The 144,179-nt window shown below is 41.1% G+C and overlaps 8 protein-coding genes across 9 annotated transcripts in view; 2 read left to right on the top strand and 6 right to left on the bottom strand.

Annotated features, from left to right (window-relative positions):
- Nucleotides 1-55,440: 55,440 nt before the first annotated feature.
- LOC117477439 (cytochrome P450 20A1) lies at nucleotides 55,441-61,229 on the bottom strand. The gene is made up of 13 exons (XM_034124103.1): nucleotides 61,023-61,229; nucleotides 60,437-60,486; nucleotides 60,159-60,325; nucleotides 59,637-59,782; nucleotides 59,381-59,548; nucleotides 59,089-59,167; nucleotides 58,274-58,386; nucleotides 58,115-58,169; nucleotides 56,462-56,582; nucleotides 56,193-56,304; nucleotides 56,014-56,078; nucleotides 55,715-55,804; nucleotides 55,441-55,602 (listed from the first exon to the last, which is right to left on the bottom strand). Exons 1-13 carry the CDS (start codon nucleotides 61,092-61,094, stop codon nucleotides 55,446-55,448), a joined length of 1,395 nt encoding a protein of 464 aa, XP_033979994.1. The 5' UTR covers nucleotides 61,095-61,229; the 3' UTR covers nucleotides 55,441-55,445.
- A 549-nt stretch (nucleotides 61,230-61,778) lies between these two features.
- Nucleotides 61,779-68,834, bottom strand: LOC117477402 (transmembrane protein 237B-like). The gene is made up of 14 exons (XM_034124057.1): nucleotides 68,649-68,834; nucleotides 68,310-68,345; nucleotides 66,020-66,051; nucleotides 65,895-65,908; nucleotides 65,705-65,776; nucleotides 64,427-64,543; nucleotides 64,209-64,302; nucleotides 63,699-63,856; nucleotides 63,488-63,617; nucleotides 62,666-62,857; nucleotides 62,439-62,512; nucleotides 62,276-62,363; nucleotides 62,069-62,190; nucleotides 61,779-61,985 (listed from the first exon to the last, which is right to left on the bottom strand). The coding sequence occupies exons 1-14, from the start codon at nucleotides 68,667-68,669 to the stop codon at nucleotides 61,921-61,923; spliced, it is 1,215 nt and encodes a 404-aa protein (XP_033979948.1). The 5' UTR covers nucleotides 68,670-68,834; the 3' UTR covers nucleotides 61,779-61,920.
- Nucleotides 68,835-68,913: 79 nt separating this feature from the next.
- Nucleotides 68,914-82,448, bottom strand: LOC117477442 (MAGUK p55 subfamily member 4-like). Of its 2 annotated transcripts, XM_034124106.1 has the most exons (22): nucleotides 82,413-82,448; nucleotides 81,743-82,049; nucleotides 80,581-80,703; nucleotides 80,093-80,211; nucleotides 79,443-79,520; nucleotides 79,273-79,356; nucleotides 78,923-79,054; nucleotides 75,395-75,476; nucleotides 74,941-75,026; nucleotides 74,607-74,681; nucleotides 74,343-74,539; nucleotides 72,841-72,899; nucleotides 72,731-72,748; nucleotides 72,613-72,654; nucleotides 72,503-72,523; nucleotides 72,036-72,077; nucleotides 71,765-71,938; nucleotides 71,038-71,118; nucleotides 70,791-70,884; nucleotides 70,482-70,590; nucleotides 70,272-70,406; nucleotides 68,914-69,576 (listed from the first exon to the last, which is right to left on the bottom strand). In XM_034124106.1, exons 3-22 carry the CDS (start codon nucleotides 80,636-80,638, stop codon nucleotides 69,388-69,390), a joined length of 1,875 nt encoding a protein of 624 aa, XP_033979997.1. In that variant the 5' UTR covers nucleotides 80,639-80,703; nucleotides 81,743-82,049; nucleotides 82,413-82,448; the 3' UTR covers nucleotides 68,914-69,387. The 2 variants fall into 2 exon arrangements, with proteins under 2 accessions (XP_033979997.1, XP_033979998.1); XM_034124107.1 differs by lacking the exon at nucleotides 72,503-72,523 and having other exon boundaries at nucleotides 82,413-82,447.
- Nucleotides 82,449-82,926: 478 nt separating this feature from the next.
- LOC117477411 (alsin-like) lies at nucleotides 82,927-103,090 on the bottom strand. Its single transcript, XM_034124069.1, is given in 36 exon segments — nucleotides 82,927-85,322; nucleotides 85,535-85,631; nucleotides 85,892-86,041; nucleotides 86,121-86,182; nucleotides 86,930-86,987; nucleotides 87,065-87,186; nucleotides 87,188-87,242; nucleotides 87,331-87,447; nucleotides 87,972-88,129; nucleotides 88,756-88,873; nucleotides 88,969-89,133; nucleotides 90,001-90,134; nucleotides 90,363-90,440; nucleotides 90,560-90,671; nucleotides 90,802-90,966; nucleotides 91,050-91,148; nucleotides 91,240-91,305; nucleotides 91,936-92,138; nucleotides 92,273-92,339; nucleotides 92,868-92,938; nucleotides 94,525-94,548; nucleotides 94,669-94,797; nucleotides 94,887-95,018; nucleotides 95,534-95,696; nucleotides 95,807-95,872; nucleotides 96,214-96,403; nucleotides 96,491-96,662; nucleotides 96,749-96,982; nucleotides 97,069-97,146; nucleotides 97,675-97,771; nucleotides 98,039-98,213; nucleotides 100,033-100,399; nucleotides 100,508-101,400; nucleotides 101,733-101,878; nucleotides 102,568-102,615; nucleotides 102,964-103,090. Coding segments are annotated over 35 exon segments (5,016 nt in total). The 5' UTR covers nucleotides 102,582-102,615; nucleotides 102,964-103,090; the 3' UTR covers nucleotides 82,927-85,283.
- Nucleotides 103,091-103,803: 713 nt separating this feature from the next.
- On the top strand, nucleotides 103,804-111,798 carry LOC117477413 (neuronal acetylcholine receptor subunit alpha-2-like). Its single transcript, XM_034124071.1, has 8 exons — nucleotides 103,804-103,870; nucleotides 106,426-106,577; nucleotides 106,675-106,719; nucleotides 107,075-107,184; nucleotides 108,060-108,279; nucleotides 109,213-109,706; nucleotides 110,712-111,075; nucleotides 111,376-111,798. Exons 1-8 carry the CDS (start codon nucleotides 103,804-103,806, stop codon nucleotides 111,499-111,501), a joined length of 1,578 nt encoding a protein of 525 aa, XP_033979962.1. The 3' UTR covers nucleotides 111,502-111,798.
- Nucleotides 111,799-113,046: 1,248 nt separating this feature from the next.
- Nucleotides 113,047-116,995, top strand: LOC117477426. Its single transcript, XM_034124082.1, has 2 exons — nucleotides 113,047-116,668; nucleotides 116,894-116,995. The coding sequence occupies exon 1, from the start codon at nucleotides 113,047-113,049 to the stop codon at nucleotides 116,383-116,385; it is 3,339 nt and encodes a 1,112-aa protein (XP_033979973.1). The 3' UTR covers nucleotides 116,386-116,668; nucleotides 116,894-116,995.
- A 321-nt stretch (nucleotides 116,996-117,316) lies between these two features.
- Nucleotides 117,317-121,427, bottom strand: zgc:113142 (uncharacterized protein LOC503524 homolog). Its single transcript, XM_034124070.1, has 4 exons — nucleotides 121,046-121,427; nucleotides 118,991-119,143; nucleotides 118,746-118,879; nucleotides 117,317-118,192 (listed from the first exon to the last, which is right to left on the bottom strand). Exons 1-4 carry the CDS (start codon nucleotides 121,398-121,400, stop codon nucleotides 117,827-117,829), a joined length of 1,008 nt encoding a protein of 335 aa, XP_033979961.1. The 5' UTR covers nucleotides 121,401-121,427; the 3' UTR covers nucleotides 117,317-117,826.
- Nucleotides 121,428-128,303: 6,876 nt separating this feature from the next.
- Nucleotides 128,304-144,179, bottom strand: part of LOC117477417 (inositol polyphosphate-4-phosphatase type I A-like) — a gene marked incomplete in the record, with an annotated part of 33,056 nt that continues 17,180 nt past the window's right edge. The window contains 13 exon segments of the mRNA XM_034124074.1: nucleotides 128,304-129,586; nucleotides 136,608-136,762; nucleotides 136,901-137,013; nucleotides 137,496-137,593; nucleotides 137,703-137,902; nucleotides 138,256-138,323; nucleotides 138,412-138,535; nucleotides 140,137-140,309; nucleotides 141,115-141,147; nucleotides 141,711-141,863; nucleotides 142,345-142,486; nucleotides 142,983-143,198; nucleotides 143,310-143,496. Of these exon segments, the coding sequence (XP_033979965.1) occupies nucleotides 129,454-129,586; nucleotides 136,608-136,762; nucleotides 136,901-137,013; nucleotides 137,496-137,593; nucleotides 137,703-137,902; nucleotides 138,256-138,323; nucleotides 138,412-138,535; nucleotides 140,137-140,309; nucleotides 141,115-141,147; nucleotides 141,711-141,863; nucleotides 142,345-142,486; nucleotides 142,983-143,198; nucleotides 143,310-143,496 (1,795 nt within the window).

The raw sequence follows: 144,179 nt of genomic DNA, 5'->3' as shown, positions 1-144,179 counted from the left end.
GAAGCAGCTTTTTCTGACATGAATGAAATCTAAATACAGAACAAGACCGACTGATGAACATTTAAATGACTCTATTAGTGAACCTAAGTGGGTCCAGCATACACCTCTATGGTGGACTGCATGCAGTGCCATTCATCTCACTAAAAAAAGAGTGAAATGCTTGTAAGGTGGTGATTAAGGACACTTATGTGAATGTTCAGTGATGTACTTATTATGTGGGCCATAATAATATGTGAGAAATCTTCGTTTTCTTGGACCTTATTTTTGATAAGCTTTAGGTATTGCAATTTCACACGTGTACAAAAGTATAGCTTAATTCAACTGATGAGGGCTATGTGAATAAATGTAAGCGATGTGATGCAAGTAGCTCTTGGCCACTTTCATTTTTTGAAAGTAGCTCTCAGATGAAGAAAGGTTGGAGACCCCTGCTTTAGATAAACCTTGTGATAATAGATATAGACAAACCTCCAAGTTGAACATTCATAACATGGTCTCAGTAGAAGTAACAAACTTATTAACCAGTTATGACAACATATGCAAACATACAGTATTGGTTGTTGAATGAAAAGTAAAGCAAGAAAAACGTGAACCTCCCCAGGAGAATAGGAGAGCAGTTGCTTGAACTAGCGGGCCGTAAGCCAACTGACTGTGTTATAATGTGGGCTAGTGTGAGCAGCGCGAGCTGGCTTAAATTACACAATAATAAGAAAAACCACAAATGTTCGTAGCAAGCCCTAGCCCACAGCCCCATATACTACAAGTGAATAAGTCAACGCCGCTATCCGGCGCCGCCTGTTATAGCTGCATTAGTCAGTCAGTCAGCTTACCTAGCATCTTAGCCGCTCTGTTTAGCCACGTTCCTCAAAACAAAGTCCTTCGCCACCCCCGGGTCTGTGAAACTGTGTCGCTTTCCATCGGCCGTTGTGATCCGCAGAACTGAGGGATACCACAGTCCGTACTTGACACCATCACAGCCTCTTAGCATGCCTTTCACATCCCTGAAGGTGGCTCTCTGCTTCGCGACTGCTTGGGTGTAGTCGGGGAATACTCTGATCCTGTCTCCGTGTGACGTTGTCGGATCTGTGGCCGTGGCTGCCTTGCGGAGGATCGCTTCCTTCTCCCGGTAATAGTGAAATCTCACCACAAAGGCGCGGGGTGGCTGGTCCTCCTGGGGCCGTTCCCGTAGGGTGCGATGGCATATGTCTAGTAGTGGCTCTTTTTCTAAGCCCAGCGTTTCCTGGAGTAGTTTAGCTACAAAGTCAGTTGGGTTCTTCCCTGCCTCCCGTTTTTCTTGTATCCCGGTGATGCGGAGGTTGCACCTCCTAGATCGCGCCTCCAGGTCCTCACTCCTGTCAGCGAAGATTTTCATATCCTTTTTTATCTGCTGCACGTCTCGTTCGAGAGTGGTAATGAGGTCTGAGTGATCATTAGCGGCAGTATCCAGGCTCTCGACCCGGTCCTCCAAAGACTTGGTGCGGCTGCTGACGCGATCAACGGCGGATCTCAGCTCGTCCCTCAGTTGGCTTATTTCACGTCGTAATTCTTTGGACTGCATCTCGGCGTTGTCATCGATTTTCTTCAGCAGGTCCTCTCTGAGAGATTGAATGGCCTGTAGAATGGCGGTCTCATCGCCTCGTGCTGCGCTAGCGACTAGGGGCCCTGCCCCAGCACCTTTAGCCGGGCTAGCACTATTAGCTTTCGGATCTGGCGCAGCAGACGCCTTTTTGCGAGAGGAAGACGACATATTTCGAATTAAACTGTTGGGCGGAGGCAAGGAAGAACAGCTTAGATGAAAATTACTTGAATATAATGTAGAGGGTAGTTGTCTAATATAAATATTCTGATTCTGGCGAGGAGCTCGAGAAATGCGACCTCACATGGCTCCGCTCAGACCGGAAGTCCCAACAATGAAACACCTTTGACTGTCAAAGTGAGGGCTATCATGATGCAGAATGATTTTCACCTTTAGTGTCAACATGTAGCTTCTGTTGAGTGACACAATTATATTGAATTCCAATGTACTGATAGCATTTTAATTAATATTTAAGCTATTATAGTCATGTTTTTTATTAGTCTATTTACCCACTGTTACACTGGGATGTCTGAACTCGTGAATGAGACTCACAGTACATTTACTGAATTTGCATCAGTTTCCTTCTTTTTAAATAAAGAGGGGTTTGTGTTCTAAGTGTTAATTATTGAAGCCATATAAGTCATGCTTATAAGGCTATTCTGCTTAAATAGTAATTGTAATTTCCATTTAAGCAATACAATGTTATTATAGAGCTTTCCAGTAAATACAAGGAGATTGTCGTTATTAGACTTTTAATTTTCAAAAGAAGAACTGTATTCAGTGTACACAAAAAGGTATCGCCATTTAAGAACGGCATTATTATATAACAGAGGTCCCAAAAAGGACTTAAAAAACAACTTGTGGCTGATTTAAATGAGGGTGTAAGGTCACTGGAAGAATGTAACCTTCAAAACTTTTATGTTAGACATGAAGGGAGATTACTTAAGTAATGATATGCGATTCAAAGGTAATGACACAATAAAATGGTAGATACAGACGAGGACACCAGATGTGATATTTGGGACATTGAAAGAAATAAGGAAATTGAAAGTGTGAAAAGGGACAAGATTAAATTGTGTTAAGAAAAAAACAAGATAATATGAGAAACTAGAAGAGATGATAAGGTAGTTGAGATGAAAGGAAGATTACAAAAAAGAGATGAGATTTAGGCTGGTGCCCCACAAGGCCGAAAACGGGTTGTATCCGCATATTTCTCTTGCGTATAGCCCTTTTTGCCACACGAGGCCGTAACTAAACGATAGAAACGGACCCCGCAAACGATAACGGGTCCCAAGGTGGATAGATCTGGGAACGGAGCGCTCTGGGGGGAACGGAGCGCTCTGGGGGGTCCAACGGCTCCGTGTGATCGCCCCTATACGATCATTTTCTGATAATGATGACGCAATAGCCCCGCCTCTCCCCACCTCTGCTGCTCACCCCCGCGTCAAAGTAAACTGCACACTGAATTCAGATTATTTATCTTTATCTCGATATGGACATAAACGCGAGTGAAGTCTAATCTGACAGGACGGAGACACGCAGCTCCTCCCGCTGTGATGCAGCGGGAGCAAAACACACACTTCAAGTCAGATCATCACCCTTAGCTATTTTAATTACCTCTCAAACTACCTAAACTAGTTATAAATATGTTTATTTTTACTGTCGGGTCACTCATTACTGGATCAGCTGCTGCATGAGACAGACACTGACACTGTCAGAAGAGAGGAAAAAGAGAGGCCAGGCTCCGTGTATTTTATTATTATATATATCATTATATCGTCGTTTGTTATTTATTGAGCTTTAAAACAAATGACTAAGAAGACCTTTGACCGGCACTTTTATAATTTTGTCCGGAAGATTTCAACTTTAACACACGTTGACCGGCGAAAAACTCTGCCCGGTTCCCTCGCCCCCACCGCGGAGAATAAACAGAAGGGTAACCATGACAACCATGCTTCTTCGCTGCTTTTGTGGAGGAAGTTACAGCGCCACGTACAGGCTCGGCATATGTACTGCAGCTTTTCCAGCAGTTGGAGCTAAACGAAGCTGTCTCGTGTGAACAGACACTATCCGGTGTCTATTGCGTGTGGACGGAAGGTTTTTTGCGAAAGTTTCAGAGGAGAATATCTCAAAACCTCACAAATAAACGCACCAAAACTAACTGCATAAGCCTGGTGCTAAACTAGGTATACATTTTCTAATGCGTTTAAAATAACCCTTTTACATTGGATTGAAACAAAGAAAAATTGCTTTCAATATTACACCAGTAACTGAAAATGCAAGAGAGCAAATAAGAGGATGCAAAATGTAATGTTATATATTCAAAAGAGTTAACATTATACACAAGCAGATCTAAAAGATGTCAGTGTAGAACCATGAAACATTACATCAACCATGGAAGAGCATTCAGTAACAAAGTATGGTCTAAAAACTTGACCTTTTTGCCTTCTCTGGGTCTGTGGTTGAACGGCTAGTGGAGGTGTCATGGGGCCCTGTTGCGATGCTTCATCTGTATTGCTCCCATCTCTCATTGTTGTTTTATTCTCCTCCATCTGAGTGGATGTGACTTGACACTCTGAAAACCAGATATACAAAATAATCAATTATGTGTTGCAAGTGATGCAAAAGAAAATTAGATATATCCCGAGCTAAAACTCGAAGATTTGATCCGGCTTTTTTCAATGGGTGTATAATGGCTAAAAACAAATCTGATCCATTCTTTACTGTGTTCTTTTGTCTACCCAAACACACTTGTATTTCTACGCTGCTTTTATTTACAGCTGAACTCTACAGTGTGAACTGGTTTGTAATATCAAAGTAATCTTTCATTCATGTCATATCAGTCATTTAAGTCTTACAATTTAGTATTTATGATAAAATACTTAATGTATTTTTCTGAAGTAGCTCATGATACAAATCTAATTGAAATTATGGTAATTACGACAATCTGACTTGCCATAAGCTGATACAAAATGGTACAGTACAAAAGATCAGGATCATATCCCACAAACTTGAATGGGATATCATTTTAAATGTCTTGATTTAAAACATATGAAAAACGTTTAAATTATTTATTAGGATTAAAACATGAATTAAAAATAAATAGGAAATTATCTTTCTTTTAAATGTGTACTTTAACATCCAGTTACCATGGACCCCAAAACAACAGCACCCCTGACATTTGTGTTTGAGACTACTCTGCTTAAGGCCCCCTGACTGGACCACATTTAAGTCTGGGAGCATGAATTGACCTCTCACCAACAGTTGGTATGACTGGTACAAAGCAAACTGAGCTAACGTTAGAGCACACATGTCAAACATGATGTTTCCTTCAGTTTATGGTCAGAAAAATAGAAAGAAGTATAGTTTAATGTGGTTCTCGTAACACAGTTACGTGGACCCCACAACAAAACCCCCCTGACATGTGTGTGTGTGAGTATTCTGCTAAAGGCCCCCTGACTGGACCCCATTTAATCAGAAAATCCTGACTGTGTTCGGCAGCACAAATTCAGAGATACACTGATCTACAGAAAAGCCAATTGAAACATCAAATGCCAATACCAAATATCAATAAAACAGGCAATTGTTAAATACTGAATTATTAGGGAAATTAAGACAAGGGGAAAATCCATTGAAGATGTACCTGTGTGTTGGAGATTGAAGATCTCTGAGGAGCTGGCTCACTCGTACTGGGGATCTCAGCCTCAGAAGACTCGGTGGCAGTAGCTTGCTCTCCAACCTGAAGAATAATTCAACAGTATTAATATATTGTTTCAATGCAACAACACTAAACATAAACAGAAAACCTACTCAAAATGTGTAAGGAGGTGTAGTTTAAAGTTTCGGTGAGTCATACTTATTCTTATTTTAATATGTTAAGTTGGCTCTGATATCTGCTATAAATGTGTTGCCTCATGTAACTCAAACAGTTAAAAAGAGGTGTAGGTGAAGTCTGGGAGCATGAATTGACCTCTCACCAACAGTTGGTATGACTGGTACAAAGCAAACTGAGCTAACGTTAGAGCACACATGTCAAACATGATGTTTCCTTCAGTTTATGGTCAGAAAAATAGAAAGAAGTGTAGTTTAATGTGGTTCTAGTAACACAGTTACGTGGACCCCACAACAACAGTACCCCTGACATGTGTGTGTGAGAGTATTCTGCGAAAGGCCCCTGACTGGACCCCATTTAATCAGAAAAACCTGACTGTGATACACTGATCTACAGAAAAGCCAATTGAACCGTCAAATGCCAATACCAAATATCAATAAAGCAGGAAATGGATATATACTGAATTATTAGGGAAATTAAGTCAAGGGACAAATCCATTGAAGGAGTACCTGTGTGTTGGAGATTGAAGATCTCTGAGGAGCTGGCTCACTCGTACTGGGGATCTCAGCCTCAGAAGACTCGGTGGCAGTAGCTTGCTCTCCAACCTGAAGAATAATTCAACAGTATTAATATATTGTTTCAATGCAACAACAATAAACAGAAACAGAAAACCTACTCAAAATGAGTAAGGAGGTATTGGATAATGTTTATATGACTCACAATCATTCTTTATTTTGATATGTGTAAGTTGGCTCTGATATCTGCTATAAATGTGTAGCCTCATGTAACTCAAACAGTTAAAAAGCGGTGTAGGTGAAGTCTGGGAGCATGAATTGACCTCTCACCAACAGTTGGTATGACTGGTACAAAGCAAACTGAGCTAACATTAGAGCACACATGTCAAACATGATGTTTCCTTCAGTTTATGGTCAGAAAAATAGAAAGAAGTGTAGTTTAATGTGGTTCTAGTAACACAGTTACGTGGACCCCACAACAACAGCACCCCTGACATGTGTGTGAGAGTGTTCTGCTAAAGGGTGAGACTACTCCTCTGAAGGCCCCCTGACTGGACCCCATTTAATCAGAAAAACCTGACTGTGTTCGGCAGCACAAATTCAGAGATACACTGATCTACAGAAAAGCCAATTGAACCATCAAATGCCAATACCAAATATCAATAAAACAGGCAATTGTTAAATACTGAATTATTAGGGAAATTAAGACAAGGGGAAAATCCATTGAAGGAGTACCTGTCTGTTGGAGATTGAAGATCTTTGAGGAGCTGGCTCACTCGAACTGGGGATCTCAGCCTCAGAAGACTCGGTGGCAGTAGCTTGCTCTCCAACGTGAAGAATAATTCAACAGTATTAATATATTGTTTCAATGCAACAACACTAAACATAAACAGAAAACCTACTCAAAATGAGTAAGGAGGTATTGGATAATGTTTATATGACTCACAATCATTCTTTATTTTGATATGTGTAAGTTGGCTCTGATATCTGCTATAAATGTGTTGCCTCATGTAACTCAAACAGTTAAAAAGAGGTGTAGGTGAAGTCTGGGAGCATGAATTGACCTCTCACCAACAGTTGGTATGACTGGCACAAAGCAAACTGAGCTAACGTTAGAGCACACATGTCAAACATGATGTTTCCTTCAGTTTATGGTCAGAAAAACAGAAAGAAGTGTAGTTTAATGTGGTTCTAGTAACACAGTAACGTGGACCCCACAACAACAGCACCCCTGACATGTGTGTGTGTGAGAGTATTCTGCAAAAGGGTGAGACTACTCCTCTGAAGGCCCCCTGACTGGACCCCATTTAATCAGAAAAACCTGACTGTGTTCGGCAGCACACATTCAGAGATACACTAATCTACAGATACACTGACTGTCCATTCAAATGCTAATAGCAAATATCAATAAAACAGGAAATTGTTAAATACTGAATTATTAGGGAACAAGGGACAAATCCATTGAAGACGTACCTGTGTGTTGGAGATTGAAGATCTCTGAGGAGCTGGCTCACTCGTACTGGGGATCTCAGCCTCAGAAGACTCGGTGGCAGTAGCTTGCTCTCCAACCTGAAGAATAATTCAACATTATTAATGAGAAGTACTATTATATAATAGTTATTAGCTCTGGTTTGTTTTATACATTATCCTGACACACTAGACCAGGCAAACAATTCAGCTTTCCCATCAGGCCCTTCAATGCAAAATATATCAATAGTATGAGGATGCAATTAATGCAACATTACTTTAATCAATGAACTCTAAGTCAGTGTGAGAAAAAGTTTTTAGAGAGTACTTGTCCATGGACAAGTGAGTTTGGCAATTTACTTGTCCGAATACATTTTTCACTTGTCCAGAATGGACAAAAATTGGGGCCACTGGAATCTTCTTCTTCGCCATCGTATTTTACATTTTCCCACGGTTTTTACGACACAGCTAACGTAAGTGAGCGGTAAGATTTTACTGCATCACACATAGGGTTGGGTATAGTTTGGATTTTAACGATTCCGGTTCTGCTTTTCGATTCCGGTTATTTTCGGTTCTCGATTCCGGTTCTTTGAGAGGGTAAAAATAAGTCCCATGACAAACTGGGAGAAAAACATATTTATGAAAACATTAAGTCAAATCTGTATTCCTATTTAGAAATCACTTCATACTGTTTAATTTCTTACGGTTATTGAATAAAATTATATAAAAATAATGTCTGCATTGTTTAGTTAGTTCTAAGTGGTGCAGTTTGAGAATGTACAATTGGCCCAGTCTCCTTTGATGTTACACTGCAACCTGCCTGTGAGACAGAGTCCAACCACACATGTCCAACACATAGGCCTAATAATAATAATAATTAGGGCTGTCAAGTTAACGCGTTAATAACGCGTTAACGCAAAAAAAAAATTAACGCCACTAATTATTTTAACGCGATTAACGCATGTGTATTTTTTGTCCTCGGCCGCCATAGTTTCAGAGCGCATCGAGTGTAAAATACCATCTACAAGCTGACGCTGACAGCCCCGCTCCTGACGCCCGCTTGTGGCAGACCACACTTCCACGCTCACTGGCAGGCCCGGACTGGCCATCGGGAGGACCGGGAGGGAGCGTATGTGACTCGCGCGAGCGAGGCACACCTTACGTGTTGTTAGCATCTGGTGCTAGCTAGCTGCGCTAACGGATATAAGGAGCTGTTTCAATGACATTTCGCCGACAACTGCGCCGAGCACTTGACTTTATGCAGGTAGCCAGACAGTGGGACATTGTACGAAAAGTCAGCACACTCAGCACGGATAGTACGCGCAACATGATTGCAGCGTCCAGGCAGCACCCGTTCGAGCATATATGCCTTGAGCTGCACATAGAGCGCGCGCGCGCGCGCACACAGCGCACGCACGCGCACACAGCGCGCGCGCGCACGCACGCGCACACAGCGCGCACGCGCACGCACGCGCACACAGCGCGCGCGCGCACGCACACATAGCGCGCGCGCGCGCACGCACGCGCACACAGCGCGCGCGCGCACGCACACATAGCGCGCGCGCGCGCACGCACACATAGCGCGCGCGCGCGCACACATAGCGCACACACACACACACACACACACACACACACACACACACACACACAACACACACAACACACACACACACACACACACACACACACACACACACACACACACACACACACACACACACACACACACACACACACACACACACACACACACACACACACACACACACACACACACACACCACACACACACACACACTGTATTATTGTATGAGAGAGGTTCCAGGTTGAATTGAGGCGAATATTTGTAATGTTCAGAGGTTGTTGTGTTTAATATTCATGAGAATATTTGTCATTGTTCAAATGATAATAAACAAACATATAAAGCATATTTGTCCACTCATATGTTGATAAGAGTATTAAAAACTTGAAAAATATCCCTCTAAGGTACATTTAGAACAGATAAAAAATGTGCGATTAATTTGCGATTAATCGCGATTAACTATGGACAATCATGCGATTAATCGCGATTAAATATTTTAATCGACTGACAGCCCTAATAATAATACATTATATGTATAGCCTATAGGCCTAGCGCTTTTCTACAACTCAAAGACGCTTGCACGCTTACACATGTCCTGCAATACACATGCTGCAGCTGCCCAGCTGCTCACTGTTTGTAAAAGTAAATAAATAGTATTTTCATTTCAATAATGTACTTTCTATACCCTGCTTCATAAACAATACTGACATCCCTGTGCTCCTCCGAGTCTGGGGGTCGGGGGATGTGAGGACAGCGCGAGGACACAGACAGGGAGGCTGATTTACTTCATAAAAGGAAATGGCGTCAATATTAACAACGTAGGAGCTAACGCTTAACGCTTAATAACCTTCATTACGTGTTAGAGAAAGAACATAAGAAAGTTTGACAAAGATGAGGCTGTTAAACGGGCAGCGGGTCCGCTGTGTGTAGAAAGAGAGAGAGAGAGAGAGAGACGCTGAACTGCACCGTGCAGCGATCAGATGATCCGGAGCATAGAGAGAGAGAGCTGCGGTCCGCGGGTCTCCGCCTCCTGTCCTCACAACTCTTATTAATCACGGTACCGGACAATTGTTATTTGTTCCTACTCGGAACCGAGTTTTGCTTCCCAACCCTGCCACTGTGCTACACTTCCCTCCCCGCCCCGCCCCCATCTAACAGTACAGAAAGCGGCGAGATGCATTTCCTTGGGAATCGACAAGCAGAACCGAAACTAACATTTCTAAACGAACAATGGCGGACACGGACAATTTGCGAACGAGTTCTGCCTTTTGAAAACTGAATTTATCTATAATTTGTCAATAAATGAGGGCTAAAAACGTCACTTGTCCGCCGGACAAGTCAATTGAAAGATCTACTTGTATTGTAAATAACACGTCCCGGACGGTGGGACGTGTGCTTTTTCGCACACTGTAAGTACTAGTAAGGGTGTAGGATCTGATACAACTTTGAACATAAAAACACAAATTGTACTGATGACAAAAATACATACCTTTAAAAGAGTTGACTTCACTTCCAATTTTGCAGTCTTGTCAACTGCCTCGCTCGCATGTTGTCTCAGTCCCGCCCTTTTTTTATCCTATAATCAAAAACCATGAAGCGTTAATGTGACCAGACACCACCATAATTATTGCAATTCATTGAAATCCTTTATGTATTAGACAACTACATCTAGGACACTGTGGGCAGGGTGATGCTGCTGGGTTCCCTTTAGTACACTTGAGCCTTAATAGGTTCTAGCTCAGTTTTAAGCCTTAGTAAAATGAAATAGAAACCCATCCATGTCACTGAAACTAAACTGGGAAAAGAGGACAGCATGGCTGAACACTGCCCCGGAAAAAACTAAACAGTAACATATTGTAAATACATTTAGCAAAACGCTCTACCTTACTTAAGGTTCCAGTGTGATAACAAATGTTAACACTACTTGGATGTCAATAAGATAGATGGATAGAAAGATTGATCCAAACAGGGAAATCACAGTGTTGCAGTAGAAGTAGTTTTTTTAAATATAAGTTAAAACATTTAAAGGAAAAAACATTATTCTTTTATTGATTAACTCACTATTGACTAGTAGTTGAAAATCCCTGTGTCATTAAATGCTCTCTGGTCTAAAAATAACTTTCACTTCTAACTTCATGCACAATCTTTCCTACATGCTATTTTTGGATTCATGATACATTTGAAACAAAGTTTAGAGAAAAAAAAGAAAATCTTCCAGAGTCACATTTGTCACACAGCTGATAGACTGAAGCAGGTGTTTCAACGCTAGGTGCTGCTGCTGATGTTAGCAAATTAGCTACGTTAGCTAGCTAGCATAGACTAATAGCTAGTGGAGCACACTATAACAGTTTTTTACTGAGTTACTTCATGTTTATTGCAAACACAGTTTCATAGTCTGAATGTAAGCTACCTGGTTAATGTTCAGTAAAATATGTGCATTTAAAAGTAAAAATGTATAGTCATAACTTACCTTTTCATTAGCAACACTCTCACTGCCAGTGAAGTGCAAAATCAGATCCACATGGTTCTCTCCATTCTCTCCTCATATGGAGCGCTTGTTTTAAACAGTCAGCACATCCTGTAAGGGTGGTCATGCTATCACAATGAGAATTCCTCCCTCCGCCCATCAGGAATGTCCCAATATCTAAATCAAGGTGACCCAATCTGACCATATCATTAAGACAAGGCTATTTATTAAGAACATTTAGATTTGTATTATTTTTAGGGCTTAAAAAATTAACGCCACTAATTATTTTAACGCGATTAACGCATGTGTATTTTTTGTCCTCGGCCGCCGTAGTTTCAGAGTGCATCGAGTTTAAAATACCATCTACAAGCTGATGCTGACAGCCTCGCTCCTGCTGCCCGCTTGTGGCAGACCACACTTCCACGCTCACCGGCAGGCCCGGACTGGCCATCGGGAGGACCGGGAGGGTGTGTGTATGTGTGGCGCGAGCGAAGCACACCTTACGTGTTGTTGTTAGCATCTGGTGCTAGCTAGCTGAGCTAACGGATATAAGGAGCTGTTTCAATGAAAACAGAGGAGCGACATTTCGCCGACAACTGCGCCGAGCACTTGACTTTATGCAGGTAGCCAGACAGCACACTCAGCACGGATAGTGCGCGCAACACAGCTCATACACACAGGCATATATGCCTTGAGCTGCACATAGCTCCAACACACACACACACACACACACACACACACACACACACACACACACACACACACACACACACACACACACACACACACACAGTATTGTATTATTGTATGAGAGAGGTTCTAGGTTGAATTGAGGCGAATATTTGTAATGTTCAGAGGTTGTTGTGTTTAATATTCATGAGAATATTTGTCATTGTTCAAATGATAATAAACAAACATATAAAGCATAGTTGTCCACTCATATGTTGATAAGAGTATTAAAAACTATCCCTCTAAGGTACATTTAGAACAGATAAAAAATGTGCGATTAATTTGCGATTAATCGCGATTAACTATGGACAATCATGCGATTAATCGCGATTAAATATTTTAATCGACTGACAGCCCTAATTATTTTATATATATATATACAGGGATGCAAACTCATCAGGTATGAAACATGTGAAAAGTACAATATCTGAGTACTTCTATGTTTACTCAAGCACAAGATCTGAGTACTCTTATGGCGCGTTTCCACTACAGCGCGCAGCCCGGTTTAAGAGGGCTGTGACGTCAGCGGCCCGTTTGTGGTTGCGTTTCCACTTGGCCTAGTACCGGCCGGCTGGTCCTAATTCTCAGTTTTTCTGGCCTCATAAAATCGTGGGGCCAGGGCCGAGAGAACCGGGCTGAGTTTGTGACGTCAACGCTCTCGGCTGCTGATTGGTCGGAGAGAATCGTCACAATCTGCGCGCGAGATAATCCATTTTTACAAACAGCATTTTTGTTAACAGAGGAGCTACAACAATGGCAAAGAAAAGCACACCATGGTCGGTCGAGGAAGTGACGACGTCCATTATATTGCAGATGATAAGGTCCAGCGGGTGCTCGACGGGACAACTCGCAATATCAAAGTCTTTCAGGAGGTCTCTACACAGACACTGGACTCTCCAACGGCGTTACTGGAGTCTGCATGGTACGTTTTTGCTAACGCTGTTATTTGCTTGAAAGCTTTGTGTCCCTGCTTTGTGTCCCTATCTGTTTTAAAGCTCACTTCTAACAAATAAGTCTATTTTATCCTTACATTTATGTTCGACAACCCCGATGGCTAGCTAGGCAGATAGCATTAGCGAGAGCTATTGTTTGCTAACACCATATGTGCCATTGTTTACGTTCAGTTTGTCTTTTCTATAGTTGTTGTTGCTATTTATAGTATTGTGCTGCAGTAGTTTGTGGAATTTACAAGTCATGTTTCTGTTCTAGATGATTACATTGGGACTAGCGAGGAGGAACAGTTCCGAACAACGTCCTCTGCATCAACAGCACAAACCGAGGAGGAGAGGATCTGGCCCTGCAGGAACGGCAACTGGACCAGCAGAATCAATGCCATGTCTTATCTTATTGCTTGTTGATAAATAATTGCACCCACCAGCGATCGCACAGAAAGATGGCATCATCTAGGCCAGCGGTTTTCAAAGTGTGAGGCGCGCCTCCCCTGGGGGGCGCCAGAGAGCTTCAGGGGAGGCGCAGCGTGAGAAAAAATAATAACGAGAAAAAGACGAGTAAAGTGACATTTGCACACTTTTGCCTGTCTGTGGAGACCGAGTTCCCCCACCTCGCCAAAAAGGCTGTTAAAGTGCTCACTCCCTTCACCTCCACCTACCTGTGTGAGTGCGGGTTTTCCGCATTGACTCTGATCAAAGGAAGTGCCGGTCAAGGCTGCAGCCAGAGGATGATCTGCGTTTATTCCTGTGTGCATCAAAGACGCAGACTCATTGTTCCCACTAAAGTAGGGGTGAGTGTAATAAGGAGATAAAGTTGACGTTCAGTGTGTTGCCGGGAGCATATAAGGATGTATCCACGATGTTGAAAATGTTAAAAATGTTTAAAAGATATGTGTTGAGAACACGGCGTGCGAAAATATACGGGTCGTGCTGCAGCTAGATGTGCCTGTCCTCTGTAAGAAGGTGTCGGCGACTGACATGCAAGGAAGAACGGCTGTCCACAGGCTGTTCCAACTTTAACAACTTTATTAACTTCCAGGGTAGTGAATTGAACATGCTATTGTAATTGGGTGTGTGGTATATTTTCATGCACGGACACGCATGTTCCACAACACACAAACTGAACAACACTCAATTGTACGATCGCTACCAGTGTCCTTGCGATCTTGTTATAACAAGTCAACAAGTGCACGTTATTACTGATGCAATATGGTTGAGACCATTCGGGCTTATTCTAGAGGGGTGCAAGGAATAGTCCAAGTAGTGGAGGAGTTTTATACAATATGTTTAAAACAAAGATAAAAAGGTTTTAAAAAGTGATTGTTTAATGTTTTAAGGAGGTGACGCTACTCAGCCAATCAAATCGGTGCAGTCAGTGAGTCAGCACAATAGATTCAAACACTCACTTGTACCCCTTTCACACCAACGGTGTTTCAGGGCCGGTTCGGTGCTGGTGCTTGAAAAGCACCGGGTTTTCCTGTTCACACCGCAGCGGAGCAGCGTCATAGCTCCGGAATCCGGTTCGTTTCGAGCACCAAAAAGTTGTCCGTCTAGAAGCAAGAACCGCATACGTCACGCTTACGTCGGAGGGGGGCGAGATTAACCTGAGCTAACACTTAAGGCGAGTACGGCAAAATACAAGTTGTAACAAGCAGTAGTGCTGAGCAAAGTGACTAGAACGCAACCACACACTTGTTAAAAAAAACACACTTTATAAAGTCAGGCAACACTAACCAGGCTTCGTGTGATTCTGTTTACTTTGACCATCCGTTCGCTGTTATTGATCATTGTGGAGAGCAGGCAGACGTTTTGTTTGTTATTATAGCAGCTATCGGATGGAATCAATACATGGGCTGCACAGGTTGTCATGTCCGACTATCACAAGTAGAATCATAATGAAAAATACGTCGGTAAAAAGTGCCTGTAGAAAACTGCTTAGCAAGTAGTCAGTTTAGCTTCGGTTGCTATGCTAACATCACCCATGTTATACCAGAGAAACTTTCATAACAGCGTTGTGATGCCAAACAGCGTCAATTCAGACTGACACCAAACAGCGTCAATTCAGACTGACACACATTCACTTAAGGGGAACTGGGGATATGTATCAGCTGCTTGTGTGACAGTCAGACAGTGAATACTTTAGAGCCGTGTGAGCTAACCCGGAGCTAACGGGAGAATACACTCCCGTTGAAGAGCAGCCGGCCAGCACTGCAGCGGTCGGTAAATGCCGCTGAAACACATTAATAAACAATGAACCACGGCACTCTGGAGAAAAGTATAAGGTTGGAGAAGTCGTTATTTAATTTAATCTGGCTTCGTATGATTAAAAGCAACGCAGTCCCCGGCCCGTTGTTGTGAGGTGAGCTCCGGCGTTGGGGAGAAACTCAGCGACGTAAACTGTGACGTCATGACGCAGCAGCGGCAGCACCAGTCGGGCTCTGAGCGGTGTGAAAAGAGCCGGCGCTAAACCGAAGAACCGGTTCTGAACCAGAAAAGCTCTAGCACGGAGCTTGAACCGGAGTTGCGTTGGTGTGAAAGGGGCAAGAGACGAGACAAGAGGAGAGAAACAGTCGGAATAATTTCAAATGGCGGAAGGTAGACAGCGAAAACAGAGCATTTAATGACATGTTCTCTTACTGGACCTCTTTGAAATGCAATGTAATAACAACAATAATAATAATAATAATAATAATAGCAATAATAATTGGGAGGGGGGGCGCGGCTGTTCATATGTTCTCTGAGGGGAGGCTCACCTTCCCACACTTTGAAAACCCCTGATCTAGGCGTCCCTCTGCAGTCAGAAATATCATAAACACCATCGTCCACAAAGCACTGTACAGGGGTTTATGGATTTAAGAGAATACTTATCACAGTGAAACCTTTATCATCTGTTGCAATTAAAGCAAATAAGAGAATAAATACTTGGTTAAATAATACATTTTAACTCTTTAGCAGGACAACTCTGCATACTGTTTGAAATTGAGTTTGCTAGCTTGAGGTCCTCCTCTAAAACATAACATTACATATTTTGTAATGGTATTAAGAATACATGATAAATACATGTAGAAAAATTACTCAATTGTAATACCCTCGTTGTGCTAGACTCAAACACATTGCTTATATATTTCAAAGAGAAGAGAACAAAAGAAAACACCTATACAAAGAGAGCGGTGCACAGCGCTTAATATTTACTTGCACTATATTTCTGTTGATCTGGGTTATTGTGTTGCACTGTTGGAGGAGCCTGTGACCTAAGATGTTCATTGTCATAACTACACTAGCTATGTTCGTATGACAAAATAAAAAACCTTGAACCTTGAGGCTGTGTCTTTCAGACAAACCATCATAATCATATTATTTTATGCTGTGGATACTTTAGCCTCCATCCATGTTAACAATTTTTTACACTTGCATTTATGAATATAGTTCTGTTGTGTTTTACACTTTTGTATTTATGTTTATAGTTTGCTTTGATATTTGCTTAATTTATTAGATTATTATTATGGGGGCAGTACTGGTGCTTGAAATTCAAATATTTACTAAATAGTCAATTCTGATAACATTTTTTTGGTTTAAATAATTTGACAAACACATGTATGTGAAAAAGAAAAGATGTATTTATGTTCAATACAATACAATGAATATTTAGGTATTACACGTAGGTTTTCCTCAGGCATCCTGAAGTTCTCCACCCACTGAGTGTGTGAAAGATGGAACAATCACATTCCACCACTCGGTAGCTCGGTCGGTAACTTCTGAAATACACAAACAAAAGCATACATATTTTAATACGTAAAAGTGGTAGCTACAATTAATTAAATACTTGAAATACTTTGGTCGTATAGGGAGCGTGAGCCTAAACACATTGCTAGTTAGCGAACGTTAGCTTACCAAGTAGCATTGTAGTTAGTAGTGATTCGAGTCGTCCTGTAGTCTCTGCGGCGTAGGAGGACTGCCCGAACTCTCGCGTCAGCTTCTTCTATACCTCGTCTTGCTATACGTCGCCTCTTTCGAAACAACTCTTGTCTATTTCTTGTGATAATAAACCACACAGCAAAAAACAAGCAAACGATCGCTTTCACATCTCCATTGTTGTGTCGCATTGAATATGACGTCACGGCAGTTTTAAGCAGCGTCGCTCCGCCTACACTGTTACTATAGATACTGACCCGGTTCCTAAACTGTAATGGAAACGCGCCACAAAGTGAGCTGGTCCTAACGAGGCCGGGCGCGGCCAAAGGAGGCCGAGCGGGGCCGAGCGAGGCTGTGTAGTGGAAACGCGGCATTAGAACATAATTTATTAGCATTTTGCTAACTGTTAGCTTGTCTATGACGTTTTCAATGTTAAGTTAGCATTTATGCTAACGGTTAGCTTGTCTAAGCCGTTTTCAATATAAAGTTAGCATGTATGCTAACGTTTAGCTTGTCTATGGCATTTTCAATGTTAAGTTAGCATTTATGCTAACAGCAGCTGTAGTCTGTATTGCACTGTAATCTCTCAAATCTTTTTATATTTATGTCATTTACCTAATTAATGATTAATGATTCATGGCTTGTTATTGTGACACGAGTCAAACTCACCAAAAATGTATACATTTGTGTTTTTCATTCTGTATTTCATTAAAGACACTAATGCTGTGTTCACACCGGACGCGATGCGCTGTTTGGGGGCGGCGCGATTACATGTAAAGTCAATGCAGAGACGCGGACAGACGCGAATTCGCTCTGACGGCGCGCATGAAGCGGTGGACGCGGCGCGAATCACACGATTGAGGCGATTGAACGGTGCCGCGTTAAACGCGAGAGTTCAATTTTTTCAACTCGAGCGTCAAATTCACGTGACGCGTTCTCGCGGAAGCCAATCAGCGGTGAGAATCTCAGCCGCCGTCACTGACGTTCAACCACACAACATCAGCCGTTGGCTGTTAGCAGTTAGCACACAGAGCTCACAGCTCCTCATATCTGTTCAGAAACTGGACAAAAGTTAAACAAGTACAAACCACAGACTGTCTGTGTCATGGTGAATACAGTCGCTGCTTTATTTATGTCTGTAGGCCGTTGTTATGAGTGTGGAATGAGCATATACAACGTTAGCTTAGCCTGGTCGATCCGATCTTCATTCAGAAAACAAGCATTTTAAAAGGTGTTTTGCCTGCCGTCTTGTCTGCAGACTTGTCAAAGCCTTAATTCATGGTTGTTACTAACCGGTATCAGTATGTTGTTACTTCGGCATCATTTAGAAACGTGTATTACAATTTAATCACGGTAAAATATGTTCATTTGTTGTAGTTGTAGCTCCCGAGCCAGCGCGTCTTGTTTGAATGATGCGAGTAAACACAGCTGGCAGCCGCGGTGAACCTCCAGCGTTTAGAGCGATGCGATAGGAGCGAAGCGAATATTCGCATCGCGTCCGGTGTGAACGCAGCATTAGCTAAGGAGCTAAGTGCTACCAGCTAATCAAACAGCTAAAGATGTTGGAAGATGGCTGCTTGCACATGCGCAGTTCAGCAAAGTGTGTGTGGAGAATGGAATGTGTGTGTGGGATGCAGTACCTGCCTTGGCCAGTAGTGGCCGATACTGAGTTACCTCCCGTTAGCACACTTATACACACTAAGTCGGTAAAAGTGATTTTTGGGGACAACCCTGAAAACTTCACAGGGCATAGTTCTGACCTTCATTTTAATGAATATGAAGTAATATTTCTGGGGTCCAGGGTTTTGGACCCCACACAAAAATTGGACCCCACGGCGTGACTGGGCTGTCTGATGCATGGCCACACAATGTAATAATAACACACACACACACACACACACTCCAGATTACTGATCTGGGCCCTATTTAGAGGCCCCCTGTGAACAAATTATCTCTTTAGCCCTTTCCAAAGTCCTTTAGCACAGTGGCAATTCAAAAGGCCTTAAGGAAAGGTTTTGTTACATTTTAAGCCGTAACCTTTGACATTTAGTTGCACCCAGACCCGGCGTCATGGGCGGGCCCCATGGGGCCGGGCCCGCCCATCCAGGATTTGGGCCCGCTGTTTTAATCAGGGCTGAATACAACATTTTAATTGTTTTTATTATTATGTTTATTGTTGTTATTTGTAGAGCTTTGTCCTAATATTTATTTTTGTATTAAACTATGTTGAAAGATTAGTTTAATATCATTTTTTTTATTTTGCTAGGAAATTCTGAATGAAAGGCTGAGCGCGAGACTGGTTTTTCGCTGGGTTGAGTCGTGTGTGGGTTTTTGAGTGAGATGCGGCACAGCAGCCTGTCAGTTTACTCTTGCTAGGTTAGTTTAGCTATTATCATTTATATGTATCTGCAACAATGGATATCATGAACTGAAGCATTACAAACACGAACAAAAAGAGCTCACCAAAGGAATATGGCAACTCAGCGCCAGATGCAGGCACATTAGAAGAAATCAGTTACGTTACCAACGAGCTAGCAAGCCAGCCAGGGACAAGGGAGGCTGGCAATCAATTATATTTTGAAGATAAATTGACTCTCAAGCCGGCTCTCTCACTAACTCCTACTCTGTGTGCAAGCAGACCGCTGCACACGCTCTCTGCCTTGCTCAATCTCTCTCTCTCTCCATCGCTCAACCCAACACCTCACTCCACCCTGTGTGCGCTCAAGTTTGCACAGCGTTACAAATGTGCCACAAAACCAACCAATGGATGTATAATAAGACCGTCAACAGCGTTATGGCAACCTAAAAAAAACCCCTCTCTTTCCGTAAAACAAGAATTCACGAGCGCCTCTCTCCCCCCCCCCCCCCCCCCCGTTGACAATTCAGATTTCCCGGGAAATATAAATCGGGGTGGGCCCGCCCTGGTAAATCAAATGCCCGCCCAGAGATGTATGTCTGCCTCCGGGTCTGGTTGCACCAGAGGCATCAATCTGCATCTACTTTCCGAGCCGGTTCCAACGAGACCAAGCTCAGAGCGGTCGGACCTTCCTTTGTGCCGTATAGAGTACTGTACGCCATAAAAACGTGACCTCTGACCTTAGTTTTGACCTTGTTGTAGGTCACAGGGGTTCCACACAAGTTAAGCAACACACTCTCAAAGTCTCGGAGCGCTAAGCACCTTTTTTTTTAAATGTTTTAAAAAATTCAATTTTCTCCCCCTTCCCTCAGATTATTAGCTCCAGACAGGATTTTGTGAGAAAGTTTGAAATGTTATTGAAATTTTTTTTCTGGGTGGGTTAGGGTTTCCATATTTCAAATTCCTGATCTGGGCCCTATTTAGAAGCCCCTGAAGAAACAATTATCACCCTCCCACACCCGCCATAAGTATAAGTACAACATTACAAATATTTGCTAAGTGGGACCCCATATTGGGTTGACGGACACCCCCCAACATTACAAATATTTGGTAAGTGGGACCCCATATTGGGTTGACGGACTTCAGTTTGCGGGAATAACAGAACATAGCTTGTAGCCAGAGTTGGGTGTAACGCGTTACTTTGTAACGCGTTACTGTAATAATATTACTTTTGTCGGTAACGGAGTAGTGTAACGCGTTACTTTTATAATTCAGTAATCACACTACAGTTACTAACATTGCCCCGACACGCGTTACTTCGTTACTTTTATAAAATCAGTCATAATCACACTGACAGACAAGAGGGGTTTCCGCCACAGGTTTATATGTACGTAATCTGCGCGACTCGCGCGTCCACATATCCACGTGCAGTGCTGCATAAACATGGCAGAGTCAGCGATAACTTTCGAGGGGTGGAGGTATGCCCATTATTTTGAGTTCGTCCGAAGAATAGACAGGAATGTGACGGTGAGGTGTGTTAGTTATTCTTGAACCCCGAGAGCAGGAGAGACTGAAAAGAGTCAAGGCAAGCTTATACAAGTTAACAGCATTTAATTACACAAAAGATGCGGTGGTTTACAAAAGTTATGTGCTCGTTGGTGGTTTGCTCCTCCCAGCTGTTTTGGTCCCGTCCGTCCGGGTCAGCTGCGGGCCAGGAGAGAGAGGGAGATCCTCCTTGGGTCTCCCGGGTAAGACCTGTAGTCTTCTCCTATTGGCCGGCGTCGACGGGGGCGTGTCCAATGCAAATCCTGTCGGTTTCTGCTGCTAAATTACATCACTCTGATGTCTGTGGTCATCTAAACATTCCCTAATAAACCTCATTCCAGCGTCAATAAATGAGTGTTAAACTCAGGGTGTTTAGTGTACAACATCAAGTTATTTCACCTTCAATTCACGGTTTGAAAACGTAGCATTTCGCCACAAGCTAATGCTAACCGGAAATGACGAAATTCACCAGCGGAAAAACCGGAAGTCACATGTGAATCTTCGGTTTTCAGAATAAAACAGATTTAAATGAAATAGTGTATTTCATTCAAATTACGCCACATCAACATTGATTTTAATTTCTAACAATCCCTCCTTTCACACCTTCTAAGGTGTGAACACAATACTGGAATCAATGAGTTCTTCATAAGACTGCTTTTAAACTGACTGTATGTTTTAGACTAAATTATGCCATAAAACATTGATTTTAATTTCTAACAATCCTTCCTTTCACACCTTTTAAGGTGTGAACACAATACTGAAATCAATGAGTTCTTCATCTGAACTTTGCATAGTACATAACTCATATAAAAAAACATACTATCAAAATGGAATGGTTCAAATAACAGTCATCAAAAATACAAAAAATACTTCGGTTGGTCTTCAACATAAGTTGTCCTTTGTGCTTAAACTTCTAGTTTTAACATTCAATATCACTTTTCAAAATAGCAGCAATTAGCTTGGTTTTTAACAATCCCTCCTTTCATACCCTTTAAGGTATGAACATAATACTGAAATCAATGAGTTCTTCATCTGAACTTTGCATAGTACATAACTCATAAAGGGTAGAAAATACAAATAGTAACAATACATATTCATCATAAATGCGAAGTTTTTCATTTGTGCATAACTTCTAGCTTAAACCTTTAATATCACTTCGTAAAATAGCAGCAATTAGCTTGGTATGGAAAACGTCGAACTCCCTCCTTTCACATCATATATATCATCTTCATACTGTATCTGGTGTAAAGGCACTTGTTCTTTCACAAAATATAAGGATAAAACTATCTGAAAATATTACTCTTTATTTAAACAATCCTATCCCCTTCAGTGTTGCACACTCCCTTTTCCAACTAATGTCTAGCGCTATTCTATCGGTCTGTTTTTATGTGACTGTGTGTCATCCTTTTACTGTGTCTCTGGTGTGATTTAGGAATCTCTGCTGGTTATATCAGATATAGTTCTCCCCATCCACATTCTTGTTGGTTGTGGGACAGAGGAATAATAATTCAGAACCTGCTGATATCTAAATCTTAATACTCGGCATATGTTACAAACAAAATAAAACATCTTCATGGTGAACTAAATAACATATTTCAATAGCTCGAAATGTCTGAAGAGCATCTGTGTTGTTCCTAAATAAAATCCTTGTAATCTTTTTCAAATCTAAATATAACAATGAACTATTCCTGTTTGTGGTAAAGACACACACTAACGTTATGTAATACAATTTCATTATGGATTTAAAAACAACTGAAGTCATAATGCTGTCAGAGTGTGGTTTCCTGAGTGTATCTGTCCTATAAAAAGGTACGTCATTCTCTGCTTGGCTCGTGTGCAGAAATCCCATCAGTTGCACCTGGCAATACTGCTTCTACCTGTCTATCATCAAGCTGAAAAATGAATACAGAATTCCAACATACTGTCATCAAATGTCTTTCTATTATAAATTCAATGTATATCCCCATAATGACCTAAACAATAAAGTCCATGGCTTTTACTTCTATTTCTTTACCAGGCTAGTTACAAGATGTTGTCTAAATTCAATTCTGTGTCATTACTATGTTTTAGCTTAACTGTAATATGTTCTTTCTATATTTCAAACCTCAGTTACTCTAATGTCTGTTAAAATATTACAAAATTGTTTCATTATCACAGGTCAACTTCTTCTGTATTCTATTCTGGAATTACATCTCTCACAGTAGCCCCTTGGCCACTGCATCTGTGTTACCTGTTCAAAATGCAATCAATACTTAGAAACATGTCAACATTCATCAAACAGTATCTTATCCCCAGATATGGAGCAGGTTCATTCTAAAACGATCATTCAATGCTCAGTTTGAACATCTAGGTTGGGGCGGAAGGTTTCTTTCAATCCCTAAAAGAAAAATTTAAATTGTGAATTTGACAGCCATGTTGACATTATACATTATCCACTCTCCCCCCTTTTTACACATGAACTCATGTGTAATAAAATCCTGAAATGGAGAGGAGAGGAAACTTTCAGTTACATTTTGGTTAGGGACATAGCAATTTTACATCCATTATTATTATTATTATTATTATTATTATCTTTCCACAGTAAACACCTCAGTGAAAATAAATGTTTCTCTTCATCTTTCAGTCCTAAAAGAAACAGAATCTTCAGATTATAGTTTGAGTTTTTCATTTGCAAAACGCCAACTCCTGTGGGAGTAAAATATCATCAAGTAGATTAGAAACGGGTCCCATGTGCGGTTTCCCATTTTTGTGGAATTATAGGAAACCTCTCGTTTCCCTTGGAGCTCCAAAATAATATGTTAGTCCAAAAACATGCTTGGTTAGTTATTGTTTTAGAATCATGCAGTTACACTGATCACATGCCGGCATTCATTCACACTCATACCGTCTGGTTGTCAAGTCAAGTGTGGTCAGGTACACCCCAGAGTCAGTCATTGACAGTGCTTTTGTCACACTGTCAGTCAGGGTCAAAGGTCATTTGGTCTCGGTCTTTTGGCCATGTCGTGCTCTGCAGAGTCTTTACAGAGGTAATTCAGCATAGGCGGGTACCCTTTATCTACAAAAATGTGTCATATGCGGAGCGCCATTCCTTATTCATTCACGATTTCAACTATGATTTTCAAGATGGTTCTAACTTTTCATTGGGACTTCTGCCTCCCACCTTTCTTGAAATTTGGTACAAAATTCACTTCCTTATAGTACTACTACTGCAGTTTATTTACACCTAATTAGTATTAAAATGTCTAAAATATCTATTTCAGAAACGTATGTACATGTGGCTATTATCTTGAGTCAAAACATTATTAGGATCTGTGTAGCTCTGCATTTCATAACTCCTTATAATGTCACTTAAACCCCTTTTCTGGTCTACTTAAAAAAACAATGTTAATCCCCTTAGCAGTGTGTGGAACCTTGGGTGTTCGAACATGCAGCAATTACTCCCTCCATCAAGGATTTAAAACAGAAGTCATTTCATATTTCCATCTTAAAGGCCTCCTATGGTGATAACTATGCCACAATGGTGAAATCAATACTTTAGATTGGAATACTATATTTGGCTTGGTCCTAGCTCTCCCTTTAACATTATCCATACAAATAAAAGATTTGTCTGAATTTATACAGTGGTTCCTAAAACTATCCCTTTAATCTGTAGATCAATATTGTAACAAATTAAATCACCACTTTATTCACACATGAATAAGAATCTCTTAACGAACAATTTGTTAACATGATGGAAAGATTGAAGAATATAGTTCTACTCTGTACTCAAACACCCACTGCTTAAAGTGTAGTGAATGTTTCCATCATGTCTCCCCCTTTATCCCTCAGTGTGTTTTAGAATGATTCTCATTTTACCTTAATAGTTTCCTTTTTACTGCTATTTTAATTTACCAATTGATTAATTCATGGTTAATACATCTTTTTGTCTTTGGTTAATACATCTTTTTGTCTTTACGTATTTATTAAGTCAATTCAAGTTCTTTAAATGTGGTCACTTTTATGTGCGTTTTGTGAATAAGTGTGTTTATGTGTAAACTCACTCATTCCCGTTTTCCTGTTCTCCTCCCCTGGTTTTCTCAAGCCGTGACCCCGGCCTCCTCACTTCCAATCGACCATGCCAACTCCTCTGATTCTGTCTTCTCTTCAGTCCATCAGCTCTTGAATCCATCGGCTGTAACTCTTTTAGGCAGCCTTTGGCCCGGTTACATCTGCAGCCCACATCATGCCACTGTTCTTGTACTGCTTTGCATTTCATCTCCTCCTTTACAGTCTCTCTACTGTTTTTATGGAGGGCGGGTTCTGCTCTCATGTCCCACACTTTGCTCTTGTGCCAAATCTCGTGGCTCAGCTTGGAACTTCATGTCCTGTCTGAGGGACTGATGAGTATCTCTCTGTATGTCAGCATGCCGTTTGGTTCTGGATGCCACAGGTGGAGTTAGTTCTGGCTGCAGTTCTGGCTGCAGTCTTGTTGTTGTTGTTGGTTCAGCTCTGGTTCTCTGTCTGTTCGATGGAGAAGGAGGAGTCTCCTGTTGGGTTAGGTCTTTTGTCAGCTTGGAGGGTCGGGGTCGTAGCCTTTCTGACTCAGAGGGGGAGTCCAGGTCTCGGGACGCATTACCTATAGGAAGTCTAGCACACTGAGGTTAAAAAAATTCAACCCTTTCCACTCTGTCTTTTTCTAATCATACTATCCGTCTTAGTTGTTAAATGCCATCTAAACCAGGGGTTCCCAACCTTTATTGTGCCAAGGACCGGCAGATACATTAAAAAAAAATCGCGGACCGGTTGTCAATTTTAACTGATTTTAATATTTACTCACCAGCAGGTAGCAACAGAGGCTAATTGTATGTAACAGCCTGAACAAATACTAGAACAATATGCATCCAAAACATATTAACAAAGTTTAAAAAAGAACCGGTGTCATTTTTTGGTTTTTCGGAAAACCAAAAAACCTACGTTATTCAGTTTTTAAACCAAAACGGGAAAACAGATAAATTAACGTTTTGGTTTTGTTTGTATGATTTACGGATAATCCAGAGAATGCTGGGAAAATGAGGAGAAGCCGCTGTGTGTGTGTGTGTGTGTGTGTGTGTGTGTGTGTGTGTGTGTGTGTGTGTGTGTGGTGTGTGTGTGTGTGTGTGTGTGTGTGTGTGTGTGTGTGTGTGTGTGTGTGTGTGTGTGTTATGAGGTGTGATTTGTGCCAAAGAGCAGATAACTAAGCTCACTGAGCGGATAACTAACGTGTCAACGTGCGCCAACGCCTCCATCAATTTTGAATGGGTTGACGTACGATACAGGCGACGTCACGACGTTGTCAGACGTCAGACGTCACGGCGACGTATCATAGGTGCGCTCAAAGTACGCGCTCAAAGTACGCGCTCAAAGTACGCGCTCACGTGGCGGCGGCGTAGCTTTGAAAGTGCTATCTTAGATACGCGTGTTGATAACGTACGTGTACATAAGCGTGTACATAAGCGTGTGAATGACGTGCGTGTGGATAAGCGCGTGAATAACGTACGTCTCGCCTCCGTTAGCATTGTATAGCATTATCCTATATTATATTTTTCGAATGATTCCGCTCCTACAGTAGTTTGGAGAGTGTTACAGGTACACTTTCTCATCGGCACAGTATTGGTATCAGAAGAGAGGGGAATAATAATTAATAATCATTAGTATGAGAATATTTGCTGGTGTTGTACTCGAGACCGGTCTCCAGACCACTTTTTAACGGTATTGGTCTCGGAATCGACTGCATTTGGTTTCGTATTGTCTCTGTATCGGACCTATAGGACTCGAGATTTTATGTCAAGACCGGTTAAGACCAAGGCTGTGGCTGGGGATGTGATGAGGATCGGGAACCGAAATCCGGTTCCGATTTGGAACAAATAACAATTGTCCGGTACGGGGATTAATAAGAGTTGTGTCTAGCAGCTGTCTCTCTCTCTCTCTCTCTGCTCGGGAACAGCTGATCGCTGCACTGCGATCACCTGTCCCTCCCTCCCTCAAGGTGTGTGTGGGTGTGTCTGTGTCTGTGTGTCTCATTCACTGTCCCTCAGGTTGTAGCATGTTTCGATTGCCAGTTTGTGGCTTGTATGTCTTGTGAACGCAACGCTGGCATGATGTGATGTGGCCTGCTGACATGGCCTCTAATAAACACACAGGACTAAAATAATACGTGTTTAATTCAGCCCAGATGCGGTGACTGCAGGCCAAATCCATTAATGCGGCATATATTGAAGGTGTTCAAAGTTGCACCGGTATGAAGCGCAGTGAGAACCACGCACCTGTCAGACCAGACCTTTATAAGTCTGTGTCAGACCAGACCTTTATATACAGTCTATGTGTCAGACTGGCGAATGGGCACATTTACATTTCAGGAGAATAATGAAGATGTGATTGGTTGTTCCACTCTCCGTTTCTCACGAGACCAGCGCGCTGCTGTTTACATTAGTGTGGACTGGACCGACTGAAACTGACGGCAAGGTTCATTATTGTGGAAGGATGGACCCCCACCCTGCAACAAAAGGCAGCGAAATGTGCTAAAATCACTGATTTATTCAGAACCCCCTGTATGGTATAGAATGACGAAGCAGAAAGTAAGTGAGCGAACATTATGAGCCACATTTCTTTCTATATTGTAGCCTGATGTGCACATCGACTGTCAACAAAACAGTTTCTCAGTCCAATGCTAAGTTAGTGGCAGGCCCTGTGTGACTGGAGACTATAAGGCTACACAAAACCCAAACATGTCCTTAATGTTACTCAAGGCAAATATATGTAATATAACCGTTAGACTGCAGCTAACTGTGGGGCTACAAACCCCTCATACTGTGAGTGAATAACTTGAGATGGTTATGTTGTCTAAAGGGGAGACACTCATTATGGTATTAGGCCATGCAAATACAGGGTCAACTAAGTGATAAAATAAGTGTTGCATAATATATGTTCTTGAATAATGTTATTTCATAAATAGTTGTTAATGTAATGATTACATATTCTCCTTATTCAGTTCCACTATCAGATGATGCTGATGGTGATGGCCCTGAGGGAGAGATGCAGGCAGATCTCAGTGGACAGAACTGGCAGGTACAGAGGAAACTGTTTCAATAGGCTATGTCTATGAACACACTGAACAAAACAAAGGAAATGTAATGACAACAGTATAAGCAAGCTATGTTCATGTTCTCTCAATAAGTTACTATAGTTATTGATCACAGTTTAATCCATTTGAGGTCCACCCCCAAATAAAACATGTTCACATGGAAAGGTTCCCAAATACATATGCACACCTTTTTTTTAACAATATCCTATGTCCATATGTTTCTATTTAAGTAGTAGATTCAAACTGTAGGGCTATCACTACGGGCAGCAACGTTGTAAATATTGACGATACATCCAGCAAAACGCCCCCAAACAAAACTGGTAGTGGCCTGGCTGGGTGTAGAATTCCCGGCCTGCTATGGTCCCAGTCCGGCCCTGCTGACACATCACACACCCGTACACTACAGACATTACTGATTAACTGATATCACAATTGAGTTGCTCTCTTTAAATAAATATACTGTAATTGGAAAAGAATCATGTGCGGTGTCCTTGTTTTGTCCGTCCTTGAGCCAGGGCTCCCTATTGTTGTATAGGTTAATGGTGTGTGTAACACAAACATAATAAATCATTGGATAGTGTTATATAATAGAAATAAAGTAATGTATTAAGACTCAGTGCGAGTTATTACTTTCTTCCTTTACTTGGCATTCTTAAAAAATATACAGACATTGCAGCACATCGTTTCACGTCTTTGTACTTTCTCAGCAGTAGAGTGCAATGTGTTGGCGAACCTTTGTTTCCTCCTGACAGCTCACTTAAAGGTATATTCAATTCAATTCAATAGCTTTATTAGCATGACCTCAGTTACATATAGTATTGCCAAAGCTCTGTATAGTTGCAACATCTATACAAAATATATATATATTACAATATATATATACTCCCCCTTGTGGCCAAAGGGGGACACAACTCTTGTCGTCAGATATGCTTGAGTGCAGCAAAATGTAGCACAGTGACTATTTTGTCAACTCAACATCATAAAACAATACATATTTTAATAAACGGGACATTATAATCTCCACACATTAACTCTATATTTGCCTCTGCCATGGTGCTGAAATGAAATAAAATAAACAATATATAGGGGTTGCCTCTTCTCTGAACTTCTCATTCAAGAATTGGAGGACATTTCATGTCCCCCATATAAAAAATCTAATAATCCATGCCCAAAAAGCTAAGACATGCACTTGTTGTGTTAAATATACTTGTCTTGAGACAAGATGCATATAAAGTTGTAGAAAAAGTGGTTTCAAAATATTATTTAAAATATCAAATAGCTCTCGAACACCCCCTAAAATTGCCCTTTTCTCTTGTCCCAGCTTCTTGGTGACCAACTTGCATGTCAAATATAACATTTAAAATAGGGTTTTTATTTACTTTTTTGGTATTATTCTATTGGTATATGTCTCTTGTAATGGTAAAATCAATTTGTTAAATCATAAACACATTTTAAATAACAGTAATTTTGCACAGAAGGTGTGTCCCTCAACATGCGCGCAACCCTGTTACCGAAACCTTTTTAGCTTGGCAGAGGAAGTGAAAAAACTGTTTGTCGCATGACACAGTGGAAAGCACATCAGCAAGCCACGTGCTACTACCATGGGTAGACCAAAACTAAGTCCTCTCTTTTATTTGTAATATATTTCCAATCTTGTCACTCTTGAAGGAGTGTGGCACTCATACAAACGCAACCCTGTTACTCAAATTATGAGACTAAAACAAATTAATTTCAAATGTATCTTTCTTTAGTTAAATATCTAAGTGTGTCCATTCCTTGACAATAGCATTACATTGTGCAGCTAGCATTAATTCCTGAGGTAAAAGCTAAAATTAGCATTGATTTTCAACCCTGTTACTATAATTAGAGTAACAGGGTTAATTCTTAATTGGAAAATATACATTTGATGCCTTAGCTGGGCAAATCACTTTTTTTGATGGTTTATTATCTGTTGTTCCTAAATACATAACAAAAAATAATAAAATGAAAGGTTCATTTTTCAAAAATGTTGGTGTCTAAATTGTCCTCCAATTCTGGAATGACCCGTATACTGCATCCCTCCAAATCAAATAAACCATAAACAAATACATAAAGTCGTGTTCACTGCAGCGATCTATTTCACACACAAAACTATATGAAAACTTGGTGATATACAGTTTTCTCCTGGAGACCAAGGGAAGACAGGTTCTCCTGTTTTTTCAGCCTTTGTTATCATTTTGATAATTAAAAATATATATTCTTGTCTGTGGTTGTTTTTTGCATTCAGGTCATACAAGAGGTGTAACATTATTTTAATACCAAAACTATATTGAAATAGATTCTAGCTTGAACAGCAACGTAGCTGTAACATTACTGGGTTATTTGGTGATAACTAGGTAAAGTAACTTCAGACGCAGACGTCACGTAGCTTCTCAGACGAGAGGGGTGGCGACGAGAGTGTCACGTTACTTCTCTCACGGCTTAGTTCACGGCATGGTAGGCGACGACCGACACGATTGTCTGCTCAGTGAGTTCGCTCTTTGGCACAAATCACACCTCATAGTGTGTTCGGTGTGTTTGTGTCTGTCCGACACCGGCATTTGTTTTCAAATGTTTATGAACAGTAATTTACACACATATGGCTAACTCCATATATGCGGCTGTTCCCAAAATAAATTAGTTTAATCTTAATCTCGATGTAGTGCTAATGCTGTCGGAGTGCACCGGAACGAACGACACTATCATAATATCTTCTGAAAACAAATGCCAGTGTCACACACAGAGCTGAGCTGAGCAGAGCACATACACACACACATCATGCGCCTTGGTGACTGACTGGACATCTCCTTCATAAAACTAATAAAAGAGGGAGTAATCGGGCAGTTCGATGTGTGTAGAGGTGTGTGTAGACTGAGGTGTGTGTAGAGGTGTGTGGTGTGTGTGGTTAACACGTAGCAGTGGTTAACACATGCATACACTCAGTTAACTGATATGGTTATATTTTGTCAGTTAGGCAAGGTGGCTCGATAGCTCCCTCTACACAACTTTAACAAAGCTCTTGCTCTGCATTTCACCTGTAGATGTACAATATCTATCAGGTATTAACAGGTATATTTAACTTAACTATTGTCCAGTACCTTTTTAACTCCATAACGATGAGAGCCATAGACACTCGCCATGAAACAGGAAGTTGTTGTAACTTCATTGTACAGTCTCCAATCTACCAATGTTGAGTGCTTGATAAGTCATAGCACCACCTAAAGGCAACAGGTAGTCAGTCCCATGTGACAAACATCATGAAAATAACAATGTGTGGTCTACAATTGATGTTTAGTGACATTCTGTTTGTTAATAGTGTTTCTCCAGCACCACATAGTGGACATATAAAGTGGTGCAAGGTGTGCAATATCTGTAACTTCCAGCAAATCACACTCCATGCAACATATGTGATATTAATACTTTTTTTAAAAAAATAGAACATAAAGTCCATATATGGCATCTTTCTGGAATCTGGGTTTTGTGGTTTAATGGGTCATTTATCTCAGTAATGTAAGAAACGTGTGGAGTGCATGCATGTTTTTCAGGTAATCAATGTGACTGCACCACAGACAATGATAATTATGTAGAGATTGTGAATAATGTGTTGCTCAGTGATCATGAAATAAAGCTGATAATAAATGAGTAATGCTTTACTGACATCATTTGAGGTATATGTGTAAAAATACAATTAATCCTAAAGAAGAGGTGTAAAATTCCCCACAGTGGGATGACGAAAGGTTTTCTGACGTCTGATAGTGCAGGAAGAGGTTGATATAAGAAGGTGCTAACACTCCATCCTTAAGTTTGTCACTAATATACAAATCAGTGAGACAATTTATTCTTCCCACGGAGGGGAAATTACATTTGTTACCAACACACTCTCACTCCATAAACGTCCAGGAGCGACGCTTGGTCAGGGTCCCGAGGCGTGCAGTTGGGATGAGTTTCTTCCCGTTACATGGATATAAAACATTCATAGTTTATTAAATGAACATGCCCTCAGACACTGTTTCCTGCAAGATGTTGCGGCAGTGCCCCGGTACCGGGATCTCTCAGGCTTAACAGGTTAAAGTATTTCGTGAGGCCTTCTAAAATGTTTTTAAATATAATTAGGGTTGTATTTGAAGAGTTTGTTTATTGCGTATATTACGCAATCGCACAACGGCACGTCCATTAATTCCACAACCACACACATCGATTTAATACATTAATGTAGCCTTTGTTTCTGCTAAAAGAGGTGTCAACCAGCTGGGGCAACAAGAAAATCGGCGAAATCGAGTGTGACTATTAAAAAATAAATAATTATTATATTAATATTGACAATAACAACCGACCGTCGGGGAGCGTTCTCATGGCGTCTATTATCAACGCTATGGGAGGTCTATGAAGGTCTATGGGACGCCCTGCACGTTGAAAACTGACTCTCAAGGGTACCCTGTCCGTAATAGAGTGACGGGGAGGGGCCCTGACCGTCCGTCAACATGTGACGGGTTGGGAGTGAGAACGTGTTGAGGTACGCTGGGCATATTTGTTGTCATGCGTCATGACGTGCCGGCGGCTGAGTACCGGCATCAAGAAGTGCCTGTACCACATGGGTAAAAATCAGAAGTGCCGGTACTGCGTACCGGTGAGTACCGGACCAATTCAAGCACTGTTGTGGGGCCCATTAGTATACAGTCACTTGCGGGGACTTGCCTTTAGTTTGGGGGCAAAATAAAAAAATTACAATGCTACTTATACTACTAGCACACAATAACAACTAAAAAAACATAATATACCACTCACACATGCACCAAAGCGGTTCCAGGGCCGGTTCGGAGCTAGAGCCTGATAAGCACCCGTTTTTCCTGTTCACACCGCAGAGGAGCCGGCTCTTTTCCCCGAAAACCGATTCTTAACAAGCACCAAAAAATTGTCGGTCTAGAATCAAGAACCGCATACGTCACGCTTACGTCGGAGGGGGGCGAGATCAACCTGAGCAACAGTTTATGGCGAGAACGGCAAATAAAAGTTATATCAAGCAGTAGCGCTGAGCAAAGTGACTAGAACGCAACCACACACTTTCTAAAATGGAATCAATACATGTTCTACTATCACAAGTAGAATCACAATTAAAAATACGCCAGTAATATGTGCCTGTAGAAAACGGCTTATGCCACAATAGGATAGCAACAAGTAGTCAAAATAGTCAGTTTAGCTTTGGTTGCTATGCTAACATCACCCATTTTATACCAGATAAACTTTCATAACAGCGTTGTGATGCCAAACAGCGGGCAGCACTGCAGCGGTCGGTAAATGCAGCTGAAACACATTAATAAATAATGAACCACGGCACTCTGGAGAAAAGTATAAGGGTTGAGAAGTAGTTATTTAATTTAATCTGGCTTTGTATGATTAAAAGCAACACGACCATCGACCCGACGCAGTGCCCCATTGTTGTTCCTGTGAGCGCCGTTGGGGAGAAAATCAGCGACATGAACGGTGACGTCATGACGCAGCACCAGTCGGGCTCTGGGCGGTGTGAACAAAACGGGGGCTGAGAAGAAAAACCGGTTCCGAACCAGAAGAGCGAAAGCACGGAGCTAGAACGGGAACCGCGTTGGTGTGAAAGGGGCAACAGGGTCATTATGTCACCTAATAGGCGTTGTTGGTACTTCTAGTACATTTAGCTGATAATGCTACTGTAATATTTTCTTGAATAAAAATGATAAATGTAGGCCTTACAGTATTATTTTCCCTTTCTTCTTGAACCACTGTTTGCCAGCCACATGAGGGTGCTGTATCTCAAGGTTTAAAATCAAAGTTGACCTTTCTCTGCTTCACAGCATCTGAGCTTAACTGCCACATCCTGTCATGAACAGAGACTGAGAGCTACAGTTCAAAGAGCTAACCACAGTCTGCAGGTTTTTGTGGCATTTAGAAGAACAAGGTGCATTTCTTGTAAATGCTGAAGGGAGGGGGGAGCAGGGTTTACTGAGGGCAGTTATCTAAAAGTGAAAGGAAACTGCATTCCAATGACAAATGTAAGGGTGTCAATCATTTGAGTCCCTGAATAAGAGGTTGAATAGAATCATATCACATGAACGTGAAAGCCTAGAGGGGAAATAAATGTCAGTAAATAAATGAACATGGTCAGTGTCACTATTATGTTGTATGCTGAATCAGTCTGTCAATGTTTCTTTTGAAAACACTTTGACAAAGTTCAGGCTGCTGTAACAGTGTGGATCAGTCCCACACAACAGCTGCTGAAGGAGCTGGAGTCAAACTATAAATTGTCAATAAAAGTAGCATCTTAAATCGCATTCATCTGGACTGTGTGTCAGTGTCTGAAAATAAATCCTGTTTGTGCATTGACATTTTCCAACGCATTGAATTTTTGGAAATTGTTTATTTTGTTCAGCCTTCTTCTCAGATATCAAATACAATGATGAGGTGCTCAGGATTGTGATGGAGGGGAAGACTGAAGCTGGGAAGAGCTCCCCAGGGAACAGCATTATGGGAATGAGAACTTAAAATGAATCCCTTGCACCGTACACTACAATCTTGAATACAGCAAAACAACTTTGAGTGGAAGTTTATATGATTCAACAGTGTGAGTTTAATTCCTAAGGAATTGAAGAATAATGTGTTTATATCAAAGCCCTGATGAAGGTTTTGAAAGTTTACAAGCTTATGAGTGCAGCATAATATGACATTCTGTCATGAACAGAGACTGAGAGCTGCAATTCCAAGTGTTGACTACAGTCTGCAGGTTGTTGTGGCATTTAGAAGAACAAGGTACATTTCTTGTAAATGCTGAAGGGAGGGGGAGCAGGGTTTACTGAGGACAGTTATCTAAAAGTGAAAGGAAAATACATTCTAATGGGAAATGTAAGGGTTGAGGGCTGCATCGTTACCAAACATGTGAAGTTTTGGGCCGTTTGGAACATATTCAATGGAGTTATGAGAAAACCGTGTTTGATGGCGAGCATTGTGTCGCCATGGTAACGGCATTAGATGACACCCCATAATACGCCTAGATGTGTTGAGGGCTGCAGCATTATCAAACATGTTACGTTTTGGGCCATTTGGAGCAGCTTAACTGCCACATTCTGTCATGAACAGAGACTGAAAGCTACAGTTCCAAGTGTTAACCACAGTCTGCAGGTTTTTGTGGCATTTAGAAGAACAGAGAGCATTTCTTGTAAATGCTGAAGGGAGGAGGAGTGTGTGTGTGTGTGTGTGTGTGTGTGTGTGTGTGTGTGTGTGTGTGTGTGTGTGGGTGTGGGTGTGTGTGGGTGTGGGTGTGACACTGGCATTTGTTTTCAGAAGATATTATGATAGTGTCGTTCGTTCCGGTGCACACCGACAGCATTTAGCACTACATCGAGATTAAGATTAAACTAATTTATTTTGGGAACAGCCGCATATATGCCGGTGTCGGACAGACACAAACACACCGAACACACAGAGCTGAGCTGAGCAGAGCACATACACACACACATCATGCGCCTTGGTGACTGACTGGACATCTCCTTCATAAAACTAATAAAAGGGGGAGTAATCGGGCAGTTCGATGTGTGTAGATGTGTGTGTGGTTAACACGTAGCAGCCTGCAGTCACTCTTAAACTGTTCTGATGAAGTTAAACACAGTCATACTGGTGCTGCACTTCTCAGAAGCGGAGTATACGTGCCGCTGCCTCCTGATGCTGCAGCCGTTTTAAGAAGTGAAGGAGGGTTTCCTTCTATAAAACAGCTGCGGGCAGCAGATACCGTGAGAGTCCCCGACATGAATTCATAGATCAAGGCAGACTGGTTTACTCTCCTGTTTTGCCAATCCGGTGCTTAAACAAATAGCTCTACACCCCTGGCCGACATGTCCTTAAAATGAAGTCCGAGTTTGAAATATATCTCAAATAATGTATGCACCACCATTTCCCCACATAAACATAACAGTCTGCAATCAAACGGTTGTCTCCTGTGCGCTCCTCTTCCTACTTGGCGCACCGGTAACATTCTCGTGCACACGAGAGGAGACCTTAGGCTGAGCCGCCGAATCCCTCGGAACATCATAAAAGCCATTTTCAACGGTTTTCTGGTGAAAGATTAACTAGCTACTGGATGAAATAATATGACTGGTGGCATAGGTGCGAAAATTAAACACTTTTTGAAAAAATATTATGATAAAATATTTGTATATATTTATAATTCTGCAAATATTACGATAAACTCACAGCTATTTCGCGGCCCGGCAGTAACACCTCTGCGGCCCGGTACCGGTCCGCGGACCGGGGGTTGGGAACCCCTGATCTAAACAACACAATTAATGTCTACTAATGTTATTACAAAATCTCCTTCTAAAAATTACTTCAACCATTGTTACATATTTACCCAACATAACTCTTTCAAGAAACCATTTTCTCCTATAAATTGAAATACTTACATGTTTCAAGCATCACATTCCCCACACTACGAAAGAACATCTCCATACTTTCTCCAATATTGTAATCCCACTGTTTCTCAGAACAGTAAAAACCTGCAGAGGACACTAATCAGATCACAGTAATGTAAATTGACTCAAGTGTAAGCCCATGTCTACTTTCTGTTATACTTATTACTTTTGGTGAACATTAAGTTTATATTATCTAAATTCCTTGTCTATGACTTGGAAATAGTTTGAGTGTAAAAATGTGTTTTTTCTCTGGTGGTGCCTTTCCTAAAGATGTTCAATTACTTATTGTGTTGTACCAGTTTTTCCAAAATCAGTTCTAACTGCCGTGCCGTTTCTGGAAATGTGGCGGTACGGCTACACAATTTGCAAGAAAGTGCCAACATGTTCCTTTGTTAACTCTGATCCGGAGTGCATCTGCAGTGCGTTCTACAACTTCCCATGGTCCACTCCATACAGGTTGCAATGAGTTAATCTTGTGGATTTTTACTTTCACCCAATCACCTGATCCAACAGAAATATTCATCATGGACCTGGCATATGCTTCCGCCTCAATTTTCCTAATATCTAACACTGGTTCTCCTCTGTATTGTGAGGGGCTACATTGTGGTGGATATTGCTGAGTGGGGCAATCTCTGGCCAAATGTCTACAATCACCACATATGAAGCAGCCATCATCCCTTCTCCCTCTTGATCGTTGCTTTCCTCTCCATTGTCCCTTTTGTTGTATGGGAGGGTATACCTGTGCTTGCGGCTGTACTTGGGTAAGAGGATATGCAGGTGTTTGCTGTTGAAAATACTGTGGTGCTTGTGGCTGTACTTGGGTAGGAAGATACACAGGTGTTTGCTGTTGAAGATACTGTGGTGCTTGTGGCTGTACTTGGGTAGGAAGATACACAGGTGTTTGCTGTTGAAGATACTGTGGTGCTTGTGGCTGTACTTGGGTAGGAAGATACACAGGTGTTTGCTGTTGAAGATACTGTGGTGCTTGTGGCTGTACTTGGGTAGGAAGATACACAGGTGTTTGCTGTTGAAGATACTGTGGTGCTTGTGGCTGTACTTGGGTAGGAAGATACACAGGTGTTTGCTGTTGAAGATACTGTGGTGCTTGTGGCTGTACTTGAGTAGGAAGATACACAGGTGCTTGCTGTTGCTGGAGTTGTGTGGGACATTCATTGGACCAATGTGACGTCTGACCACATGTGTAGCAGCCACCATTTTGGAGACTTCTTCCTCCGCTTTGTTGGTTCTGCATTTGATTCTCTGGTTCTTCCTGAGTTTGAACTGTTGGAGGTGTTCGCCCTGCCTTCTCTGCTAGTATGGCCATCTGCTTTGTCGATTTCTTGTTTTTATGAGCTTCGGCATCTCTCTCAGCTACTTGCATCTTCAAAAGTCTTTTTGCTAGTTTTCTTGTATCTTCATCATCTTCCTCCTTTAATTCCTGATGTTTAGTGTCATGGTGAATGAGATGTAGTCTCCATTCTTCTGGGGGTTTCACTTCTAGTCCCACCACGTCTCTTAGGCGTTCCTGGACTGATTTAGGAAGGGCGTTAATGACCGCATTCTTCCACAACATTATGACAGCCGGAGAAGCGTCATGTCGTTCTCCAGTGCAGTCCTCCCACAGTCCTTCACATCTCTTCAGGAAAGCATGCATGTGTTCCCCCGGTTCTTTTCTCAGGCTGTTGAGGGCTTGTAAACTGCGTGTTGTTGGGTAGATGCTACGAATAGCAGCCCAATACCTCGACCTGATTTGGTTGAACGAAATGTCATCTGGAGAGTTGGTGCATTTGGCCTTGGAATCTACTGCTCTTGCCTCTAGTCTTCCTTCTATCCGTCCAAGCAGTGCCCTTATGTCTCCCAGGCACAGGTGGTCTTGGACAGTATATTTCTCCAGATCATTCACCCACTTCTGTCCTCCTTGGGTGAGTGGCGGTAGCTTTGCCACTAACGACTCCATGTCCCTGTGTGTCCATGGTTGGTAGTCAAATCCTCCTCTTCCAGCCGCTATCAATGGCATGGAGGTGTGAACACGGGTCTTGGTTCTTACAGGTTTGGGGCATGTGTCAGGGTGCTGTTGCTCGATTTCGTCACTACTACTGTTCTCTGGGGAAGATACAATACTGCTTCGTTGGTGTAACTGTTCTTGGTATGGGGAGTGTCTACTGGTTACAAACTGTGTACTGCCGTCGTCATCTTCATCTTCTTTGGAATAGTCTTTGTCAGGAGAGTAATTTCTTCTGCGTTTTGTTTGAGATTCTCCCCATTTTTTAGTTATTTGTCGTTTTCTTTCTTCCTTAATTTCTTGGAATCTTTCATCTGCAGAATGTGTTGGTTCAGGAGAGCAACCAGTTCGGTAATTTTTCTCTTCTTGCTCTTTTTCCCATATTTTCCTTTCTTCTTGTTCTTGTCTTTGTCTTTCTTCCATTCTTTTGATGAGTTCTGCTTCCATTCTGATGAGTTCTGCTTCCATTCTTCTTTTGAACTCTTCCTCTCTGATGTGTTCTGCTTCCATTCTTCTTTTGAACTCTTCCTCTCTGATGAGTTCTGCTTCCATCAGCTGGTTGACACTGGATAGGATTCTTACCTCAAACGCCAATTCTTTCACATTTGGGGCTTGAATTGAAGCTTGGTGAGAAGGGTTGTTCTCTGATATGTCGGGAGGAGGCACTTCGGTCAGGCTTGGATACTGCTTTGGAGTTTGGATAACTGGAGCCTCTTCTGTTATTTCTGCTGTGTCTTCATTTACTGGCAGATCTGCTGCTTCTACCAAATGTAAGCTTGTTGTCAATCCCTGGCTGGCATATTTTAGATGGAGTATCAGACTTGTAACTCTAGCTTTTCTTTCTTCAGCTTTGTTCATAGCGCTTTTTCCAGGTCCATACCACGAGGGTCGTCCAGCTTTGATCCATGCCTCTTGCTGTTGTAGGTATTCTCCATTCTCATATTCAACTACTGCTTTTCTATGGGCTTTCGTTGGTCCAGGTTTATCATCTGCTGGAATCAATCCTCTCGTTTGCCACTGCTCGAACAGTTTCTCTATTCTGTTCCATGTCTTCTGTCTATCTTTTGGCGCTGTCATAGCATCTGACCTGATGTTTACCCTCTCCTTAATATCTGCAGTTGAGCCTGGCATTGAGAATGCTCTTAACTTAGTGTCATTTAGTGACATATTTCTTAAGTAGTTGGATATAGTTATTAAATGTATCAAAGATGAATCACTAATCTACTGAATAGTACCTTCTGTCCTGATAAAAAATATCCTATGTCATCCGAACTTAACTTCAATATCTGGGATTCTTTTTTTTTTTAAGTTTTTTAATTTTTTTTTTTTTTTAATAAAAAATTAAAGTAAATTAGAAATTATGCAAATTTTAAAATCAGAAATTTAAAAAATAAAAAATGTACAGTATATGGTTTTGACCTTTAAAATATGAAAATTCAAATAAACTGTGTACAGTGTATTCTGAAGTTTATGAAATTATGCAAATGTCATAACTACAATATTTCAATTCAGAGAAACCACATGTAATCTTTATCTGTGTGTGGTGAAGAATGTATTGACTAACACTTATGTCCGCTAGGGGAGCTGTTTTATTTTTAACTCCTTTCAAATGTATCAACTAATACTTCCAGTTCATAAACCTACTTCCGGTTTATTTACCCAAATAAAGTTCAAATTACTTTCTTTGAAAAGCATGAAAAACAAAAACAACTTAATCTACTCTCAATGTTCATCTACACCAGGGCTCTCCAACACGTCGATCGCGAGCTACCGGTAGCTCGCGGGCAGCTTTTCAGTAGCTCGCCGCTCGATTATCGATTATAGCGTAGTAAGGTTGCTTATTGATTTTTCGGCCGCGGCTGGACAATAACGTTTTTTTATTTTAGATTTTTTTCTGTCACACGAATATGAAATGGTCGGTGACGCAGAGATCAAGGAACAGACGTGACAGCAGCACAGCGACAACACACACGGAGCAGTCTGCTTTCTCCACCAGCACGAGTCCAGAACTAACAGCAGAATGACCCGCTCTGAATCAGGCCCTGTCGCTGCGCCTCAGAGACACACAGGGAGGGATTTGTGTTTTTTGAAAAACACTCGTTATCGTCATGTCAGGTTTTTGGTGGATTTAATCAAGTCTTGGATTGCAGAGTATGAATGTCCTCTTGCTATTTTCAGTTGATAAATACTTGTGTAAAGTTTGTGAAGGCAGGAGGAAAGCTTCCGCGATCACCGTCTCCTCTCCGTTCCTCCAAACCCCGCCCCCTCCCTGAAAATAATGAGTGACAGGCTGATAGTGACCCGATAGAAACTTTATTATTCACTTAATCACTGATTGAGATATGATGAAGCTAACTTAATCTCATACATTCATGGGATTTATGTAACAGTAAGACAGAGAATGTAAGTGTGCACCCACATGCACTATTTTTGTTTTTATAATGCTATTGTAAATACTCCTGCTGTTTTCAGACTCAAGTCATGTGTGTCTTTTTTTTAACAGAAGACCGTAGCTAGAAGCTGCAGCTAGACTGCAGAAGTATTAGTTTTTTGTTTTTGAGGATGGAACCATTTTCACACACAGATATAGGGAGGCTAGACCTATACAATTGATTTATTATGGTTTATAATTTAATGTCAAGACGAAGAAGAAGAAGAAAAAGATGGCTGAACAACTGTTCAGTGTCAATCCTGTGGAGATCTCCAAAATAATGTTCAGCTTAAGTCTCAGCAAAACTCACAACATTTCTGGAGCCTTGTAGACCCAGAAAACTATAAGAACATTCACCAAGCAGCACTGAAAATGTCTGCTTTATTTGGTTCTGTTCTACATACCTTTGTGAAGCAGCTTTTTCTGACATGAATGAAATCTAAATACAGAACAAGACCGACTGATGAACATTTAAATGACTCTATTAAGTGAACCTAAGTGGGTCCAGCATACACCTCTATGGTGGACTGTATGCAGTGCCATTAATCTCACTAACAAAAGAGTGAAATGCTTGTAAGGTGGTGATTAAGGACACTTATGTGAATGTTCAGTGATGTACTTATTATGTGGGCCATAATAATATGTGAGAAATCTTCGTTTTCTTGGACCTTATTTTTGATAAGCTTTAGGTATTGCAATTTCACACGTGTACAAAAGTATAGCTTAATTCAACTGATGAGGGCTATGTGAATAAATGTAAGCGATGTGATGCAAGTAGCTCTTGGCCACTTTCATTTTTTGAAAGTAGCTCTCAGATGAAGAAAGGTTGGAGACCCCTGATCTACACCATCCCTGTGTATCCACCATCCCAATAGTTACCAGTTGTATCACCTAGTAATGCCAACTGGCTAGCTAACTAGCTTAGCATTAACCTCATGTGACTGGGGGAAGGGGAGGGGAACAATGGGAACATTTGATGCAATTGAAAACCACACTGCTTGAAACACTCCAATACAAACTTCATTTATCTTAGCTCTAAATTCTATAGATGCTGACCTTAAAAGCTGATCTTATACCAATCTTGTACACAATCTTTCCGGCTTAGAACATCACACAAAAATATACTTTTCGGCTTAAGAACTCCACACAATATACTTTATTAAACGAGACTACGCCGGTTTAACACATCAAACATATAAACTAACATGAACGGACCCAGTCCAGTGCTAAACAGAGCATGGCTCGTACCTCCCCAGAGATCTTAAAGCTCCCATGTCATGCTTTTCCGGTTATTACCCGTCCCCTTGTGTGTTATGAAGGTTTTTATGCATGTAAACGGTGTGCAGAGTCAAAACCCTCAAAGTACACCCTGTAGCGAGTAAAACTCTAACACAGAAAATACCTCCCCAAAACGCCTCGTTGGAGATACGTCACTGCCCATTTGAGTCTTCCATTTAGTTCCGGGTACCGCCTGATGTCATGCGGTACCCGGAACGAAATGGACCAATCCCGAAGAGCTATGGCCACACCAGCAGCGGCGTGTTCCTCCTCCAGAGGTTCGAAGAACCGGCATTTCACAGACGAAAGCTTCCAAAACATTGCCCAGTTTGAGGCCGGATATGCACAGCTTGTTTGGACCGTTTGGAGCAGGGGAAGATCTGGGTATACAACCTGTAAGTTTGCATTGTTATTTGTGTATTTATCAAACAAGACTGTTTAAATGTGTAAACTGTGTTGGACTGCTAAGCCATTGACACAGTGCTAACTGTGCTAACTAAGTTGCTAGAGTTTCCATATATCAACTCTAATATCAGCAGATGGCCTTGCATACATGTATCTCATAGCAGGAGAATGTCTGCATTCACACACAAAATACCTATTGACAGTATACTCCGGGTGATTTGCCGGTCAGTCGCGAAACGTAATTACATTATAGCTGGCGTAGCGATCTAACACACGGAGCTAGAGCTAGTTTTGGTCAGAAAAACATTTTTGTGATGCTACGTTGCTAGCGTTTAAATATATCAACTACAATGTCAGCAGATGGCCTTACATGTTTGTCATGGCAGGAGAATGTCTGCAGTCACACACACGGAATACTCATACAGTATACTGTACTGTGATTTACCGTACATTGTGACCGTACATATACTGCATGTAGCTAACGAGGCTAGCTGTATGCTAGCGCAAAACAATGTATTCATGCAAGTTACATTGTATGACCGAACGTAGCAGAATACCCGTATACGATTGCAATTATAAACACGTTATTGCTAGCCTAATATGAACCACTAGCTTTTGTTCATAGTAGTTTTATTACACTGCATTATAGTTGCCTTTCCTCCAAGCTAACGTTCATATCGTGTTAGCTACCAAGGTAAACAAAGCTAGGTTAGCATATTAGCAGGCAAGCTGTTCATTACACAACTACTACTAACGAATCTAAAACAACTAAGTTTCTCTAATATTTTGTGATTTGCATTTGATTTCGTCCAGCCAGATCCTGGCGGACAATCCATGACGGGGAAGGGATTCTACTACTACTGAGGGTGCTAAAAGGCACCGCACCGACTGTGCGCAGGCAAGATGCGAGGAGGAGGAATGGATGATATACCGTGTATATATGTATATTTATGTTCATTTTGTACATTTCTAAAAATAAAGTTTAATGGAAATACTTAGTAGGCCTATCCTTTCTTCCCTGAATTCATATATAGCAAACCATGATTTGATTTCTCATCAAACAGTAGTAGTTTATAACGGGTAAAAATAACTTACTCTTTGTTATGAGAGTAGCTCGTAGGCCACAACGGAAAGACAAGGAGACATACACGAGTTTACAAAACCACGGCACATTTATTGTGGTAAATGCAGAGACAGGTGGTTGAGAGGATCGCAGTTAGTCTTCCTGCAGCCGCTTTGGAGAGAGACTGTGTCCGGAGGTGTCCGTGATCGTGCTGATTAGCCTCTTCAGCTCCACCCCATCGTAAGACAAAGGCCCTGAGGCCGTCACACTCTTCTATAACAACAGTTAAAAATATATATGTATATAAAATATACCGCTGTACCGACGCCATGATAAGACTGATGTTACGCTGAGAGCAGCCGGGAAAAGCACTGTTAGACATGGGCGCAGCCTCTCTGGTGGTTGACTAATCAGAACGAGTGGCCGAGCTGACCAATCGGAGCACACTAGGCTCACAGGGAGGGGGGGGCAAGAGCTCCAACGAGTCGTTTAGTGGAGAAAGTGAATACTGCTGAATACACATGCTTGACAGAGATGCTGTATGCGAAACCAATGTGAGTTTGGAAAATTGCACAGTATAAATCTATTTTAGTATACCTCAACAATGTAATTATGATCAGTGGAAATGGCCATGACATGGGCCCTTTAACACTATTTGGAGCCAGTCCAATGTAAACCAGATAACCTCTAGTGCCTTCCCAAAGGTCTTTAATATTCACATTAATCGGGCGGCGCCGAAGAAACACTATAAACAAAACCGCACCACCAACGCTTGCACCTAATGTAAGTTATTTAACTATACAGTTTTTTAATTAAACAGGTAACTGTCTCACCTGTGATTTCGGCCCAGCCAAAAAATCCTCTATCTGCCGCCTGTTGTGATGCTAGTTAGCTGCAGCTTTCCCTTCTTCCAGCACTCTCCAGTCTCAGAGTCCCTTCGTGGTTGCCAATTGTTAGTTATTCTTGAACCCCGAGAGCAGGAGAGACTGAAAAGAGTCAAGGCAAGCTTATACAAGTTAACAGCATTTAATTACACAAAAGATGCGGTGGTTTACAAAAGTTATGTGCTCGTTGGTGGTTTGCTCCTCCCAGCTGTTTTGGTCCCGTCCGTCCGGGTCAGCTGCGGGCCAGGAGAGAGAGGGAGATCCTCCTTGGGTCTCCCGGGTAAGACCTGTAGTCTTCTCCTATTGGCCGGCGTCGACGGGGGCGTGTCCAATGCAAATCCTGTCGGTTTCTGCTGCTAAATTACATCACTCTGATGTCTGTGGTCATCTAAACATTCCCTAATAAACCTCATTCCAGCGTCAATAAATGAGTGTTAAACTCAGGGTGTTTAGTGTACAACATCACGTTATTTCACCTTCAATTCACGGTTTGAAAACGTAGCATTTCGCCACAAGCTAATGCTAACCGGAAATGACGAAATTCACCAGCGGAAAAACCGGAAGTCACATGTGAATCTTCGGTTTTCAGAATAAAACAGATTTAAATGAAATAGTGTATTTCATTCAAATTACGCCACATCAACATTGATTTTAATTTCTAACAGGTGCAAACTGTGTCCAGGCCAGAAGCTGTTATACACTGCTGCAAACACCACGTCAAACCTCAACAAACACCTGCAAAGAACACATGCTAAGGTGAAGCTAATAGCTAAGGACCGGACCCCCGAACCCAGAGTGAGGATGTTGTGAGTCGCCGCCGCCGACTCCGAAGCGGCACAAATTAGAATTTGGAGGACCGGTAACCAAAGCAGAGATGGACAGGCTTGTAGCATCCTTCATAGTAGAGGTAATGTTGCCCATTTGCACAGTGGAATCACCATCGCATCGTTGAGAGATATACTGCGCAAAATACAGATAGCAGGAGACAGAGGACAGCCATAGTCAGAGCTATCTGGATCAGTCTTATGCGACAATGGAAACTGAACTAAAGAGAACATTTGAAACTTTAGCAGTCTGCGTAATCTGCCTGTAGGGAGGGGCGGGCCGGCCCTGCGAGTTACTTTATGTAGAGAGTAACGAAGTAGTGTAATATATTACTTTTTTTAAAAGTAATATGTAATATATTATTTTCTTTTAGTAACGACCCCATCTCTGCTTGTAGCCTCATAGCCAATGTAAACGGTTAGAACTCAAAGTTGCGATGAGGTCTTAAAATGTATGGAAAGGGTCTTAAAAAGGTATTACATTTGACTTCAGGATTCCTGCATAGGCTATACCCTGTAATAACATAACACTGCTAACTCATAGCCTCAGTTTGTATGAATATCAGAACACTGCCCATGTTTATCCTTAGCTTGAACAGTGCTAACATTGAGCCTACAGTTGTGTTAATATCTGAAGACTGCTAACTCATAGCTTGAGTTGATATGACTGTCAGAAGATTGCTATCATATAGCTTCAGTTTGTGGGAACACACACACACACACACCTGGGATAACACACACACACCTGGGATAACACACACACCTGGGATAACACACACACACACACGGGATAACACACACACACACCTGGGATAACACACACACACCTGGGATAACACACACACACACACCTGGGATAACACACACACACACCTGGGATAACACACACACACACACCTGGGATAACACACACACACACACCTGGGATAACACACACACACACACCTGGGATAACACACACACCTGGGATAACACACACACACACCTGGGATAACACACACACACACCTGGGATAACACACACACACACAAACCTGGGATAACACACACACCTGGGATAACACACACACACCTGGGATCACTGGACACACACACACAGGATCACACACACACCTGGGATCACTGGACACACACACACACGGGATAACACACACACCTGGGATAACACACAAACACACACACCTGGGATAACACACACACACACACACACACACACACACACACACACACCTGGGATAACACACACACACACACCTGGGATAACACACACACACACACCTGGGATAACACACACACACACACACCTGGGATAACACACACACACACACACACACACCTGGGATAACACACACACACACACCTGGGATAACACACACACACACACCTGGGATAACACACACACACACACCTGGGATAACACACACACACACACACACACACACACACCTGGGATAACACACACACACCTGGGATAACACACACACACACACCTGGGATAACACACACACACACACACACCTGGGATAACACACACACACACACACACACCTGGGATAACACACACACACACACACACCTGGGATAACACACACACACCTGGGATAACACACACACCTGGGATAACACACCTGGGATAACACACCTGGGATAACACACCTGGGATAACACACCTGGGATAACACACACACACACACCTGGGATAACACACACCTGGGATAACACACACACCTGGGATAACACACACACCTGGGATAACACACACACACCTGGGATAACACACACACACACACACACGGGATAACACACACACACACCTGGGATAACACACACACACACACACCTGGGATAACACACACACACCTGGGATAACACACACACACACACACCTGGGATAACACACACACACACCTGGGCTCTACTTTTGCAGCGAGCACCGCTACGCTTTGCTCCCAGAATGCAGTTCGGCGAATCTTGACGTCACCCCATTCAAAGTGAATGGGCAGAAGCGTTGAAGAGTCACCGCACGCTGCCGTGTGTAGGGGCCGTAATGGAGCATGACAAAGTGAATAATGTTTTATAAAATGTACTCAATATTTAAAACAAAAAAAGTTGCTTATACAGATTGCTAAGGGCTGAATGCAATAACTACAATTTACTTTTCATTTTCATTCCCTCTGTCAGGCCTGTGTGAGCTGTCCGTGGCGCTGATGTATCTGATCTGGGTTCAGATCCTGGACACTTCGGCCCAATTCCAAACCACCCCCTACACCTACACACCACCCCTCCGTTTGCGCGTTCGCACGGAGGGTCCGGCACATTAAGTGCTGTTCCAAACCAACAAGTGTGGAGGGGGAGTGGGCTATCAAACCCTCAAACAGCGAGTCTGCATCGGCGCTGACTTCACCAGAGGCCTGTACTACGAAGCCGGTTCAACCGGTTGTATCAAGGTATGATGATATTTCATCTGTTTGCATGTTTGTTTGTTCCTCTCTATTGTTGTACTGCTGTTCCTATTTATTGTTGTACTGCTATTTTAGTGGGAATGCTGATACAGCATTCCCACTATATGTTTTGCTACGGACGAAAAGTTTATTATTATTTAGTGGGAATGCTGATACAGCATTCCAACTATATGTTATGCTACGGACAAAGTTCTTATTATTCCGTCCAATTATTTTGTCCGTCTTCTCCTCCCACATTCAACATCGCAGAAACTCCGTTCAAACATCAAAACGCTCAGCTCGGTCGCGAATCGTGCACTATTACTTTTATCATTCATAATTCCAGAGATACAGCCCATAATTCATCACATTTTAACTTTAACATTGTGCAGCTCGTTAAGGCAGAGTGCGTGATGTCACAGCTAGAGGGTAGGAAATCTTGAAATTTGCCTTCATATTTTTTTTTTTAAACTACCATAATTCCCAAACCCTACATTCCTGAGACATAATTCCTCATGACAAACGTAGGAAAACATCTCGTAGCTTGAAAAATGACAAATAATTAAGCAAAATGCCTCTTGAGGGCATGAAGTGACAAAAACGTTCAACATGTCTCCATTAAAACCCATTGTAATTTCAGGCTGATATTTCCTCACAGCAGCTGCCGCACACCTTTAGTTAAACTGCCAAAAAGGCCACATTATTAACCCGAAAGTACACTTCAGATACTAAACTTCCTTGACATGCTTCACATTTTGAAATTTCACAGAGATCTGTTATCCTTCTTCCACAAAACGTTCACATGTAAGAGGTTCATCTCTCATTCAGAACAATGAAACCTTTGAAGTCTAGGCATCTCACTCTCACACTCACACTCACACTCACACTCACACTCACACTCACACTCACACTCACACTCACACTCACACTCACACTCACACTCACACGCACACGCACACACGCACACAAACTCTCTCTGTTCAAAAAGTGATCAAAATTCACATGTGTGCTAACAGTCCAGCCGTGAAGACATCTACGAGACAGTTTTGAGATTTCTTCAAATGCCGTTGCCATGGCACAATGCTCGCCATGAAACACGATGTCGCAGTAAGTCCAATGGACACTGTCCGATCGTCCCCCAATCTTCACTTGTATATCACCGGTCCATCCCTCAACAGCTCTATGCCAAATCTGAGATCTCACCATATGCCGTTTCCATGGCCCTCGCAATAAAAGACGATGTCGCTATAACTCCTATGAAAATGTTCAAAAAGTGCTCAAACTTCACATGTGTGCTAACAGTCCAGCTGTGAAGACATCTAAGGGACAGTTTTGAGATTTCTTCAAATGCCGTTGGCATGGCGACAGATCATTCACCATCAAGTTAGTTCAACGGTTTGCAGTTCAAATATTCTGCTGCTTTTCCAAGCCTTTTTACTCTCTTTTCTTCTCTCATCACACATTCAAGCCCCCAGTGTTCATATATCATTTCAATCTAAATTCTTCACTGACTTCTTACACATTACTTTTCAGCATAAAGCATTCCCACTAGCAATTTCTTCAGGAATTGCATTCTCTAGTTACATCTGTTACACAAATATGTAATGCCAAACTGTACTGTGCAATCACGCTAATAAAGTGCAAAACTGTTCACTAAAGTGCTGAGTTACCAGGCCCGAAGCCGTCAGTCCACAGTGACGAAGTTACCTTCGTCACACAGACAAAGGCATTTAAAAACAGTCATTAAAAAGAAAAGATAATAAAAGAAACATTAAAAAAAAACAATACATGAATTAAAAGAAAAAAGTTACAGTGCAGTTTGAGGTATGAATAGTTCAATTAAAAGCAGCGGCAAAAAGATAAGTCTTCAGCCTGGATTTAAAAGTAGTCAGAGTTGCAGCGGACCGGCAGGTTTCTGGGAGTTTGTTCCAGATATTTGGAGCATAATAACTGAACGCGGCTTCTCCATGTTTAGTTCTGACTCTGGGGACAGAAAGCTGACGAGTCCCTGAAGACCTGAGAGATCTGGATGGTTCATTATTTAGCAGGAGGTCAGAAATGTATTTAGGGCCTAAACCATTCAGTGCTTTATAAACCAGCAGCAGTATTTTGAAATCTATTCTTTGACACAGGAAGCCAGTGTAAAGACTTCAGAACAGGAGTGATGTGATCCACTTTCTTAGTGTCAGTGAGGACTCGAGCAGCGATTCTGAATCAGCTGCAGCTTTCCAATAGATTTTTTAGTGAGACCTGTAAAGACACCATTACAGTAGTCGAGTCTACTGAAGATAAAAGCATGGACAAGTTTTTCCAAATCCTGCTGTGACATTAGTCTTTTAATCCTAGATATGTTCTTTAGGTGATAGTAGGCTGATTTAGTAATTGTTTTAATGTGACTGTTGAAACTCAGGTCAGAGTCCATGACTACACCTAGATTTCTGGCTTTATCTGTTGTTTTGAACATTGCAGACTGAAGCTCAGCGCTAACTTTTATACGTTCTACCTTGGCTCCAAAAACCATTAACTCAGTTTTGTCTTTGTTTAATTGGAGAAAGTTCTGACACATCCAGTCATTAATTTGTTCAATGCACTTACTCAGTGTTTGAATTGGAGAATAGTCTCCTGGTGAAATTGTTATGTAAATTTGTGTGTCATCCACATAACTATGGTAACTTATTTTGTTGTTTTTCATTATCTGAGCCAGTGGTAGCATGTAGATGTTAAAGAGAAGAGGCCCCAAGATGGAGCCTTGAGGTACCCCACATGTCATATTTGTCAACTCAGATTTGTATTTACCTATAGAAACAAAGTTGTTTCTGTCCTTTAAGTAGGATTCAAACCAATTTAGAACTGTTGATGAAAGTCCCACCCAGTTTTCCAGTCGGTCTAGTAATATGTTGTGGTCAACTGTGTCAAATGCACAGTTGACCACAACTCTCACTATTAGATCCAGTGAGATCTAATAATACTAACACTGAAGTTCTGTCACTGTATGTGTTTAAGTGGATGTCATTGAAGACCTTTACAAGAGCAGTCTCAGTGCTGTGGTTTGACATTATTTCCACATGATTATTATCAATTGTCACTTGAATGGGTTCTGTACAATCAGTTACTTTACACATTAGTCTGCCATCTAGGGTGCTGGCATTGACGGGATGCATGAGAGGGACAGTCTTAATATTAAGGCGTTTAGCTAAACCCCAGTCTATGAGGCTTTCATCAGCCCCAGAGTCAATTAGCGCCCCCAGAGTATGTGTCTGACTGTTAGCTGTGACTTTAACCTGGTTGAGTGTGCGAGGAGGATAGTCAGAGGAAATCTTGCTCACCAGCGCCCTCTTCATGGTTGGTGAGCATGCCCTTTTCTCGGGCATGTCGCCTGCTGGTGACCCGATTGGCCACAGTAAAAGCAGCATCCCTCCTGCAGGCGGCGCCATTCTCTCTCTCTTTCTCTGGAGGCAGTTATCAACTCAGACATGGAAATCAGAGATTCAAGGTCTTGTGGTAGTTCTAGTGGAGCCAGGTGGTCTTTAATGGTTTCAGAGAGTCCATTCCGGAAGGCGTCTATTAATGCTGGGGTGTTCCAGCTACTGTCTATGGCTATGGTACGGAACTCTATGGCATAATCTAATACTGGCCGTGGGTGCTGTTTGAGCTGCATGAGTACACGGGTGGCGTCACCGGCAGGTGAGGTAAAATCAAAAATCCGGCTCATAGTGTCTTTGAATGCTATGAAAGATCTACATATGCTAGAGTTTCTTGACCACTCCGCAGTGGCCCATGCGGCAGCTCTGCCGGTTAAATGGGAGACCATAAATGCTATTTTAGCCTCATCGGACACAAACGCAGCTGGGTTAAGTTTGTAATGCAGGTCACACTGGACTAGGAAGGTTCTGCAGTTGTCAGATTCACCTGAATACTTCTCTGGCGATGCCAACCGCAGTGGGACAGGAGAAGCTCTGACCTCGGCCTGATTAACAGCAGGATTGGCATCAGGTGGCGGAGCAGGAACCGGAGCTGTGGAAGTTGCCTCTTGATGAGTGAGAACTCCGTGGAGCTGTGCTGCCAGATGGTTTACCTGTGAGGTGACAGAGGTTTGGAATACCTCCTGGCGTTCTGTAAGGTCTTTCACTCCATGGATGGCGTTTCCCTGTGCGGACAGGGCGGTCTGGAGCGTCTTGGGGTTGCTGAGTCCATACTGGTCGGTTTGTTCTGTTAGGATTCTTGACTCAATAGTATGAGGACTCAAATGCACAACCCAGAGACAAAAAAGGTTTGAAGAAAAATAATCTTTACTTTGCAAAAACAAAATCACTCTTCCAGAGGATATAACAAACTGTCAAAAGTAAAGCGCTCACAATGGAGGATAAAAGGCAAAACACTGAGTCCTTTAAATGATGGCTTGGATCTGGCTTCATGGAACGAACAATTCGAACCGACAACTAACAAGGGGAGACAGGACAATATATACATGAGGTAAGTGGGCACAGGTGGAAACAATCAGGGGCGGGGCAGACACTGACGATGGCGGGAAAAAGAACCAAGGCAGGAAGTAAAGGGACCTGGAATGAGACAAGGTGAGTACAAAATAAAACAGGAAGTGGAACATAAACTAAACTAACATGAACATGACAATCACAAACATGACACAACTTAACATAATTGACGGGACACTACAGAAAGTTTCCCATCGATTGCTGAAAAGGCTGAATAGTTTGATATTTGAATGGTTTCTGTAGCTGAAAGTAAGCTGAAGTTATTGAGAGCAAAAGTATTGGTTGAAACTATAAAATGCATTTCCTGCAGAAAATGCGTGCGAATGCTGTAAACTGTGAACATTTGTTGCTGAATTTAGCTGAAAATGCAGAAAAAGCTGAATATGTTATAACTTATTATATTATTATAATAGCTGAATGGTAGCTGCTTTTAGCTACAAAAACCAAGTCAGTGTGTTGCTGAACTTAGCGGAGAAATGCAGAAAAGTGAAATGATTTGAATCAAATTGTTACAGCTCAAATGCATTGCAATGACTTTGTTGAAAACTTGAAAGTGAAATGTTAAACTGGAAGAGTAGGAAAAATAGTGAAGAAGCTTAATATTTAAAAGAAAAGGTTTAAAAAAGGTATAAACAACAACATGTATAGCCTCAATGTCCTGAAATAGCTGAATAATGTAATAGTTGAATAGTTTCTGCAGCTGAAAGTAGGCTGAAGGAGTTACATATCAGATGTAAGTAGTCATGAATGAATGTGTATTAAGAAGAGAAAAGAAAGTAAAAAGCGTTGGGAAAGCAGCAGAATATTTTGACTGCAAACTTTTCGACTAAAACCATACGTACGCAGATATCGGTGAAATTTCAACGCGTGAAGTGTCTCAGGACCCTGATGAGCGTCTGAAGTGTGCTTTTTGTATACTTTCGGGTCAATAATGTGGCCTTTTTGGCAGATTAACTAAAGGTGTGCGGCTGCTGTGAAGAAAGAGCAGGCTGTATTTACAATAGGCCTTAATGGAGACATGTTGAACGTTTTTGTCACTTCATGCCCTCAAGAGGCATTTTGTTATTATTTTTGCTTAATTATTTTTAATTTTCCAACCTAGGAGAGGTTTCCCTACGTTTTTCATGACAAATTATGTCCAAGGAGTGTAGGGTTTGGGAATTATGGCAGGTTTAAAAAAGAATTTGGGCGAATTTCAAGCTGTCCTCCACTCTGTTTTGAGATCAAAGCACTCTAGCCTTAACGAGCTGCTCAATAAAGAAGGCCTCTTTACCAAGCTCCAAACTAAGTTAAATATCTCAAAAAGTGTAAAAGATATAAAAAATCTGAATAACAAGTTTTATAGCTGAATGTCTTATGATCATTTTAAAGTTGGAATGAAGTCTCTAGCTGAAAGTATGTGGAAGGAGTAGCATTTGGAGCAAGGTGTAGGTAAAAGAGGCTGGAGCAGGCGGGGGTTAGACTCTGACGTCACTGTCGAGACGTTAGTGGCCGACTCCGCCAAGGGCTTCTCGGCAACTCTGCAGAATCCTATGGGTGACGTCACGGACACTACGTCCATTTATATATACAGTCTATGTTCGGACGTCATATGTCACGTGATTTTAAGCAAGCTTCGAAGCACTGCTTCTATGGAATAGGAAAACCAGGGTTTGAAGCACGTATCGAAGCTTCAGTGTCATAGTCAAACTGTCATCACTACATTTCACCTCTTTCTTTCAGAATGAGGCGAAAAGTATTAAATGAGGACAAAATCACTACAAGTCTGGGCATGTTGAGAGCTGTATATACACAAAAGGGGAGTTAGTCGGTTCCATAAGAGCCGAGGTGAGTGTAACGAGTGTAATCGTAACGTTAATGTCAGCTAGCTAACATTAGTTAACAAGGTATACTCCCGTGTTTTGTTTTAACAACTAGTTTTCTCGTTAAGAACTGCGTGATCGTGTGTATGCTGTGGATAACATTAGTGTTGGCAAGGACAAGGTACGCAGAAAACTAGTTGCTAAAACAAAACAGTGTACCTTGTTAGCTAATGTTAGCTAGCTGACATTAACGTTACACATTACACTCATTTAACACTCACAGACACCTTGTACACCCGGTCCCGCATGCTGGCTCTTACGGAACCGACTAACTCCCCTTTTGTGTAATAGCAGCTCTCAACATGCCCAGACTGTAATGATTTCCACCTCATTTAATACTTTTCACCTCATTCTGGTGTTGGTGACGTGTAGGCTACTGTGCGAGACCAGAGATGTAGTTCATTGAGCGGATAAAGTATTCTGATTATGAATTTGGGATACAGTATTTTCATGGTGGATTGAATAATTATAATATATTTATTTCTCCAGAGGGATACTTTTTGTATTCCTTTCTCATTCCCTCTCAAAATAATTGGTTAATGAGTGTACCATGTGAGGAAAAACAGTCTTGCCCGAGGGCCCTTCAGAAGCATATATTAGCTGATAAAGGGCGTCAGTTCATCATTCATCCATTAAAACATTTCCATATGCAGCCTGAAACCTCATTTATAGTGAGTGACACTCCCATTCTTCACTGATGCAAATTTGGGGCAAATACAATGAAAGGAATAACTCAAACACTTCAACATCTTTTAATATATTTATTAATATTCAAGATGCATTTGTTTAAAAAAGAAATGAAATGCTACATGGGCCATATCAAAAGACAAACATGTTATTGGGGATTTTCAAGGCAGTATTAGGAACTATAGAAAAACCTTTGCAAGAACAAGTTGTTTTTCTCTGTATTGTAGAGTATGAAACCATCAAGTTCCCCCTACTTTAACACATTTTAACAAGTGCAAATTTGACCTGTGGATAGACAAGGTACGAATGTGCTTAAGGCCTCAGATTGCTGTACAAAAAGAGCACCGGAAAGACAAGTATGTAAATGCAATGGTGGTGCAACGATGACTGTACATAAAACAATTCTGGCAAGTTCGGAATAACCTGCAATAATGATTCTAAAGAAGGCTTTAATTCAAAAAGTGTAAACTACCATGATGTTGTTAAAAAGGCTGACGTGAATGAGGAAAATGACAGACTAGATCTGCGACATTTAAGAAATACTTAGCAGTTGATTTATTTTGATCAAGATGTGTGTTAGAAATAGCCCTTTTCAGCGATTATTTTTGCTTTCTTCTGCTGACGGTGATCCAGGTTTCTTCTTTAGGCGTGGATACCAGCTCAGATCGCACCTCCATCACCTGCCCCTTCAGAGGGTGAAGCTTCAGCTGCCGCACCAACGTACTGAGCAGGACAGTAGCCACAGTGTAGGCAAACCTGTCAAAGAGACCAAATGTGATGGATTGTGGAAATGTTATTGAAGACACTTTTTCACTTCTACTCACTGTCATTGCTCTCAGTATTAGCTCCGTCTATGTCTAGACTTTACCTGAGTTCTGGACATGTTTGATTCCCTGAGAATCCGAGAAGACAGAAGCTCTTCCTCACCGATTCCTCCTCAAATCGATCTGGGTCAAACCTGAAGGGATGTCACAGTAATCACAGATCAGAAATGGCACAAATCAACATTTTAAACCTGAAAGATAAACCCCACTATGTGATGCTGTCATACCGAAGAGAAATTATTTTGGGAGAAATACTTGCCAAAAACCTTGACAAAACACCACAACACATGATTTGAACAAGCAGCCTTGTAGTTATTTCTGGAGTAAAATGATAATGTTGAACCTGTATGGGGTGCTCCAGGTGTCAGAATCCTGAAGGACAACTCCCAAAGCGTAGATGACCAAAGTCTGAAAGCACAGCATTTTGATTTTGATTTACAAAGTTATTATTGTTCAATTTCTTTATCTCCACAGTAAACTGTCTGGTTTCCCGGCTGTATTATTTTAGCAGGAAGCAGATACCTCTTTGGGGATGACATGCTGATCCACCTTGCCCTCCACTTCCTGCAGCCTCGCAGCGACGGGGGTCAGCTTGGCGGTCCTCACCGTCTCGTTCAGGACCTGCTGGCAGTATCTGTCAGACACAGGAATGTGATCAGATCAAGGTCATACAACACAGCAGCATCACCTGGATGTGCATACATGTAGCTAGTATGACCTTGAATTAAATCTGTGCAATACCAAATACGCTTTACCAAAATTGGACCATTGCCATTCTCCAAAAATCTTACCTCAGCTCAGGGATCTTGTCTAATGAAATGGGGTCTGAACCCAAAACCTGCTCCAGCTCCTGGTACAGTTTGTCCTGAACGTCCTCCGAGGTGGACAGGAAGTGAAGTGCCCAGATACACACTGCAGAAACACAACATTTTAACTTCCTTTTGGTTTAGCTTTTTTCTTCCTAAGTTGCTGTTTCTGGACATACAGTGGCTTAATAATATAACTGACTTTATAAAATAAATATACAATTCGGGATTTACTTGTGGTCCTCCTGACATGTGAACAGGCCCGGTTCCAGTAGTAGGTTTACATGAGCAATAGTGGCCGGCAACAGCAATGCATTATGTTATGCATTATGTAGCATTGATGTTATGGTCCTCAATGAGCAGATTATGGCATTTGTTATGTTTTGAAACCAAGCAAGTGAGAACATTTCAAGTGTGTTAAAAGTGCAATCCTGAAATATTTCATCCAGTCCAAAGTGGACTATGCATGGGAAAGAAAAGCACAAAAGCTTCAAAACTGTACTGATAAAACAAATGAGAACATATTGTAAATCAAGGCAAATATTATTTGAACCAGCTCATGGTTTGAAATGGCAAACATTGAAAGGCAAAAGTATTATTAAAACCATGTACATCATCCCCTTGGTCCCATCATATACTCTGGGAAGAGAATATTTACTGTGCTTGAAAACTGGTATCACATCATCATGCGAGGTTGACTTTGTGACCTGGAGAACATTTCCGCTGCAACATTAGCTCGTTGATAAGTTTGGGATATGAGATATTTTTGTAGCCATTCGTGGTGAAGGCCTCTGTGCTATTGTATGCATTTTTGACCCAACATTTCTACAGGCATGGCAGAATATGGCACTATTTTTTACATGAATATTCTAGCCAGTCTATTTTTATACCACAAGCTGCAACATGACCGCCTTCCCCCACTGTACAGGCGGGTACTTGTTTAGATATACCTGGGCAGGCTCTGTTTTGCCGAGGTCCCCTGGCACCTGCGGGCCTCAAAGGGGCGGCGTTGTTTCGGGTGACGAAGACTGCTGCTCCGGGGGCGAGGGCGGCGAGTCGGGCGGGAGTAAGCTAGTGTCCACGACGGTGGGTAACGTAACGTCCCTATCTGACCTGTTGCTACTGTCTGCAGTAGATGCAGTGGTGCTGGCGTATAGTGATGGTTGCTTTAACCATTTTCGTATAACCATGATTATCCACAGATGTGTGTCACTGCTCTGGAAGCACTTTGGAAAGGATGCACGCAGGTCACGCGCACCTGACACAATTTGTTTTATATTGTAAAATATTTTTCGCTCCCTTCTCTTTTTTGAATAGAGGGTGCATAACATTCAACTGAGGGTGCAATGTCATTTTCTATTCCATATTTATGTTGTTGGTCTTCTACTTTCACCGTCATTTTTAATATCCTCTTAATAATTCATGTTATGAACCAGAAACCTTAGAGAAGTCCTTGTGATAAAGTAAAATCTACTTGGAAATAAACTATATTTCGATTTTTGAACTACCAACTGTATTTAACTATAAACTGAGAATAATGTGATATTTTGCGGGTTCTTTGAATAACTGACATGTTAATTGCAGCCTTTAATAAAGTATGAATCAATAAGTCAATTGACTGTGATTTGTGTCACTTACAGTTGGCAGTGATGACAGATCCAGCCAAAGTGAAAACCATGCAGTCCTCCATGATCTGGGAAAAAAACAGTAATTTCAGTCGATTTTTGAGAACTGTCACAATCTTTAAGTTACCTTTTTGGAATATAAAGCAGAGTGTGAGGCTTCATCAGTATTCACCTGTCGCTCTGTGAGGCTGGACTGAAGCAGAGCGTCCACAAATGCCGTCTGCTTCCTCTGAGCCTTCCTGTCCTTCGCCACCGACAGCAGAACGGCCTGCATCTCTGACAGAGCTGAACACACAGAAAACGAAAAATCCGTTATCTTTTCACAACTTTGAACATGATTACAAGTTAAAAAGACTGAATTTCAAGCATCTGTCTTGCGTTCCTGCCTTTTAGACAGCATCTATAATTAACTCCAGCAAGAGCCAAGTTCCAGTCAAATTGTCCTTGGCACATAAATCAATAAAGGTCCCCAAAAACGACAGAAGCTGTTCCCTGAAAATGCGGATCTACACACACAGATCAAGTCTGATCCTCTGCAAACTGTCCCTGCTGTTTCTCCACAGCACATCAACAGAAGAAAACACCATGCTGCTCGTGAACACACACACCCAATCCCAACGACTCAAAGAAGAACAGAAGGTAGCTTCCATAAATCCTCCACAAGTACTGGATGTTTCATCTATTTTTAATTAGGATTTTGGCTCCTAGCGAATATGAAAAACGCTGCTCTCATTTTGTCTTACTGTAGATCACAACATATCTTTTATTTTGGACATATTTCTATTTTGAAAATGTACATAGTAGAAGTGCACTTACACATTTTAACTTATTTATTTTTGATATGATTTATTTAAATGTTTATGTACATATATAGTTAGGTATTGAATGATCGTGATCTGATTATTGACTAAAATATTTGCCATAATTGAGCAGCCCTTTTTCAACAATTCAACATATATTAAGTTTGGTTTTAATAAAGCCACTCACCCTTCTCATAATGTGCTTTCCTGCTGGAGCTTTTCTCAAGGGAGCCGTCCAAGTACCCTTTGCCAATTTCTGACCAGATCTGGTGAGTAGGAAGAAGAGAAAAACATTTATTTAGTCACTCCAACAGGACTGTAGCATCCCAAATTATAGGTTTGACTAAAAGGAGACAGTTCAACAAAAATATAGGGGGGCATTTATGCAAAAGCACACATTTGCAATCCACAGGAGCGGAGGAAAGACCAAAATCAGCTGCACAAAAACATTTGTGTGCTGCACTCCACTGTCTTCTCACCGCGTCGTGGTTCTTGCGGAAGGAGAGGACCTCGGAGTCGTCCCTGAACGTCTCGCCCAGAGCCAGCTGGGTGACGGTCTTCATGGCCAGCCCCAGCAGGTGGGCACACAGAGGGGTGTGCTGAGCCTCCGGGGCGGACGTCCACTTCCCCACCAGCTCCTCCACCAGCTATGAGAAGAAAGTGGGGAATATGTCTAAACGCTTGTTTTCAACTCAACTTAGTTATATTGTATTGTACATCACGAGAGATACAGACCTTTAGCACCAGGGGGAACTTTTTCTCCACCGTGTTGTTGATGGCACTCTCGTAAACCTTCTTTCTTATCACGCTCTCTGTGGCCCCCCCTCCCGTTCCTGACTGGTAGCCCAGCAGAGACTTCAGCATTGTCTCAAAGGAGTCAGCTGACAGAGACACAAAGACAACATGTTATTTTTTCCTCGTGAGTGAAAACCAGTCTTGTGAAAGTAAAATGTAAGAGATTTAAGGAACCTAAAACTCTTTTTAAGATCATATTTAAATTGTTACAATAAATATATGTGCAAAAAATAAAGATTAAAGCACTCCTTTATACCCACAACAATCAATGTACATATTCACTTTGTTTATTTTTACCAGCTTAACTCTGATTGCAGATCAGTATTATTTAATGCTCAGCTAGTGCCTGGTGTAAGAAACAAGGAGACAGCAGCAAATATGACAAGTCTTTCATTTCAAATATTAAAAGGCTTCATGGGAATTTAAGCATTTTCCTAACTTTTAAGACTTTGTCCAACTTACTGCTGTGGTTGGGGTTGATGTGTTGCTGGAGCTGGAGCACGGACCCCAGGCTGACCACGGGCCGACCCCCGAACCAGAAGGAGGCGACCGAGCCAAACCGCAGATGCAGACTGACCAGGAACTCATGCAGACTGCCTCTGTTCACGATGTCCTGCAGGTTCCCATCCCTGAGAGATAGGAGACAGCACTGAATATCAATGTTTTGTTTGGATGGAATTGACTCATTGATCTTTGCAATATCCTGTTATTGAATGAAAGAGAATACAATGACAACTTACTTCTCATCGGTAGGATTGAGACCTGGGATACCAGAGGCCCTTCTGGATGACTGAAAACATGATTAGAAATTGTATTTATTTATACATTTTTCACACACATCTACTGTTTCTTCATACGAGTTCATGGATTAGTTATTAATATCCTAGTTACAGCAAGATCAAGTACTGTTCAATTAACCTGTATTGAATCTCAGCCAATTTAATCCTTTCTAATTTACTTAGACAATGTATGAAACTATTATTTCATCTGACTATTTAATAAGGTCTTTGGGGGAAATCGGCATAGAAATTGGGTAGCCTACTTGACAGCATCCATTTTTCAAAGATGGTACTTAAGCGTGGTTGTTACCACCCACTGTAATTAATTAAATATGAATTTCACTGAATTAGGTTATTGATAAGTGTGTTGGGTGTTAGCCGAAATGGGGAGACAGGTATAACAATTCTTTGAAGGTCTTCATTTATGTTATAGGAGGTGGTCCCGCTTGGCAGTGAGCAAATAAACATGAAATCATTACTTTTTAATGAGGGTTTTGGTCACAACTGGGACAGCTAACTAATGCTAACTTCAAACTTGCAGACTTACCGGGTACAAATAGAGAACAGCGCCAACCAAAATGATGACAAACGTGACAGCAAATATGGCAAAGTCCAGCATGACTTCTCGCTTTTAATAGCACTGTTTTGCTAACTTCTCTTCATGAATATCTGGAGAATTTCCCACATAAACTGATAAGTTACCACGTCAACAGAAACTGGACGGCAGGTCGCATCTCTGTGTTTGATTGTTAGGGTCTGAATGGCAGGCAGAGCAAACTAATCGTACTCAGAAAGATCGATCGATACTATTTTGCCAAGTGAATTACTGCCCTTTTTTTACAAAGATTGTTTGCATTATCTTAAGAATAAGTAATATTTGTATTCTTCACTCATGGGTTTTACAGTTTTTCTACAAATATTTCAAACTATACATAAAAACTATTAATGTGTTAGCAACAAAAACAGTGTATATGTTCAAATACAAAAATAAATTGATAAAAGTAATTACCTTATTAGTTTTTTTACTTCTAAAGTCCCCCGCCTGGCATGTTAAAACGTATTTCTTATTTTAAGATATGCATTTATATGTGGGAAGATTGTTAATATAATTATAAATCTCAGTTATGGGAGCCCTCAAAATATTTGAGCCCATAGATTTGACCTGATCATAACATAGAATATACAAATATACTAATAATTAAGTATTAAAAGGTCATATTCTGTACAGAATCACGGCATGCATCAACAGGTTGGATGCATAATGAGCACCAAAATGGAATAGAGAGTTGTTGTTGGATTTTTTTGAGAAATATTTATAAAGAAACAAGCACAATCACATTTAAAAAATACAAAAAATAATCGACAACACATTTAAAACCAGTGGCAAAATACAGTGCAAAATGGCAACAATACGCCTCAGAAGAAGTGTACAGAATTATATTTTCTCAGGCGGTCATTTCTGATTTGTCCTCTTGTTTGGGAGGCTCGATCCTCATGGCGTCCAGATAATCTGAGGAAGGACAAAAATATATATAACGTGTTTTCTCTTTCTGTTTGAACATGTTTTCACCCTTCTCTCTGGTGTTCTCTCACCGTGAGTGTAGTCTGTTTCTGGTCGTGTGGCGATGAAGACCCAGGCCAGCCCCACCAGCAGAGCCACCACCAGGTTCACCGTCACCCAGGGGTGCAGAATCTGGTGCTCCAACCCTGGTGGCCTAGGGAAGGAAAAAGGAAAGTAGCTTGTATCATACCTAGGCTTCAAGAAAATATATCAACATTAAATATTTCCAAGGCGCTGACCATAGAGTAGTGTTGAAGTCTGGGTACAGGTTGATGCGGTCGCTGGTCATCTGCTGGCTCAGAGAGAGGATCAGCGCCGAGAAATACACTGCAGGAAACAAGGAACAAAGAGTGTGAGATGATGCCATATGACAGTTTGAGATAGTAAATAATGTGGACTCACAGAAAGAGGCGAGAGCGACGGGGTTCAGTGTGATGAACTCCTGCAGAGCCACAGAGCCTTTGGCCAGGTTCACTCTGAGAACAAGAGTTATAACAAAATAAAGGAATTCTGATTCATGTTAACACATAAATAGATCTTTAACTAGGAAATCTATGCTGTAAGTAAAACATTTTTTTCTCTGATCGATGCATCGGCTCCTCACGCCGTGTTGTTGAGATTTCTTGTACCTGTCGAAGGCGGCCACGGTGCTGACGGCCAGCAGCAGGTACAGCAGGGACTGGGCGGGGTAGGCCAGGCTGTGGTACTGCTGCAGCAGGTTGGACAGAGCGGTGAGCTGCTGCCCCGCCAACATGTACACCACCACCATGTTCCACAGGGCGTAGCCCGCCAGGAAGCCATGGCAGTACAGACCGAACACCCTGCAGCACAGAGCAGAGACACAAAGGGTCACTTTGGTTCATTAGTATAGGCAGAAGACACACATAAAGACATAAGTGTCATGAGATGAAAATACAACCTAATACATAAAAAATAAAAAAAATATATTCAATTACATTTTTTTAATAACATTAATAATAGGGTTATTAACATAAACTTAAACTGGAAGTGAAACATTAATAAGTGCTCTTAACCAAACCTAAATATTAAACATATCCATACAATTAAACCAAAAATATATTGCATGGAAAAAAAACTAATAAAAACTAAATAAAAAAAATCCGTACATTTCAGGATATTGAATCAGATATATATAAAAAAACAATATCGTGGATCTATTTAAAACGTATTGAAAATTCTAACTATTTTAACCTTTCCACACACTTGAACATATTTTGTTTTGTACAAGTCAGTCACCTGAAGCAAAATCAAACACATATCTGAGATTAAGTGGAAAACACATATTTCCAATTAGTCAGAATGACTTGGAAAATATTGGACTGTATATTGAAAAAAAGATATGAGTTGTGCATCCCTTTTAAAAACCTATTGTACATTCCAAACTATTATGACGCTATGCACACACTTTTGCTTTGTCAGTTATAGCTCACCTGAAGCCGCTGTGCACTCTCAGGGAAACGTCTCTGGTGGAGCAGAGCGGCTGAACGTTGAAGTCCGTCATGTTCTCCGTCTTGATGTTCGTCTTCCTCCAATCGGAGCGCTCTGCAGCCTGGAACCGCTCTGAAACAGGAATGCACACGACACATGAGAATCTCCTTTAATGTCCCACAGGCGGCCACATCGTCTCCTTTGGTTACTCACTGTTCTTCTCCACAAACACCTTCCCCACCGGCTGGCTCTGACCCTGCGGGGCCGCGAACAGGGGGTACTGGAAGATGGGAGGGGGGGTGTCAGAGATGATGTCGTCCTCTTCTACGTCGAACTCATCCGGGAACGGAGACTCGACCACTTTTGACTTCCTAAAATCACAATGTAGAACAGTTGGAGAGCAAAATGTACCAGATCGTATTTTCCAAATGTTCTCACCAACTATCTCTTAACTTACTTTTAGTATGCAGATGACACTTTTTTTTTTAAAGCATTTGTTCACAATTGCTTTGGTTTTGTTTTATTGTTTAAAAAAAACTACACTTGGACATAAAGAAACCTAAATATATTCAGATAAATGCGAAAATATTACAATAAATAAAAATACCTCATCTCAAACCAGGTGTTAATGCATAAAACTTAACGCAGCTTTTTTCTATATTAGTTGTTATATCTGACATTATGAAATGTGCTGATACAACAACACAATTAATACTTTCTTACTTTTTCTTCTTGGATTGTTTCCCCACTTCCTCTCCATCCGTGGTCTGATCTGCTGCGTCTCTGTTCACAAGGTCCGCCTGATCATCATCCAGATCTGAAAGCATGAATTTACACTTTAATTGTGCTCTTTGGAGGGAAAGTGCTTTCTTAGATTAAGGGAAAGCTGCTCAAATGTCGAATTCATCATTTACATAAAGATAATAGTTTTCTGTGTGTACCTATAGTAGGAGCTTTCTTTCTCTTCCTCCTCCTCTGGGGGGCTGAGTCCGTCGTCTCTTCAAAGGGTAGATGTTCTCCGTTCTCAGATTCCCTCCGTCCCATCGCCATCCCATGATCTAAACAGGAAACAGTAGAAGCGTTAAAGGAACGGGAAATACTGACCTGCAATTCTCATGCTTTCTACGTGTTATAATGTATTTTTTTTGTTCCAAATCAAGGAGTCTTAAAGGTCCCATGACATGCTTTTCCGGTTATAACCCGTCCCCTTGTGTGTTATGTAGCTTTTTCTGCATGTAAAGGGTCTGCAGAGTCACAAACCCTCAAAGTACACTCTGTAGCGAGTAAAACTCTAACACAGAAAAGACCTGTCTATGCTGCCCCAGAACGCCTCGTTGGACATTTTCTTTTTCCATTTGTTTCTGCCGGGAACCAAGTGACGTAACGACGACCCCTCCGTGGATTGGTCAAAATGGACCAATCCGTGGAGCCGTTACGTTACGTCCGCGGAGCCGTTACGTTAAGTCCGTGGATTGGTCCAAATTGACCAATCCACGGACTTCCTCACACACACACACACACACACTCAATCTTTTCTCAGCTGCAGCTCCGCCGATTTCTCCTCCCTGAGACGGCGGGAAGCGGCGAGGCTGTGAGTCGGTGTGTGAGCACACACACAAACTCCCAGCCAGGCTGCGGGTGTGTGTGTGTGTTCGGGCTGGTTTCGGGCTGGGTTTCGCTGTCTCGCAGACGGCCACTGGGCTCATAGGGAAGGGGGGGGGCAGGAGCTCCAACAAGCCGTTTAGGACAGAGAGTGAATACACATGCTATACAGAGATGCTGTATGAGAAACCAATGTGAGTTTGGAAAATTGCACAATATACATTTATTTTAGTATACCTCAACAATGGAATTATGATCAGTAGAAATGGCCATTTTCCAATAAAAGTCACGTACATAGGAACATCTTCTTGGAACACACACTGTTTCTTACTGAGAAGTTGTGGAAAGCATCATATTTCTGATCCTGTGTCTACAAACTGATCTTATTGCAAGATACACTACATTCTTTTGGTTAAAGAAATTATTTAAAATAGCAAAGAAGTCTTGTTTTATCCATGCCTGAAATGTATCAGACCAAACATGTGTTTATTTAATTAAAGGGGCAGCATGGAACTATTTTAATTCTCTTTCTGCAAATAAAACAAAATGTAAGTAAGTAAAACAAATGTTTAGGTTTGTGACAATCTAATGCAGATGTGTGTTTATGTGTAACGTACCGTCAATATCATCGACTCCATTCGTCTCCTTTTTCACTTTCTTCTTCCTACGCTTCTGTGCCGGTGCTTCTACTGTGCACGGGAATAAATACATAAAGAAAAGTTTAATTAAATCAAGAGCTTGAGTAAAAACAGGAGGCGTTTTCATGACATGTATCCAATTACTGCTATATTTCAAATCCCGACTCACCAGCTGTGTCTTGACTTCATGTTTCCAAATGTTCAACAGAAGAGAGAAGGAGTTTAGATCGACTGTTCAGTGTAAATATTGCAGATTAAAATGTTGTATCAGATTAGAAAAGCACATTGACTTACCTCGGCATTGTGGGAAGCGTGCGTGGTCCTCGCTTAAAGACAAAAATAGAAGAACAAGTCACTTATGTTTCAGATGTAATGTAAGATTTATCAACTTAAACTTAACAACCCATAGGTCAAATGTAACGCTTGTTTCATGGTGATAATGTCTTGAATTATGTATAATACAAAATAATACAAATTAAACAAAAAATAACAGATGCAAAGAAAGAGTTTCTTTTAAAATGTAGACAAACACTGTACAAGCTTTTCAGAAATTCTCAGTTATAACATAGTCTGTTGAGATACAACCAGATAAAAATGCCTTACCGTTGTTTTTCTGGCCATTCCAGATAGGAATCAACCCAGAGTGGAGATAACAAATAACATCCTGGCTGACAGCTAAACCCTCGCTAAATCTGTGTTCATACGCCCGCCAGGACGGGGGATTAGTCAGGGCAGAGGTCACAAGATGCTTTATTCTTCCTGAAGATGCTTGTTATGAAGTGTATACTCTGCCTTATCGTCGCTAAACACACTCAGACAAGTTAGAAGAACCTTTTTTATCACACTCCAAGTGACAATGATCATATAAAAAGTGACATTTCTTTATATGAGTTTTAAATCAGATTGTGCCGCCCTGCCTTGCAAACGTCATTGAGGTAAATCAAATCATTTTTTAATGTTTAAAGACCTTGTTTTATTTTCTTAAAATCTACCATTTTTAACACATTTTCCAGCTACGTCATTTCGAGTTCATCACCAGTTATCCTTATGAACATGGGCGTAATTTCCACTGGGGACAGGGGGACATGTCCCCCCCACTTTTCAAAATCCCATTTGTGTCCCCCCCACTTTTTTTTTTTTTTTTTTTTTTTAAATTTAATTTTTTTTTTTTTACGCAAGCGGTCATCGTCACGGAGGAGCGTCTGTGTGTGTGTGTGGCACGAGCGCATCTTGTGAGAGAGAGATAGAAAGAGAGAGAGACAGAGAGAGTTATGGGGGTTGTTGTTAGCATTTGGTGCTAGCTCGGAGCTAATGGAGATTAGTAGCTGTTTCAACAATAAGGAGAGGGAGAGCTCTTTCCTGTTGGACTTTGAGAGAGAGAGAGAGAGAGACAGAGAGAGAGAGACAGAGACAGAGAGAGAGACAGAGAGACAGAGAGACAGAGACAGAGACAGAGAGAGAGAGAGAGAGAGAGAGACGTGGGTTGTTGTTAGCATCTGGTGCTAGCTCGGAGCTAACGGAGATTAGAAGCTGTTTCAACAATAAGGAGAGGGAGAGTCCTCTCCTGTCGGACTGAGAGAGATAACGTCAGCTCAGGGAGGTAAAGGACTCTCTGAGTGATTAAGTTGTAAACTTTAGTCTAGTTATCTCAGTGGGTCTCAAACGGTTTGGTCATCTATGTAAACAAATATTTCCATCTATGTAATACATAGTTGTATATAAAATAAGTTAAGAAATCCTTCCAATGTGTACTATAGGTCAGTACAAAAATAAAAAACACAGTTTGAAAGGGGAGTGATTAGTCAAATATGCATAAATAAAAAGAAAAAATGCAGACTAGGTAAGATAAAGATATAGAGAGGAGTTTATCAATGATTTGTTATTGGTTGTGAGAATATTCTAATGGCTTTTTGATTATTGAAATATATACAGTTCTGTTTCATATGAGTGTTGAGAACTGTATCCATAAATCTCTTAATGTTGCCCTCAAAGTGCACCAGATTGATGCATTGAACTTCAATTTAAAGAAACAAATCTTCCCGGGGTGCATGCCCCCGGACCCCCCTAGAGGATGTCAGGTAATCACAAATAAAACAGGTTCACATGGATAGGATACTAGATAAGTGTGCACACTCATTATATACACTACACATCTTTCTTGTATTTGTTAACACTATAGTCCCTAATATATTTGTAGAAAGGCAGGAAATGGAATTAAATTGAGAAAATATTTCATTGCGGAGGACCCCCTGTTTTGTGTCCCCCCCACTTCTCAAACCAAAGTTACACCCTTGCTTATGAATATTAGTTTTAAATTAACGTTAATTGTATCGTCTGCATATTTCTAAATAATAGATGATCTGGTTAATTCCCTCTTTATTAAGTAAGTCTATCAAATTCCTGATAAACAGTAAAACTGATGTTCAGCTCCTGGATTTTCTGTTTTTAGTTAAGCAGGGGATAAAATGTACTTCCGGTAACTTGCAATGTGTGGGTGGATGTAATATAGGGACACATTTACACACTAATGTAATATTAAATGAGCATAATGCAGGCAGGGAAATGAACACCTGGAGTTACACACCTGTGGAAGAGGAGGGAGCTCTCTGGACCGCGTTCTCTACAATAGAAAATATATATATAAATTATTAGCACTTTCTCCAAGTATGCTAACTAGCTTTCCTTCATTCTCCCAACATTTTAATCAAACTCACAAGTAAAAAGTCAGGGTCTGTAGTTAACAGTTAGCTAGCGTCAGTTAACACAAATAGTATAGTTTTAACAAAGGAAAAATGCATAAAAGGTGAACAGTCAACACATTTAGAAATTAAAATAGCATTTACTGTTAGCAAAACAGCTAACGTTACTTTAAAATCTTCCTCTTCAGTGAAAGGAGTTACCGTTATTTAGGACAATAAGTTACCTTTGAGCCTCCTGTGTCCATATTTCTCAATTCTCTTAAAAATAAGCCTTTACAAAAACATCCAGTTAAATCATCTTTAGTGTAATTAAGGACTACAGCCGTTAAAAACGATGAAAACCCGCTACTTGTTATGATTATTTACTTTGTTTATGCTCTGCAGGAGAAGAGAGCCGTTACCCGGATGCATTTGCGAGTAGGACGCAAGACTTCCGGTTCCTTCAAAAATAAAGGCTCCCAAAGTAACAAATCAGATAACCAACATGAATTAAAGCATTACTATCAGAAGTGGTTTATTAATGTCACAAATAGGTAGAAATATTACAACATCATTGCTTTTATGTATATCATCACATCAGTTTAATTAAATAAGGACACAACAGTGTATTTTTTGTGCCAGGTTTAATAAATGTTTTCTTTGGCATGCAATGACACATTTTTAGCAAAACCCAAAGAAACGACAAATGAAAAATGAAAAACAACACAATTAACAAGAAACCACTTCTAGTATGTAAACATCAAATCAGATTATTTTCGCAGGTATGTGTAAAAGAGTGTGGAGAAGGGCACGTAAACTGCCTGTAACAAGATGATGATTACAAACTGAGATAGAGATATGGCATTGATCCTTTTCTCACTTAATCTGTAATCTCTGTTGCCTTTAGATTCAAATTACGATTTTTGTCATGGTTCGGTGGTCCCATTTCTCTGGTCCCCCTCGCCTCCGTCTCCACCTCCACCCTTACGTGCTGGTGGGTCGTATCCAGCTGGCGGGGACCCACTGCGGCTCGTCCTGCGCCTTCCTCACCGCCGTCAGCATCTGGACGCACGAGTCCTGCAGCTCGTCGTTAACGATCACGTGGTCAAAGAACTGGCAGAACTGAGACTCGATTTTACGGGCGGATTCTTCAATCTCCTGGAAGTCTTCATCCTGTTGGAGGACACAACAGTCAGAACTGATTCTTAAATGTATCTAAAACAAGGTGTGGTATAATAATCATAATAATAAAGCAAAATAACTGAAAATAAGTTGTCAAACCTAAAAGCAGGGCCACTAGTACTCATCTGCTTTTATAAGAATAACGTTGTTTTTTTTGTATTGCCATGTAACTGAGATTCGGCTTCTCATAGTCGACCAAATATATATATTTTTTTGTATTGTTCTATATTGATTTGTATTCTGAAGCAAACATACTTGTTATCTGTTAGAGAATTGAGTTAGAGTGTCTCAACTTACATTGATTTTACTGTCTTAATGTTTTTGAAAACCTCAAAACAAACGTATTGTACAGCCTGCCTTTACTACATTGGTGTATGCTAGCTAAAAACACAAACATAAAAGCGCCATGGGAGGGGAGTCAAATACGGGAAAAAAATCGTGGAAGTCGTACATTTGACAAGAAACGAGACACATTTCTTTACTTTGCAATACACCCCTTTTTATCTGAGAGAATAAACAAGTATCTTTCTTGTAAATCTACAAAATGTATCTGGGAAATGTAGAATTATAATTACAGGCTCTGTGATTATTTAGGAAAATTGTAAGAAAATGTTGTCACAGGGTATTCCCAGCCTGAGGTAAGAACATCCAGCTCACAAAATGAAAATAATATGAGGGGGGTTTACTTTGAACGGCCGGTTGACGTAGTAGTTGGTGGTGACGTGCGCCCCCCGCCTGGTCTCCTTGAGGCGCTCGTGGGGGGGAGGCTTCACGTAGATGATGTAGGCCTTCAGCTCGTGGGTCCTCACTGCCGGGATGGCCTGACAGGAGAAATGAAACCTTTAAAAAAGCAGTTCTCTAAACGAAAAGGAGAAGGATGTAGGAGTACATCTTACATTTGGCTCTATGTCCATGACGCAGATCTGCCCGCTGTTTAAGACCTCCCTCACAGACTCCACGCTGGTGCCGTACAGACTTCCTTTGTACTCGCCGTACTCCAGAAACCTGAATGACATAATCAGATTGTTTATAAAACACGCGTACATTTCTAGCACTTTTTGCAGAATCACGAACTTGCATTTCAGAATCTCAGTGGATGTTAAAGGCTCACATTTATTAGAGACTAGTAGACAGCATGAATATATTGTGTTTAAGTTATTGTGGCGCTACGTTCATTTGTTATTAATGGCTTCACAGCAGAGTACCTGTTGTTTTGAATCATGTTGTCGAAGATTTCTCGGCTGATGAAATGATATTCTCTGCCGGACTCCTCGTATTCTCTGGGTGCTCTTGAAGTGTCTGGAAAAATAAAATAAAATATGAAAGGAGACAAGAAAATTACAAATATATTATCATACAAGAAGCTCCCAGAGAGAATAAAAAATGTTTCAGAGCTGTATTTTTGATATTTATTTTTGTGTACATTTGTATTTGATGTGTTAAAGCACGTACGAGGTACCGCTCCCTGGAAGATTTTCGGGTTAATTTCAATCAAGCGCCTCCGAAGTTCATTCACCCCCACACCAGACGGACCTGAGAGAAAAAGAAAGACCTTATCATAATCATACATTTAATCGAGTTTGCTATTTCATACAATTTTAACAGATGACCAAATTAAATGCACCATTGGGAATCAATTCAACTTAAAGGTCCCCTATTATACTGTTTTTCATCAATATATTATAGGTCTCAGATATATACAAAACCTGTCTCTGATTGGCTGAAACACCAAACAGATCATTGCAGCATCCCATAATCCCCTCTGTTTCAGCCCTGTTTCTAAAGTGCTGATTCTCTGTCTGTTACTTTAGATGAAAATAAGGAGCCACTCCCCACGCCCCTCTGAGAGATATTTGGTTGAAAAGAAATCAATGGTGCTCTAGGAGGAGATTCAGGTGATAAGGTGGGGGGGATACCTTGGTTGGTGATTGGCTAATGGTTACACAAGACAAAACATCGTTATGACATCATAAAGTGCCCAAAATCTGATCAGCTCATTTTCAGACATCTTTGTTCCTGAAACGTTCAGAGTCTCTTTACACAGAGGGGACACATGTTGATGTAGAAGAGACATGAAAAGTGGATTTGCATAATAGGTTCCCTTTAAAATATGACATAGGTCTCTCGTTTTAAGACATTTTAATGCAGAAAAGTGCCACATTAAACTTTTATATTGTACCTAAGAGTGTGATGAGGCGGTGTGTGTCCTGCGGGTGGCGTTGGTAGCGCACCACCTCCTCGTACGGGCTGCTGAGGGCGCTGCAGCAGCTGTTGGGGCAGCGGGGGGGGCAGGACGGCTGGGCGGTGCTGTGACTCCGCCGCCGACACAGACGCATGCTGCGCCTGAAGCCCACTGGCAGAGAAAGGAAAGATAATGTTAGTGAGGAATGGTCTGTGATATGTTCATGCAAACTCTTTGATAGGACATCATAAAGAGAGTTCAGACTTACCTAAGAAACCCCCTTCAGTGCTGCTACTGAAATCATCCTCCTCTGGAACAACCAGAAAGGAACACATGAATGCAAATGAAGGTGAGAGGGTTAAACAAACTGAAATAAATGCAGAACTTCCCGTAAGCTGGGGGGCTTTAACAAATGAAAGGTTAAAGGGTTAAGGTTCAGACTGCTTTTAATGTCTTTTGTGGGTCAAGAAAAAAAAAAGTCGAGGTCCTACAATTCCCACAATGCAATGCACCAATGGCATGTATTTATTTTTCTCTTTAAGCAAGTAGTGAGTCTATTCAGATCAACTGAAACTATGTTTTCCCACCTTCTCTGAGCTCTTCTGACATTTCCCCGTCAGACAGCAGCAGGAGAATAAAAAACAAACGATAACGAATGTCTCAGATGAAGGACACGAGGAAGAGTTATTCAGAATTCAGAGTCTAAACCAGTTGAAATTAAATAAACTTACCTACCAGATTCAAATGCCTCCTCGTCTGATGCAATCCAAATAACACACAGAGGGAAATTAATCATACGTGTGTGTAGGAATTATAATAGGAATACATCTCAGGTGGAGCTTTACCTGCTTCTACACATTTGTCATCGATGGCCATCATGTCTTCCTCTGTGGGAGAAAAAAGGAGTTGTTAGAACACATTACAATCTTTTTTCTTCTAAAGCTGCAGGTGCAATCTGCTTACCTTCCTCTACAGTGCTCACTTCAGGAAGCATGGAGTAAAACACAATGAAATGTTTGAACAGAGGCTGAGAAACTTGGATTTCAAGTGTGATGAAAGTGAAATGAACTTACAGGTGTGTATGCAGGCGTTCGGCTGATAAGGCTGAGACCACCAGGACTCCCTCTGCTTCCTGTCACAACACCACATTTAGGGTTTAAAGTTCTCCAATTATGCTATTTGTAGGCATATATTATAGGTCTCAGATACATACAAATATATAAAAAACATGTCTATGAAGTGTTTTGCTCAAAATACCAAACAGATCATGCATTTTAGACATCCCTCATATCCCTCTATTTCAGCCCTGTTAGAGAAACGCTGATTCTGGGTCCTTAGCTTTAAAAAAAAGAAAAAAAAGAAGAGGGGGAGTTTATGGAGAAGAATTCTATCATGTTCCAAACCACATCGAGGATTATTTCTGAAACAGTATGGAGCTCAAATGGTTTACCACAAGGTGAGTTCCTTTTTTTATTTTCTGCTTTTTTACACATACCGTAATTTTCGGACTATAAGCCGCAACTTTTTTCCCATTTTTCGACCCTGCGGCTTATATAACGGTGCGGCTAATCTATGGATTTGTACAGCTCCGACGACTTGCTCTGAAGACACGGAGGAACAAAACAACAAACGAGTGAAACAAAGCGTATATTAAAGCCCGGGAAATATACCCGTTTTGACGCTGTTTCAGGAGCGCCTCTAACATTGTTTTGAAGGCCTGTTGCTAGCTGCGGGGGATCCTCGGGCTAGCCCTGTAGACACCGGGCCGAGAGAGCGCAAGGGACCGGGACAGGAGCTCCGCGGGATAACGACCAGGTTTGACTGACCCTGCCAGTCCTATCTTATAACACAAAGAAGACGTAACCTCTCCTAAGTTTGAAAGTTGAAAAGTTTGTGTGTCTGAAACGCTATGTGATACAGTACAGTTTACACAGCACAGTACATGTTCTGTAGCTACTATTGCACTATTGGTAACACTTGAATACGTTATGCAAATATGCAACTTGTTTGTTGAAATGTTAATAAATGGGAGCTTCCTCAAACAGCCATCTCTTTCCCGACAATCCCCTCTGTGCACGAACCCTTACATATGGTAATTAAACATTAAAACACCTGCGGCTTATAGTCCAGTGCGGCTTATATATGTACACATCATTCAATTTAGCTGCTGCGGCTTATATTCAGCTGCGCTTTATAGTCCGAAAATTACGGTACTCTCTCCAGTACAGGTTAGCTCTGTGTTAGCGATGCTAATGTAAACACAGAACATATTACTTCCAAAATGTTGCGCATTGTTTCTGATAGTAACGTTTCTGATAGGGCCGTAGGTCCACATTTCCGATATTATGTCATATCGGACGCAAATCTGGATCAGCTCCGTTGGACCCCCGTTTTTTGAGATGTGGGTACGGAGGAAAAGAGAGAGGGTTTTGTTTTCTGACACTTTGTGAGTTCCCTGACACACCGGGGACACATATTTATGTATAAAAGTGCATTTTGCATGATAGGAGACCTTTCAATAATGCATGGTAATCATAATTGGGCAGCAGCAGCAGCATCTCAGTAGATCCCTCACCGTTTGAGCAGGTTGGTGGAGGGGATGAGTCCGGCGCAGGAGGAGTTGTCGGGCAGTTTCTTGGCCTGCCACCAGAGGGCGTCGGTCTGATCCACCACCTCCAGAACGTCGCCCTTCTTGAAGCTCATCCCGGCGTCGGCGCAGGGGATGGAGGGGTCCTGCTCCGGGCTGTAGTCCGCCATGGCCCGCACGTACAGCTGACCCCAGAGCAGCGAGGTTAATATCATGTGTGTGATGTCATGAGTGTGTGTGTAGATGACTTACCATGGTCTGGTTGTGGACCTGCCTCTCTGTGATGGGCACGACTTTAAACACGATGGTGCCCTGCGCCCTCACTTGCTGATTGGTTGTAGAGACAGAGCAGGGATTAATGAGTATATATTAATGGTTCCTAGGATTATTAGAAACTGAGCTGCATTTCTAAGCATTTTCTAAACATGAATCTGTTTTGACATGTGAAAAGGTGCTCTGATGGCCTTGGACAGCAAACATTTCTGCATCAAAAACTGCTTTAAAGAGTATTTTAATAAACAGTTTAGGGATGAATACATATTGAAATGATCACATTTGTGTTAGTATCCTTCCAAAAATGACATACCACAACTTGGATGACTTGCTCTGGCTCCATCCCGTCGACAGGGAACCCGTTCACCTCTACGATCCTGTCCCCTGCATGCAGCAACCCTACACACATAATACAAATTAAAATGAGACTTAAACTATTATTTCCTGTAACCCTGAGTCTCTGAAGTCACCAAGGTTACAAAACGTACTTATTAATAAACATTTAATATAACAGTTCTTGTCTTGAAGAAGGTCTCTGACTAAATGCTTGCTTATTAAAAAGACTTTTGCACATATTCGAGTGTGCAGATGCTCTTTTTATTACATATTTGACCTAGGTAAGACTACAATAAAGATTTATGAAAAAAGAGAATCAACAGGAAATGCAATAACGTTTGAGTATTCTGGTTTGTTCTGGACCGTTGGAAAAGTATGTTAGACGTAGAAATCTTTAATTGAAGACATTATCTTAGAGAGGAAATGCTCACCACTGCGATCAGCCAGACCTCCGTGAATCACCCGGGCGATGAAAATCTCCCCCGTGTTCTCGTTTCTCTTAATAGTCGCTCCCTGGAGCAGAGAAGATATGAGAACAGAAGATGAATAAAGCTAATGTGAAAGACTCACAACAAACAAATACACGTGGTGAAGTCTTGGGAAAGCTTGGACAGGATGTGAAATGTTTGAATCATGACAGTTTAGGAACATATCAAGTGACAAACACAAAGTGAGGTTCCTGAAATGAGACATGAGAAGAAAGCAGTGGAGGTGGGAGTGAAAGGAATCAAGGGTCTTATGAATTTATTTTTAAAAGACATGTTTTTGACAGAAGACGCTATATATTGCTACAAAACAAAGTAATGCAACATCGTAGATCTGGAAATAAGCATCCTTGTGTTAGTTTCCAGAGTGGTAATGAGAAAGAATGGAATGATCCACAAACGATGGAAGAAAATGGCGAATAATGCAACAAAAAGTAGGGAATAAACGTCAGCTACCACCGTGCTCGCTCGCTGGTCGGCCCCTCGGTGCAGACGGCTTGAAAGGACCCTTAAAGTCCACTCATGAAAACTCTTCTGCGTCCCTCATGTGGCCTTCCTCCTCCTCCTCTTCCTCTGGTGAGAGCGTCTCACAGTGGGCGGAGTCCTCTTGTCCTCCTCCTGCAGGCCGTTGGTGAGAGGCTTCTTGGACGCTTGCTGCAGCTTCTTCTTCTGTGGTGACTGGGCGCTCTTCAGGGTGGGGCGGGGGGACCCACTGCAGGACACGGAGAGGCCGCTGGTCCCCTGAGAGGGGGAGGGGGCTTCCAGGAAGCTGCTGAGGGAGCTGGAGGAAGAGGAGGAGGAAGGGAGAGAGGGGAATCTGGATTGGTGCGTCAGGGATAGATGCTGCGCTCGGATCTTCTTGGGGGAGTCCTGGGGGGGCACGAGGAGGGTCTGCAGCCGGTCCACCACCTGAGAGAGCAGCACCAGGGCCTGGGAGTTGTCCTGCACCGTCTCCGACATGCGCTCCGTGGCGGCGGCCATCTTTTCCCCCAGCATCTTGATGTCCTTGGTGCTGCTCTCCATGGAGCAGGCGGCCAGCTGCACCGTGGTCCTCAGCTCGTCCAGGCTCTCCTGCTTGGCCAGCTCCACGGGGGGGGGCACCCGGGGGAGGTTCACCAAACGGCGAGGGCACAGGGGGCTGGGGGGGGCGGTGCGGATGCGGGGGGTTTGGCCTCGGAGACGGGGAGGAAGGCCTGGGTGGAGGTAGTGGTCCGCGTTGGCGTAGTACGGCACGGTGAGACACGGGGGGGATAACGTCCAGCGGCGGGCTGTGGGGGGGGAGGAGGGGGACTCTCCTGCTTCATCCCCACTGTCCAGCCCCTCCATGATGTTGTCTCCAACGGAAGCACAGACATTATTAATACATAGGGCTGCACATATAAGAATTACTCATGATATATTGAGTGTTGTTGGAGGACTTCCATTACTTAAACTAGTCTGCAGCTGTTGATAAATAAATAATGAAACACATCACAGTATTCCCTTCTCTTTTTTCAGTATATTGCTTGAAAACAAATTGCCTGTAGAGGTGGGAGATGTACTCAGATGTTGTACTTTACTCTAGTAAAAGTAGAAATACCAGAGTGTAGGAATACTTTGTTACAAGTAAAATTCCTCCATTCGAGATGTTCCTCAAGTAAAAGTAGAAAAGTATTATCAGCCAAATATAGTTAAAGCACCAAAAGTAAAAGTAGTCATTGTGCAGATTGGTCTATTTCAGAATAATATATATGATATGTTTGATAATGATTGATCATTAAAGTGTTATCAAAGCTGGTAAAGGCTGATTTAATACTCAAATAAAGTAAGAAACTGAAAAGTGTACTGAAGTATACTACTTGAGTAAATGTACTTAGTTACTTTACACCACTGATCGCTTGCTTAAATCGTGCCAGTTGGCCGCAAAACTACATTTCGTGCCGCCCTGATGAGAGTCCATGAGTTTCTGTGATGAAGGATGGATGAAGGATGGATGAAGATGACTCTTTTTTCTTACCGATGAGCACAGAGCTGTAGATGGAGGGCGCAGAGCGGTGAACACTCTGTTCCCAGATCAGCCCGGAGTAACAAACTCTACACGGGCTCAGCGGCTTGCCACAGCACATCTGATATTTACACGTTGAATGAAATCGAGGAGGAGCGTACGGCCGCGCTGCTGCTGCGGGACAAAGAGCATCGGACGGGGGGAAGCTGCCCCTGCGAGAGCTACACAACGACGAGGTCTTCAAAGTTCCTGCGGCATGGCTTTGGACCCTGAATGCACCGCCTTTCAGCAGGCTCTGCTGGGTCACACGTCTCAGGGTGTCCCAGTGATTTCGGACCCTCTCTTTGCATCGTTTCGCACACGGGGAGGATGCACCGAGTCTTTGGTGGGGGAGCTGTGAGACAACACAATCACTCAAAAAGGTAGACAGACATGTTCAAGACTGGGAAAAGAAACTAGATTTTAAAGATAAGATTATCTATCATCTCTGACCATTCTCAAAATCATATCAATACTTTAAATTGCTGTGCGCTTGGTGCTAGAAAATGGGTTTTTACTATATCTCTGACAAACACCCAAGCTCTCACGGTGGTTATATGGTTATAGGGCTGCTACTAATGGTTATTTTATAGATTAACTATTTAAAATAGGATTATATTAATGGATTTAAATGGTTTGGTCTATTTTAATGTAAGAAAACATGTGAAACATTTCCATCCCAGTTTCTAAAAGTCTAAGATGTCTTTAAATGTCTTGATATTCACTTTAAAATGATACAAAAATCTGGAATAAGCGTGACATGCTTTGCATAGAAAAAGACTTTAAGTTTGCTTTGTGAACAATGCTCATATGTTTCTTTTATACCATGATTGTCTTCCTTAAAGTTCAGTTAAAACCAATACTTTGTTGTCAAATAAAAAACTCAAAAGACAAACTTATTACAAGACATGTTAGTATTTTGCATAAATTGATAACCTTTAATATCCTCATGTTCCCAGTGGTTTCTGCGGGGAGGAAATCTGTAGCATCAGCAGACAATTACTAAAATGACAGATTATAAAATCCAAACATCTGGTCTCTGTTGGATGCAGTCCGCTGATTTCAATTTGGCAGAAATAAAAGAGCCTACATATTAAAATACCCACGAGCATCTGCTTTGAGACATTGTGCTCCAGTTTATATGCTGGGATGTATGCATGGTTCACAGACCAATACATACATAGCTCAATCTAAATATGACAACACATCATAAAGCAAATCTTCTACACATGAAATGCAGTCTAAAGGGTCAGTTCACTCAAATCACTAATTATATTTTCCTTTTGTGTCCCTATATTTGTGTGTTATGTGACAAATATCTTGATATATGTGTTAAGACCTACTCTGTGCAGAATGTCTCCACTGATGCAATTTGTAATGTCTTCTAAGAAACAAAGATTCTTTCGAGGTGTTACATGACGGATTGAGGAGACTTTGTTTGTGTAGCTCACCAGAGGCTGTTTGTTCTTCACCAAGCAGACGGTCCTGGTGGCCTCCTCTTCCTCCGGCAGCTCGTCGGGCATCGGAGGCAGAACCGGCTCATAGTCCTTCTGGGCCACCGTATCATGAGCCGAGAGCAGAGCCTGCAAGAGATAACGATCACCAGACATCAGTTTATAAGCAATTCTGGTTCATTTTGACAACTTTCATGTCAAAGTCAAAGTCAACTTTATTGTCAATCTTTCAGTTTGTGTGTTTCCCACAATCCCGAGGAATAAAAAATGCATGAAGTTATGTTGCTGTAAATGATATATGCAAAGTATATCCAATGATAAAAAGACAACACATCCAGACTTCCTACCTGCAGGTGAGGCTGTCTCAGGAGGCGGTAAAGCTCTTTGGCCTCTTCAGAGCAGCCCGGCAACGATCTGATGTCAATCAGCAACTACACGAAGCAAAGTCCGACATTTATAATAAAAGACTTCCACCAGATGAATGTGAGTTGGTAATAAAACATAAAAGAAGAGTAACCTGGAGTGAGAGTCCTGAAGCGTAGTCCAGAGCCGGAGCTGGGGAATCACTCAGGAACGTCTGGAGACACTCGTAAACCTGAAAACAATGATCAAATGATGATAAAGAAATAACATTTAAAGTTTCAAATGTATTATTAAACACCTTGAGGCTTTTATGTTTGTATCTAAGCCCACATTTCCCTCAACCTATGTCTTTGACATGCTCCTTGACATTTCCTACATTTAGAGAGTTATTTGTGTTCACATCCCATCCTAGGACAATCTATTGAAGGTCAAATGAAAGTAGAATTTGTTCTCAACGTTGTGTTTGACAAAAAAGGAAATATTTTGTGGTATAAAGGTTTAGATTTTGTACATTTCACAGCCATCAAACACCATTGCAGCTGTGGCCAACATATCTTTATTTTCATCCATGGTTATATTTTATTGAGACGAGTTTGTCTCCCTGCTTGTGTCCTCTGTTATGTCAAATCAACCATATCTATTCAAGTTATTTTAATTGTGCTTTTATATCCATCTGTATTGCCTGTGGAGGTAATAACAAATAAAAAGAATATGAGAGAGTAACTGACTAATCACTAATAATAAATACTATAATATTCAAGTGGTGATAATATTTCAACTAAATGATAAAGTGGATGTTCAGACCTTGATCAGTGAGAGCAGCCAGGGGGCTTTCAGACTGTGGAGGATCTCCGCTCCATCGATGTCCTGATTCACAGACTTCCTCACCTCCTCGATCACATCCGTAAGGATCTGACGCAGGCCTGCAACACACACACACACACACACACACACACACACACACACACACACACACACACACACACACACACACACACACACACACACACACACACACACACACACACACACACACACACACACACACACACACACACACACACACACACACACACACACACACACACACACACACACACACACACACACACACACACACACACACACACACACACACACACACACACACACACACACACACACACACACACACACACACACACACACACACACACAACACACACACACACACACACACACACACACACACCGGGGGATTATAAATACACAGAAAGCTGTGGTGGTATATTAACTGTCCCAGATATACTGACCGTGTTCTCCTAGCTCACAGTGGGGGTTTAACACCTGAGCCTCCACAGCCTGCCTCATAGTCACTGGACCCCCGACCTTTGACCCACAACCACCTGCTGCCTGCTTACGAGGACCAGAAAGACCTGGGAAAGTGAAGGCAACACAACAAACAGTTTTAGACGAGTGCCGAATACAAACAGATGCTTCATTCTTAAAGGGGAACATTTTCCACCTTTTGATCGGGATATCCAATCAGAGAGAAGGTGCTATCTTGATGTGAATAAAAAACAGAACTTGATTGTTCTTTTCGCTTGTATTGCAAACTAATTCTTGCACGCAATGCATCCTGGTAAATGTAGTAACTTCCGCCTTTCTCTGCAAATTAGGCTTTAATCACCTTTATTTTCATCTACCACTTAATTTACAATCCAGTTGTTTCTTGTTTTGGTTGAAGGTTGCTTTATTTATTACTTTTCTTATTTGTGCTTCTCGGTGCCTATCAAATATTATAAATATGGTCCCTGCCTCAATGTATTTTTGAGTCAAATAAAATAAGAATAGATAAACCTTTATTGGTCCTCTTAGGCAAATATAGGTATCATAGCAGAAAAAGCAATAAGATAATTAAAGACTGTATGAGTACATAAAATAAGAAAGGTCTGGGACATCTCTACAAGAAAGGGCTGCAAGATTCATTTACAGGATCTATTTCTTTCTTTTCTTTTTATTAACCAAGAGTAAGTGACATGCAATAAGTGTTTTAGTCTCCTTTGGCTGTTAATCCAGCCGAGGGATCAGGCGGAGAAGCCACAACTTCATCAGAGGTTAGTGTGTGGGGGTCAGGGGTTAATGGCACACTTCACGGCAGCTCATATATGAGCAACGCCATGTAAATACGGAGATGTGCGGACCTTAATCTCTGGCTGGAGAACCATCAGGAGAGAGCTGACACTAGTATCAACATAAACCTGTTTAATAGTAGGAAGTTAGGTGGGACATTTGTTTAATTTGACAGACTTAAAAAAGTAAATTAAGGCAGATTGTATACCTCATCTTGACTGGAAAGGAATTATGTTAAGACACACAATGTATTCAAACACAGCTGTGGTTAAAAGGGATTCCCTGTAAGAAATAAAACAGGAGTGAGAGGAGGTGTTTCTGTTAGAGCAAAAATAATCTTACCTTTGTGTCTGAATTCTCAGGAATGCCCAAGCTTTTATCCTCCTGCAAGTTTATAGCAGCGATTCTGGTGCAGCAAAATGTATATATGCTGGGAAATGAATCCCCGGAGACTGGACTACACTTTCATCGAGCTGCAGGGAACGAGAGGCAGAGAGAGGGAGGGCTGTAATCTCTCCCGATCCCACTTAATCCCGGGCAAGTGAGCCGACTGCCTCTGCCCACCGGAAGCCAAGTCCTCCCTCACCGGCTGGCTTGTTTGCTGCCAAATCTTCTTAACTCTTTCAGCGGCACGCAGGAGGAGGAGACCCTGGACAGAGAAGGAGAGAATCGTGGTGACACCATAAACGTCCTACTTCCAGTTCCTCGAAAGGGCCCGAGTTAGAGAGATGTGTAATTTCGAGGTTGAGTAAAAGAAAAAGCCTTTAGTCTGTAATTAAAAGATCTGCTAATCTGCCACTACAGCTGGAGACTCGAGTTAATGGAGAGTAGACGGCAGATAAAGTATCTTTTAGTCCCCTTACTTAAAAACTGTCAGGAATGGGGGTAATCTCCTGATTGGTAATCTTATTTCTTACATTTTCCTTAATGCTTTTCAGCTATGGAGCCCCAAAACTGACTTTGTTTCTGCTGTATTCTGCTTAAACTTTATAATATTGAAATATTTTCTCACCTGAAGGACAATTCGTCACCTGGTTTATATGTGTTACCTCTCTTCGCACACCACTACTGGAGCCCTGAAACTGACAAAATGTAGAAAAAGTTATTAGAAGAGTCAAATAATCTATAATATTAAAGCTAGTCAAAGAATAGTTAAAATAAATATATTTTGCAAATAGTCAATTCATAAAAATAGTTTAAAACATAATAAAATTACGTTATATTACGTCTGTCACCCACACTACATTTCCCATTTTCCTTATGTAACGAAAATAATTATAATAAGGAGAAATTATGAAGATATTTTGTGATATTCGCTGCAAAACATTTAGGAGGACTGCAAATAATTATCTATAATTGTTTAAACATTAAGCCAACAAAATAGTGGTAACAATTTGAGTTTACATTCAGAAAAAACTGTGAGAAGCAAAAACAATCATCAAGCTGGAAGCAGAAAAGGCTTAGCAACAATTCAATTTGGATTATTTTTGCATTACAATTTGTAGGAATAAAACGGTAAAAGCAGATTAGGTAGCAACATCCATCGAATAGTTTATTGCCCTCTGTAAGTATTTACAGGTACAATACATTGTAAAAGACAAACAAAGTGGGAGTCAGCCAGCTCAAACACAAAATGTCAACTAGTAAACACCAAAGTGAGAGAACAGTCATTTGAACACAGAATGAAGGAACATTAGACCTGTGCGCGGCATTTTGAAAAGTAAACATGTGTCGAGGACATGAACCCAACATGAGCTTATGAACAATAACCTTCAGTTTATATCGATAACCATTCAGAGCGGATTTAAAATAACACTTCATGTATTTGAGTCAGTTAACCGTTTTCCATAAACGTGCAGTTTTGTATGAGTAGTTTGGTTGAAAGTCAGTTTTTACGTCAATTGAAAATACAACTTTATCCTTCGACATTTAAAAAAGTCACACATTAACACTGAACTGAACAGGAAGTGTTGTCTCTCAGTTAAATAAAGATGTCTCTGGGTGACAGAATCATTTCACAATGGAGGCATTTTTGGAAAGGGAAAGTGTTGCATTTTGGGAATTAAATCCTTGAAGAAGATCGTCAGGCACAAACGGTCTCAGCAGAAAAAGAGCTCAAACCATGGAAGAGTCTTAATAATATCCTAACAGTTCGAAGCTCTGTCTTCAACATTCTATCAGTTTAACAGCCAAAGATGAACGTTTTTAGTTAAGGACATGCAGCTTTCAATTCAAATCATTTTTTCGCCCGCTTTCCGTAGATATTAATAATCCTGCGGGGAAAAGAGCAGCTTCACCTAAATGTATCCCTTCAAAACGAGGCTTCTGATCCGCGGGCTTTGCAATTGTTAAACCATGTGAGAAAACAAAAGCCATGATATTAAAAATGATGGCTGGGATCCCTCTGAATCCCCTCTTAAGCCCTTTCATAAACTCACATGTGTGACGCATATCACAAATAAGCGACATTGTCTGACAGTTAGAGCTGTAGTTTCCTGATTGATGTGCCAATTGTTCTCCCTGCCTGTAATGAACACTGTTACCGTCACAAACAGTTAATACACACTCTTCTGATTCATTTTAGGGCGATGAGTGTCTCCCAAAATATATTTTTCTCTTGGATTTTAGTGGGAATAAAGGGGATGTGAAGCGACCTGCAGTTTACTAATTCAACAACATTACAGGCATTGAGTGCATAAAACATGTTAGCATTCATTTATGTTAATTATGGCAACCCTGTTTCCAGCTTTCTGCTTTAAAAAGGATTATTTGGCTTCAGAAAAGGATGATTTTTGCTTCATATGAAAGGAACACTTACTTGTTAAAACTGAGAAACATATGCATGTTGCTTTAAGAATCACATGTGCCATATCTTCAACAAGTCCTGGTTGTGATTTATCTCGTAGAAACTGTCAGTGTTTGTGGCGATAAATGTTTGGGAAATCGGAGTCGCTGGTTGGCTACCAAAAAAAGGGACTTAAAGTCGGCTAATACAGCCACTAACTGTGTTTAACGCTATTCTGCTGCCACTTGGTGTAACAGGAGATGTCATTTTAGAATAATAGCCAAGCCAGTTTATGTTGATGATACAGTATCAAACAGATAAACCTCAGAGATACTTGTAAAGCATTTGTTAAACCATCAAGTTATCCTTGGGGTCTATTCTCTTGTAAAACGGTTTGAAAACACTTGAGATAAAGCATGAATCACATGTACGTCAGTTGGTGAAGTTTCTTTTGTGTTAGTGGAGGAAATTGAGCTAGCTGTAAACATATCGATGTCCCGGACACTTCGTAAAAAGTGTGTCAGTTCCTTAAAGTGTCGTGCTTTCAAGGTATTTATTCAGATAGTAACTGGCTGAAACACTGGAGGTTAAAAAGGAACGTTTTCTGTGCCATAAAGTGTTTGTTTCATGCTGAAAAATGTACGTATTTCACAGAAGAAAAATAGGTGCCATATCTCACAGTGTGCAGAGAAACTCAAGAGCCAACTTGGTCCATTGGCACTGAAAAGAAAAATCGTTCGAGCTTGAATTTCCTCCCAGGTAACTAACGTACCCTTCCTCAGGATTTCCCACAGGAAGTCAGTCGGACCGGTTTAAACTGGACGGCATGTAGTGGCTCAACACAGACAATATTCACATTTCCATGATCCATCAGAGGAGAAGAAGGGTAAATAATAAAAAAAAAAAGGAGACTGTGTGTGTTTGTGTGCCCGTCTCCATGACAGCAGCAGATGGAGCTGTGGGCAACCTGTTCATATGATCCTTCGCTTCCCATTGGTTGGTGCTCCGGTCCGTCATCCTGAAGCCTGGCTGATCCTGGCCCTCTGGTTGGCCGAGATTGTGGGTCGGGACAGCAGGAAGTTTACGCCCAATCATTTCTTAGGTGATCTTCTCATGCTGGATCTGGTAGTAACACGCCTGAAGGTGGAGAAGACACTTTTATTTAGTATAAGAGCCATTTCAAATATATATAATAACTACTGGGGTAGAGAAAACTCACATTTAAGAGAAAATAAACCTACAAATATTCTGTGAGATAATAAAGTCACTTATTACGAGAAGAGTGTGTGTGTGTGTGTGTGTGTGTGTGTGTGTGTGTGTGTGTGTGTGTGTGTGTGTGTGTGTGTTACCTTGAGTGTGGTAAACATGATACCGTGCTCTCCGTGCTGCACGCAGGGGTCCATCAGGTCTTCAATCAGGCTGACCTCTGACCCCAAATTTCGGATTCTTAGGACAAAACATTATAAATTTCATAAGATTCAAGAACTTTAAAACTGCTTTTTTTGGAACTACACTAAACAGCTCAGTAGCAATATAGATACAGTATATATAAAAAGTAGCAGATTATTAATTGTTTGGTAAAAGCCTGTGTGTTTTCTTTCACTATCAACATTGACTCTTGGCCTACAATAAAACAAATCTCTCTGTTGTCTCATCATCATATTATTTGTGTATTAGTGTGTGATTGGGTTTGGTTTGGCGCTGACCTGGCACGCAGCACCACGTAGAGGAAGACGGGGAAAAGGTCGTCCATGGACCACAGGAAGTCCTGCTTCAGCAGCGACTGCACGGCCTGAGTGATCTCCTCGAAGGTGAGCTGGATCACCTGCAGCTTGTCTGACGGGGTGAAGGTTGTGCTGCAAACAAACAAGAAATATAGATTTTAAAAACAGCTCTTTAGATGTGATTTTAACTCGTTTTAAAGTTGTTCCGTACCTGATCTGTTGTAGTGTTTCCACTGCCGAGGCGAAGCAGGCGTCCTTAGTGCTGGACAGGACCTGAAGACCAGAAGACACACCTTTTATTCACGGTGGAAAAACTGTTACTAAAATACTGTATACAAGGTTTCTACAGCTGAGGGCAGGTTTAATTAAGTATTTTTAAATGCCACTCAGACCTACTTTTATTTTGTTTCAAAGGTTTCCGTTATCCAGCTCTGTGTCCATTTTAAACAAATTGCTTTAACCCATTTTTTTGTATTCGTCAATGCAAAGTCAGAAGAAAAATAAATAATAAAATGCTACTTCCTATTATTTCTTAGCATTTGTATGGCCGTCTCTTTTAAATTGAATGTCTTAAACTCTTTTAATAATAAATAATAATAAGCGCTTTTCCTAATGCTCAAAGATACTTTTTTGAGGATCCGTGGGAACCCTGGTATGAGCTAGGTATTCAAACTACTGTAGATGCAAAGTGACTTTTGATTTGAAATGAACAATTATTATTTTAGTGATTAATCTGCAAATGTTATTCTAGATTAATGGATTATCTGTTCAGTCTATAAAATGTAAAGAAATTGTGAAAAAGGGCTCAACATAAAAAAAAAAAAATTGCTTGATTACTTCCCAACTAACATTTCAGAGATGTAAAATACTCTCTTTACTTTCAAAATGACTTTAAAATATTCCTAATAAAGAAGCTGGAACCAGAGATATATTGAAATGCTCGATCAAATGTGTGACTGTAAATAAAAACTACCTTTTTTTCTTTATCTTAAGGTAAAAGTAAAGCAACTTGAACCATACCTGCTGCTTCTCTGCCAGTTCAGACATGGATGTGGGAATGGAAACCGGCCAGAACTTCCTGCGGACAGGAAGTCATTGTTTAGGATTTACATGCATATCACTCTTTATTGTATGTTTATCCAGATTGTGACGTACTGCTGGACCCCGAGGAAGGCGAGCAGGGCGAGGTCGGGCTGCTTGTTGAGGCGGAGCACACACTCCCAGTACACGTCGTCCTCTTTCTCCTTGTCCAGAGCGTAGAGGGTGAAGAGGGGGGGGGTAGAGGCGAGGAAGCAGGACGGGGAGCAGTAGAGCCGAGCTGCTCACCACACGGCTGAGGAGGAAACACACAGGAGGGTTCAACAGAGTCCTTAAAGAGGCATACACCCTGAAATAAGGCCTGTGGTTTGCCCCGTCCTTACCCAGGTTTAGGTGACTCTAGATGGGCATCGCTGGAGCCCGGCTCCCTCTTGTCCTGGAGGTTGGTGGTCGGCTCTGGAATTAGACCGCCCTCTTCTGGCAGGTCTGGGAATAAAAACCTGCAGAGCACACATAAGCACACTTAAACCTATCCTGGTAAAATAAAGGTCAAATTAAAAAGTAAAATAAAATACAACATGTATATTTTAAACGCAAAATCGGTCATTTTCCAGCACTACAAGTCATTCAAAAAACAATATGATAAGATAGATCCTTCCACCGGTTATAAATATAGTGTGAAAAAATGACTAAGATATAGAAATTGTGTGGAAGAAATGTGGTTTGAAAGCGGGAAAAAAATAATTTATGACAGCTTTTGGCAAAAAAAACACGACACTGGCATTTGCGCAAAGGAGATATAAATAATGCAATTTTAGGAGACCTAATAATTCACCTGATTAGAATAAAAAGTGTCTTTGGGTTGGAACAGGGTTTGTAAAGTTCACAACTCAACAAAATAGGTCTGTTTTCTACACATTTTAATGCTCAAGTGTTAAATATTATACCTTTAAATGATATCCATTTTGAACAATCATTTGAATCGGGGCTATTTGCAGTAGCTTGCTGACTGAATGTTAGTTACCTGACGATGAGGAAGATGCGGTTGAGGTATGACTTGATCTCGTTGACCGCCTGAGGCAGCAGCCGACGATTGGCTCCCACGCCCACGTAGGTCATCCTGTACACCGCCACCAGGGTCTCCAGCAGCCGGCCCAGCGAGTGGAGGGGGGTGTCACACGCCTGGAGGAAGTGGAGGGATATTACTGTTACTAGACAAAATGATTTCACTGCTAAATCTGTGGAGTGGGGTACAGTTACTCCATTTGATGATTTCATTTCATGGTGAAAACATCAGCATCACATTTAGATCATGATGTCTAATATTTCCTTCACATGTACAAACTGTTTAAAAATATTGTATTCTTGTTTTTCTCAGTGTGGTTTTTTAAAAGTATTTCTTACTTTTAATTTGATTGTTGTTTACAGATTGGTTGTTTTCCGTTTGTCTTGGTAGTTTTTTTTTTTTTCCTAGAGTACACTGGCTTTTCACCTCTCCTGTCACATTTATTTTGATTTTATTATGTGGATTTTATTTAGTGTTATGTGTGTGCAAATAAAAGCAAAATGGATCATTTGAGCAAGAGAATGCAAGCTTTGTTTTATTTTGTTTATATCCAGGACTTTAGAGGTTGAAGAAGAAGACAGATCCTTCATTCAAGTAAAATCAGCAATTTCATAATGTAATGGAATATATCCCATAAGCATTACATGTTTTATTGAAGTATATGGAAGTTAGTATCATAAGCAAAATATCCCATTAGAAAGAAATGTGTTTGACAGATCAGTTTGCACACAGTTGGGCTCACCTTGATGAGGTAGAGTCGGATGATGTGATATCTCTCCATGGTGATTGGTCCTTCGTGCTGCGGGATCACCTCCAGACTCTCCAGGGTCCTGCTGTGACTTCGAGACAACGCTTCCGGACTGCAACACACAAAAAATATACATCACCCCCTGAAATAAAACGTGTTTTTCCCTGGTAAAATGAAACTAAATGTCAGGAGTGTGTGTGTGTGTACCTGTCCTGGATGAGTCTCCGGCTGGTTGTGAGGGCCATGGCGATGTTCTCCCAGGCCCTCCAGTTCTCTCCTTGGCCTGGGGTCTCACAGCCCAGCTCACTCCAGCACTCCTCGAACACCGCCTGCCACTTGTCCTCCGCGCACACACACAGACGCCCCAGCTTCCTGCCACACACACACACACACACACACACACACACACACACACACACACACACACACACACACACACACACACACACACACACACACACACACACACACACACACACACACACACACACACACACACACACACACACACACACACACACACACACACACACACACACACACACACACACACACACACACACACACACACACACACACACACACACACACACACACACACACACACACACACACACACACACACACACACACACACACACACACACACACACACACACACACACACACACACACACACACACACACACACACACACACACACACACACACACACACCACACACACACATTATGAAAAACTCCCTTTTCCATGTCTTTTATACATAAAAATGTGTGTTAAGAGAATCTGAAAGTGTCTCTTTTTGTCCTGATCCATCTAAAATTAGCTGATCAGATTTTGGCCACTTTGTGATGTCATAATGTTTTTTTGGGTTGTGCACCCATTAGCCAATAAACAACCAAGGTAACCCCCTCCCACCTTATCACCTGAATCTCCTCCTAGAGCCACATTTTGTTTTTTCAACCAATCACTTCTCAGAGGGGCGTGGCCAGCAGCCGCTCATTAGCATTTAAAGCTACAGACACAGAATCAGCACTTTTGGAACAGGGATGAAACAGAGGGGTTTATGGGATGCTACAATGATCTGTTTCAGCCAAACACTTCAGAGACAGGTTCTGTATATATATATATATATATATATGAGACCTATAATATATTGTTTAAAACAGTATAATAGGGGACCTTTAATCATGATTAAATGCAATTTTTCTGCACATTCTAGATTCTGTGTGAGCTTACACGTCGCGGGTCTTGTCCTTGTCCGTGTCGAACAGGTGCGGTTTGAAGTAGGAGCCCGTCACTTTGAGGCCAGAGCCCCATTCCCCGTTAAAGGAGCCCTCCAGGTAATCAGCGTTTGGCATGGTGAGCACACCCTGAGAGGAGAGACAATTAGAACATTTAACTACCCTGATACACATTACTACTATTTCTTTATATGTTTTTGGTTCCTTCAATTGTGTTATTCCCCTGCTATTTATTTTAATTATTTGTATTATTAACTTGGGATCCAAAATGTTTTTAAGAAAAAGTGATTTAAAAAAAAACAAAACATGCTAATGGTTAAATATACACACTATATTGACATCGTGTTCATTTGTCACCTTTCCGTTGAGGGTCCAGTCATCAGAGAATTCCCCCTCGTATGTGGTGTCGTCCTCGGACAGCAGGATTCCGGTGCCCTAAAACAGAAAAAACAGAAGGAATTACAAAAAAAAAAATATATATAAAATAGCTACATTAGCGTTGGTCTCTTAAACTGCCAAGCACAATATGTGACTGAAATCACAGAGGAGCTCACCATCATCTTATTTTCTTTGAAAGCTCCTTCGTAATAAAGTCCAAACTGAGTGACCACGACCCCGTTGCCCTGCCGCTGGTGATCCTGCCACATGCCCATGTACTTCTCTCCTCTGGGAAAAAACAGACAAATGTAAAAAACCAAGATAAAGCTGAACATCTTAAATTAAACACAGTTGTATAAGCTTGTCAGAGCTGGTCATTTATCCACATTTCTAACATAAAACGGACTGATGAGCGTACTTTGTGATATCATCAAAGACTCCGTATCCGGTCTTCTTGTCCTGCAGCCACTGCCCGATGAAGACGCTGGGGGAGGAGGTGTTGAGCTTCCCGCTGCGCAGCATGCCGTGTCCGTGTCGCATGCTGTCCTGGAAGCAGCCGTCGTAGACCTCGCCGCTGGCATAGCTGCAAACACAGGGGGGGTTTATTATCTTATGTTTGTTATCCTCAATGAGAGTTTCTACCTCACCATTTCGAGGCACACTCACCTGTACGTCCCGAGGCCGTGCATCTTGCCGTCTTTCCAGTGACCTTGGTATTGATCGTTCTTGTTGAGCGTCTTGTTGGTAGCCACAAATTCACCAAAGCTACAAAAAAAAACACAAATAGGCATTAGGAAACAGGAGCTAAAAACCACCTGGCTCATGTAAGAATGAGACACACACATTATGCACTCACCCATCTTCCAGTCCGTTCTTAAACGTCCCTGTGTAAATTCTCCCATCAGGCCATTTTAACACGCCACTGAAAAACATCCAAATCATTACTACACATCAAGATCACTAATCATCCCTTGAGAAGCTGCATGTTTTTTTGTTGCATTTGACTTTATGCAGTGTCAGATGACAAGATCAATTATATTTGTTACCTCATGAGACAAACATGTCCCTTTGCTAAAACAGCTATAAAATGACCCTATAAATTAATAATATTATCCACATGTTTAATCATTTAAAAACCGAAATGAGTCCTGATGATCCCGACCAAATATCCATTCATATTCTGATTGATTTTCCCTTCAAATGCCAGTAATATCCCCCCAAAAAACACAAAAATAGCATGTATAGTCAATAGTAAAAGGTACAAATTGAAGCCATGGCTTTTGATGTAAAGCATGATATAATAAAATGCATGATTTTCTGCTGTAATGTCCATGGGATTAAAAAAAAAAACGTGTTTTAATGGGTTAAAAATTGCTGCAAAAGATTTTATACTTTTTAGGCACTGAGGTTTAACTTCCAAAAAACCTCACTTTAATGTACTTCAGATGCATTACAACAGCCAATACTATGAAAAACGTAAAAGCCAGAAATGTTTCCAGTTAGGCACAAGGATACAAATATTTGACCCATATGCAGACGTGTAGTGTCCCACCTGCCGTTGGGCTTCCCTGAGAGCCAGTGCCCTTCATACTTGGCCTCTTTCAGCCGCCCCTCCTTATAGAAGGTGTAGGAGGCGGTCCTGGAGACGGGGGGCTCCGTCTTCTGACTGGACCCGGAGCCGATGGAGGCGGTGTCCTGCCCCGCCCCGCCCAGCGCCTGCTCCACCGCCTGGTTGATGGAGCGGAGCCACTTGGCCTGGGAACGGATATAGCACAGTTTTTAAGGAGTGGTACAGGTTATATGGAGAATGGAGACAGGGTTACACGTAGAAATCATTTTATAATGACCAAAGGAGAGAGTCTGTAAATCAGTAACTTTGAAGGATTCACCTTCTCCGTGGGAGAGGACGCGAGCAGGGCAAACGTCTCCTCTGGTGTGATCAACTTTAACCCATACCTGCACGCGCACACACACACACACACACACACACACACACACACACACACACACACACACACACACACACACCACACACACACACACACACACACACACACACACACACACACACACACCACACACACACACACACACACACACACACACACACACACACACACACACACACACACACACACACACACACACACACACACACACACACACACACACACACACACACACCACACACACACACACACACACACACACACACACACACACACACACACACACACACACACACACACACACACACACACACACACACACACACACACATTTAATGACCTTTATCATAATTATAAGTGAATATCTTTGTGTTTTGTACCGACAAAACAAGACATATACAACCTTGATATGTAAAGATGAAGTTAGACTAAGTACATGTGCATCTCATAGGTTTCAAAACGTTTTAAGATCTGGTATTCCTGATGGTATTTGTCAGTTCAACACAAAAAACAATAATCTATTAATCAGACTCACAGGCCGCTGTTCTCCTCTGGGATGGGCTCCACCCAAAGTGTGGCCAAGGGGAAGACATGATGGGTGGAGAACTGGAGGAGGAACAGGCGTGGAGAATGAGGGAAAGGATGAGGAAAGAGGGGAGAAGTAGGTGTTAAGAAAGGGAAATAAACATCATTAATATTTGTAATGAATAAGACCACATTGAAAGACATACATGTGTATTGACCTTACACACAACCGAGTAGTTAACTTCAGCCTTCTCCATAAGCATGTCATAATTGAGAGGAAAAAATGTCTAAGGAAATTGACTGAAATATATTTAAATTTAGCAAAAATACCTCTTCTACCTAAAGAACATTTACCAGAAATAACATAACATTAATAATAGTTAGTATTTAATTTGTATACCTTATAGACCAAGGGAAGACAGATTTAACGGGGAAGAAAAGGTATTTAATTAAAAGAAAAGTAAAAAGTACAATAAACAAAAAGTAAGGAATTCATTTCATACAATAAATAATACAACAAAACACCTAATTATACTTTTGGAGAATAACATCATGTATTTGAAGCATGCAAGACAACATGTGTAGTATTATGCATTCATGCAACTCTTTCACTGCAACACCATCACAAGACACGCAGAACAATCACAGTCCACAGCCACTTCTTTCTCAGCTTCAATTGTACAACCTGCTTCAGGAATTTGAAGTTAACATTTTGGTTTTCACCTTCAGAGGATTTGATTTTTACAGACGTTTCTTTTGTCAAACAATGAGTCACACAGTCAAAAAGTATTGGGACAACCACAGGAGGGGAAGACAAAGAGGGGGGATGCAAATGGGAAGAGAGAAACCCAGAAAAAACAGACAAACAGGGAGAAGAGGGAAGGAAACTGCTTTGGAGAAATGAACCAGTAACTGTAGGTCAACCGTTATATAACAGCAGTAAAACAGGAATGTAGTACTTTTTAACAGTTTAAGATTCCCAGCTGGATTGGTTGCAATGAGGCAACAGAAGAGCAACACATAATGTATGAGAATAAAACGAAATGGTTTTGTTCATTTGTCCATGCAGGTAGAGAGCAGACGGAGGAGGAAGGTGGGGATAGGGCTGCGTATCAGCGGACATTTTGAATCAGTACTTTGGTTGTTATCTCCTATTTCTTACAGTCAGTATTAGAGGGGAAATATTTGCAGCGATTCATATATTTTTGAAGATTCATATAGCATGAGAGCACTGGATTCAGGGTATCCTTAATTTGTAAGTTATTTCATTTGATGGATAAGCCAGAAAACAAACAGAAAAAAAAAACGTAATGTTATAAATATAGATTTTCCAGAGTATGTAATATAACATCAGTTAATGTATGGACATTAAAAGTAAACTGGGGATACAAATAAAGTTTCAAACATCTATCTAACAACACTTGTGTCCAATTATTTAAACAAAGAAATGTGTTTTAGCGATGGTCCACAACCTCATTCATATATTTGGTGCCAAATGAACGCTCAGATGTTTTATGTGTGTGTGTTTGTCATGTGTTTTAGGGCTGAATCCTATGACACAGAGCCCTGAGCCCTGAGCCCTTCACACACACACAGAAGAAAAGGGTACAGGGGGGGGGGGGGGTAAAGGTCGCTGAGCTGACATTTGCTTCTGGCTGCATACTTACGAGATTTTTACAAGGTGACACGCCCTGACAGCACGGAGGCAAGCACACACAAACGCTTAAAACACACCGAGTTACAGAGCCCAAAGGTGACGGCTTCAAACAGGTAAAAGGACATGATGGAAAGTGTGTGTGTGTGTAGCTCACCTGCGCGTGGACCAGAGCGTCATTGAAGACGATGAACCAGTTGACGGAGAACCTGCCGGCGTTCTGCAGCGTCAGCGCTTTGTTGCTGCTCTCGCAGATGAGCCGGCGATAAGGCTTCCTCAGAGAGTCCTGTCGGAAAAAAAACGTTCAGCAAAACGTGACATCATGTGACCCTTCCAGGACTCATTGTGAAGGACACACACACTCTGGGAGTTTACCGTCATTTTGCCGGGGAAGCTCTTCCAGAAGTGGAAGGTGTATTCGGCGTCCTTCCTCTTCCTCTTCAGTTTAAGAGCTAAGGCTTCAAATTTGGAGCAGCTGTCCTGCAGCCTCTGGTAGTCATCGGAGCTCTGAACGAACACACACAAACACACAGAAATATTGAATGTAGAATGTGCTAAAAAGAGTCAGATTCTGGTGATTTTACTAATACAAATATACGCACATTTACAAAGATTTGAGCTCAAAATCTCAACATTTTGAAAGCATTTAAGATGAATTATTTTAAATTATTTCCAACTCATTAACCTGTTTTTTAAAATAATCTAGAGAGCTTGTTGTGAGTTGTATGTCTACTACAGTAGGAACTATTTTCTTTCTACCAAACTAGTAGCATGGATTAAAAAGTAGCACTATAGGTAAGAGAAACAATTTATGCAATTATGATTTTGGGGTGAACTGTCCCTTTAAATGTAGGAAAGAAAAACACTAAGGATAGATATAGATAGATAAATGCTTGCAAATAATCTTCAAATCAAAAACATATATCTTCCATCAGTGGTCAATTATAGTCAAATAACATTTCAAACATTATAGGCATACCAACAGAAGTAAAGCATGTTGTCGTTGTGTTTGTCTGACCCACCACTTCAAAGCAGGTTGCCAGTTTGAGCAGCAGGCGGCCGTACTCGTGCATGTGGCGAGTTGGGAGGTAGAAGAGCGCCCCCAGCAGGTCGGCCACGGTGGGGGTCTCCTCGCTGCATTCAGACAGCTTCTTCAGCAGCTCGGGACTCTTCCCAAAGAAGTCTCTACAAAGGAAATCAGCAAGAGTTAGTGTTGATCATGTGATTTACTCAGCATTTACTGTCATATTTGTGTGTGTGTGTGTGTGTGTGTGTGTGTGTGTGTGTGTACTCACATTGAGGGTTTGGTCAGGGTCTGGAAACCCCCCATCACTTGCAAGTTGCCCACAGCGCTGCAGTACCTTTCATTTTAGAGACAATATTAATTTTAAAATAACTTTTTAACTGTTTACAAAGTGCTTCACAAAGATATGAAAAATGAAAACTAACAAGTCATAAATAAAGCAATGAATAAAAAAAGCCTAGGTTAGAAAAAGGAAATTAAATTAAAGTAAATCAGGGAAGGCTCTTTGAAACACGTATGTTTTGGAAAGGCACTCAAATGGAAGAAATATGTTGTTTTTGAACGTTTTATACCACTTGACTGTGTTCATATGCAGTAGAAAGAACAAGAAAAGCCCTGAAAAGGTGTTATTTTTGCTTGATATGTGACCTTCAAATGTCTCTATTTTTTAAAGCTTACTCGCTGTAAGAGTCGAGGAAGATGTCGGCGTGTTCGAGGACGAGGAGGCTCTTGACGTCACGGACACGCCGCAGGTTCCCAGTGAGGCTGGCGGCGTGCTGTCCGGTCAGGTGACACAGGAGACTGAACCTACCCGCCACCGTCTGCAGCAGCCCGAGGACCACCGGACCCAGGGCCGAGCTCAGGGACTCTGGAGGAAGACAGGCAAGGAAATATATTTACCCAAAGAGATTGAGAAATATGGTTATAGGCGTTTTTTTCTGTGTTCTTCTAGTACCTAGCTCCAGCAGGGGGCGTATTATCTGCGTCTTGATGTTGCTCAGCTTGCAGTAGAACTTCCTCTCGGCGGCGGCGAGCTCGTGGAGGCTGGCGATGAAGCCCATCACGTTCCTGTCCAGCAGCACCACGCAGCGCTGGCCGCCGGCAAACACGTTGCTCACATAGCCGAGCTGCAAACACGAGAGAGACACTTTCACATCAAGTGATTGTTTGTTTTGCATTTATTATTTTTTAATTCCAGTAACGTTGTGCTTACGTCAATGCAGAAAGGGAGCAGTACAGGCTGCCGGGTGTAGCCCCCCGCCCTCTGCTCCTCCTCCCCCCCCTCCTCCTCCTGTTGACCCTGCTCCTTGGCGTGGCTCTCCTCCACCCCCTCCGTCACCTGCTGCCCACTGTAGTAGATGATTGGCCGGTAGCAGTCTCCGTCTGCGAGCAGCAGGGTGTGTTTCTCTCCGGCGCTCACGTCCCAGACCCGGATCCCCTCTGATAGCTGTGGGGGGGGGGGAGAGATTAAAGTGTATGCATTTATCTGTGTCTTTCTGTGTGTTTGTAATGGAAAGGAAGTTTGTTTCTGACCTTTGCGAGTCGGGGGACGGTGCTGGGTGACTCCGTGTGTCCCAGCTGACCACAAGTGTTACTTCCCCAGGAAAACACCTAAAAGATTTGGCAAGAATGAAGCATACTTTATTTGTATACTGAGGTGAGTCAGTTCAAAGTGTTTAAAGGTTAACTACAAGCTGAAAATAAGAAGGAGGAATAAGTGTGGACTGTAGAAAAAAACCCAGCAAAAACAAATCATCAATTTGAGACCAATGCACAACAAACCATGAAATGATCAAAATGATTTAAAACAGGATTAAAAGATATAACACAAAATATAATAAAAATAATGACAAAAAGAAGTAATTCATTATTTTTTAATTTAAATTGTAAAATATTTTTAAGAAATGCACCATGAATACAAATAATAAAACAATAGAAAATCATATTTATTTTAAATAATTATTATTTAAAGACCTTCAGCAAATCTCAGATATACACATGGATTAAAGAAAATATATTATGATCATTACATTTTCAAAGGAAAAAATGGTTCTTTGCAGACTGGTAAGTAAGACAACAAATCATTGAATTTTTTTTTTTTTTTTTTTTTTTTTTTTTAAATCGAGGTGCCTGGCTCACCTGAGACTGAGCAGTGAGAGCGAGGGAATGGTGAGCGCCGGCCTCCACCCGCACCACCTCCTTACTGTTCAGACTCTTGATGCACAGAGGCTGTAACCTGCACACAGACACAGACACACAGACACTGCTGTCAGAAACGTTCAATAAACACTAAAATACATGTCATTTCGGCTTTATTGACACTGACATAACAACAACAATGAAAACTGTGTAATATATGTTTTCATATATATTTAAGAAGCAATATAAGACAAGCACACATTTCAGGTGTGGCCCATATTCCATTATACTTTTAGAATTTGCAGTTTGGACACTCCTGATATAGGATAGTCCTTTTTTGCAGTGACAAGAGACTTCCTCCAACCTGGCCAGATTGTCTCCATGCCCCAGCTGTCCGTCCTCGCCCTGGCCCCAGCTCCACACCTCCGTCTGCAGGGTGGGGAACACCTCCTGGGCCTCAGGGAACGCCCCCCCCAGAGGGGTGAGGTCCACTGCACGCATCCTGGGGCGTCCGGCTCTCCTCAGCAGCCGCGGGGACACTGTGAGCGCACAATAATTAATTAAATGCAGTTTATTACAAACTTTTCAATTCAATAGTTTTCTTTGTTTTTGATGAACAGGAATGGAATTAAAAATTGTAATTGGAAAGTTGTAAATGTAGTGAAGTAAAAAGTACAATATATGCATCTGAGAAACAGAGAATTTGAAGTATAAAAGGAGCATAAAAGAGAAATACTCTCCGATTGAATGTAAATATGATGATGACAGAAACTTCACTGGATTCATCTCAGGTGCAAAGTTCAGAAGAAATCAATATGTGTTCAAAACCAAAACATAGCTGCACAGAAACATCAGTGACGCTCAGTGAACAAGGTCACACCAAAGGTCAAACAGCAGACACACAGTGAGAGGCAGCCTGCAGAACAAACACTGATGCATGATTGAAACTACAGTGTTTATCCAGGCTGTCATTTAATTCCTGGATGTGAGGATATTCGTTGCCATGTCTCTGCATCTTTTTATGTTTTTATTTTAACTTTAGAGTCTTCAGGATTTGTCAGAAAATGTCCTTGTTAAATTTGATCTTTTATCCTTAAACACTGACTTGAATATATCCCAGCCCAACACAGATGATGAAATCTACAGCAAAGATCTAGTCTTTCTATGAGGAGCAGAGATATGATGACTAAGGGGTCACAGAAAGCTTTTCCCCCAATGCACCTGTTCTCTCTTTCTATCACCCCTAACACTTTCAATCTGCTCAATCCTCCAACCTTTCCTTGATCATTGAAAATCCCTAAATATCAATCTGCATTTCCTCAGTGTTTTAATCCCACAAAGGAGACCATTCAGACCCCCGCTGAGTCTGGACTCACAATGAGACGCAGGACACAAAGATTCAGTCCTGGGTCACAACTTTGCACCTTTGATGGAGCACCGTAAATATAGCATTTTGTCCATTTAGCCCTCAGTTAATCAATATTCACAAATAATCATTAGCCACACGGAAGACAGGGACTATGTACGGGGGTATTATTTTACACTATAACTACAAGTGAAATTGAAATAAGCAGTAAACTAGATTTTTATAAACTGAAATACTACAATTAATTGTATTTATTAAAACAACTAACATAAACAAAACCCAGTTACAAACGAATAAAGCCATTGTTTTTAACCCTTTAAAAGTGTTTCACTATAATATATGACTGCAGGAAAAATATATAAAGAATGAAACTTAACTACAAATCAAATCTGAAACTAAACCAGAACAAAAAGTGAAAGTAAACCTTTCTGAAAAACTGAAACTTAACTAAACATACAAAAAGTGAAACTAAATAAGAACTACATTAACCTGAAACTAAACGACGAACACTATCAATCACATTAAAAATGATCTGAATAATTCTAAAGTCAAATAATAACTTATAGAACATTCAAATCTATAATACCCTTTCTCAGTATAAGGCAGTAGGTGTAGCATTAATTACAATAACTGAAGAAGTTATTAAAACTACAGAGATGGCCTTCAGGAAGAAATGGGTACTTTCTACGACATCTTGTTTTAAAAGTAGATATAAATGACATACAAAGAACACAAAAAGACTCGACTGCGCACAAGGTGTGACACTAGACAAGCCTCACACACACACACACACACACACACACACACACACACACACACACACACACACACACACACACACACACACACACACACACACACACACACACACACACACACACACACACACACACACACACACACACACACACACACACACACACACACACACACACACACACACACACACACACACACACACACACACACACACACACACACACAGTACTTACGCAGCAGGGTATAGGAGTTGGATAAGACGTGAACAGCGTATCTACCCTGAGAGAGGAGTCCCGGCAGAGAGAGGCGGCGCCGCAGACCCTCCGCCTCCTCCTCGCGGATGTCCCCGGTGCTGGAGCTCTTCTTGGCCTGGGTGGAGTCTTCGAGGCGGACGCGCTCCGCGGTGGTGTCGCCCACCAAGACCCCCGTTATCCCTGCGGGGACGCCGGACCTCGCCACTCCTGAGGGGAGGTAGGTCATCATCTTCTTCAGCGACAGGGCCTCGTAGGTGGAGGCGACCCGCTCCCCCACTGCGGAGGCGCAGGAGGCCACCAGGCTGTTGAGGGTGGAGCTTGAGGGGGTCAGAGCCCCTGCTGAGGGCTGGAAGACAGACACAGAGCAAATGGTAATATAAGAGATTCACAATTATTGATTAAGCTAACAATGATGTTCTTTTTTCCCTACAGAGTGCGCTCCTCCAGCTGTTACCTTGGTGACCTGCTCGGCCTCCGTCAGCTTCTTCAGGTATTCTTTGACGGCCTGCTCATCTGGATACGGTGAACTCTTGACCCCCGAAACACCTCCTTCTTTAGATTCAGCCGAGGGGTCAGAGCCTGAGGCTGGGGGTCCTCCATTTGCGAGCGCTGACTCCTGTCCTTTCTCCGAGTCCTGAGCGGGGTCAGAGAAGGGGTCAGGGGTGGAGGTGTGTGAGGGGAGGGGGGGCTCTGTTTTGAGCCCTTGTGTAAGAGCAGGGGCCTCGTCCTCCGTCAGCTCCACCCTGAGGGGGCAGTAGTGCCCGTCAGAGATGATGACGTGGTCCTCCTTGTCCGTCATGGTGTACAGCAGCTGGTGACACTGTCTGCATTTGTCCACAGGGGGCCGGTGGAGGTCCTGGGGGCCCAGGCAGCGCACCAGAGCCAGGCTGTGCGAGGCCCCGCAGGCCACCTGTAACACACACCTCCCCGCAAAGTGCTCCACCTTCTGGGGTTTCCAGACGGGGAAGACGGAGACGTTGAGGCCCAGCTGAGAGCCGCTGCCCCAGGCCCACACCTCCCGCTGCGCCGACAGAGCCAGGGTGTGCCCCCCGCCGCAGGCCAGCTCCAGCACCGGGACCGTTTGCGGGGGGGCGTTGTCGGAGTCCAGCAGAGCGACCGGAGTGGGGTTGGGGACGCTGTTGAGGCCCGAGAGCCCGCACTGTCCCGAGCTGTTGTCCCCCCACATGTGGACCCCCCCGTCCTCCGTCACCGCCCCGCTGTGGAAGCTTCCGGCTGCGACGCTGACCACCCGCTGCCCGCTGAGCGCCCCCTCCAGGGTGGGCTTCGACGGCTCCGACACCTGACTCTGCTTCCATGGTAACTCCCCAAAACTGTACACCTGCCCTCCTGAATTTGGAGCAACAACAGCAACAAAATCAAAAGATGATAATGGAGGTTTTCTTATGAAACGTTTTAGAAAAGCAGATATTTAGAGGAAGCTATTATGTCATGAACATCGTCCTGGATCCTATATTATATTCATTTGTATAACACTGTTGTTAATATTTGTTGATTTGTACAAAATGTAAAGCTCCATTAGACAAATGTGTATACGACTTTGTTTGCAATTTGAAAAAAGGACATTTAAATACCAGACCAAAGAACAAGGATTTATCTTGACTTAATAGAGCCAAAACATTTGAAAAACATGTCAATGCAACTACTCTAAAAAACGTTACCTTCAACCAGCAGAACGCCATGCCGTGTTCCCAGGGCGACCTGAAGGACCGGCCCAGGGAGGAGCAGCCTTTCTGGGGTGACACTGCAGGAGTAGCCCTTCCAGGTATGGAGCAGGCCTCGCTCTCCACCACCGTCATCCTCGGAGCTGAGAGAGACAACAACAACAAACAGAATTAGTCAAATAGAAATAAAATAGAAAGCCTTTATGGTCATTGAATAGGATATTAAAAAAAAGTAGTGTACTCCTGATCAGTGCGGGGCATATAAAAGTCCAGAATACCGCAAAAGCAAAGAAACAAACCCAGACGCAGAGTAAATATAATGTAATATTGCAATATAAGAAGAGTAAACTATTGCACTTCAGATAATGTACTTTTTGCACTAGCATAAACATACTAAATAGGCAATATAACATGTACTTTTACACCATGAAAAGTAGAGTTGGAAATCACTCATTGGAAAATATAGCATGTCAACCAGATTTGTAATGAACCATCAGGTGCCAAAATGATGGAGGATCCTCCCAAACGATTTGCTCATCTTTTGTAAACTGTATGAAAGGTACCCCTAAGGGCTGCTAACAGAAATGTCATGAGAACATAATGTCCTTCATTCAGCAAACCAGACAGCAAATACAGTATTGGGTCAGACACGAGTGAAAGTACATAAAGCAGAACTCAGTCCCCTCTCCTGTGCAGCATCTGAACAACAGATGTGTTGTGGGGGAAAGCAGAAGTGTGCTCCTGTAGGCGGCATCACATGGGGGTCACACCAAGCCTGCCAGCAACAACATGTGTCGAGCAGAATAATCCTTTCTTAGAGACACAGACATACCTCTTCCTCTCCATCAGGGGGTTTATGTCTCCATCTTTGACGCTGGTGCTGTCGAACAAAACACACACCATTAGCGGGAAACCGTCATGCTAGCTTTAACGTTGCTGTCAATGCATTAACAAGTCAGTTTTCCTTTCCTTTTGAAGGAGAAAACAACAACAAAATGAGTCCAAATGAAAGCAGTAATGGTTTCCTTTTCAAGTGTTTTAAAATACTTGTACATGCTTCATTTACTCCCAAATGATAACATCCATTTTTTGCTACCTGTGGCAGGTGTCACCATCTGTCACTAGCTGTTGTTAGCTAGATAACTGTCAATCCTGCTAGCTAAAGATAAGCTAATCAGTTTAGCTAACTAGCCAAACCTCTAGCTAACCACAGGTGTATCTTTCTTACCAGCTGCCTTCACACAGCTCTCCTTTATGTGCTCGGTCGGACAGGAGAGAAAAACACACGTCTGTTATTAAGTTGTTTAGCAGCTAACCGCCGCTGCTTGTTGTTCATCTCTGTAATGTTGACACTGCCAAAGATCGTCTGTTAACAGAAAATCACGCTCACAATGGTCGTTCTTTCGGTTTCAAGCTATTACAGCCGTACACCAAAACAGCAGCAGAGTGAGACCTCTTTATATTTATCTACTCTTGGATTTTTTTTCTTCTATGGCCTTAAAGCCGCTAGCTGGAGTTACTCACTGACCCCACCTGGTGGCGGAAACCGTGCAGCACAATCACAAACTTTTATACACGGAACAAATCTAACAATATGAAAGTGAATCCTAAAATGTAAGATCCTAAAGTGAGTTTTCTGTATTTTATGAGTTTATTTCCTTTTTAAAATCACTTATATTAATCGAAAATAACAATAAAAAATGGTTTTGTATATTAGAAATCGATTTAATTGTAGGCTATGTATTTAATGTATGTAATTTTTATATTTTTCAGTGTTAGATTAGTTAATTGAATTTTGTTGTATGCACCTGATCGTATTAGTCCATTATGAATATTTTTCAAAGCCACCACAGTGAAGTAGCCCAGCCCCTTAGAAACAGTAACCGTGATTTGATCTCACGCTGATGACTGTTATAATTATAATGTATACTGGGAGGGTGTCTAATCCAGCTGTATGAAAACGAACCGGGACTGCATGAGATGAACAATGGTAGAGCAAACGCGGAATACCTTAAGGACAAACTGAGCTTTGATTTGAAATAATTGGAGTTTATTTATATTGATTCAAATGGAGCTGAAAATACATTTCCCCCGGACTTTAGCGCTATTCCTCCTCTGGATCTGCATCATCTCCGGTGAGTGGGATGCACAAATGTCCACAGATTAAATTATAACATTTGAATTGAGATGCATCAGCATTGGTTTTCTTATTTAAAAAAACTGTTTTAATGTTAATGTGGCAGGGTGGTGTGAGTGTTAATATTATACTAAATAGGATCTTTTAACACAACACAAGAAATCAGGACACAGGTTCTTTAAGGGCAGAGAAGTGTTTCGAAATAAAGTCATTTATATTTTAATGCAATCAAAAAGAAAATGAAACTCAGTCGTTGGTTAGAAAAACAATAATTATTCCAGTTTAAAATTATCTTTATTTTAGTAAGTGTTAAAAATGTGTACCTAAAATGTAACACTAAAAGTTTATATAAGCACATTTAAAGTAGAGCTGCATTCAGGAGCACTACTCACTACATTAATATCAAGACTATAGCCTCCTGTGGTATGAAAAAACCTTTATGAAATGTACTCAGTCAGGGATATATATATTTAACATTTCCAAGTACTTTTAACAATCTAATCGTCATACTCTAAAAAGGGTGTATCAAGTCAAATATGTCAAATGTTCACTGTCATGTATTCTTTGAGTGATTTTTATAGACTTCCCAAACAATATGTTTTTATAATTCTTCATGGTATTTGTACATTCTACGGTATAATAGGGGCACTCTTGCAGTTTTAAAACCCTCAAGGTAATAAAAAACATACAATTTTAATATTGTTGTAGTATCCATCATTTTATTACAGCACTATACATGAATGGAAACAAAACAAAAGACACAGATTCAAACAAACAAAGACAAAACTATTTAAATAAATAAACCAGATGTTCTGCAGAAACTTGAAGCATGCATTCAGAACACAAAAATAATATTGTTTATAGTACATAATATCAAAGACGCCTCTACATTCAGACCTATCATCAAGACAGGTGAAGGAGCGATTTGATACAGCTGGAGAATTTAATAAGTTAATATAGATATAACAGGTATAACAAATAAAATATGGAGTTTGTGTGCAGTGATACATTTTGGACAAAATCCTGCATCGTAATCCAACATGTTTCTCTTCCACCTGAAACATAATTTTCTCGGGTATAAATAGGCAATATATTCACAAAAACTGGCATTACACACATTTGCACAGTTTGTGTTTTTTGCACAAGCTAATCCTAAATAGCTTTCCGGCAATGCCAGATCTCGCCTGCTAGATAGGAGACAGAGAGATTGCTGAAAAGAGTTTTTTTTTAATTCATTTAACCTGCATGACAAATCAAATTAACACGGACACAAAAGGTTGAACACTTGGACTCAGAGAGGTTTATTTCAAGCATGAAATTATGAATCTGATGAGTGATGGCTGCTGGGAAACTTGGCTCCGTGTTGATTTTTAACTTCAATTATCTCTTAGTGACTTTGCTGTGTGGCATAAAATGAAATCGAAGTGCAGTGGATCGCAGTTTGACCCTGGGACATTTTATGAACAGTAAAGATACGGTAATTGCTTTCCCCCCGGAGAATAGACACTGATACTCATTTGTTCAACTGTAATGCCTTTGGTTGAGCAGAATGAAGGGGGATAAAGGAAAGAGCTCTTTAAACCTTGGGGGGACAGGAAGGTGACGAGATAAATCAGAAACACCAGTTAAAACTAACACAATTAGCATGAAGGAGAATAGAAATGCAAGTTGGAGTTAAAATACTCTGTCAAATGTATACAATAAAAATAGTAAAAATACATTAGATACTCAAATTCGTGTTTTACTGTACAGAGACAGAGATCACAAATGGCAATAATATCGTTTATCGCAATTATATCTGGGACAATATATCGTCCAACCAGGCTTGTGGAGTAACGGATTACATGTAAAGGGATTATGTAATCAACATACAAAAAAAAGTAACTGTATTCCTTACAGTACATACAAAAAGAAAATGTAATCAGATTACTGTTACTATTTAGAAAAACGTTTCAAAATGAAACTGGAAAACTAAGACAGCTCTTGAGATGACAAAATAAAACACAGACAGATCGTGACAGTAGGTGGACACCTGATTAATTAAAACAAAAATAATGTTTGGTTTTTAAACATATATTAAACTAAAACACTTTTTGTAAGCTCTACCATTCTGTAGGTCTATAGTATACACTGAACAACTAAAAAAGTGACTTTAATTAAATGTATTATGTCAACAGATTTCACATAACTGTATCAGGTTAGATGAAAGCAATAATATTAAGTTGAACCAATTTGAACGTAATATTATTGCTTTCAACTAACCTAATAGTTATGTGAAACCCGTCGACATTTGGTCCTCTTAAATATCTTGGTTTCTTCTTTTCTAAGGTCACATTGTTCTGTTGTCTGACATAATACACTGAAGTAAAAACAACTTGTTGATATATTATAGTTTTTTTATTTATTTGCATTGTGTCGGATGTCGAGGTTATCCAAAAGTAACAGAAAGTAATCAGGTTACATTACTTTTAGATTGTGATACTTAGCTAAGGTTAATGATTACATTGTTGTACAGGTAACTAGTAATTGTAACAGATTACATTCTCTCCTCAGGTCTGGCTGAAGACTGGACTCGTCTCCACACAGAGGACGCTCTCTTCAGGAGTCTGTTCGGACGATACAGCAAGTGGACGCGTCCGGCACGAAACATCTCAGACGTGGTCATCGTGAAGTTCGGCCTCTCCATCGCACAGCTGATCGACGTGGTGGGAACACATATCTGTAGATTACAAACTGATTTGATTATAAAGAATGAATCCTCACCAATTCCACATTTTGTGTCACTGTTTGGCTCCAAAACAGGATGAGAAAAATCAGATGATGACAACCAACGTGTGGCTGAAACAGGTATGAAAGAAGGGATCAGATATTTTACTATTATATTTTTAAATGTATTTTTTTACTGCCAAGTTTCTTAATCCATCCTAGTCCATTGAACCTGCAAAGTAACTAATGTTGTCAAATAACTGTAGTACAAACTATGATATTTGCTTAGTGTACAATAAGTCAAGAAAATACTTCAAAATGTACTTTCCATCACTGAGTTGAAGCTATAAGCACCTGACCAACGATCAGACAAATGTGAGTTATCGATAGCTGATTAACGAGTCAATCTTTTGTACTGATATTCATTACTTTAGTATGAAATCTATACCACTAAAAGTGTTTTTCTTTGTCGTAAAATGTATGTATTTGTTGGCAGGAATGGACTGACTATAAGTTGCAGTGGAATCCGTCTGACTTCGACAACGTGACGTCCATCAGAGTCCCGTCTGAGCTCATCTGGGTGCCAGATATTGTGCTGTACAACAAGTAAAAAAAATGCACACATTCAACACCACAAATCCTCCCTATTTATGAACTCAGATCATACAAAATAAGACAAAAGAATAAAAAACAAGTAAACCATTAATACACAAAAACTAAATATACTGGACAGACTGAACTCAGAAAATCGTACAGTAGTTAAAAGACAATGACACACATTTAAAATAAAATGTGGCAAACACTTAGACAGTTACATTTGGGTGAGGTAGTTTTGTGTAAAAAGTTACTAAACTTTAAATGGACACTAAAGTACGAAGAAGTCTTGTTTCTAAGTATTTTTCGACCCCTAAAAAGCTGTTAATTATCATTTTTCGGATATAAACTTATCACATAAATCCATCTCAGGACTGTTAAACAGGCTCCACTTTGACTGTCTGTAGGTGGAGATGAAATTATCTGTAGTGATCAATTACCCGCTTGATCCATAACAACGTCCTCATTCGCTGAAGAGCGTATGAGGAGGGGAGGTCACCTATGTGCAGCATTTCTGCATTTCAATTCGGAATACATGCAAATGATCCTGTTGAATAAATGACCCCGATTCTACTGCCTCTGCGCAGCGATGTTGCATCACACAGTTTCAGTCTGGTTTCCTTTCCCCAGAGGAAGTATTAATCCTTACATTTGTCTGGATGGAGTGGAAACTTTCTCCTCCTTCAGAGTTTGTGTAAATGAGCTTGCATCATGAATACAGGGCATTAGCATTCAGTGATCAATTATTAAAAGGGGAATAGCTTGAGGTTTATAAATTCACCTTTAGAGTTTGAAACTAGAACAAAAAACATCTGGAAAACCTCCTTTTTAGTCCGATAATGCCTCAATATTTGTGTCAGATTTCTGTATTTTGTTTCTTTTTCCAGTGCAGATGGAGAGTTTGCAGTCACCCACATGACGAAGGCCCATCTCTTTCACACCGGTCTGGTCCGCTGGGTGCCCCCGGCCATCTACAAGTCCTCCTGCTCCATCGATGTCACCTTCTTCCCCTTCGACCAGCAGAGCTGCAAGATGAAGTTTGGCTCCTGGACGTACGACCGCGCAAAGATCGACCTGGAGCCCTTCGAGAACACCGTGGATCTGAAGGTTTTTTTTCTGTTTGGTCATTTAGCCACTACTGGCCCCTCTGTGCTCTGTGATTCCTCTTATCTGTGGATCTGCAGAAGCTAAATACTGGCTGCCTACTTTTTTAATGAACAGCAAAGTTCTCTGTGTGTTGCTGTTGCATTGCAGCACTAATGAAAAAAACTAAATGCATGAATCAGATTTCAAAAGAGGAAACGCCTAATCCTGGAGGGATTCCTCAGGTTTAAAACATGGAGGTTTTCTGAATAGTGGGACTTTCAAAGCTTAAATGTAAGTTTTTAGCTACATGCTAACTTATAACTTTACTTATAGCTTTTTAGTTTCACATTTCCATTCCTCCCCAACTCAAAAACAACCCTTTGGTCTATTATGACGTCATTTGATATGAATGTATTGCAATGACATTTGGTAAAGATATTTTCGTGTGTTTCATCAATATATCACAGGTCTCAGATATATACAGAGCCTGTCTCTGATTGGCTGAAACACCAAACAGATCATTGCAGCATCCCATAATCCCCTCTGTTTCAGCCGTGTTTCTAAAGAGCTGATTCTCTGTCTGTTACTTTAGATGAAAATAAGGAGCCACTCCCCACGCCCCTCTGAGAGATATTTGGTTAGAAAGAACTCAATGGTGCTCTTGGAGGAGATTCAGGTGATAAGGGGGGGGGTTACCTTGGTTGGTGATTGGCTAATGGTTACACAAGCCAACAAATCGTTATGACATCATAAAGTGGCCAAAATCTGATCAGCTCATTTTCAGACAGGTTTTTATAGAAATGGATCAGGACAAAAAGAGAGAGAATCTTTTTTCCTGAAACTTTCAGAGTCTCTTTACACATAGGGGAGGGGACACATGTTGATGTAGAAGAGACATGAACAAGTGGATTTTGCATAATATGGTGACCTTTATAAGACATAATATAATTCTAGGATTACTGGGAGAGCGGAGAGTGGGCGATAGTCAACGCCGTGGGCACCTACAACACCAAGAAATACGACTGCTGCCACGAGATCTACCCCGACATCACGTACTACTTCATCATCCGCCGCCTGCCGCTCTTCTACACCGTCAACCTCATCATCCCCTGCCTGCTGATCTCCTGCCTCACGGTGCTAGTCTTCTACCTGCCGTCCGACTGTGGCGAGAAGATCACGCTGTGCATCTCCGTGCTGCTGTCGCTCACCGTCTTCCTGCTGCTCATCACCGAGATCATCCCCTCCACCTCACTGGTCATCCCGCTCATCGGCGAGTACCTGCTCTTCACCATGATCTTCGTCACGCTGTCCATCGTCATCACCGTGTTCGTGCTCAACGTGCACCACCGCTCCTCGGCCACGCACACCATGCCGCGCTGGGTGAAGAGGCTCTTCCTGTCGGCGGTGCCTCGCTGGTTGTGCATGAAGCGACCACCAAGGCCTGCCAGGTGAGAGAGATCAGACGGCGGCCATTTTCTTTGGTAAAAAGTTCATAGATGCAGGTTAAAATCATTCACTGTAGAAGAATAATAACGCTTTATTTATATAGCACTTCATACATCACGTGCAGCTCAAAGTGCTTTACAAAATGGCGACACATCAGAATTAAAAAAAAAAAATTCCCCTCAGATCAGAAGTTAAAACCTTTACAGATACATGCGTCAAAATATAACATTTTAAGAGGTTAAGAGACACAAGGAGGTAAAAGGTATGATAATAAAAATATAATACAATCAAATAAATAATTCTCTCAGAAAGATAAGACACAAGTGAATAGATGCAACAATATAAAACCCTATCAAATGAATGAATAACAGGTTGCATTGTGGGAATTGTTTGCAAGTAGTAATGGGCAGAAAATACTAGTTCACGTCAGAATAGAATTTTGAATTTCTTAAAACATAATTTCTGTCTACAAAAGATATGAAATGGCACCTTTATTGTATGATTCATTGAAAAATCTCACGCAATACCAGTTTAAGGAGGCATTTCATTTTTTGAAATGTGAAAGTTTGGGAGACATAAAAGTGGAACAATTTAACGTATGTAACAGCCAACGTTTATATTTGTTGGAATGGCTTGAACGTGTTGTTTTTAAAGTCACTGAGAATTAAGAAATTATAGAAACTGTTTATTTGTGTACGTTTAGTATGAATAAATGTGTGTATTTTGTAGAATAGACTTTTGCTCATTACATGGTAAAAGCTTGACAAATCATACAGACAGTAGTGAAGTGGTTTTGCCACATTATTTAACCTCGTTCCTGGTTTAACCTACTGGCCACTGGAGAGCAGCAGAAACAAACTGTGATGGTGAAAAGTTGATGAAATAAGTCAAACGATTAATTACAGCAGCTTAAAGTAATAACTGTGCCACGTTTGCAGTATTTTAATCTGCCAAAGCATCACTTTTGAAGTAAAAAATGTTTGTACATAAACTCACTTTTCTTTCAGGCGGCGTCACCTGATGACAGGCCCCGCCCACTGCGTATCCACATTGGAGTCTGACATTGATATCCATGGTTACCAGAACGTTGGCAGCAGTTGCCACGGTGGCCAGCAGCTCTACTCTTTGGATACGGGAGAGGAGATTCACTTCTGCGACCTCCACGCGGATAATTTGCAGATTTCTCCTCCATCTCTCGGTTACCTCCTCCTCCCACAGAGACACCCCTCTCTCAGGGGGGACTGGGACACCCCTCCTGTGGGTGATGGTTCGACCCCTGCTGCCTCTCTCCTGACTCCTGCGGTGGTGTCGGCCCTGGGGGGGGTTACCTACATCGCGGAGCATCTCAGAGCCGAGGACGCAGACTTCTCTGTGAGGCACTGATTTGTTTCAAGGACAATCATCCAAATATCAATATATCAATAAATATGTCCTTTATACCAACACATTTGAATTACATGGCACCTTACGAACATCAAAAGTAGGATGTCTAATATTAAAATGTTTATAAAATCAAATCTAAGTATTAATTATAAAACCAGAGTGTTATAAAACAGAAGGTGTCAATAAGTTTGAGAGATTGTTCTTCCAGTACATTAAGATAAGAATCTGATTGTATGTTTGTTAGTGTTGACAGGAAGTGATTTGTTTTCCCGTCTCCTCTCCCTGCAGGTGAAGGAGGAATGGAAGTACGTTGCCATGGTGGTGGACCGGATCTTCCTCTGGATGTTCATTATGGTCTGTCTGCTGGGGACCGTCGGGCTCTTCCTGCCTCCCTGGCTCTCTGGGATGTTTTAATTCAAAAACACAAAACATTATAATTATTCTAACAAGGTGGCGTACGAGTGGCATGTCTGTATGGGAAGAAAACAAGTGTCCTATTATATAAGAGAAGATGCTTATTCCTTTATTTTGAAGCGTTATAGTTTTGCTTGATAAATGTGTTGCAACTTGTTTAAACTCTACTACAAATACCCCTATTTCACTTAGAGCTGCTATCTTTTTTAGGATTTCTATTTGTTTGTTTTGTTGAATTGGATTAAAACATCCTGTGTCATTTTTTTTTAATACTGTTTTTTTTTTTTTTAAATAATTTCAGCTAAATATATTTTTTATTCACTGAAGAAAACATTTAAAAACTGAGAAAAGACGTGTAGAAAACTGAAAATATGAAAGTAACTCAATTTTTATACCAAAAATCTAAATTATGAAATGTATTTAAGCTTAAGAGTAAATAAGAACACATATCTAATTAGAGAGTTAAAACTATTAAGACCCTGACAATTACACTGAATGAATGTCGCTGTCATCCAATAATTATTCTTCTTCTTCATTATCATCCACATGATCTATTCAGGCCAACTTCAATACTTTTCATAAAAGTAACCTCCATTAAAATTAATGAATTGCCTCAAAGGCGTACATTACTTTGTACAGTTTAGTAGAAACCGTTATTGTTAAATAAAATAGGAACTATTTAAAATATGACATAGAACTAAATGGGTAGCATTTAAGATGACCAAACGAACACAATGTTATATAAAAAGGTGTGATTTAAAAAGTAACACACGTTTGGGTCATATTTCTGTGTTTACCCAGTGTCTTTCAATGAGGACATAAAGGCTTGAGATGCTATACAATCCTCGAAAACATTCAAATGAATACAAATTGTAATAAAAAAAGAATTAGAAAAGAAAATACGAGCCATAACTGTTTGTTCATTAAAAAAAAAAAAAAAAGGGTTTAATAGAAAGAAATGTTAATGAAAGCAACAGGATTGTGTAACGTGTGACAGCAGCAGAGGATGACAGTCATAACATTTACTCGGTAATGTTATGAAAGCAATTTCTTCTTCAAATTAGTTTTATTTTCATTTGCAGAAGATTTAATCGGGCAGTTTCTAGAAAGTTATATTGACCAGAACAATCATCAAACTTTCACTCACCGCACACTTCCAGTCTACATCTGCTCCAGTGCCAAAGAGCTGCAGCTGCAGCTGAAGCTGAAGCTGCAGTTTATGAAGAAGCAGATGCTGAAAGCGTGAAGCTAAGTCGAGAACCCATTGTTGAAGGTGAGCGCTTCAGTGCAGTCCAACGCACTTCCAAGTATGTTCAAGCTCAGTCTCAGTACACCTGTTCCGGAACGCATCATACACAGGTAGCAGTGGAGGCACAGGAAAGAAAAATAAAGACGTTTGAACCACCTCAAGCTAAGTCAGTCTACAAAGACTTAAAAAATGAACCGACATCAAATACTTACCCTCACAGTACTCCGAAGCACGCTGATCAACAGTATGAGTCACAAAGTGCACAAGACTTCGCAAGATACCTCATCAGAAAAGAAATGGTGAGTGCAGGTCTTCTTCAATTCGATGATAAGCCTGAAAATTACTGGTCGTGGAAAGCCTCCTTTATAAGTGCCACTAAGGACTTGAATCTCACAGCCAGAGAAGAGCTAGATTTGATGACTAAGTGGCTAGGGCCCGACTCCATGCAACAAGCAAAGAGAATTCGTGCAGTACACGTACTCAATCCTGCAGCAGGTGTGAACATGATCTGGCAACGTCTTGAAGAGTGTTATGGGGCGCCAGAGGTCATTGAAGACGCACTGCTCAAGAAAATAGAACACTTTCCGAAGCTCACCAACAAAGACAATGCTAAACTGAGAGAACTCGGCGACATTCTCCTCGAACTTGAGTGTGCTAAGGACGAAGGTGCTCTGCCAGGGCTTTCGTACCTGGATACAGCTCGTGGGGTAAGAGAAATAGTGGAAAAGCTTCCCTATAATCTGCAAGAGAGGTGGACCAGCATTGGAAGCAAGTACAAGGAGGATTACAGAGTAGCCTTCCCTCCTTTCTCTGTCTTCGCCAAGTTTGTCCAGCAACAAGCAAAGATTAAGAACGATCCAAGCTTTATTATATCCACACCAAGCAACAAAGCCTCTGTGACTGTACACAAAACAGACATCCCAGAAGAGCCAGCAGACACCCAAAGCAGTCCTACTTTTAAAAAATTGGATGAGCCAGATCGCCAGTGTCCAATTCACAAGAAGCCACACCCACTGAAAAAATGTAAGCTCTTTAGAGAGAAAACTCTTGAAGACCGCAAAGCATATCTCAGAGACAATCGCATCTGTTATAGATGTTGCGGTTCTTTTCAACACATGGCAAAAGATTGCAAACTGACTGTCAAATGCTTCGAGTGCAACAGTGACAGACACATCGCCGCACTGCATCCAGGCCCTCCTCCTTTAAACGCTCAGAGTGCTACGGCTGGGAAAGACAAAAGCGGGGAGCAAAGTGAAAGCTCATCTTCATCAGTGACCTCAAAGTGTACGGAGGTTTGTGGGGAGGGTTATAGCTCACGCTCATGTTCCAAAATTATCTTGGTGAAAGCATATCCTGCAGGGGAAAAGGAGAAGGCAATGAAGATGTATGCAGTGTTGGACGAACAAAGTAACAAGTCACTAGCCAAGACAGAGTTCTTCAACCTCTTTGAAGTTAAAGGTAACTCCACTCCATACACCCTGAACACCTGTTCTGGGAAGTCAGAGACTTCAGGTAGGAGAGCCGTTAATTTTGTCATTGAGTCTGTGGAGGGGAAAGTACAGCTTCCCTTACCACCCTTAATTGAGTGTGACATGGTGCCAGATGAAAGAGCAGAAATTCCCTCTCCAGAGATTGCACTACATCACCTACACCTACAGCCAGTTGCTAACAAGATTCATCCAGTAGATCAAAACGCTCCTATCCTTCTGCTCTTAGGGAGAGACATCCTAAGGGTGCACAAAGTACGTGAGCAAATCAATGGACCGCACAATGCACCTTACGCACAACGGCTAGACCTAGGCTGGGTCATTGTGGGAGAAGTATGCTTGGGGATAGCTCACAAACCATCAGAGGTCAATGTCTACAAGACCAACATACTGCACAACGGTTGCACATCTTATCTCAGTCCATGTCCAAACAGTATTCATGTTAAAGAAGACTTCAGTGGCATGACACAGCATCCTAGTCTCACCTTCCCTGCATGTAAGCAGAACACAGATTGCACTGCGATTACAGACAATCTCGGGTGTTCGGTGTTCGTCAGGTCCAAAGATGACAACGAGATGCGTCCTGAAGTGTCTACACTGGCAACCAAGGTCTCAGAGTTCATGTTGAGCTCTCAACACTTTGAGCGATGCTCAAGCTGGCAAAAGCTCTGTCAGATCATAGCCAGACTCATTCATGTTGCCGCTTCCTTCAAAAGCAAGGCTGACGAAGCAAGAAAGAAAGGATGGGAATGTTTCGGAGAAACAATCAGCATAAGTGAACTCTCACAAGCCAAGGTTTTGATCATCCGCTCTGTCCAGCACAAGGCCTTCAAAGAGGAATTCAAATGTCTTGAAGACGGACAGACTTGGTCCAAGCAAAACACACTTGAGAAGCTCAATCCATTTGTGGATAAAGATGGTCTTCTTCGTGTTGGAGGTCGTCTTTCATCGGCTGAGCTGTCAGAAGAAGAAAAACACCCTCTGATCATTCCACGCAATCATCACATCGCCACACTGCTTGTCAGATACTTCCATGAAAAAGTAGCTCACCAAGGGCGACACTTTACAGAAGGAGCTATTCGAGCAGCTGGATACTGGATAGTTGGGAGTAAACATCTGGTATCTTCTGTCATCCACAAGTGTGTTACCTGCCGCAAATTGCGAGGAAGGTTGGAAGATCAGAAGATGGCGGATCTGCCAGCTGACAGACTAACACCCGAATCTCCGTTCACCAATGTTGGACTGGATGTTTTTGGGCCGTGGTTGGTCATGACACGACGCACAAGAGGAGGGGCTGCAGACAGCAAACGCTGGGCTTTGCTCTTCACATGCATGTCTACCAGAGCGGTGCATATTGAACTGATTGAATCCATGTCAACAGACAGTTTTATCAATGCCTTAAGAAGATTTTTCTCTGTTCGTGGTCCAGCAAAGCTCCTGCGCTCTGACAGAGGGACTAACTTCGTCGGGGCTTCAAAAGAGTTAAGGATTAACACAGACGACACATTAATCAGGAAGTACCTCCAGGAGAAAGGATGCTCTTGGGTTTTCAACCCCCCTCATGCCTCCCACATGGGTGGTTCCTGGGAGCGGCTCATCGGAGTAGCCAGGCGCATTCTGGATGCAATGTTGCTTCAGACGGGACCAGTACGTCTTACACATGAGGTTTTGAGCACTTTCATGGCAGAGGTGATGGCGATCATCAACGCAAGACCCCTTGTGTCTGTGTCTACTGACCCAGATATGCCTGCAGTTCTAACCCCCTCAATGCTCCTGACTCAGAAAATGAGTGCAGTTTCAGCACCTCCTGGAAACTTCGATACAGCTCAGTTGCTCGGAAAGCAATGGAAGCAAGTTCAGTGCCTTGCCGACACCTTTTGGAAGAGATGGAAAGGAGAGTATCTGTCTACTCTGCAGAGCCGCAGGAAGTGGACGCAAGACAAGCCGAACGTCAAAGAAGGAGACGTCGTCCTTCTCAAAGGCAGTCAAGCCCATAGGAACGAATGGCCAATGGGATTGGTTGTTAAGACTTTTCCAAGCAGTGACAAGAGGGTCCGCAAAGTAGAAGTATGGATTGTGAAGGACGGGACAGCCAAGGTGTTCCTTAGGCCTGTAACAGAAATTGTTGTCCTTCTTGCAGAGTCTTAGAGAAAGAACTCTTAATATGTTGTTTTCAGTGGACATTCCCTTTCAAGTTCAATTGTATTTGTCGTGATATAATGTTATTATCTCAAGCGGGGAGTGTGCTGCCTATTTCTATGTTTATAGAGTTGGGACATGTTTTTTGGCTCAGAGTGAGCGCTCCTTGGTTTGCGAGGATCTTTGTAAACGGAGCACGGAGATCAACACATGGAGATCAACACATGGAGCAGAGACGTCATGTAAACTGTGTCCGTGTCTGTGATGCTTGAGCCTTGGAGACTATTTGTCTGTGAGTTATTCATGTGCAGAATGTTTGAAGTGTGTAACTTTTGGTCTAAAGCTAGTTTAATGTGTGCTAATTTAGCTAATGGTGATCTGTGCTATTTCTAGCTAATAGTGATGCTAATGATAGCTAATTCCTTTAATAGTAGTATGTGTGTCGTTTGTACAGTGCTACTTATATGTTATGTAAAGTCTGCATACTTATATGTGTTTTATTTCTGTATTGTTACAGTTTTACAAAGTAAAAGAAGAACAGTAAAGTCAAGAAAGAAAACCATGCATCTTTATTGGAGGACTTTTAAATGTTAGCTAACTGTCTAGCTACGCATAGGGATACGCGCTGTAAGGGCAGAACAATCTTCATGACTATTTTTTACTGTCCCACTAAGAGTAATTTCTCTTCTGCTCTGATGGTTCCACTTCCGTCACTGAGATGATATAATAAATCCTGATTTACAGGGTGAGGCAGCTTTTTGATTTACCCAGAAATGAAAGGAAAGCATTGTGTGACGTCAACACATTAGACTCAGTCCTTGGTTATTCAAATATGATTAATTGCATTTGAGTTTTCATGCGGAAGATTGTGAATGCCAGACAAATACATGAGGAGAATGCTTGTCTGATTTTCAACATTTAAGTTTATTTTCAACTCAATTCAACAATTCTGAACATTTTTGACTTCATACTTTATTCCCAAGAGTCTCAACATTTCAACTTCTTTCTCTTTTCTAACATTGTAATCTCTTCCTATAGATCGTTATATACAAAAGTCTTCAGTTTACTGGAAATATATAAATACATGCAAAGTCTTGACAAGTGTCTTTGTATAAATAACCATCCCAATGGCTTATTATGTACTGGTAGTAGACCTGAAAGAGTCACAAACTCTGGCTCCAAATGATTTATCTTGAACTTAAATGACCTTTTTGGCCCCTCTGGCTTCTTAAAGATCAACTGAGGTGCAACACAGACACTGTTTTTGTTTTAAATGACACACCAAAGTCACACACATGATGGCGATTATATACAATATTACACTAGGGGGGTGAGAAAATACATCCAGCTGACAGAAAAGGATAATGGATACACAGAAAAGGCTCAGCTGTAAATGAACACAAGATCACAGAAAACATAAAAGAATGTACAAAATGGAGAGAGATTCTTCTTATTTAGCGTAGAGCAATGCTTTTCTCTTGCCGTACATGGGGCTGAGCGAGAACACAGCGTCGGTGAGGGCGGTGGGGAGGAAGGGGAAGAGCTGGAAGAAGAGCATGTCCACCGTGGAGACCAGCAGGTATCTGTACTTTGGCCGCGAGGACGTGACGGCGTGCAGCATGGCGTCGATCACCATGTTGGCGTCTTTAAACCCCCCCTTGCACGTGGACATGAAGTACTCGTTGGCCAGCTCCATGTACTGCAGGTTGAAGATCTGCTTACGTTCCCCGTCTAATTTCTCCCAAATATCCAAACCGGTTTTCATCTTCAGGATGTTGGTGGCCTGGCCGAAGTTACCCGGCTGGATGATGCTGACCTGAACAAATTAAGAATATGTAACATCAAGATATCTGCTTTTAGGGAGGGTCATATTTAAGTAGTAAAAATAAGTATTTTAAAGTTGGGGAAAAAATAATTCAGTGGCCTAAATGTAATCCAAAAATGTGTCTTGTCAATAGTCATACAGGTTACATTTTAAATGTATTTTATTTTTACAAAGGTCTATGGTTGGCATATTATTGTGTCCATTATTCTAACAATTTTTTTTATGGAATTTTAGATATTTTAAACTATTATTAAATATATTTATTATATAACCCTAACCCTAGGAATATATGCTATTAAATGTTTTCTGATTTATTAAAAAATAAATGTATTAAAACATTTGCATCAATAGTTGTAACCCGAATCTTTTATTTGCTGGTGATAAGAAACTTTAAACATAAAATAAGCCAAAGAAGGGAAAGAGTGCCATCCTAGCCCAGTATCCCCTACTGCACTGCCATTCATTAATGCTTGTTTTATACTGAATTGAAAAATTATCTTCCTATCCCAGACTTCCCTATAATTTTACAGAAACATAACTTTACCTTCACTCCAAAACTGGCCATTTCTACCCGCAGACAGTCTGCAAACGCCTCCAGGCCTCTCTTGGACACGCTGTAAGCCCCCATGTTCAGGCAGTTAAAGAAAGCAAAGATGCTGGACATGAAGACCATCCGACCTGAAAAAGAAAACGTTTACTTCACAATAGTATACGTGCAAACTGTTCAGGGTTATAGATATAAGAATGTGAGGTTAAGTTGATATGTAGGTCATTTTTTTTTAAGCTTACCTTTAGCAGCACGAACCAAAGGTAGGAACGCAGAAGAAACCCGGATTGAGCCGAACAGATTGATGTCGATCATTCGTTGGAAATCTTCAATGGAGCTCCATTCAATCTCTGCCCAGTCCGTGATTCCAGCGTTGCTCACAACCGCCCATAGGCCTGAGGGAGAATCAACGTTATGGTTCAGAAAGAGACTATTTGAGGACTTAAATGTGTGTTGTGCACAGTGGCGTTTTTATATGTACAAAAGTGGTGGGGCACAAAAAACTTAGATGTCTATATATAAGCTTCTGCAGTGACGTGCAGTGAGGTTCATGGCTGGTGAGGCACTGGCACTGACTCTTCAGGTTTACAAATATTATATTTTGACCTAAACCAAAATATAATATTATTTTCAAAAGCTTTTTTTGTCTGATGCTTCGATTAATTTTAAACAGACAGTTCAACAAAAGGATACCCAAAAAATGTAATTTTATCATTTAAATATTGAATTGTTCTCTCTTAGTAAGATCCCATTTTCAATAAAATTGCGGTCTTACCTTGACTTGAAGATGAAGTCCATTTTCCTATCCTTCTGGACAAACATTTCTATTACTTTTTTGTAAAAGTCCTCCTTATCTTCTTGTAGTTTCAAAAGTCTATCATAAATCTAATCGATAGATTTATGATAAAAAAATTATAAAAGTAGGGTAGACATGTGGATATTATCCGGCTAATCAAAACGTGTATTTATCTAACAGGTACGTTTCCCACAGATCTTATTTCGAGCTATTTTCTAAAATCCTCTGGAGAAATCTCATTGCTTTTTTGTGCTTACTTCCTGGTTTTAGGACGCGCCACTGCAGCTCTCTCGTCTCCTCTTCAAGCACCACACTTTTCGCGGCACACGTACTTACAGCCAATCAGCTCTGAATGATTTGAGATGACGTATGGTGGGGATGGTAGCTCCGTGCCCCTCTGGTCATTATTTTTTTGCCACACACATTACATAGAAAATACTCTGAGCATGCGCAGTGTAGTTTTTACAGTCACCGTTCACTTCACAGCGAGAGGAAGGGGCATAATCAGGTTTTGTCCCACATGGCTCTAAACAGCTCAATAGGCACACACTGTGACTGTAGACACACTAATTAGAAGAACACAGACTAAAACAGCAATGTACAGACGAATCAGATGATTAAACATGATCTTAAAATATATTTTATATTTTTTTTTATTTTGCATTTTTGTAATCATTATTTGTAATACTTTCTGCTGACACTAGGTGGGGCTGTGCCCCACCTGCCCCTAATGACCAGTCGCCACTGGTTGTGCATACGTTTTATGGAGCATTTATTTGAAACCAGCTGACGTGCAACCACGATAATCATTCAAAAGATAATGTCCCTTCAGGACACGTTTTGATCAACTTGATCAAAACGTGTCCTGAAGGGACATTATCTTTTGAATGATCATCGTGGTTGTGGACATATCATTTGCATGGTCGCATCACTGCCATGAAAGGAAGGACTCAAAAGAAAATACTATATCAAAATGACACTAAAAAGCCCTGATTCAGAAATAAGACTCTCAAAGAGTTACTCATAACTCATTGAATTAATATATACTAGGGAAAAAAACAAAAAAATTGTTTATGAATGACAACAAATGTGGTTAATCGTAAAAAAGGAAGTCCTAGTTTTATGTCATATTTTTTTGTTTAAGAAAGTAGGCCCCCTCCCATATTTCTGTTGAGCAGAATTGAGCTTCCATACACATCAAATCTGGAGAAGGGTCATAAAAAAGACAATAAGGAAGTAAAAAAGTCACACAAAAAAACTCATGAATTATTTGATAATCCATCATTTGCCTGTGACCTAAGAATTTCATCGGCATAACTACACTGTAGCATGTTCGTATGACAAAATAAAGAACCTTGAACCTTGATTGAAATATAAAACAAGGCCAATTGAAGTCAAAATTATACAATATTTTGTCATTTCTATCTTTTTTTGCTGAGTTTTGCTCCCATACACATCCAGCTTCAAACAGTGTAATATGTTTTGAGTTTAATAACCTCACCTTTGTCTGGCAGGTTCTCCAGGACCGTCTTCTTCGCCTGCTGCACCTCTTCATCGATGGTGACGTCCAGTTTGAGGACTTTCAGATTACTGGAGCTTTTTTCAGCCAGACTCTGGGCGCCCGGTCCTTCTGGAGCCAGGCACCCTGCGAACACCACAAACCCTTTGTCGTCTAAAACGCGTGCCAGCTGGTGCCCGAAGCCACTGTCGCAGCCCGTTATCAGCACCGCGGAGCCGTAACCGTCCTGAACATGGCTGCGGCTGCGGCGGGAAACCAGCTTGGCGAGGGCGAAGAGGAGGGCGACGGAGATGGAGGCGATGCCAATGATCTGGCCGATGACGAAAATTGTGTTCATGCTGGCGAAGTGTCTGGAGACTGAATGACAGGAAACCAGAAGTGACTGCGCACTTTATATCCCAGTTTGTTGATCATCAAATGTGAGCCTGGATCAAATACAATTTGTTCAGGTTTGCATGTGATTTGAAAGATACTTCTGTTGTCGAAGGAGTGGTGATGTGTTCCTTTAATTCCCATTTCCCCTAAGAATACAAACTTGTATCTTGTTGACAAGGCAAGATGTAATCATTGTGACATTGCCAATAGGCCTACCCACAAATGTTACAGTACTTATTCCAGAACATGTTGGCTTATTCCCATGATCTTTGAAAAGGCAACATTTCCAAAACACTTGTTGATGTCAGACTATTGGTCTTTATTCATGGCTTGGTCAGGCGTCTTGATTCCAATTACAGGAAAGACATTTACGACTTCCTAGGAAGAACCGTTTTGGGACGGCTCCTTCCTGCACCCAAGATTTGGACAACGTTGGTAAATGTTACATAAAGTTGTAGAATAAATGGAGCTCGATAACAATGATATATATTTTTTCACCTTTTTGGGTTTTCAAAATGGTTAAGTATATTTTCTGTAAAAGGAGCTGAAGTCTTGTTAGCTTAGCTGGTGTTAGCTTAGCTTGCAAATGCTAAGACAAGAAGGAAAACAGCTTCAGGCTAACTGCTTTTGTGAAATGTAAGCGACTGTGTGTAGTTTGTTTTGCTGTCATGACTTGTAAAGATTTGTATGTATTAATGTTACGTAGTTATTTAATGTTATTTCTCATACGCAAACTAGAGATGGGTGAGTCCTGATTCATCCGGATCATTAACCCGGATCCTAGTAATGAGCTGGTCGTGACGAGTCTCGAGTCCATTAACCCGAGTCCTTTGAGTCCTATACCTGGTGACGTACAAATTAAAACTATAAATTGCGTCACTCGCTACTCTCTTTATAACATGTAAAATCACATTACAACGTACCCCAGTCCATCTGCCTAGCCTTTAGCAAGTAGGATAGCTGCCAGAAGTTATCGTTTGGCTCGGGGGACGTGGATCAGTGAAACTTCCTGCAGACTCGTGCGGACTCAGAGCCGTAACCGTAGCAGATCCAGAGATCCAGGCAGACTCATCATGCACGAGTCGACAGCAGACTCAGATTCGCAAATCCAGACTCACTGAATCAAGGGAACTTCCTTCACTTCCTGCAGACTCGTGAGTCGTGGGGACTCAGAGCCGTAACCGTATAGCAGATCCAGAGATCCAGACCATACATCCATGATCCAGACTCGTCATGCACGAGCATAGCCGCGGGAACTGTGAAGTCATTTTACTTAGGGGGTGCGGACAAAAGTGGGTGAGAGATTTCAACAACAGTAACATGAAGTTTTTCAAATGTACACCATTCGCAGCCCCGCCTCCAGCACCCCTACTTCCCGCGGCTATTGTGCACGAGTCAACAGCAGACTCAGAGATTCGCAAAAATCCTGACTCACTATGCAAAACATAGTAGACTCGTGCGGACTCAGAGCCGTAACCGTATAGCAGCAGATCCAGAGATCCAGCAGACTCGTTGTCATGCACGAGTCAACAGCAGACTCAGATTCGCCAAATCACAAAATAACCCTTTTTTTTTGTGATCAACATTTTTTATTAAAGCAAAATACACTGTGTAGCGGAGGTTAATATAACGTTAGTTTAATATGCTCGTGAAATGCAACAACTTTTCGGTTTCACCGGTAGGATTTCTACGCTCTTGGTGATGCTGACTCATATGACTCAAATGACTCGAATGATCCGGATCTCTTCAATGACTGACTCAGAAGACTCCGAGTCCGTAAAAGGATCCGGATTTGCCATCTCTAACGCAAACGGCACCATGCACTTCTGCATCACCTCTTCCTGCTGTGCTACGATTGGCTAACTCATTGCTTTGGCGCGTTTTTTGATTGGCTATGTGCCGCACTTCACTGCTGTGGTTGTAGGGAAACAAAGTCTGGCACAAACATTTACAAAATAGTGTCAAGTTAAATGTATACAGTTCCTCTAACAAACCTACTGCACAATTAGGATAACAAATACAAAAGTTTGACTTTAAGACAATGTATGTTGATGTTCATTATTGTCTAAATTGTATATTCGGCTATCTTCTTGTTACATAAAAGCTTTAAAAGCAACCAGAACCAGGCAAATTACTTGTATTTGTACTTATATCTGGTAAATCAAGCAAAACTGAACGTTTTTTTTGAGAAATGGTGGCAGGGAAACTTTAAAAACCTCATTACGTAGCCTTGGACTTTACACAACTCCTGAAGCAGTTTTACAGGAAAACAAACAGTCATTGAGTCAAGTTTAACAACAAAAGGCTCACAACACTGCCGCTTTGTACAATCGCCATGACTGATATTTATAGATCCTTCTTCGGAAATCATTTCCCTGTAGTCAGACACCAGGCTTTGGGATGATTCCTTGAAACCCCCCTAAATCTTTCCGATAAAAAACAGAGTGGTTTTTAGTTTCTTGTAACCACAACAAGCAGGTGATTTCCTTATTAATCTCGGTCACCACAAATCCTGTGATGTAGTTCAGGGGTTCGTGGAAGTCTCACTTGTATCAAAGAAAAGCTGCCCACTATCATCATCATGAATAAAACAGCTCAGAAGGCAACACAACAACAAGATCTGCTAACTAGTTAACAAGACATGTGACCTACTAAAAAGCCTACTTTTGAGGAGAAAAATATATCTTTTAGTAGTTTTTCATACAGACTTTGTAGATACAACCTCTAAGAGCCCCACTAAGGTTGCAAACATGCGCATAGGAGTATCAAAATATATAACTGTGGAACCTACAAGCTTTTAGTCCCAATAAGAGTGAGATTGATACTTTAGTATGTTTTTTAATCTGGATCGGTTTCACATTGCACAAATTAAAGCGGGCCTAAACAATGTGCTGAGGGCCGTATAGGGGCGGCTACTATTTCAGGGAAATTAATCGAAGTTTTCTTGGCACGAACAGACTCAGGAACTGATTCTGCTTCCACCAGTTTGTCTCAAATTACTATATAAACTTTCTTTGCTGACTTGAATTTAAATATTCTGTATGTTCTCTTTGGTTCTTATGTCAAGCAAAAATATTAACAATAGATGTATTTTGCATAGTGGGATGCCAAATTGGGAACAACTCTAACCTCCTGTTGTTGGCTTCTTTCTCAGACCCTACCCATTTAAAAATTGACCTTCATTTTGACAGGGTTATCTCTACTACACTCATGAAAGGTTTGGTGACTGTATCTTGTACGGTTTCTATACTGGGAAAAGTACTCCGGTGTGAAAGCGCCTTATGCTTATTATTAAGTGTTTGGTGAACCTTTTTTTGAAACCCCCTTACATTTTTCTCGATAGAGGACTATTTTCCCCGTGTTTAACTGAGGACCATAGACAGCTTTCGAATAGAATACACAAACACGCCGCTGTAAATACGCTTTGAACTGAATGACCGTATGCAGTGATAGCTCCAGGCTCCCAGACAGTCTGCTTTACGACAGGCATGAAAGGAAATAAATGAATACATACATGGCATTATACAGAAGGGGGTCAGTGAGGGTAGAGCACCTCGGGGTAACTTTAAATGCCTTAATGTTGCTGTTTGACACCGTTATATTTAGGTTGTGAAAATACTGAATGTACTCTTCCAATATTAGAGTAGCACATGATAACAAAGGCCCAACTGTAGCTGTGTACATGACAGGATGTATGATTACCTAGAAGAGCGTCAGGACCAGAGGTTGCGTTAACCGAATATTTTCCGTCTGTGTCTCTCTTCCTGAGAGGGGCTTTACGGCAGCATCCCCCTAGCACCCCAAGGGCTCCGGCTTGGGACCTGCCCCTGCTGCCGGATGCCCCATCATCTCCTCCCTTCGAGCCCCTGGCCCAGGTGGGGCTTAGGTGGCTGCCCACGAAGGCAGCATTTCTGCTTGCCATAGCCTCAGGGAAGAGAGTTGGGGAGTTGCATGTCCTCTCCGTAAGCAATACATGCCCGAGGTGGGACTCTCAGGTGTTGCCCTTTGGGCAAATGTGGCATTCCTGCCCAGGGTGCTTCCACAAACCCACTTCAATCAGCCTGCCCAGCTGGCACGCTTTGACAGTCAGGAGAACGGCACGTTGAAGTTGCTGCGCCCTGTGGGTGCCCAAAGGGCGTATATCGAGGCTACTGCCTGTATACGGCAGTCGGAGCAGTTCTTCGTTTATACTTGTTTTTGGGCTGTATAAATAAATTGACTTGAAACAGTTGCTGATTTAGAGTACTGGCACCTTTTTTATTCCAATTCAAGCACTGATGTTAGGTAGTTATTTAATGTTATGTTGTTTCACATATTAACGCAAACGTTATATAGTTACATATCTTCTTTCACACTCTTGTTACATAATAGCCCTAGAGCAGGGGTCGGCAACAGGCGGACCGCGGTCCGGATCCGGACCCAGACGCCGACCTATACGGACCCGGACCTATAATCAATACATTAATAGGGGATTTCAATTTTGACGGGGCGATTCTATTTTAACCGCCGCCGACAGGGGGCGAAAGAGACGAGTGAGCGATACAGGGAGAGAAACACAGAAGAAGAGATGAGAGAGTGGCAGATAGAAGAGGAGAGGAAAGTGAGTGAAGAGAATAATTAGCGATACAGGGAGAGAAGCGGTGAATGTGAATACATTTTGGAATATTTTTTGGAATTATTGGTGGAAAAGTTTCCTCATAAAATGTAATATTCATTACCAGCAGAACTGTGTGCACACTGCACAGCGCTGCAGCATGTCTGTGAGGCCCCGCCCCCGCACGCAGATCAGAGAGAGATCTCTTTTAAAATATATAGAAACGGAGATGGTTCGATAAAATGTGCAAGATAACGTTTATGTAGCATTTCTTTATTGTCGAAATGATGACATTTCATAACGGGATCAAATCAAAGTGAATGGCCTGCTGCTGCTGAATGCATGGGGCAAGTGACTGGAAACAGTTTTAAAAGTTATTACGTCGTTTCAGATAATAAATAATAATGGTAATTCATTCTATTTAGGGGCGCCTTTCAAAGCACCCAAGGACACCTGACAATTCATAATATATTCTAAGGAAAGGTTTAAGAGAGTACAAATAATGCAGTCCGGGTGATGTTTTTTATGTGGGGTGCAGATGAGAGGGAGCTGTCCAGAATGACCCAAATATGTTGTGTTTGAGTTGTGCTCTTGATAAGCCATTAAAACAGTAAAATAAGTGTCTCCTGTTCACCAAAACATACCCATCTGTTATGGAAAAATAAAGTATTCCAAAAGTATTCTAAAAGTAATCTGAATACGTTACTTTTTTAAGACACGTAACTCTAACTGTATTCGGATTACTTTCAGAGCCATGTATTCAGTAACCGATTACATTTACAAAGTAACCCTCCCAACCCTGATTAAAAGTGCCAAAACGCCACTATGAGACAAAACACAAAGTGTTTGACCAAACATTCCCTCTCAAATCAGAACTGAGGTCACAAAAAATAAGCAGTCTCAGAGCCCAATATGATCAGTCCACCAGGATCAAAATGAAAACTAAATATCGTTCCAGGGCAAGCTAACCGAGGCTAACCAATGAGCACCTGCATGTGTGTATGAGAATGGCCCTGACACCATTTCAGCCCAGATTTAAACTCCTGGCAGGACAAGCTCAAGCTCAATTCAAAAAAGTGAGTGAGGGACTGCAATATAAGACGGAAAGAAAGAGAAACTTTAAAACTGTTCAATTGTTATGATGTGTAAAGACTGATATAGTTCTATAATCGTCTGAAACTGTTAAGTCATGATGTGAAACGGTTAACAAAGCTATTTTATTTTTTAAATGCAGCCCGAGAGGAACATTACACATATCCACAGTATTTACTGTATAGTTCAATGTTCATTGACAATAAATATTGTTGTTTTTGAATTGTACTTTCTTTATTTGATTGGCAGTCGGTTGTTGATTACATGCAGACGTTGATAAAGCTACAGGCTACTTCAATGTATATCACACTAATTCATAAAGCAAGTTAGACATTTTGATGTTCCGGACCTTTGCATGGGGAGATTTTCTCTAACTGGACCTCGTTGAATTTTAGTTGAATACCCCTGCCCTAGAGGAACCAGAAGCAGTCATATTCCTTGTATTTGTACGTATACCTGGTAAACCAAGCTGATACTCGTCGAATAGAATACACAAACATGCTAATGTAAATACTTTTTTAACTGAATGACCGTATGCAGCGATAGCTCCAGGCTCCCTGATGGAATGAAATACATGAATGAATACATGGCATTTTACAGAATGGGGGCAGTGAGGGTAGAGCACCTCAGGGTAACTTTACTTGCCTTAATGTTCTTGTTTGACACTTTTACGTTTAAAACTATCGATTAGGTTTTATTATTAATCATTAGAAATACTTTTTTTTAAGGCTAACGGATCCCGTTTGAAATTGATGCTGGAAATTGTAGTTAAACTTTCATTTGGGTGAAGTGACACCACCCTGTTGGATTTTTGGATGAATGGTTTATTTTTCAAAGTGATCTCAAAACGTTCTTTAGTTGGAGGCTTGATTAGGGATTTAAAAACGTTTCATGACAATACATTTTCATTTGCATATTGATTCAAAACATGAAAGTGAAAATAAATTGTTGCCAAGTAAAAGCAAGAAAGTAGTTATTACTATCGATTTAAAACGTATTTTATTTCCACTAAACATTGCAACTTTTCTGCCGGTAAGTAGAATTATTTATTTTAAATTAACGTAAAAAAGTGTTCAGATCCCATAGAAATACAGCAAAGACAGTCAGCTGAAATCTGTATGCATTAATTAATATATAACAATGTCATATTCATTTGAAAAAACCCTCTAAAGACAGAGAAACAATCCATTTGATATTTATTTCAGCATATGATAGTTATATATAACAGCAACATTCAAACCTTCACAGATGTCTTCAGAAGTTTTTAACATGAAATAAAATCCCCAAATACAGCACAGTATGTTTGAATGTTGAAAATACAGGTAAATACAGAAATACATGTTTTTCTGAGTGATCTGCAGGAGGATTGCCATCAAACAGTGTGGTTCACGGTACATTAGAATCATTTCCTTCACAGATAAGTCACTAGTGAGGGAAGGGAAGAGCATGGGCGCCCTCGTGTGGTAAATAACCAGCAATGCAACTAAAAATGTGGCATAAATACTCCAAAAGTGATCAAAATGACTACAAATAAGCGTAAAAATGCAAAGCAAATGTTCCCCTTTGTCCTCAATTGAGAAAATGTTGTAAAATAATTCAACTTTTTTGTATTTGTTGTTAAGATAACAGGTTGTCCTTTTCATAATAAAAGCAAACTCAAATGGCATAGAAGCCAAATATGAAGGCTGCCAACTCCATGAAGATACTCTGAATTTCTCCAATACTTTGTATGTATTATATATTTTAGCTTAAGCCTTGTTTAAGCGAATTTGTCTACATTATTCTTAATATCAATCTTCTGTTATTCACCTTATACGTAGATACATTTCCTGTGGATTTACAACAGGGTCTAAATATCAAATAGCATGGTAACACATTGGCAGGCAATGAGAAGCGTACGAAAAACAACAAATGTGTCTAAATACTGTGGCTGGATAAGGGAAAACCGTTATTTTATACAATTGGATTCAGCCATGTGTGATAGTAATGATTCATCTGTTGATTTACAGTGTGTAGCATAAATATAACTGCTCCATTATATCAGTGCTCGATCAGGGCTGAGGCGGTGCTGTTCATTTACATATTTATAATAAGAAGAAATAAAAACATTCTGCTACCAGATTCTTGTATTCAGCGTGTTATGCATAATATGGCATCTAATACAGTACTTAAAAACGGTTCATATACTACGGTGGTAGAAATAGAGTTACTGTTTATAAAAAGGTGTGAAACAGTAACCAGGTGACAGGAACACGGTACCTTCAGTCTGATCTTCCCAAAACAAAGCAGCCATATTGTCCCGTAATAATGCCGACTCCCTGTGGTGCGTTCAGGTCTCCACTTTCCCGAAGGTGCCGTCAGGAGGTCGGTAGTGTTTGGGGAAGGCTTTGAGTTGCAGCGAGTTAAAGGCGTACTTACGACACCCAACGTTCTTCACCGTGTTTTCCCGCCGGCAGCCCTCGCTGAGGAGACACAATGAGTGAGGGGAAAATCATAAATACAAATGATATGAAAATCTGTGAAATGATACTTACTTTGCTGCAGGGTTCTCTGATTAACAACAATCAATGAGTGTCTAGATAAAAGGAATAGTTCACCCACAAAATGGCCGCTTGTATGTCAGTTCCTCACACTGTGTTACATTCAATTACTGAAGAAAATGATGTTTCTCTGGAATGCCAGGGTGAAAGAATAATTTTTCAAAAAGTGAGAAATTTAAATGAATTAAGTTAAACTTTGTTAGTTTAAAAAAATATATATCCATTTATAAATCTATAAGTCTCATTTATTTGTATGCTCAAATGTTCACAAATAAATGCACTTTGTTCATGAAAAAAAAAGGATGTCTTTACGAAATGTTAATTTTGTAAAAGTGACACCCATTTACTTCCATTCATAATAACTGTTCAGATTTAGTATGACGAGGTGGGAGTATTTCATATAATAAATATATATACTAATAATAATGATTATTTTGGTGGTGAAGTATTCCATTAAGTAACAAAAGTGCTTCAAAGTGAACAAACACCATTCACACACACAGAGAGACAGACATAGAAGAGTTAAGAGAAAGCAGAGTTAAAGAAGGTTAAGGAAACATATTGTTAGGTCATGTTAAAAATGTATAAATAAATAAACTTTAAAGATCACAAGATATCCTCAGAGTGGTTATATTCTGCAGGTTGACGCAGAAACGGTTTATTACAGCAGGAGTGTGGTGTTCAGGGACACACTGACTGCAGGGTTTGTTGGTGTTGTGGTACATGTAGAGCAACATGGAGACAAAGGCTAGAGCCTTTTGACATGTAGCTGATGACAGAGGAGAAGCACCGCCACATGTTTAACAGCAATTCGTTTTTTTCTTTTTGCAATCTGTCTGAATCATTTTTACATTCACTTAACAATTAAAAACAATTAAAATATATTCCAGAACAACCTTTCCTCAACCCTTTCTGTACAAGTTAACTTTGAAAGATGAAAAAAAAGCAAGAAGATCTCTTAGCTTAAGCTGCAATACACATTTCTTTGAAGTAAAATTAGAATTTTGAAGGAAAACCTCTTAACATAACTTCCTTTTAAAATAATCACACATATTGGTCGGTCATTATTATACGAGTAAATACATTTTTTTTCTTCAAATAACATGTTAATTATTACAATTAACGAGTACCATATAAGCTGAATTGTTGACAGGAGGGTTCAGATGTTTAAAGTGCAAGTTGAGAAGTAATTAAATACACGATAAACATAGCATATAAATCTGCATATAACATATTTAGCTGCGGTATAAAGTGACATGGGTTCACATCGTATAGATTTATATATACATATTTATATATAATCTCTGCAAGAAATAAGGACAATATATAGCAAATGTTGAAGGCAATACATAAAGACAATTTATGTACAGCCATACAAATATATTCTCTGACACATCTGGAATCATAATTTAAAAAACAATTAAAGAAAAAGGTTAATATCGTCTTTTTAAGTTAATACTTTTTAGTAAGCACTTTAGTGTTATTATTAAACAATGATGTATAAGGAATTACTTCATTTTAAAGCATATATAAAACAAGTCCAGTTCCTTCACATCCCTGCTGCTCAGTGATACATTAATTAGATATCTGTATATTAGATGCATTTATATATATTACTTTTGTTTGTTTAAATATAAGCTCAATATATAACATCTGTCTCAGTTAAAAAAAAGTACTCCAGAATGTCTTGTTCATCATTTCAGGGTGGAGCACACTGAGTGATTCATAGAAAAAGAAGCTCTGCAAATGAAGCATGTTCAATGTTTTATCCTCAGCACTTAGAGAGAAAGGGATGGAGTGAGTAGGGGTCACGAGATGAACCCCCACAGGAGGATATTTTTGTCCTGATCCATTTCCTTACTGGGTCGATGTTAATGAGAGCTAGCGGCAGATATTGATTTGTATAATGTGTAGAGCAACTTGAACCCTCTTTGTTTCTTCAGAGGGTTTTGTTAAGGAGAGCTTGACACGTTTTCTGATCCTTCTTATTCCCTTAATTGCCATTTGAGCCCATTTCTTCAGTCAAAACCGGACCTGTACTAAAAAATAACATTTTATATGTTCACATTATATCTGAAATATGAGTGTTAAACAGTGTTGGAAATAAGAGCTTGGCTTTAGCGCTAAAAGTATAATAATATATATTTTTCCCACAACATTGAAACATATACAAGAGACAGTATCACACAATAACACTTTCTTTAGGAAGCTCTAGAAAGCGGGGGTGATATTAAAGCTGGATAAATATTCCATTTATCATTAGATTGATTGAGAGAGTTATTCAGCAACTGATTTTGATAGAATATGAATTATTTTAGTCATATTTTAAGCAATAACGCAACATTTCTGATTATTTCAGTGAGTCAAATGTGAGAATTTGCCGTTTCTTTCTTAGATATGTTAGTAAACTAAATATATTTCGCATTCTGACTGTCAGCAGGGCTAACAAAAGGAATTTAAAGTACGTTCATGACAGATTAATTCTCCAAACAAGACGCATTTCCCGGCGTGTTTTTCTCTCATTTTCCCGAAAGACTAACTTGGAGGTGGAGTGCATTTAGACAAAGAAATCACATCTTCAACTCTTCGTACAACACAAATCCTACAACCTGAATTCTCTCATTAAAAACCTGACTTAAAGCATTTGGCACAAGCATGGATACATTCCTCATTCGTTTATCTTACAGCTCGAGTGCAAAAAGAAAATGCGCTACCGATTATATCTGCAATTTGAGTTTCTTGTAAACGGATACACATAAATAAATGCTCTGGAGGATGAACAGCATCCTGCACGGTAACCCCCTGAATATCAAACATTAGCTTCATCATTAAAACGATTTTTTAACTTTGTCAATTTGCGTGAAAAGCTAGCAAATGTTTATTAATCTTAGAAGAAATCCCAATTTACTCCTTCATTTATCAGTATTCTGATATATGGGTAAATAGACACCTTATTGGATGAATTGATGACTTTTTGTACCCCAATAAAAGGCTTGGATAGCATTCGTCAGAACAGTAAAGCTGCATGTAAACAGATCTGCTGGAAAGTGCAAGTAGAAGCGTTTCACGGTTATAAAAAGCAGGAAGACTGAAATAAATAAAATAAGCAAATACTGCCTGGAAATATATACTGTATGCATATATAAGCTAAATTAAGCTTACTCATTTTGGCACAAATTAAAAGCTTTTGTTCCCTCGTCTTTAGCTTGTAAGGTGCCAAAGCACATGGAAGACAATGATAAAAGCAGATCATGATTTAAGAGAATTATTTTCCCATTATGCTAGCTACTATCAACAATAACTCTTTCCTGAAAGCAAGATTTATATACACATACTCTGAATATTACTATACATATTCACAATTCAGGCGTCATTTCTGGCCTACAGATATATAAACTGTCACTTTGCGTATATTTTGTTGTTAGAGAATGGAGAACAAGGCAAAGCATTCTGTCCTTTAGAGGGCGATACAGCCTACAGATGTATCAGTGAGACGTGAACTGTTTGGGACTATTTTTTTAAATCTTAAATATAAATGATAAGAGTTAAAGATGTTGTTTTGATCCAATAAAGTCGTTTTTTTGCTACGACTTTGACTGAGTTCACAGTAAGCTGGCTGCATTTATTTTTGACCTATTTTTAAAGAATTGTCCCGAGGGTGGATGCAACTGGAAACTCCAGCCTTACAGTATGTGTTTGATTATCTTTGAATAACACTAGATCATTATGTATACATTATATGAAGCTGTTTGCTTACCTGAATATAGACTTTAAATGCTGTTAAAATGTGTAAAAACGCATAGAAATCGTACAGAAAAAGTGATGTTTTTGGAGAATGATAATGCAGCTAACCTTGCAAGCAAAAGGAAGAACTACAAAACAGGAAGTGCCCATAAACCAAAACAAAACCAAAGAGGTGGTGTTGCTGATGGTAAACGGGGCATCAGGTGTGAAGTCCTTGGTGAGGCTGGGACAGTATCACTGTGTATGGTTAACACACACTCACAGGACAGTGGCACAGTTTCAGAAACACCCTCAGGGGTCCGTGTGGAGTATGTCCACGTTTCCTCAGGCAGAGAGAGAGAGAGGGTGTTTACGCTCAGCTGCAGCGGAGTTTGGCGAGGAAATAGGCCACACTGAGAAAGATCCACACCACCATCAGGTTGGGGCTGAAGGCCAGCAGGGGCAGCGAGTACAGTAGGCTGGGGTCCAGCCGGAGGTCCCGCACCGGCAACAAGCCGCTCAGGTTCTTCTGGATCACCCCCTCCCTCGTCCCAATTCTGAGGCACAGGGAGGAGGAGGGAGGAGGTGTGGAGCGGCAACAAAAAGGTTGGATGATAGGGAAGGTGGTGCAAGAGCAGGAAGTAGAAAAGCAGGTTTGAGGGAGGAAATGAAAAGAGGAAACAAGGAGAGGAGATAAGCATGACAATGAAAGATGGCGAAAAGGAAGGAGGTAAGTGCCCAAATAAAAGATGGCATGTATATATGCATGCACCGTGGAGAAATGGAAAAGTAAAAGGTGATACCGGCGAATAATCACAATGACAAAGAATAGACGATAGACAGCCGTTTCCATGGTGTGACATAAGAATGTTAATAAGTCATTCAAATCAACAGGTGGAAATGAATTACAAACCAAACCAGAATAGAAAATGAGCCAAATCATGACAAAGAGGGAGAGGGGAAAAAAAGAGAAAAAAGAGAAAATTAAGAAAGATGTTTCCACGTCTTTCAGAAAAAAGGAAAGAAGATAAGTAAAACAGCAATGGCTCACCATGTTTAGATATTTTATGACATGGGGTGAGGAAGGAGGAAGGGAAAAGTGTCCAGAGGAATGGGCTGCATCAATTGGAAAACCAATATGCAGAAAAACACCCTTTAAATGTAGGATTATGCGACATTTTGAATTTGAACTATATACACTATAGGCGCTTTCACACCAAGTACTTTGCCTTACTTAGTTCATGAGAACTTAGTTCATCAGAACTCTTTAGTTCTCATGAACTAAAGAGCAGATCGCATTCACACCGGAATAAGTCCCTTAGGGAGGATTAGGCAAATGAAGCCGCTGACGTCACTTCGTCTTCTTCTGCTGCTTTGGGTTCACTGGCAGGCCGCAAACAACTTCACAGTGTATACTGCCACCCGAAGTCCCCGGAGTTGGGGACTGGCTTCAGAAGGAGCTGCTGGGACTCCCAGCAGCTCCTTCCGAGTAAATCGCCAGAACGCCGACACCTCCTCATCACTCAACCGCTCCCACGTTTTCTTTTGTGTTGCCATAAGTTAGTCTCTCTGCGTTTGTGCGCTGGGCTAATGCTAATGCTAATAATGCTAATGCGAGCAAATAAAATGGCAGCTTCACAACACTTTTTGGGAGTTTTACGGGGCGTGGTTTGCAATCCGCCCAGCCAATCAGAAATGGGAACCTTTATCTCCCAGGAAAGTACCTGCTCTCTAGCAGCGACTGAAAAGGGGGTGAAAAGGTTCTCATGAACTAAACTCTAGTTCCGGATTTTTTTGGTGTGAACGCTCATTTCTGAACTATATCGGAACTATACTGGGAAAAGTACTCCGGTGTGAAAGCGCCTATTGTGTTTGCAAGCGGATAAGAAATACAACACACTTTTAGAAGGATTATTTCTTTAAGAGAAATGCTAACATGCAGTAAGTATCTGGTTCAGATTTCACTTCAAAATGTATTTAAAGGATGCACTTATTCATAGTGAACTTATTATAATGGGGGGTATATCTTCAAGCTTTTTCTAACATGCGTCACAGCTCAAAATCATTCCTAAGAGCATGAATAAAAGTGTTATAATGATCAAAAAGCTGCTTTCATGCTCGCCGGCTGATGAGGAGAAGAGGAGGAGACAGGGAGAGATGTGAGGAGAGGAAAAGGTGAAGAGATGTCGTACCATGCCAGTATTGGAATGACAGTGCCTTTATAATCACATCTTCTTTTACATTCTAATATCACAAAGTCACATTGAACTCCACTCTGAACACACAAACATTTTTAGACAGAAATATACAAACACTTGAGTTTAAAATCTGCTCCTGGATCAATATCAATAAAGCTCTGTTTGGGGAACATACATTCCTTTAAGTGCCCCTAAAGTCTCCTTTTTCTGTCTTTTTTTAGTAGATGTCTTTTTCGAAACCACAAACTGTTTAACATTTTGTGGAAAGGTATTTAAATAACATATTTTGTGGAAATATGTGGTTTTAAGATGTTTTTTCTCAGTTGCAAAAGTAAAGAAATCGGTTGTACACTTTAAAACGTAAATACAACAAAATCTTGTATTATTTTTTGATTTCTGGTTTTAATCTTACTCGTGTAGTATTTTAGTCCAACACTGACAAAAGTAAATGTTTTAACACCACCTTATTGTAACGGAAGAACGGAAGGAAAGAAGGAGGCACGAAGGGAAACAAAAGATGGCGCCGATAGAACTGTGCTCCGATGATACAGATAAATAAAAACACTGCCAGCCTGTTAGGGACTCAGAAACTTTACAGACGAGACAACGATGGAAAGACAGAACAAACGGAGCAAGAAGCACTCACACAATCCAAAGAGGATCCTCTCACTTTGAAATCCCTTAGGTAGCTCTTTCCTCCAGACCTTTGTCTCAAAAAGAAGGTGAGCTAACTGTTTGACAAGAGCTTGGTGAAGTAAGCTGCCATGTGAAAGGTTCAAGTATCCTCTTTCAGATGAACCGGCAACTTTGGATTAGTTTGCTTCACAGAAGAAACAGGCAACGTTTGTTTAAAATCACACATGGGCAAAACATCGTACGTGTCCGGATTTCATTTTTATACATTTGTTTTCCTTTGACCTTAGTGCTTTCAATAAATATTTAGAGTAAAATACGTTTTTTTGCCCTTGTATGATTTTCAGTTGTATGTTTTTTTTCATTCAGGCACTGTGAGGGCGTCCTACCTGCGCATGCAGTCGAGGGCCTGCGTGAAGACCTGCGGTGCCATGCCGTGCTCGTGCTGCAGGATCAGGCACTGCTCCAGAGTCACCGACATGGCCGTGCGGTCTTTGGCGCTTTTGCAGCTGGTGAAACGCACGCCGTTCAGCCGGCGGCAGATCTGAGGCAGAGAGGGAGGGAAGGTTTAAGTGAGAGACCCTAAGTGGCAGAAATCACATATTGAGCATATTGTGTGAGGTTTTCAATTCTTTAATACGTTTTGAGTAATATTTGATGTACTTAAAAGCAGGATCTCTACCTCAGCAGCCTGCCACAGGATGTCTACGTTCTTGTTTTTCCTGGCGTGGACGTTCTGCCCCAGAAACCTCAGCAGCTCGGGGAGACACGTCTGAGAGCGAGACCTGGGGAGGCCTGAGGGGGGTTTGGAGATGGAAAATGAAAAATGTGGAACAAAGAAGAAGAGAAAATTGAACAAAGTATCTGTACAAATAGCTGTTGGCTCCGACAGAAAGTGGTATTCAGATCCTTTACTTAAGAACCACAACGTTAAAGTACTCCATTACAAGTAAAAGTCCTGCATTTAGAAACTCTTGAGTAAAAGCACAGAAGTATTGTCAGCTAAATGTCCCTAAAGTTTGAAAAGAAACTGCAAAACAAAACAGTAAAAGTTGTAGCTCTTAAAAAAATGGTTGAAATGTAATGTAATCTATAAGTGGCACGATGTCGACTTAGTTAAAAGTCAGTAACTAAATGTACCTCTACTGCTGGATCTATCTGTCATTCATTCTTAAAGCCAAAATTCTGCCACTGCACCAACTGGAAGTAAGAGGATGCTCCCTGCCTTGATGTTATTGTTAGTATTTGCTCAACTTCACACACACTTTATTACTTACAGTCCTCAGGCAGCACTTCTTTGAACTGCTCGTAGTAAGAGTTCAGTCTGGAGAGACTCTCCATGTTGATGACCTCCTGCAGGGATGTGTCTCCAAACCTGAACAGAAGGAAAACAAAATGTTTCCTTCATGGCTCAAAGCACCACATCCTGCTAAAAGTTGCTAAATGACAAAACCTCAGCCCTCTTTCCTCCCCTCCTCACTCACTTCTCAGCGAGCGTCTGCTGCTCGTTGATGCCGACGTTGAAGTGCACGGGCTGGACCCTCAGCAGCATGCCGCTCTGGATCTCCCGCGGCAACGCGTCGAACATGGACCCCGGCAAAGGGATGCGGACATTGAAGCCGTCCCGGTTCCCCGTGATGATCGGCAGCATGTCGGGGGCGGAGCTGCCGGTGGCCTGGGTCACCTGAAGGGAACATGCAGGCATGGAAATACATTTTTTTTTAAAGAACAAACCAAAAGTTTCGTATCATTAATTGCAAACTAAGCTGAATTCAGTAAATGTTAGGAACTTTAGGAGAATAAATTGATTCTTAAAATAGTTGCCACAAGCTCTCAAGTGATTAATCATAGCAGCGCTGGTAAAAAATGATTCTTGGCAAGTAAAATAGAAGTAAGAAAAGCATCCAAGTTGACATCAAATGATATGACACTAAACTACGGCAAAAAACAACAGAAGAATAGTCTAGCAGAAATGTTGTTTTTTTTATTTCCATGCAGCTACAAAATCGTCATGGTGATAATCAGACATCTTCCTACCTTGAAGGTGACGTTGCGGAGATCCATGATGCCGACACTCATGTCCTCCAACATGGCCAACTCCTCTCCTGAAAACACAAACATGGGTCACCATTAACACCTGATTATTGTGAAAGGTGTGTGTGTTTAAGTGTGTGTGTGTGTGTGTGTGTGTACCGTAGGTGCTGAGCAGGGACTCAAACTGAGCGAGCAGGCCGATGGTGTAGAGTTGTCGGAGAAATCCATTGTCACGGAGACAGTTCCTCAGTTTGATAATGAACCCGCAGATCAGAGCGGTGAGCTGCAACACACACACACACATATTTACATGAGGTCATAGACAAAGGGAGGCTGTTTGTGTTACAGCATTCATCACAGCTGGATTATTCATTAATCTATAATTGGGACCAGTGTTTCCGCCAGACCAGGGCTGAGAGGGCGTCCACCCCGAGAGCGGGGGGGAGATATATACTATTGCTTTATAAATACTATGGCTTTACGTATATATGCACACACACACAATTTTTTGATTGAATTGCACCGTTCCTTTTATATACTGTCTCTTTACACACACACACAATAGACAATAGTAACGTAACGTTGTTTTTTCGTAAATTCTGTGCCTCTAGCACTGCTTTGTGATCCCCCCCTTTATGTGCATCTCTAAAGTCTTCACCCTGAAGTTGGACGTCCCCGTGGTGAACACGTTGTGCTTTTTTTCCCTTACACATAGTGTGCAATACATTTTATCACTTTTTTTGTTATAACACAACCACAGGAACTTAATTTTCCAGGTCCAGACAAACTTATTTTTGTTGTGGCTGACCGGTTTCTCTTCGTGGCTTACGGGTGTAGAAGTGACATTGTCGGATGGTGTAGGCTCTGGATGGGTTGGGAGGCTAGATGACAACAACTCCGGCTCTGGGGCACCTGCACGGGCCGGGGATGCTGGCGGAGGATCGGATGACGGCAACTCAGACTCGGGCCTAGAGCCAACGGCAAGACTAACCGGCAGTACACTTTTTTCCGTCCCAGGAACCGGCTTTGCTGGCGGCGAAAAAAATCCCACCAGCCTCCTTTGCCCCTCCAACAGAGGGATGTCATTTTCCTTTTTGTCATTTAAACGATAAAAATATTTTTTGGACGTCAAATTACGGCAAAACGCCCCCCCCCCGCCCCCCCCCGCTGGCGGAAACGCTGATTGGGACAAAATAATGAAGTCTATCAGATTTATCAAATATTATAAAGTATCACTGTTTTAACATTGTACTGTACCGGAACTACGTTTGAATGCATTTCATTTGAAAGTGAGGATGCAATCTGTTTATATTTTTTTTAATACAGAACATGAAAGTGATGTGCTGAAAAAAAAAGTGTATTCCTTATTTTTTAACAATTTCCCTTCTAAATAATTAATTGAGTAATTATCAGTTTAACTTGATTAGTTTGAGGATCTCAATCAAACTCACTCACGGCTGGTGTACAAAGGAGGCTCAAAGATCTCATATATTTACTCAGCAGGTTTACTGTAGATTCTAGAATAACTGTTCATGTAAGTGAGCCAAAACTACAGGAATAGGAAGCTGTCAAAATAATAAGTTGCTAGACAAAAATCCACTTTCTTTTTTTAACGTTGGCTCAGGGAAATGAAACGTCTGTAGAGTGGGAGTGTGAAGGGTCTGCAGGTGAAGAAAATCCCTTCTATATTTGTCTCACTTTCTTTACTGGCTCTTAGTGTCTACAGTAATCCATAGGCTTATGAATAAACGTGACATTTGCACCCTCCAGCTTTGCAATATATAAAGATTTATGAACTCTTCATTGATTCCCTGGCTGAGAGTCGTTCTAGCAGGTAACTGTGTGTGTGTGTGTAAGATCTCTTGGGTGTGTGTTAGTGCTGACCGTCTGGCAGAAGACGACGTCGCGGCGGTACTGCAGCGACAGGTCCATGGCTATCGTGGGGGCGCTGTCCTGCATCAGGAGGAACACCATGGACTTCTTGGCCTTGTCGCTCATCATGGCGACGCACTCGGTGAGCGTGGTGAGGAGCGGGTACAGCGCCTCGCTCCACTCGCCTGGAAACAGACACAGAGAGCGTAAATACATTACAGAGGTTAGACTAAACATAAACACAATGCAATCTGACTTTATTGGAGATGTGATATTAAGTGTGAATCATTTCAAATAAAGTGGTTTCTTATAAGATCTTTTAGGGGCTGTTAAGACAGAAACAGAAAACAAATGAAACAGGGAAGCAACAGGAAAAGCAGAAGCACTTCGTCTCTTTCTTTATACGGAACTGGGAGAATTAAAATGCCGTACATATGCCAAATGGACATTGACACACAAATACAACAAGCTACCACAACCATATTTCAAAAGAAGAGTCCATTTGAGTGAAATTAAAGGGGAATAAAAAGCAAAAAGTCAAGTAGTTACTTAAATATCTCACTTTAATATATTATTCAGCTCCAGTCTTAAGTTCTTTGCTTTTTCCAACAGAAAATAATGTAGTTTCTTCCTAATATACCCCAATAAGTGTGTTGTCTCGTAGCAGTTACATCATGTAATCCTCAAGGGTTTTTCTGGGTAGAATGCCTTATTTGATTTGTGTGATGGGAACATGGTAAAGCTAAACCAGGATCTTAAGTTGTATAAAAAATGGTATTACCATAACAATTAAGTAGCTGCATGTACAGCAATCAAACAATAACATTTGATTGGCATTGATTTTGAAAATACCTGATAAAAACATATTAACAAGACCAACTCAAGAAGAAAAATGACAATGCCCTAATCCGACATGATACTCAAATATTGAACCAGTCTTGGAGAGTGGGTAAAGGCGCAGAGAAGCATGGCACGGACAGCAGCTCTTACCTGGGTACGCCTCCTCCGCACAGGGTGTTCCATCTGGGGACGGAGGTGCAACATGCATGATTAGCTGCACCGCGAGCCAACAGGGCAGCAGAGACACACACACACACACACACCTCCAAACCAGGGTCAGAGATCTATACAACTATACTTGACTTTACAGTGGTATCAGTTGCCATCCTTAAAAAAAGGACCTGAATACCTTATCCATCTCTGCTTATTCAATAGCCAGCACCATTTTGAAGTGAAAGTCTGGATAGAGATGTGACCCTGGTTCAGTACAACATGTAGAGTAAGCACAATATCTCAGATATAACCGCATGGAGCAGCACTAACAGAAGCAAAGCTAGAGAGGAAACACTTTCTGCTTAAAGCTACAGAGATGCTGCAACAGTGTGGACAAACCAATGAGACAACAACAAAGACTGCACACAAACTTCAACTTCACATTTGACAGTTTTCTCTCATGATAGCTAACAGATGAATAACTAGAGAAATACCCGTAAGTAAAGAAAATGTATTTAAGAATCCTGAAATGAAAAAGTGTTTGACAAAGGAAGAAAAACTAAAAATGTTAATAAGAGATGAAATAAACCTACAGGAGTCTTGTGCAGAGGAGAGGGCGGGCAGAGAGGAGGAGGTTGGTGGAGGTGATGATCGTGGAGGTGATGATGAGGATGATGAAGATGGTAATGAAGGAGATTCCTCTGATAAACTTCCTGGGTTGATCCAGAAAGCTCTTTTTCCTTCATCTTTTCACAGCCATACACATCGATGTCAATTTATACTCTTTAAAGTCTATTATTGTGAATCACTAATATACATTTTTATTTGATCTTTTAGACTTGATAATTGATAATGTGTTGTTTAATTCATCTTTGAGCTATTTTGTTATTTTTTACTTACTTGATTTACTTAATGTTAAACACATTATTACAAATAAAACATATTATTGAGCAAGCAAAATAAAACAAATGCGAATAAAATACAAACTTCAATGACTTTAGAGAATAGTTTGGCTTGCATAAAAAAGTGATGCATTGCTAATCAGAATTTATTTTTAAATATACTTTTTGTTGCATAATCAAACCATAAAGCAAAGAAATCTTCAAAAAAAGAGAGAGATTTAACCTATAAGGATAAGATTGTCATATAAAACCATGCAAAATATTTTTCAGCCTAGAAGCTGAATTACTACACAAATAGAAAAAGGACATTGAGGGTGTGCGTTACCTTTCTTGCTGGCCCCAGCCTGCAGCTCAGTGTGTGTACAGTCCTGACTGCCGACGCTCGGCCTCCTCTCCTTCTGCAGCAGCTTGTCCACGCGCTGGATGATGCACTCCAGAGATTTATCCACATTCACCCAAACTTTCTCCTGAAACGGGACGGACAAGAAGCATCGTCATCCATTTTTCAGAGCTGTGCAAGAAAGGCTAATGGAGTAATTACACCAGGGAGAAGAACAGCGCTAGAGGGGATAGAAGATGCATGAGCGATGAGATGAATCACATCATTATGCAAATCACGGAGCACGTCTCAATTTTTGCTGGACAAAGATTGTATGTAATGCAAGCTTGGAGCTCGATTACATAACTACTAACTCTTGTCTCCGGCTACCTGGGCAAAACATCGGTGATTTGAACTAATGATGTCACATTTACAACTATGTTTCATAGTTCATACTTTCTTTTTGTGTTATAAAAGTCGTTTACAATACATCTTTTTAAACCCAATACATGAATATTGGATGAAAAAAATTAATATATGCATGTTCTTGTGCATTGACAAATGAAGATACTCATTAAGTGACTGTTATGTGAATAATATATACAAATAAATCCTTTGGTTGTGGTAATTCCTAATGAACTCACCCACTCCTCTTCATGCCAGTCCACGTGCAGCGAGGAGCGGCTGTTGCTGCCACTCCACTTGGCGAGCAGCGTGTCCTGGTCGTTGCGCAGGACTACTTGTTCCGAGTCGGCGGAGGGAGACGCTTTGGAGGCGATGTACTCGGGCCGCGCTGCGTTCAGGGCCTGAATGGCTGAAGCCAGCAGCTTACAGTCGCAGACGGTCACCAACTGACGTGTCTGATTGGGAAAGGCAATATAATGGCAATAGATGGCACCACAAGGCGAGTGATATTGATGATGTTTAAGTGTTCCTTTAAGTGCTCATGAATGACAGATGTTGTAAAGTACCTTATCAGCCAGAATAGCGAGCGTCCTCTGCAGTCCGCTGGCAGATCGGTCTTTTGCGGCTCGGGACAGCCTCTCTGCGTAGTAGCTGACCTGCGTCTTCAGCGTGTTGATGTGGGCGATGATCTCTTTGGCTCTGACTATGTCCTGGGGAATGTAGACGATGGATTGCGAGCTGGAGAGGGCGCTGCTTAAGAAACAAAGACACATGTTTTTTAGCAGAATGGCCAAGTATGCTGATGACCCTCTCCGATATAAACTGTAAAAAGTGGACTGTTGACTAAAACAAATGGCCTTTAAACTAACAACATAGCATTAGCATGCACATGCCTATGGTTACCAACGGCTTAAGTAAGATAAACACAGAGACATTACATTGCAATAAACGAGACTAGGGGTGATTCCTTTCAATTTATAAATTCAGATAAACCATTTGTATTAATAGCTTTGATATTGGCTTTATGTTTTCTGAATTTATAAAATGAGCGTTCTTTCAACAAACTTTGTGTCCTGTGTTACAAAATGTCTCAGTGTGCATTGCAACATACATTGAAGCTACTTTAAATACTGTTAATGCCAAATACATCACGTGACATTATTATGTGCAGATCACATTCATTCAGTTTAAACCTACCGACAGTTCCTCCAAAAGGTTTGACAATTATGAAACTTTGTTACATATACAGTGAATGTGTTTGTTGTGTTGGTGCAAAGCAGTGAGAAACAAACGGTGTACAAACAAATGAGAACAAGCAAAGCAATGCAACAACTCACCATTCCTCCTCATATACGCTGATCAATAAAAAGTAACAAAAAGAAAATTAAGAGGAAGCCAAAGAAATGAATAATGCAATAGTTAAAGAAAAAATGTAT

The sequence above is a fragment of the Trematomus bernacchii genome, unplaced genomic scaffold (genome assembly GCF_902827165.1).
Source record: "Trematomus bernacchii unplaced genomic scaffold, fTreBer1.1, whole genome shotgun sequence".
Classification (NCBI taxonomy): domain Eukaryota; kingdom Metazoa; phylum Chordata; class Actinopteri; order Perciformes; family Nototheniidae; genus Trematomus; species Trematomus bernacchii.
Note: the sequence above shows the minus strand (reverse complement) of the source record. Positions and strands in the feature narration are given on the sequence as shown.

Excerpts from the sequence above, each read along its gene's own strand:
- LOC117477439 (XM_034124103.1), bottom strand. The coding sequence starts at position 61,094 with ATGCTGGACTTTGCCATATTTGCTGTCACGTTTGTCATCATTTTGGTT. Across the intron at positions 60,487-61,022 it reads CTGTTCTCTATTTGTACCCG|TCATCCAGAAGGGCCTCTGG; the intron begins GTAAGTCTGCAA and ends TCATGTTTTCAG. Across the intron at positions 56,305-56,461 it reads GACAAGATCCCTGAGCTGAG|ATACTGCCAGCAGGTCCTGA; the intron begins GTAAGATTTTTG and ends TGTGTCTGACAG.
- LOC117477402 (XM_034124057.1), bottom strand. The coding sequence starts at position 68,669 with ATGGACACAGGAGGCTCAAAG. Across the intron at positions 64,544-65,704 it reads TGGAGTCGATGATATTGACG|ATCATGGGATGGCGATGGGA; the intron begins GTACGTTACACA and ends TTTCCTGTTTAG. Across the intron at positions 62,858-63,487 it reads AGAGTGCACAGCGGCTTCAG|GGTGTTCGGTCTGTACTGCC; the intron begins GTGAGCTATAAC and ends TCTGTGCTGCAG.
- LOC117477442 (XM_034124106.1), bottom strand. The coding sequence starts at position 80,638 with ATGAGGCAGGCTGTGGAGGCTCAGGTGTTAAACCCCCACTGTGAGCTA. Across the intron at positions 79,357-79,442 it reads CTTCAGGACTCTCACTCCAG|TTGCTGATTGACATCAGATC; the intron begins GTTACTCTTCTT and ends TGCTTCGTGTAG. Across the intron at positions 79,055-79,272 it reads TGAGACAGCCTCACCTGCAG|GCTCTGCTCTCGGCTCATGA; the intron begins GTAGGAAGTCTG and ends TATCTCTTGCAG.
- LOC117477413 (XM_034124071.1), top strand. The coding sequence starts at position 103,804 with ATGGAGCTGAAAATACATTTCCCCCGGACTTTAGCGCTATTCCTCCTC. Across the intron at positions 103,871-106,425 it reads CTGGATCTGCATCATCTCCG|GTCTGGCTGAAGACTGGACT; the intron begins GTGAGTGGGATG and ends TTCTCTCCTCAG. Across the intron at positions 111,076-111,375 it reads CCGAGGACGCAGACTTCTCT|GTGAAGGAGGAATGGAAGTA; the intron begins GTGAGGCACTGA and ends CTCTCCCTGCAG.
- LOC117477426 (XM_034124082.1), top strand. The coding sequence starts at position 113,047 with ATGGTGAGTGCAGGTCTTCTTCAATTCGATGATAAGCCTGAAAATTAC.
- zgc:113142 (XM_034124070.1), bottom strand. The coding sequence starts at position 121,400 with ATGAACACAATTTTCGTCATCGGCCAGATCATTGGCATCGCCTCCATC. Across the intron at positions 119,144-121,045 it reads GGAGAACCTGCCAGACAAAG|GCCTATGGGCGGTTGTGAGC; the intron begins GTGAGGTTATTA and ends ATTCTCCCTCAG. Across the intron at positions 118,880-118,990 it reads TTTGGTTCGTGCTGCTAAAG|GTCGGATGGTCTTCATGTCC; the intron begins GTAAGCTTAAAA and ends TTTCTTTTTCAG.